General features: G+C 40.6%; 1 protein-coding gene across 3 annotated transcripts; it reads left to right on the top strand.

The window, feature by feature from the left end:
• Window positions 1-29,742: 29,742 nt before the first annotated feature.
• Window positions 29,743-141,210, top strand: TTC29 (tetratricopeptide repeat domain 29). Of its 3 annotated transcripts, none has more exons than XM_081926117.1 (13): window positions 29,743-29,824; window positions 37,263-37,304; window positions 40,482-40,576; window positions 42,113-42,196; window positions 61,203-61,426; window positions 66,046-66,231; window positions 80,908-81,120; window positions 84,436-84,521; window positions 95,802-95,893; window positions 101,724-101,847; window positions 105,175-105,406; window positions 139,597-139,660; window positions 141,006-141,210. In XM_081926117.1, coding segments are annotated over exons 3-13 (1,395 nt in total). In that variant the 5' UTR covers window positions 29,743-29,824; window positions 37,263-37,304; window positions 40,482-40,487; the 3' UTR covers window positions 141,007-141,210. The 3 variants fall into 3 exon arrangements, with proteins under 3 accessions (XP_081782243.1, XP_081782242.1, XP_081782244.1); XM_081926116.1 differs by lacking the exon at window positions 29,743-29,824 and adding an exon at window positions 33,175-33,274; XM_081926118.1 differs by lacking the exon at window positions 29,743-29,824 and adding an exon at window positions 34,459-34,479.
• Window positions 141,211-144,179: the final 2,969 nt, after the last annotated feature.

The raw sequence follows: 144,179 nt of genomic DNA, 5'->3' as shown, positions 1-144,179 counted from the left end.
TTAACCTAAATAGTGGCTAGAAATGCTTTCTTCTTCTTCTTCTTCTTCTTCTTCTTCTTCTTCTTCTTCTTCTTCTTCTTCTGACTTGAAGATGAGATGTATGTTGTTGTTTTTTTAAAGAAGGAAGACAGCATCTCCGTTTGTGTAATGAATTTTTATTTTGTATGTGCTCGTATAATCTGATAAGCATATTTTATAAATCAAAAAGTGAGGCATACAATTGTGTATAGTGCAGTCAAAGAGAATGTGTTATGAAAGCTTACACTTAACGGTATCTAATTCAAAGACCAAAATCCCACAGCTTACCACAGGAAATAGGAAATGAAAGGGATAATACTAACGCAGACAGATTTAAAAGTCCAGCACTTTCCTCCTTGTCCCTGAAAAAGTGTTTATTGCAGCACAATTTCAAGGTAAAAGCAATGGGCTAAATTTATCCTTAGCATTGTTGTCAATGGGGTGACACCTTGCATGAATTTGTCCCATATTTGCTGCAATCAATTTTTGTTGCCTTGTCACAGCATCTCTGATCTAATGCATAGAAAGCATAATTCTTACATGCCACTGCATTGATTAATGGTTTAGAAGACTCATGAGTGTGTGTGTGTGTGTGTGTGTGTCTCACTCACTCACTCACTCACTTCATCATTTATCTAGCTCCCCAATATCTTAGGATCCTGCACCCTCAACAGTCACAATTCAACAAAGACATGGCCTTGGTTGGCATCCGTCTGTCTCAGGAGACAGTGGAAGAGTGTGCCTTTGGGGGTGAAGTCAAACCGTAGGAGAGTTATAGCGCCTGCTGTGGCTGCGAAGACATGCTTTATTGCAGGTGGGGCAGATGAAGGTGTCCGGTTTTGCTGCTACAGATGCACAATGGCATTTCTTCTTTTTGCAGTCCTCCCAGCGATCATTCCTCTGCTGGTCACTGCTGTGAATACACAACTTGTCTGTCTGTCTCCAGGCGCTGTGGCCACCTGCAAGGAATTCCCACACACTGCAAGGTTAATGTTCCCAGCCTTCACGTCAACATTTGCAGACATCTTTGTAACACAAAGCTGGTCTGCCAACAAACCTGGTGCCTGAAGACAGCTCCCTGTACAGCATCCTTGGGGATCCTGTCAATTAATGGATTATGTGTCCATTGTGCATTTGAGTCTACTCTTATTTCACACCATACAGCAGTATTGTATTGCTTTAACAGTCATGGGGGTTCTGACCTCACAGAGCTACATTCCCCAGCATTCTTCATAACTGTTAAAGTGGTATGATAACATTTCAAATGATGTGGATGTGATCACAAATTCCCATTGTTCAGAGCAGATATGGTTAAGCAATGGCCCACATGTCCAATCCAGTCCTCTCTCTCTCTCCCACCCAAGTTAAGGATTCTCCAAGTGCATGTGTTGGGTTAGCTAAGCACAGATAGAGTGTGTGTGTGACAAATTCCAGAGGAGGTATCCTGTAAGGCTGCAATAGACTGTACAGTGGTACCTCGGGTTAAGTACTTAATTCGTTCTGGAGGTCCATTCTTAACCTGAAACTGTTCTTAACCTGAATAACCACTTTAGCTAATGGGGCTTGCTGCTGCTGCACCGCCAGAGCACGATTTCTGTTCTCCTCCTGAAGCAAAGTTCTTAACCCGAGGTAATATATCTGGGTTAGGGGAGTCTGTAACCTGAAGCGTATGTAACCCGAGGTACCACTGTAATGGTTTGCTTTGAAATAACTTCAGCACCAGATAATAATAATAAAATCTTCCACCATTCGCACCACCCTACACCGTCCCGTCCTGTATTTTGCCAGAGCAAAGGTAGCAACCCTATTAGCACCTGAACAGCACTGACTGTGCAGGCACACAGGTCACCTGAACACTGTCTTTCCTATAATAGTGACAGTGGTTCCCATGGGCAGAGGCAGTAAGACTTCTGAATACCAGAATACTGCAAAGAGAGTTCTTTTGTGTTCAGGTCCTGCTTGCAGGTTTCCCGCAGTCAGCTTGTGTGAAACAGGATGCTGGACTAGATGAGTCATTGGCCTGATCCATCAGGCTCTTCTTATGTTCAGTGAATTGTATATCTCTTCAAATTACATATATTCTTTCCCTATTGTGCCAATTTAATGCAAGTCTGTGCCCTGTGCTTGTTTTCTTTGTTTGGTCATGCACAAGTCCTCCTGTCCCCCATCCCCTTAGAAGAAGCAAGAGCAGATGAGTAGCCACCCCACAATTTGACTCTCACATTTCCTTGCCAGAGCTACAAATGGTTTATTTAAAAACACATTAGACTGCCAGTGACAGGTAGCAACAGCAACAGCTAAGCAGGATACACATGAAGTGCACCCCTGTTGCTAATGAGATAAAATCCAATTCCTATCAATCCTGTGAGCATTCAGAAACCTTTCCCTCCCATATTGCTATATAAATAAAAGCCACCGAGATGTGACACACACGCCTTTTTGCAGACGGGTAAACCAAAAATATCAGCGATTCAAGAGACACTTTGAGAAATGTGTGGACTGAGCAGTAATAAATGCGTATGTTTTCATCTCCTCATTCCAAAAAGAGGAAGGGATCGCTCTTTTAACAGCCATCTTGAATTCATTGCAGCTGGAATAGGCAGTGGTGAATAAGCCATTAAGGCAGGCACAGGGGAGCTGGTGTTTATGATGTTTCTGCCAAATATGTTTTCTGCCTTTAACTGAGCTAAGTATTTTATTTTTTTCTGTGCCTTGCTTTTTTGCTGACAATTAGAGAGGTGTTTTTTTTAAAAAAAACTACCGGTACTTTCCTGCCCCAAAAAGATTGAAGGTGGGGAGGAGGGTACCTAAATCTCTTCGGAACTCATTGAAAATATACTGTTATAAGATTGTGGGGTGTTAGGCTTCCCCTAAAATCCTGGGTTCAGTGAACGTTCGAGTTTTATTAAGGCTTATGTGTTGAAACTGGGTAAGCAGACGGAGTGTGCTAGACCTTGCTAATCCTTTAATTAAGCCAAGTGTCAAAAGCCAGTTAAGCCAGGACTAGTCTCCTGCAGTGAAGTGTTAGCCTGGGGTAATGATCTATTAGCATGACAAAGGATCAATGGCAGTGTTTTGAGGTTAGAGTTTAGAATGGCAGTTAGGTGTTAAGCAACAGAGTTAGGAAGCAGTGGGCTGAAGAGAGAGAGTTAGAGAGCAATGTTTGAAAACAGTGGTTGGGGTCTGCTTAAGTCTAAGGCTGCTGTGGCAATAGAAGAAACCAGAACCTCTTGGGGTATGAATGCTGTGACCTGTCAGTTGGAGGCTCAGGTGGTATCTATGTGTAATGGTAAAGGGACCACTGACCATTAGGTCCAGTCGCGAACGACTCTGGGGTTGCGGTGCTCATCTCACTTTATTGGCCGAGGGAGCCGGCGTACAGCTTCCAGGTCATGTGACCAGCATGACTAAGCCGCTTCTGGCGAACCAGAGCAGTGCACAGAAACGCTGTTTACCTTCCCGCCGGAGCGGTAGCTATTTATCTACTTGCAGTTTGATGTGCTTTCAAACTGCTAGGTTGGCAGGAGCAGGGACCAAGTAATGGGAGCTTACCCCATTGTGGGGATTCAAACCGCCGACCTTCTGATCGGCAAACCCTAGGCTCTGTGGTTTAACTCACAGCGCCACCCGCGTCCTGTTGTATATATGTGTACATAAGCCATATATCATAGAGACACTGTGCCTCATTTCCAAAGGAAACATGAACCCCAGGTTGTATGGCAAATCCCCGGGCCCTGGAGTTCTGTTAGATAATAAACACATGGACACAAAAGGAGGATGCCCCCCCGGCTGCACCACAGTTTAAACAGCAATAGTCCACGCCATGGCTGTGCCGATCGGTCAGCCCGGAGCATGACGTGTCCAGGAGTCCCGATGACACGGGTGGCATCCCTCCACCCTCCAGCCAGATGAGTGGGACGTCCCAGATGCCTTTCCGCAACACTGCCCACTGGGGAAGATGAACGGACTAAGTGCTTGAAACCCCTGGAATCTTGTACTACTATGGAGATTAGGGTGGCATGTAACAATACTATCACATATCATAGTTTGGCAATTATTTCTCTTAAACAGGCTATCCCACTAAAGAAGGGCTTGGACTGATTAAGAAAGGAATGAATACTGCAAATAACAGTTGTTCAGGTTTGAATGTGTGAAGTGAATGTCTAATGAAAGACATTATGTAGAAGACATAACCTAATACAGAATCAGAAACAGTGATCTCATCCCGTCTCAAATAGGTCGTCTGCTTTCCGCCTCTGACACCAATTGTGTTCAGTCTACTGTAAATAAAAAGGTAAGATCCCAACATTCCAATCCACCCTCCCAACATTCTGACACACTTCAGTGTGGCCCAAAACAACAACTACCACCACCTCAGGACACAACTATGTAGACAGAAAAAGGCTTCATTCTCAGGGACTACAGTCATTAGGGGCAAGGAAACAAGTTTACCCCTCACCCCTCGGTATATGTTGTTTATTTATTAATTAAAATATTTATACACTGGCTTTCTATCCCCCCAAAAATCCTTAAATTAATTCACATAATAAAATTGGGCAACAGTTAACCTGTCCTTAGACCTAGTGTATTTGGACTCTCAAAAAGCTTTCAGCGAAGTATCTCACCAAAGATTCCTGACTGAATATGCTTAACAGTTATGGATAAGAAGAAAGAGTCTCAGTGGAGGGCTGAATAGCCTGGTACACATCCTTCATCATTCCTATGTGAATATTATGTATGTGTGAGGCATTCATGTGAATAGCTGACCTGTAGAAATATCAGGTGACTTAATGTTGGAGAGCAGCTGACCTACTGGAGCATCTCATGACATGGTCAGCTGACATATAGAAACATCATGTGTGTACATTTGGTGTGTGCTGTTGGTGGGGGGAGAGAGAGGAGTATTAAAAGGTGAAATGCATGTGAGAATTATCTGACTAGGGAAGAATTCCAAGTCTGCTTGCTGGGTTCAAGCTATCAGTGATGCTAAAAGGAGAATGCCTATGTTGAAACTGCACTCTTATTTTGAAACCTAGTACTATACATCTGCTCAGGAAGGAGAAGCATTTTTGTAAGTACAGATAAATCCAGGGGATGCTTCACATCACATTAATCTGATAGCCCCAAATTGAACATCATTGCAGTTTATTTTGCTTTATGTTTTGTTGACTGGTAGTGAGAATATAGCGCATCATGCATTATTGTAGCAAACAAGTAATGTTGTCAAGGTGATATAATGGTGTCTGGTGACAACCTATTAAATAATATTGCAGCAGAATTCAATGGGACTTACTCCCTGGTAAGGGGGCATGGGACAGCATCACTGGAAACCTTTTAAAAGAGGGAATTTCCCCACCTACCTTAAAAGCATATGTTTACACCCATGCGTGGGCACACATGCAGATGCACACACACACACACACACACACACACACACAAAATAAATCCATGTATTTTGTTTCCAATAAAATATGAGCTACCAAGTATGAAGTTTTTACAGATCTTCAGCAGTGTTAAAGGTACTTTATGGCAGTACACTATGGAAATACAATGCATGTGTGTATTGACACGCACGGTAAAAAATAATTGTTCATGCTATCTGTAAAGATTATTGTCTTTGAGAGAAAGACATTTATAACAGTAAATTATTAAACCCAGAGGATTCACTACAAGGAGAAGAAATTGACTTCTCAGCTGCCTTTTAAAGGAGCCAATTAATTGTAGTTAAAAAACAAAATAATAAATGCCATTAAGAACTACTTTGATCTAAATTACAGTCTTGAAGTAACAAAAGACGTAACTGAAGAAACATAAAATGGTCCTCTCTTCAGAGCTGTTTTATTATGTGTGCACCAAAGGGAGAAAGGCAGTGCCAACCAAAGGAAAAACATTAGCAGTGTAGTCAAAATAGGTGTGGATCTGGCTCAGATATTGAAAGCTAATAATTTATAAGGTGCATTTTTTAAATTTATCACTAAAATTTTATCTCTCTATTAGGAGTAACTGTGTAGGATGACGCTCTGAGTCCTACTGAAGTCAAACTAGGCATGAGACACGTTTCACATAATTTGCTTTTTCTGTAAAAAATAATCAGTAAAAGTGGAGGGGTAGCCTGTGCCCTTGATGAGAGTCAACGTAATCATGCCCTAGGTTACAGTCACGTAACAAAATAAATTAATTCAAAATTACAAACCAAAACCAGTGAAATGCTGCTAAATGTCTGGCCAACATTGGTGCCTTAAAGAAAGCAAAGATGGTGTCTTGATAAATGTCTCTGGTGAGGAAATTCTGCTGCCTGTTCTAAGGCCCCGTTCTTGCTAGACACTCCCCTCACTTCAGAAGGTGAAAGCACCTGGATCAGAGCCTTGATTGAAAAGCATAAAACAAGTTTATATGGGAGTAGGCAGTGATTCCATGATCACTGCAGATGGTGACAGCAGCCACAAAATTAAAAGACACCTGCTTCTTAGGAGAAAAGCACTGACAAACCTGGACAGCATCTTAAAAAGCAGAGACATCACCTTGCCAACAAAGATCCGTATAGTTAAAGCTATGGTTTTCCCAGTAGTGATGTATGGAAGTGAGAGCTGGACCATAAAAAGGCTGGTGGCCAAAGAATTGATGCTTTTGAATTATGGTGCTGGAGGAGACTCTTGAGAGTCCCATGGGCTGCAAGAAGATCAAACCTACCCATTCTTAAGGAAATCAGCCCTGAGTGCTCACTGGAAGGACAGATCCTGAAGCTGAGGCTCCAATACTTTGGCCACCTCATGAGAAGAGAAGACTCCCTGGAAAAGACCCTGATGTTGGGAAATATTGAGGGCACAAGGAGAAGGGGACGACAGAGGACGAGATGGTTGGAGAGTGTTCTCAAAGCTACCAGCGTGAGTTTAACTAAACTGCGGGAGGCAGTGGAAGACAGGAGGGCCTGGCGTGCTCTGGTCCATGGGGTCACGAAGAGTTGGACACAACTAAACAACTAAACAACAACAACAACAGGGCAATGATTCAGATGCTCATATCCCTGACTGTTTAGATATCTAGTAGCAATCCTAGTAGCAACTCTGTCCAGTGGGAATAACTCAAGGATAATCATTTAAATTATTTAGACCAGAGATTCCCAAACTTACCGGTATTTGCCCTACTGCCCCCTTTTCAGCATCCGCCATTGGAAATCTACCTTCTTTAAGCGAACAGAAAGTTGCAGTGTGTTTGTATTTCTACCTGCGTCCTGCAACATAGTAAAGAAAGATGCTGTTGTAAATAAGACACCTTGAAGCTTGAAATTATAAAATTATTTCTTAAACTAAAACCCACAGTGTAGCCTGCTACACTGTGCGATACGCCCGAAGAGTAGAGCCGGTGCTGGAGCCAGCCTGTCATTGGCCAAACAGGCAGGTAAGCTGCGATCCACTTCTTGGGCCTGGATGAAGCCAAAAAGGGTTCGCCCAAGCCAGGGAAAACCCCTTGGCTCCAGCATGACTGCCAGATCGAGGGGAGGTGTGGCCACCCCACAACAGCACCTGACCTGGCGGTAAGCATCATTACACAACAGATTAAATGTGCCTGAATGGTTTTTCATAATTTTATTCTCTTCTTTCTTTATGCTTCTACCACCCTCTTACTTTTATTCAACACCCCCCCATTGCTCCCAAGGCTACTCCCACCCCCTGGATCTTTCCAGCGCCCCCTGCAAATATTTGATTTTTAATAACTATACAGCTATTTTGCTTTATACTATTTACATAGACCTGTACATCTTTCATATTTTAGTGGGCATCCTTGCTTTCTAAGGAAGTTACCGGTATATATCATTCTTAGTACTTCTAATCACAAAGCATAACTTAACGAGAAACATGCAAATATGGGGATTATTTGTTCATAGCCCAAGTTTCTAATATACATTTAAATTGTGCTATTAAATAAGCATATTAACTTCCCAGTTTCTGTTTTACACTTTTATTTTTAATTAAACCACTGGCAGCCTCTTTTTATTTCACATTGTGGTCCGCTCCAAACAGGCTGCAGATTCTGAAGTATCATTCAAATGCCTGTACAGGATGAAAGTCTTTCATGCTATTCCATACAGTGAGGAACCAAAACGGTAAATAATGTGCAGTATCATTTTTGACTGACTTGTCTTTGAAATGGATGCAATCTACGTAAGCTGTTCTGCGGGTGCAAGGTTTTGAACCGCAACACTAAATCATTCCATAGATTAGTCTGCTAATGTCGAAAATGATTATAAACATCTCAGTTCATCATATTAATGAGTTATAGTCAATGGGAAAGGACAAAAATCCATAACTTTTCCACAAACTTAGTTAAACGTCAAGGTTTTTAAAGGCCTAGTTAGCAAGTATATTAGATGAGATATGTCAGTTTCCCAATTTACGACTCTGACTTGTCTCTTGTGATTCCTTATAGCCTCTAGCCATTCTCCTCTTACCTGAGGCATTCTCTGGCAAAAACCTGATGCTTCCAGTCATTCTGCATTCTTGTGTTCCTTCAAAAATAATTGGACAGGCAGCTCTCCATAAACAATCATCATTAGTCATATAAGGTACACAGATAAGGACACCACAAATAAGTTGCCAGAGAATATATTCAGCTAAATAATAATAATTTGGCCAGCAAGTGAAAAAAATGTGATTGACAGAGATTTAATGCACTTAACACTTTTCTAGGAGGCTGTTAGAATTGCGGTCGTTCCTTGATGCTCAGAGAGTCCTGCTCCCTGAAAAGTGACACTGACATTGACCATTGAGATGGTTGCTGTTCAATAACATCTTCACTCCCCAGACTGTATGATTAAAGTCATTATGGGAACTGTCAGCAGGGAGGAAAAATGGGAAATGTCATAAAAAGCAACTGACAGAAAAGATTTTTTGTTAAAAAAAATTAATGTTCAACTCAATTAAAGCATCTGGTTTTAATTTCCTCATGCCAAACTAGAATAAAAGTTAAAATAAAATAAAAAATCCAATACTGTTAGCCTAAGTCCTCCACATAATTGCTCGTGCCTAAGTTTTGTTTGCTGCTAAATTCTTCATTAATACTGGAAATCAAGTAACAATTTGACCTATAACCTATAGAAAAACTTGGATTTTAGCCAGTTTCACCCTATCAATCTACTGGGTTGAAGAGGATTTATATTTTACCATTTTAAAAAAATTCATCACAGCTGTATTTTAAAAAATGCTATATGGAATTCAAAATTTCAAAACCTGTTTGTTTAAATTGACAGGATATCATGTATGACTCAACATCAATAATTCTTTCCAAGCATTATATTAATGTATATACTAAAAAGGGAAATACAAAATATGATTATACTAGTTCTTAAGAAAAATGTGTCTTTCATTAGCATGAATATCTCTGTTTAAAATAACTGTGCAAACCTAGACTACAATCTTATACACACTTTCGAAGTAAGCACCTTTAGAACAATGGAGCCTATTATTTCTAAGTAGGTATTACATTGTTACAGAGAGATCCATATTTGTTCAAACTAACATATGCGCAATAACAAAAATATGGTTTGGTTCTGTTTGTAGTACTACAATATTTAGTTTATCATAGAGCTGGACATTGCAGATGGGAGTGTATATTACTATGCATGCACCATACATATAAAAGGTGCGCGGTATTGAATTGAATTTCAGTATTTACTATCATTATAGTCACACTGATGCACCCGAGTGGGCTTTAATGTGTCCCTCTGTCAACTCATGAATACATGACTTGCACGCTACTCTAAGATTTGTTTTCACCTTTACTTTGACAGTCTAGCCTCCTGACCCCTTTTCTCCATTAGGTTTTGAAATGCTTTATACCAATCAAGAATGACCTAGCATAGAGGGCAGTGTTGTTGTTTGTTTCTAACCCTACAGTTGCCTCATATTTATTTTTCTCTCCTCTATGCCTATGCCCAGGTTTTGACATTAGGTACACTGTGTTTGATATTTTCAGCATTAAAAACCACTTCAGGCTTTGGTTCCACTTTACACCCAGTCAGAAGGATCAGAAAAAGCTCAAGTCACACAGTGAGAAACTTTATTCACTGAATGAGACATTATTCATTCCACTAGACTACAAATCAAAGAGTATCTCTTAGGCTGCTTAAAAATTCATTTTAAAATCTGATCCTGATTGTACTTTTATGGTAATTTCATACCATCAATCATCCTTTTACCTTTAGTCTCTAGGTCCACTGCTTTCCCCATAGATCTCATTCACTCTACCTCATTATAATTCTTTAGGTGAAAAAACAGAGTAAGAAACCTTAACAGAAAATGAGAGAAAGATGTAAATTTCTTGAGAAAAGTCAGGTTCACTAAGAAGCATGGCTAATGATATGTTCTGATCTAGTTTTTTTAAATAAAAAGAAGAGGAGGGGTAGAGGAAAGGACAGAATAGAAGTGGAAAACATGTTTCCCATGCAAATAACTTATTTGTACATTGCACTGTACCTCAGTCACAACATTTATACTACTAAGCTGCCAAAATATTACATGCAGGTAAGTTGGAAGGAAAGGAAATCCAACCAACCCACAAATGTCTGGTGTTTCCATGCTACTTTTTTCTAGTTTTGAACTTCTTAGAATTCTCTCATTTTCCTCCTACTCCAATTCTGCCTTCACCTTTCTTAACTCCATTGATTAGAAACATATACTACATGAAAACATTTGTCACTGTGGTTAACGTCTGTGTAGCTGTGAGTAGGATAGCCGTCTCAGTTTACCATAAAATCAGGTTTGTAGCTTGGCTTGTTTAACAGCTTGTGCTATCCTTAACTACAGAAAATATATAGTTGGTGCAGATTTGTAAAAGCTAATGGAACTGTAAGGCTGTAAGCCACACACACATACAGTGGTACCTTGGGTTACAGATGCTTCAGGTTACAGATGCTTCAGATTACAGACTCTGCTAACCCAGAAATAGTACCTCAGGTTAAGAACTTTGCTTCAGGATGAGAACAGAAATCATGCAGTGGCGGCACAGCGGGAGGCCCCATTAGCTAAAGTGGTGCTTCAGGTTAAGAACAGTTTCAGGTTAAGAACGGACCTCCAGAACGAATTAAGTTCTTAAACCGAGGTACCACTGTACTTGGGAGAAAATCCCATTGAACTCAATGGGATTCCCTTCCAATGAGACATGTGTAAATTGCACTGAATGCACAATAAAGATCTAACCAAAGATTATCATAATAGAGCATTTTTGCACTAAATTGTTTTCGTAGGTTTGGAGTCAAATTGTAAAACAAAAGCATGTTTCACAGATCAATACATTTGGCAAGGTTAATTCATTTCATCCTGTACACCCAACAAGCTGGATCCAATAAATGGGAAGAATTATTAACCTCCTGGGGGAAAGTATCACCTTCTCCCCCCCAACTCAGTTTGGGTAATCCGTATTTCATTTCCTAATACCTTTAACAAAATGTAGCCATAAACCACTGCATACCTAGTAATAGGCATAATCCCACCGAAATAGGCTCTTACCAGCACTTAGTGACCAGTTTCTTATTTAATAGCCTAAGGGGGAGAGGCTTTAAAAAGACTCTATGCAATGTTTCCTCTCAGGCAATTTAAATGGATGCATTAAGCTGCATTTCTTCAGGGTTTTTTTTCCAAATGTCTCTAACCTTAACAAAATTCAAGTCTGAGGAAGGTTAAATAAATCAGGCATGATTTTTATCTATTTATAATTAAAAAGTATTGGGGGTGGGGAGCTGAAAAGGGTGCTGTTATCCAGATAATTTAGGCTTAACCCATTTATCCCACTGATACATATTCTTTGCTCAAAAACCTTAAGTCCGTACCTTGACTTAACTATTGGTGAATAACTATCAGGGTTGCATTGTTCTAATTAAGCAAACCAGCTTCAATTGAAAGAATTTCAGATACATCACTGCAGATTATAATTTGTGGTTAACAAAAACAGAAAAGCACACCAATAACTTTATAGTTAGATGTTATAATTCTACCTTTAATAAAAATGTAGAGAAGATACCATGTTTCAAACCATAGTTCAAGCGGATCTTAGGAACCCAGTAAAAAGAAAATCAAGAGTTTCCTACAAAGTAATTTGATTTTGCTGACCTTAGAAGCCCTAAACAGCCTTGGCCTTGTATACCCAAAGGAGCATCTCCACTCCATCGCTCAGGTAAGGTCCAGCTCTGAGGGCCTTCTGGCAGTTCCCTTGCTGCAAGTAGGGAAGTTACAGGAAACCAGGCAGAGGGCCTTCTCACTGGCACCCACCCTGTGGAACACCCTCCCATCAGTTGTCAAGGAGATAAACAATATATGACTTTTAGAAGACACCTGAAGGCAACCCTTTAATGTTTCATGTTTTATTGTGTTTTTATATATTGCTAGAAGCCGCCCAGTGTGGCTGGGGCAACCTGGCAAATGAGCAGCATATAAATAATAAAAATATCATCACCACCACCACCGTCTTTAATCTAGCCAGTGTTATCCATGAGAATAAATGGGTTTTCATTTGCAGATCTCTGCACCCATACATACAAAGGGGACAATTCCCGCATATAATGACATAGCATATAACAGAGCTCTCAGCTCTGACAGGCCAGTCGCCTTTTCGGCCAGAGTAAGGAGAAAGCAGGTATCAGATTAGTCTAGATGCCTCTGGACTACCCAAAAGGTGTTACCAAAAAGTTATCAGCACTTGGACCAATCCCTACCAGAGAGGAGAAACAAGTATTACAGGAGCAGAACAGAATATGAGCAGCCTCCCACTTCTTTAGGAAAATATTTTGGCTATGTGCAGCAAACTACTTTTGCTCCAGATTGCTTTTATAATTCACACCTACTGCATACTGTTGAGATTTCAACCGATAGCATGGTAGTAAAATAAATAAAATTAATAAATGGAAAATATTCACAGACTAGGAAGATTATGTTATTTTATCTAACATACTGGATATAAATATTGTATTGTAATCAGAAACATGAACCTGACTATGCTAGAAAAATCAAATGGCTTACTGGCATAAGACTGAATACTCTGAACTCCACATTGAAATGCACTCACTCATTGGTACAATCTTGATAAAATACTGGACATTGGTACAACAGGGTGATAAATTTGACCTATAAACACCTGAGAAGGCTGCCTCCCTTTGTTTGTGCAATCACAACTGTTAAGAATACTTCCATGTTGCCAAATTAAATCAGCAAGGTGGGCACAGAGAGAGGCCTTCTTAGTCGCTGACATTCAATGGGCCACCTAGAGTGATTGGCAGGAGTGCTCATACAAGAGTGATGCGGAAGGCAGTACAAATAAGATGATGATATTATATACACACACCGTACAGTTATACTGTAGAAGCAAAGGGGATGAATTATGGTCTGTGAAATCTCTCTAAATATATTAAGTAAGTTAAATGAAAGGCAACTCTGAAATTCAAATCTCACTTAACCCATGAACTCAGTCTTAAAAATGCAGTCTTATATAGATTTGCCCATTGAACTCAGTGGGGCTTACTTCTGAGTAGACATGTATAAGATTGCACTGTAAATGACCTTACATTTATATACCTCCTTTTTCCTCCAAGGAGCTCAAGGCAGTGTACATGGTTCTCGCCTCCCAATGTTATCATCACAACAACCCTGTGAGGGATATTAGGCAGAGAGACAATGCTTGGCCCAAAGTCACCCAGTGAACTTTACAGCTGAGTAGGGATTTGAACCCTTGTCTCCCAGGCCATAGTACAACACTCTAACTATAACACCACACTGTCTCACAGGCTCATCTGCGGCGTGAGAATAAAAGCAACAAAACTGTCCTGAAAAGTGGTTGTAAGGACTATTGAGACAATGCCTCTTCAGTGCTTTCAACACTAGAAGAAAAAAAATATTTTTCATCATACTGTACACTTAATCATATTTAATCATAAGAAGACTTCGATACTAATCGCCTGTAAGTTCAGAGGATGAGTTTTATGAATCTATGTGTAGAGCCACGGTTTGGAGTTGAAATAGCCTAACAAGGAGTGAGACACTTGGCATTATCAATTCTCTGTGAGATTCTTCTGTGTAACAGAGAAGCCGTACAAAGGAGAATAAATAGGAAGACCCACCTGAATTAGTTCATGCTAAGCATTAGGAACACAAGCATTATGTGTCTGAAAGCAAGTGACTTTGGGCACAGAAACATCCCAGATGAAAAATACAAAACACAGGTAAGAGAAAAAATCAGAAAGAGTGCTTGAGGCAAAAAGACAGAGATGATCAAGGGCGAGCAAGATGGGAATAGTTTTCTTTAGTGTAGCCTGAGATGGATTTTCGGCAAGTAGAACAGCCTCTGCATGCATACTTTGGGTCACCCATTAAAAATGGCCAGGATGTATTTCCAAGTTTAAAAAATATTATTTAATACATTTCTATACCACCCTCACAAGGCAGTTTACAATAAAGAAACATAAAACTGCATAACATAGTAACAAAAACAATCACACATACACACGCGTGCATACAGAGAGAGAGAGAGAGAGAGAGAGAGAGAGAGAGAGAGAGAGAGAGAGTTTAAACGGCCTGGTAGAAGAGGAATGTTTTTGCCTGACACCTAAAGGTATGTAGCAAATGGGGCTTCCCTGGGGAGATCATTCCACAAATGGGGAGCCACTGCAGAAAAGGCCCATTCTCATGTTGTGATCCTCTTGCAGAGAGGGCACACAAAGAATGGGCTCAGATGATGATCATAGGGTCCAGGTGAGTTCATATGGGAAGGGGCGGTCCTTGAGCCATTTAAGGGTCCTGAGCGGTCCTGAGCCATTTAAGGGTTTACCAGCTCTTTGAATTGGGCCCAGAAACTAATTGGCAGCCAGTGCAGTCGGGCCAGGATTGGCATATATGCTCAATCCGTCTTGCCCAGGTTAGCAACGTGGCCACTGAATTCTGCACCAGCCGAAGTTTCTCAGCTGTCTTCAGAAGCAACCCTATGTATAACATGTTGCAATAATCTAACCTAGAAATTACCAGAGCATAACGTGTTCCACTGAAATAAGTTAAATGGAAAGGCACTCTGCACTTGTGGTGTACAATTCTTTTCCAGTAAGATTCTAAACATATTTTGTCAATATACAAAATAAAAAAATTGCCCTGATTCAAAGAGCTCATCACATAGAGCAGCATGCTGCTGCTACATCCAAGGACCATCCCTATTGAACGGCCAATCGGCACCCTCAGCACTGACAACAATTCTTGCCCCCTGTATTGAGAACAGCCTGGATTCTACCCCAAGAAATCAAAATCACTGTGAAAGATAACAGCTTCAAAGGCCTGTTTGGGTGAACGAGCAGTGGAAAATCACTAGGTGTGCACAGCCAAATTAAGCAGTATTTAATGCGCATAGAACCTGAGCACTAGAAAAGTGTTCAGTCTGCCTTTGGTCTCATACACCTGGCAATATTAGTTTAACTAAATCACTTGACTTGAAACCTGCTTTCTGCATCACCATTGCGTGAGCACTCATTCTATGTCAGAAAACATCACATGAAAATGATTGGTTTTAATTATATGGACAAAACTACAAATCAATTCTATTAAAAATATGATATCAGGATGCTAACTACACAAGTTGTGATAGTTTGGGGAAAGATGGATTTGCTACAAGACTCCAGAAGTGGTTTCACAGCACACGTCTTTCTCTGAGACCGATAATATATTAATCACCCCCACGCTATGTTTTCAGATGCAGGAATGACTCTCAGGCGCACTCCTGTGTCATTAAATCGTAATGTGTAAAGCACTCCTGAGCTGGAAAGTTAGACTAGTATCACAAGTGTTGAAACTTCATACTTACTATGATCAAGATGCTTATTTTTATTTTGCTGCCAAAGACAGAAATGAAGATTGTGTCGTGTGAAACGTGAAGATGTGGCGTTGGTAGTTTTGTTCACATTGTGGCTTAGTCAGTGTGCAGCCTTGTATAACTATGAGTGTACCGCAAAGAGAATTTACTTGGTTTCACTACTCGTCAAGTGCACCTTACTGGTGTGTGTGTGCCTAATTTTGCCAGTAATTGCCAAAACAACTTTTATTCTTTATTTATCCTTCCCTTCCCCTATCCTCCTTCCCCACCCCACTTCATTCCCATCTCCAATGATCTTTCCACTTGTATTTCTGCTCCCCAATGTTTTATTTACATTGTATCACTGAGCACTCGAAGGGACCTTATGTTTCATGACTAGCCCCCTTTTCAAAGCACCAGGCTCAAACAGAATAACTTAGTATTAGATGACCTTTTGCACTGATTTTTCAGTCAAAGCTTAGGCTAGAGACTGCCAAAAGCAGTCTGTGTATCGGAGCTCTTCTCATTATGTAGTACAGTTTCTGCAGTGCAGAAGGTGGTATTCAGAAACATAACCTCTGCTTTTCATTTAACAGTGATAAGGAGGAAATCGAAGGATTATTTAGTTGTAGTTATCTGAAAGATATGCATTGTCATTTGCAAAACACTGCGGCAAAGCTTGCTCAGATTTTGTGTGCAGTTTAAGTGTACACAACCTAACAGAAATAGGCAGAAATTCTTGATTGAATAGGTGCTGTATCGCATATCATACAGTTTTATAAAAAGCTGACAAAAGCCTAAGATTATATATCTGGGACTAAGCACCATTGATCAAATTTCTGAGGATACATGCAGAGGAATGCACTTCTAACCAGAGCGAATTGGTTCTTTATTGGCTTACTGATCCTATGCATGAGTACTCAGAAAAAGTCCTGGAGTACTGTGACCTGTTGACTTGGCTAAGTGCCACTAAGCACAGTAGGGGTTACTTTTTAGTAAGCATTCATTGAATTGGGTGCACATCATGCAACTATTTTTAAAAGGAAAGGCCCCATTATAACTGACAGAATCTGTGTATCTGAAGAAGTGGGCATGCACATGAAAGCTCATACCAAGAACTAACTTAGTTGGTCTTTAAGGTGCTACTGGAAGGAATTTTTTTGTTTTGACTATGGCAGACCAACACGGCTACCTATCTGTAACTGACAGAGTCATGTGTATCTTTGAAATGACGTCTGTATTTGGTAACATAAATAGCAGCTGAAGGGATATTTCAGCTGTTTTGGGACAATGGGGAGGGTGGGTGAGAATGAAAAGTTTGGCTCTCTCCCTGCCTCAATCCTGATTAAAAATGGTCTCTCAGAAGCTCCAGTTTTCATTTCAAGGGAAGCTTCCATTGGTGCTGAATGGTAGAAGACTTGGGGCAGACAAGAGGGAGTTACTTATTCACACAGCACGTGGGTAAACACAGAATTCATGGCTAGAAGGTATAACAATGTCCACCAACTTAGGCTACCAGTCATGAAAGCCGCATGCTGCCTCCAGCATAAGGGGCAACCTTCAGCTCCCTCCACAGATTTTCAATGGGATTAAGGTCTGGAGACTGGCTAGGCCACTCCAGGACCTTAATGTGCTTCTTCCTTGGCCGTGTGTTTTGGGTCATTGTCGTGCTGGAATACCCATCCTCGACCCATTTTCAATGCCCTGCTGAGGGAAGGAGGTGCTCACCCAAGATTTGACGATACATGGTCCCATCCATCGTTCCTTTGATGCGTTGAAGGTGTCCTGTCCCCTTAGCAGAAAAATACCCCCAAAGCATAATATGTCCCCCTCCATGTTTGACAGTGGGGATGGTGTTCTTGGGGTCGTAGGCAGCATTTCTCCTCCTCCAAACACAGTAAATTGAGTTGATGCCAAAGAGCTCGCTTTTGGTCTCATCTGACCACAACACTTTCACCAGTTCTCCTCTGGGTCATTCAGATGTGCATTGGCAAACTGCAGACGGGCCTGTACATGTGCTGTCTTGAGCAAGGGGACCTTGCGGGCTCTGCAAGATCTCAGTCTTTCATGGCGTAGTGTGTTACCAACTGTTTTTATGGTGACTATGGTCCCAGCTGCCCTGAGATCATTGACAAGTTCCCCCCGTGTAGTTCTGGGCTGTCTCATGATTATTGCAACTCCACGAGATGAGATCTTGAATGGAGTCCCAGACCGAGGGAGGTTGACAGTTATTTTGTGTTTCTTCCATTTGCAAATTATTGCACCAACTGTTGTCACCTTTTCACCAAGCTGCTTGTAGCCCAGTCCTGCCTTGCGCAGGTCTACAATCTTGTCCCTGACATCCTTGGACAGCTCTTTGGTCTTGGTCATAGTGGCTACTTTGGAATCTGCTGGATTGATTGCTTCTGTCAACAGGTGTCTTTTGTACAGGTACCGTAATGAAGTGGGATTACAGGTAAGACCTCTCCCTTACAGCTCGTTACATACATGAAGATACCAGGTAGCCTGACATCTGGCTGGTTGATAGGGGATCAAATACTTATTTCAATCATTATAATGCACATCGATTTCTGACTTTTGTCTTCTGGGTTTCTGGGGGTTTTCCTGTTGTTATTCTGTCTCTCACAGCTACAATAAACCTACCATTAAAATTATGGACTGGTCATTTCTTCGTCAGAGGGCAAACAGGCAAATTTAGCAGGGGGTCAAATACCTTTTCCCCTCACTGTAAGGATTATAGCAGATGCATCAGCCTAAGCTGGTAAAAGGTTCTCTGTGCCATGGAAGTACCATGTTCCTCCAGTGATGGTGGATCAAAGACCATGACCAGACTATATACCTGGTTCCTCGGGGCAAGGGTGGCTAATCTGTGGTCCTCCAGATGTTGTTGGACTCCAATTCCAATCAGTCACAATTACCATGGCCAGCAGTCAGACATAATGAGAATTATAGTCCAACATTATCTGGAGGGCCACAGAACAGCCACTTTTGCTTTAGGAAGAATGTGACCCCACTCTAGAACTAGTTGAACATCACTCACCTGGGCAAAACAGCCACCTGTTAATAGCATCTCCATCTTGTCTGGATTGAGCTTCACTCTCCTGACCTTCATCCACTTCATTAATACACCCAACCACAGATTCATCACTGATAAATCACAGATGACATTGCCCATTTTTTGTATATTTACAGGCTTACATCCCTCCCAACCATGGATTTCAACAGCCTGGTTTTCACATATGGCACACCAGGACCGTATGAATATGACGGCTCCTAGAGAGGAGCTTGCAGCCTCTTTACTGCTCTCTGATCTTTTTCATTCCCACAAGACCTGGTTAGCAAGGAGAGAGCTTAACCACGACTGGATTTGGATGACACAGCAAGCCAAATCTGCTCCAGAACCTATTTGTGTCCCCTGTTCTTTGCTTGTGTGTTTGGAAATAAAACAGATATTGCAAGAGTCCAGTTCTCTGCCATCCAAAGGAAACTAAATCTTGTGGCAATGTCCCTAAACTTCTCACCACTCAGGAAAGTGAGGAGTCTGTAATGCTATACACTGATTACTTGTAGAGATTGGTGTGGAGGGGGGCGGAAACACTGATTCCCCTGTGAAGACAACAGAAAGGTACTATTAATTGTAATTGGGATGGCAGCTTTGTTCTCGGGGACATGAAACTAAACTGGTAAATCAAAGGAAAATATACTCCGACAATTTAAACAGAGAGCTCTGATGATCTCAGTGTAGCACTGCAACTTTCAGTTTCATGTTGAAGGCTTTGATACATGCCTACACTTGCTTTAAAAAAATAATAATTTCAGAACAGGTCTGTGAGTGATCAGCAACCAGTCATGGGAGAATCCACATAACAGGAAGTTTAGAAAAGTGTGGACTGGAAGGAGAATGAGAAGAGTCTCTTCTTTTTCAAGAAAATGGCATTCTTTGTGCTTCTGACAGCTTCACTAACACCGGGGGTGGGTGGGGGGGAGTCTTCAAGACTTGTTTTCTATTGTTTGGGATGATGTATGGATCCCAAAGAACACAGCTTCACATTTGTTAGACAGTGGTGAAATGATCAAAAACTTGTTTTGACTGGTAAACTGAGCACACATAGAAAGGAAGTTACAAAGCAAACACTTCAACACCAAGGTCTCACTTTTACAGTGTCTGCGTGTGAGGAGATGGTTATGTGCTTCTTGCACAGGGTGGGAAATACTTTTTTTATTTCATACCTGTGAAGTAAAAGTATAGACTTTTGTAACTTCCTGGTACGGAATAGGAAATAAGCATGGCAATGCCGAAAAACACTGAGTTTGTGACAGATATAAAATAGTGGGTCCAACTTGACAGTGTGTGTGTGTGTCCCTAAAAAGAATGCTTTAGGATTCTTGTGTGTGCACGTTGACACATTTGGCCTTTTGGAAAGCAGGAGGTGTGTCACAAAATGGCCTCTGTGATGGCATGGTCAATCACAAAATGGCAAGAAGGTAAAAGTTTGATCTAGTAAATAAAAAATGAATAATTGTGAATGAGCATGATTTTCACATGTAATTTCCCCTGCCCCAAACCACTATCAAATTAAAGTTTCAACCAGTACAGCCACCCTGTACGCTGTTCTGTAGGGGGCACCACAGCAATGCTGCGTAAGAGGTAGGGGCGCCAAATTTTAGCATCACACAGGATGCCACTGGGACCTGAGAGCCCCACATCCGCCACTGCTCCAACCTCCTTCCTTCGTCCACTCACTACTGATCTTGGGGACACTCCAATTTTAGAACAGTGTGAGATTCTCCTGCACATAGTAGGAGATTCTATATCTTACACCAGTGAATCCACGGTTAAGTTATGTTGGGGTGGGAGCCTCCATTTGAGAAAGGCCACGGTTAGTTCAAACTATCCTGGAAACGGAAGAGAAAGTTAACTTGCAAGCATCTAATTTGAAGTTTGGGCACTTTGAAACTATGCTTCATGGCTGTACTTTGTACTAGCATGACACAGGGAAATCACTTCTAAATGTGTTCACATACCATAGGCAATGCCAAGATCTACCTCTATCTAATTTGTTATTTATGAAACATGGGGGCGCAAGGAATCCAAGAGCAATAAATAAATGTAATGCTAATACAGGAGAATGCTTACAGGGCAGCTTTGAGTTAGGGTTGTACACTGGAGCCCAGTGAAAGGAGAACCAGGCTGCTGTGGGCCATCTAGGCATATAATAATGTAAAGCTGTCATCTGCTATGTTAATATAACCAAAGATGTGGTCGCAATCTTACGCGAAAAGAGGCCGTCACCAGCTGTTGTTCCTGAACAAACAGAGGAAAATAAAAACAGGGAACATTAGGACATGCAGTGACAAGATTGTATAAAATTAAAAGACTCTTTAACACCCTAACACACACCCCGCCCCTGCCCCCCCCCACAAAAAAAGATCAGGGGCTGAAGGCAGGGAAGGCAGGAAATGTACTGTAGGCTGTAATAATTGCAGGCTGCCCAGGGAAAAGGCATCAAGGCCAGAGCAGCCACGGTTCCATGCAAGCACATCCTCTAATTATTGAAAAACCTGTGTAGAGTCTCAATGTTAATCAGTCTCTGAGAGACTTCAGCTTTATATGGTTAGTGCAGATTTATGGCATTTTTCTTTTCTGGTTATTAAAACTGATATTTCACAAGGAAGGATCTTTCTCCAGACAACTGTTAAAATGCAAAGTTTCAGTCATAAAAGAAAACTGCAGGATTATTCTGAGACTATTCCACAGAGAAACCAAACAAGGAGGATAAAACACATCAAAAGGCGAGCAGGGTAGGATAAGAAAAGAGACAAAAAAATAAGTGAAGACTCAACAGTTGGCCGATAGATTCCAGAGGTTAGAGCATAATTAATTTCTGTGCATGTTGCAATTACAGAAATAAACACAGCATCCATAAACACAGCATGAGCTATGCATAATTATTAGCAGGCAGAAACAAATTGCGCTGCTTGTATGAACATGCAACCGAAGAGTGTCGCATTGTTGAGCAAGTCACACTAATAAAAGTGTGGATTTTGAAAGTGATGTCACACAGCCAAACTTTGCTAGACTTGCTACTGTTAATGCAGCTAATCCCATTAATTCTGTAATTTGGGTGAAAAAACATAGAAGCTGTCTTATGCTGAATTAGACCACTGGTCCATCTAGCTTAGTATTGTCTTCACTGACTGGTAGCTGCTGTCTTCAATTCCAGACAAGGGATATTTTCAGCCATACCTGTAAGTACTAGGAATTGAACATAGTACGTTCTGCATGCAAAGCAGATGCTCTACCATTCAGCTAGAGCCCTATTGGGTGGGTGTGGATATTATAGCAGCCTCTTGTGGATCATTCCTTTGTTACTTTGGTAGCCCAGCTCCTCAATTGGGAGCTGATGACAAGAGATGACCTCCTGGGACTCTGCCATTTTGCTATCAAGCCTCCTGCCAACCTCACTTATCCCCACCTAAGGTCTGAAGGTAGGAACCTGCTGAACATACATTGGCTCCCCCTGTTGATTTAGAACCCTACGTTTACAGGGTGCTAAATCATGCAGGGAGCCCATGCTCCAGACCTTTAGTACCAATATATGGATGGCCTGAGAGTCGATAAGCTGAAACCTGCTAAGGCAAGCACCGCAGTTCCTAGGTCCAGATTTTGCCTGTTGTAGATGGGGTAACACTCTCTCTGAAGGAAGGGGTATGCAGCTCAGCGATGCTCTTACAATTATCTTTGTCCATAGAGAGCAAAACGAAAAATGCCTAGTAGAGAATGCATTGTTGTTGTTTAGACGTTTAGTTGTGTCCGACTCTTCGTGACCCCATGGACCAGAGCACGCCAGGCACTCCTGTCTTCCACTGCCTCCCACAGTTTGGTCAAACTCATACTGGTAGCTTCAAGAACACTGTCCAACCATCTTGTCCTCTGTTGTCCCCTTCTCCTTGTGCCCTCAATCTTTCCCAACATCAGGGTCTTTTCCAGGGAGTCTTCTCTTCTCATGAGGTGGCCAAAGTATTGGAGCCTCAGCTTCAGGATCTGTCCTTTCAGTGAGCACTCAGGGCTGATTTCCTTAAGAATGGGTAGGTTTGATCTTCTTGCAGTCCATGGGACTCTCAAGAGTCTCCTCCAGCACCATAATTCAAATGCATAGCAGACAACTTTTCAGGTCCATTTCAGGTCCATTTATGCTATGCAACTACATACAAATAGATTTCTGGTCTCTTTGTAACACAGCATCCTGCAAATTCATCTGCACAATGAGACACGAAAGATGGTTGGCAACATGCCACTTTTAAGTCCACTCTTGACCAGGTGGACCGATTCACAGGTGGTCCTGAGCAGCCAACCACAGGAACTTCACACAGCCCGGAAAATAGAAATAATTCCTTTTGGGGGCTAGAGGATGAATTGATTCAGTTGTCAACAGCAGGAAAATAGGGGTTGTCAAAGTGTTAATTACCACTCCCTACAACTAGAAAAGGGACGCAGGTGGCGCTGTGAGTTAAACCACAGAGCCTAGGACTTGCCGATCAGAAGGTCGGCGGTTCGAATCCCCGTGACCGGGTAAGCTCCCGTTGCTCGGTCCCTGCTCCTGCCAACCTAGCAGTTCGAAGGCACGTCAAAGTGCAAGTAGATAAATAGGTATCGCTCCGGCAGGAAGGTAAATGGTGTTTCCGTGCGCTGCTCTGGTTGGCCAGAAGCAGCTCAGTCATGCTGGACACATGACCCGGAAGCTGTATGCTGGCTCCCTCAGCCAATAAAGCGAGATGAGCGCCGCAACCCCAGAGTCGCCCACGACTGGACCTAATGGTCAGGGGCCCCTTTACCTTACAACTTGAAAATCTGGTAATCATAAACGGACAGGTTAGAGCAAAGCAGAACTGCGTCACATCCCTGACTGCCAGTCTTCAAAAAGGAACAGAATAAAACTAAGCAAGGTAAGGTTGCTCTACTTCTCATTACAAAATGACAGTCAATGGATAAACTCTGTTCCTGTTCCTTGGCAATGGAACCTTGGTTTCAAATCCCAGCTGAGCCAGATAGAATTGATTCAAACCTTGGATTGGCCTGGGATTTGGGGTTTTTTTGAACATACTGGAATTCTGCTCCCATCTGCATTCATACAGAAGTTATGCAGTTTGCAAGTTGGGAGGGTGGTCAGAATTGTTGTCCCTGAGAACAGATACCAAAGTTTTAAACTGGCCATATGAATGCTAAAACCAAGAAGTCTTGCAAGGGCAAAAAACTGCCCAAGATGAAAACCGATGTAGACTTTCGACAAGGCTCTGTATTGTCAGTAAAACAAGGATTGCCAAGTTCTATCCCACAGAATTATTACAGATGAATGATGTTGTAAATGCATTTGATGAACTATAAAGGGCCGTAGAGATATGTCATAACGGCAATAATTTTATACATCAGAATTAAGAAGTGATAATATAGCAATGAATAACTCCCCTTTCCACAACTCAGTTCTGAGATTTCAAAGCTTCTACAGTGTATTGCTTCCAAAGGAGTCAGCAGGATTATGGGATAAAGAATATATGCTCTGAAGCAAGTACGCTGTCCCTTCCTTAGCCCAGTGGCAGAAGATAAAAGTCATAGCACTATTATCTATCTCTCTCTCTCTCTCTCTCTCTCTCTCTCTCTCTCTCTCTCTCTCTGAATTGGCACAGTGATCCTCTCCTGTATGCCAAAGCACAGCCACTAATTTGCCAGCTTCAGCAGTTCAACTGTTTTTATTTTGTTTCAGTTTTTTATTATGTGGTAATTTAGATGTAGCTATTGAAGTTTCTACAGTTTGTGTTAGAAAGTTCTCAGTAATCCCCCAGAGTTTTGTATCTTGTTTTCAAGTCCTTCCCTTGTTTTTATCAGTTGTCATCTATTGTGCTTGAGTATTTTACTCTTGGGTATTTCAATTATATATGAATGTGAGTGCTTCACAGCAGCTAGTTTTCATTTGCCATCTAAGTATCTTTGTACATGAATGGAGCAACCTACATTTAACTTCAGAAGCACTCGTGTAAGTCTTTTGTATTCAGGGCTGTGTGTGTGTGCGCATGCATGTGCCTTGCTGGCTCTGGTTTGCTTGCTTTTATTTGATGGTTTCTGGTTGATTCTTGCAGTGTTCTTCAAAAACAACATTTTAAACCCCCTTTTTAAAATGCACTCCCCTTTAAAACAAAAAAAAACCTTATCACCTCCATCCTGATGCCTACAGCAGTGGCCAGTCATAAATTTTTGAACAGTTACATTTGCATGCGGGGGGGGGGCTAGGCCCGGAGTTAACCCATTCATAAAAACACAGGTCCCATGTGGATCTCTACACTGAGGAGCCTGTCTGAAAAATCACCTCACAGTGGGAAAACAATGTATGAGCTTTTCAGCAAGTGGAACAGAAAAGAAAAAAAGTGGGATGATGTGCATGCTGTTAAAAGCTTCAGTGCTCAATTTTCAATGCAATCCATGGATAGCACTTTGACCCCTTTACATTCAGCCTAGAAACTGCCGCATCTGAAGAAATAGGAAAGAAAAGATGGTTGCATAGATCAAAAAATACAGGGGGCAAAAAAAATCCAAACAGCATCTTTTCTGAATTTAGGGACTCAGGGACCAGGCTGGGAGCTCTGATTTTTATATTTATGGGCCTTTCTGAGTGACAGCAGTTAGAGTGAATAGGCCCAAACCCGTTAACAGACTGATTTATTTCCTATTTCTTTTGAAGTCTATTGTCACACTCTCCTAGCAAAACCTTCAAGGTAAGTGTCTGTTGCTTCTGCCAGGCTCTATATAATCTTCCCATAGCAACTTTGTGGGCTTTCCTTCTGGTTGTCACTATTCTCTTCTCCCTCCGCCTTCTTTGAGAGCTTCTAACATCTATAGGATTCTCCTGTCTGTTCTCTGAAAATTTCCTGCCTCTTTTGCCACATTTCCTCCCTGCAGGCTGTTGGTGACCACTTTACTGGCATCATTGAGACATGGGATGCTGTGGTGAAGTAAACAGCACTTCTCTCTGTGCACATGGAGAGATGCAAAATTCCCAGTAGCGAAAGCAGTATACAGTGGTACCTCAGGTTAAGAACTTAATTCATTCCAGAGGTCTATTCTTAACCTGAAACTGTTCTTTACCTGAGGTACCACTTTAGCTAATGGGGCCTCCCGTTGCTGCTGTGGCCGTGCCACCACCGCATGATTTCTGTTCTCATCCTGAGGTAAAGTTCTTAACCCGAGATACTATTTCTGAGTTAGCAGAGCTTGTAACCTGAAGCATCTGTAACCCGAGGTACCACTGTACTAACTCTGAACATAGGTCATGATGGTTATTCAGCCAAAATAGGGCTACTGAAAAATAAAAGGCAGATACCGGCACGTCTGGTAGAACAAAAAATGTTGTTGTTGTTGTTGTTTTGGAGGACTGAGTATAATTAGTGTGTATGGAATATTAAGTATGTTGGGGTGAGGGGAAAATGGAAACTGGAGTAAGTAGAGAAAGGGAGTTGGAAGGGACCTCAAGGGTGATCTAGTCCAACTCCCTGCAATGCAGGAATCTCAACACACAGTACCCCATCCCATTTGAAACCATGCCAGACCCTGCTTAGCTTTACAAATGTGCTAACAGTTTTATTGCTGCACCTCTAGGTGTAGTAACCTGTAAGAAGGCATAACTGACTTGCACATTGAACTGGAACACTCCACACTCCCAACATTTTGTTGCTAGTCTTACTTTCTTAGTTTGAAATGATTAAGCAACTCACGGAGTCTGAGCAGTCACAGTTAAAAATCGCAATCAAGTGTGCATTACCTTTAGTCCGTCTGAAGTCAAGTTAGAAATATATTCCTCATATCAAAGATCTGCGATTTATAGGTGAGAACTGAAAGAGTTTAAATTAATCAAGACAAATCTTTTATGGTTACATCCATCTAATATCACACCTGTGCTACATTACCTCTGAGTATATGAAAGGGCTTGTTAATCGTTTACCTATATCTTTTTTTAAATGAGGGAAGCTTTTTGAAGTCACGTGGTAATCCACGATCTGACTGACAGTTGTGATAATTGGGGGAATAACATGAATAACTGACTAAATAAATACAAGTCAAAAAGCATGAAAAAATACATGACTGACAAAAACAACAACAGGAAATCCATGGAGGGGGATGCTGTCCTCAATCCTGCTAAAATACAAATTGAGCTTAAGATGTGTAATTATTGGTTAAACTATGTTTAATGAAAAGTAAAGACCTTTGTACTCCTGAATGGATAATTTATGTGCCACTTTATTGTCTCCCAAGGTTTAATTAAATGTTTGCCTTGTGGCTAATCAGCTACAATTAATAAGAGAGGCTTATATTCATGTCACTTATAAGGAATGTTGAAATGCTCTATTAGAATTTCACTAACTAATTTGTTGATGGCCCAGAAAAATAGAAACTATTTTCCCTCAGAGTCTTAGTCATAAAAGTAGGCAAAATAAAATGCCAGGACTGAGCAGATACAGCAATCCTATACCTACATTGCCCAGAGACTGGAGATGCTCCTCAGTTACACCAGCGGAATGACTGCTGAATCCAATGCATGTTCAGCCCAGAAAGGGAGGAGAAAAATGCAATGGGAAAATACAATGGCGGGCTGGAAAATGGCAGACACACCCACAACATTCCCACCACTTTCCCCTACCCCTGCATGAGGTGCACTGTCCTCATCTGCTGGGAGGAGTTTGGTGCTTTTGAACTAACATCAGTGCCCACCAATCAGGGACTGTGCTAGTGGCGATGCTTACTTGTTCTGCTGCTGGCCAAGGGGGAGTCTTTCTCCCAGTTTGCATGAAATGGAGTGTGAAATAGATCTGGGACAGGGGCTGTGAAGAGCAAAGGGTGGTATAGATTGTGTAAGCACTAACATGTCTGTAGCAAAAAATGTAGTTTTTCCTCATCTTCAACATTCTGCTTTCAATCAAGGCATACTTTGCTCCCTCCATTGCATCCTCATTGTGCTGTTCGGAAGAGCTTTTCCAGGTAGTGTGGGGCCTTTTGTAGTCTGGACTGAAGGAGGTGGCAGAACCGACAGTAGCTCACTGTCACTTGTCTGTGCAGCATTTTGAGGATAAAATTGCTAGTATCCACTGGGATGCTGACTCCACAAATGTTGATTCAGCAGATGAATCTCATTGTGTCCAGAGCACTTTCTAGTCCTGCTGTGTTGGTTGAGTTTTGGTTGTTAAGACTTGAAGATGTGGATAAGGTGCTTGGATCAGTCCTGGTAACCACTTGTGTTCTGGACTCCTGTCCCTCTTGGCTTATAAAATCTAGCAGGGAGGTGATTAATGCCTCCTTGTGAAAGGGAGTGGTCCCTGCTTGCTTGAAGAAGGCAGTGGTAAAACCACTCCTTAAGAAGCCCTCCCTGGATTTGGAAAAGATGCTGATGACACATAGCTCTACTTCTCCTTTACATCTGCAGCTGTGGCAGTGGATGTGCTGGACCCTTGTCTTCTATTGGTAATGGGCTGGATGAGAGCCAACAAACTGAAGCTCAATCCAGATAAGACTGAAACACTGTTAGTGGGTGGTTCCGTAGGGCCAGATAGAGAAACCTAGAGAGGGTCACATTTGGCTTCCGGGCCTGAGGTTCCCCACCCCTGTCCTAAGACTACCCCCTCAACCACACACTGCATTCTAGCCCCACATCTCTTCTTCCACAAAAGGAGTCTCATAATTTCCTTCCCTGTCTCTTCAATTGCCCTTCTCCATATTTTTACTTTTATTTCATTATCTTTAACCAAGGTGGAACATAGATACAAGGAATCATTCCTTGAATCAGTCCTTATGAAGCCTGGTTGCTATTTTCCTTCAAAAAAACCAAAAAGAACCCCCTCAAGAACGACATAGAAAAAAATGTATCTCACCCTATGTTTTGATTATCTTTCACTCATTCATAAAGGAGACCTTCACGTTCATTTGCCTGAGGCTATGAAGAACTCAAGGTCTTTCATACTTGGGAAGGAAAAGTAACAGCTACTATTCTCGAGAAAACCTTTGATGCTTGGATTCCTCATTTTATTTATTTTACAAGATCTATATACCGCTTGATTATAATACAGGACCTCAAACAACTGGTGGTCTATGACCGTAATAATAAACTGATTGATTGACCTCAGTTTACAAATAGGTGTATATGCAGCATTCCCGTCATAATTCAATCCAGCCACGTCGTGGCAAATATATGTGCAAACTACCAGTGTTTAAAAACAAATCTTTTGCTGATAACCTATAGCTTAAAGGAACATAAGCAGTAAGTTTAGCATTTAGATTGCAATATTTTAATACTGCTACATGCAACCCCCAATCTCTGCCAAGCAGTAAGAAGATTCCAGGGGGTTCTGGGCACTGACCCAGAATTGTGTTTCCTTCTGGAAAATTAGGCACAGCAGAGACTGCCGTGTTTTTATGAAATAAGGTTTAATTACACATATTTACAACCTGCGCCTATACGGAGAGAGTTCCCAGCATTCACATCACAAGAGAGTTCTTTGTTGCCCTGCTAAGATCAGCCAGCTCAAATCCAAAAGCAGATAACCAGCCATGCTGCCTGCGCCCTGTGGTGATAGCTTCTTCTTCTTCAGTCCCGCATGGCCCATTTCCTGCTTCTTCCCAGCACCAGTTGCAGAAACAGCTCCTCCTCTTCCGCTTATAGCTTCACCCATTGTCACCCAGGCAACCCCCATTTTTCAAGCCTATTGCAAAGCAATCACATTTTTTTCAAGGCCCACTGTAACCCTGGCAACCCCTGTTTTTCCCAGACTCAATAATCTTCCTTTGATGTGTTCATGACTGGTCATCAGCACCTTTGTACTCCTTAACAGCTTCCCCCCAGGCGATGCCCTGGTCTGGAAAAGAGGCTTAGTCCACAGGAATCTATAGGGAGACAGGGCACCCAGAACCCCAGGGGAATTTGGATACCCACAAATCCATAACAATACTAATGTGAGTTCATATGTGTATGCAGATGTGGAGTCTAAGGCAGTAACTAGCATGTGAAATGTATTCCTCCAATTTCCATATATCTTTTGACCACTTTATTCCCCAAAATCTATCTGCATAGGATGAATTCTATTCTGATAAACTGCTTCAAGCAAGTATTCTCTTCTTTACTGGCAGAACAATATACTCCCTCTGCTGAATATATTATCCCGTCCCACACCTTAAAACCCTCCATTACAAAGGAATCATCTTTCAAAATAAAAGATATTATTTATCTTATTTTAAAAAATGTAACTGCTTCATCAAAAGATGAATATAATATTTAAAAACCTTAAAGGCATGTTAAGAACATAAAACTTAAGGAATGGAGGAGGCAGTTCTAACTAAATATCACACATCTTTTTTGGATCATTATAAATGTACAGAACTAGGCAAATTTCAATTTGCTCGGTGAATTGTCTACAAATCCAATCCTCGAGCCAAATAAAGAGCATTGGCAATAGAATTACTCCTGTGGCTTTTGCATATAATGTTATTGATTTATCCATCTAATAATACCTACCACTAGCATCCTAATCTGTAGATCAATTTCCCTTTCCATGGAACCATACAACCGCATTATTGTATGTTGTATGATGGTTAGGTAAAGATATGCATTATAGATTATCTTTCTGGAATTAAGGATTCTTAGTACTGGAACTGTGAATTTAAAACTTAGTACCATTACTGTAAAATTATGTAGTTTCACAATTTTTAGTTCAACATGTAAGTTCATGGATCACTATTTTTGTAAAGGTTATATTTACTCTCTATGTATCCACTATTAGCGAACCCTAGAATATTAATATTTCTTTTGCTCATTGTCTAAAGACACACTTTACATGAATTAAATCTGCAGGATAAAAGAGTTTTCTTCACTTTTGAATTCCAGACATTCAAATGGCATGAAAAGAAGCTGCTTGAGAAAACAATTTAACATACCTAGTACTTCTATTCAGATTCTTTTTACTTTAAATTGATTTTTCCTCTAAGTAACCATAAGCAAGCTCTGAGCACTTTCTCACTGCCAACAGCACAATCCTAACCATGGCTACTCAGAACTATGTCCCAGTGAGGAACGCGGGTGGCACTATAGTCTAAACCACTGAGCCTCTTGGGCTTGCCAGTCGGAAGGTCGGCAGTTTGAATCTGTGCAACGGAGGTGAGCTCCCGTTGCTCTGTCCCAGCTTCTGCCAACCTAGCAGTTTGAAAGCACACCAGTGCAAGTAGAAAAATAGGTACTGCTGTGGTAGGAAGGTAAATGGCATTTCCGTGCACTCTGGCTTCCGTCACCGTGTTCAGTTGTGCCAGAAGCAGTTTAGTCATGTTGGCCACATGACCCAGAAAGCTGTCTGTGGACAAACACCGGCTCCCTCAGCCTGAAAAGCGAGATGAGTGCTGCACCCCATAGTCACCTTTGATAGGACTTAAGCGCCCAGGGGTCTTTTACCTTTTTTACCTTATGTCTCAGTCAATGAAATTGGGCTTACTCCCTGGTAGGGACCATTTGCCATTAAGTACTTGATTTATCTTTATACATGGCACAGCTAACACCAAGCCTTAAATACGTTTAGAGGAGTTTACGCTCTGGTAAATATGTTTTAGGACAACAGGGATGGCCTTCCAGCTGTTGACTCCAACTCCTATCAGACCCAGCTGGCATTGTCAATGGTTTAGAGATGGAGACAGTTGTAGTCCAACGTCTTCAGGAGGACCACAGGTTACCCCATCCTTCCTTTCTATAGAAAGACTAAATAAAATAAAAGTTTTGGCTTTTTAGCCACTAATGACAAGAAACATGATGCTAACCCATATTAATGAAAAGCAAGACTGGAAATTCCTTTAGTGATTTCTTTATAGAAAGTCTGTTTGATCTTCATTGGCACCCACTGTCTCCATCACGTTATTCAAACAGAGTTAAACAAAAGAAAGGCATGACACAGAGACAATTCTGACGATGGTTCTATAGAAACTATGTCTACCATGAGAAAGAAGAGTCAGATTACTTTAGTAGGTAGGGTGTTGTATATACAAATGTAAACAGGCTGTCTTGGTAATCAGTCAAAAGAAAACCAGCATGTTTAGTGGGGGGGGGGAGAGTGTTTGATTGAAATCTCTTTTTAAGGCAATCATAGGAGATTAAACATTGTTATATAGGGGTTTGTAAAGTTAGTATGCTCCTAGGGCAGGCATCCCCAAACTCTGCCCTCCAGATGTTTTGGGACTACAACTCCCATCATCCCATCATCCCTAGCTAACAGGACCAGTGGTCAGGGATGATGGGAGTTGTAGTCCTAAAACATCTGGAGGGCTGAGTTTGGGGTTGCCTGTTCTAGGGATATGTAGCAGAGTGAGGTGAGACAGAAATGTCAGAGAGGGGAAACCTAGAACCTTGGCATACACACAACTGTGCAAAAAGGAGAAGGCTGCAGTCAATGTTGCTTTCCTTAACTTGCCCATGTGGGCACAGAGCAACAGCTCTCCATATGTCAGTCAAAACACCAGCCTTTTGCAGCTACAAAACACATTCTGAAATTTGCAAGGGAGAAAAATTGCTTGGGAACTAGACTGATATGATAAACTGAAAGATACCCATGATTGTAATATATTAACATTATTTCTAGACAAGAAAGGAAGTTATATGTGAAAAAAGATTTCTAAAGTTCTTTAATGAAATAAAAACAGACAGCTCATACCACACAACCTATGATTAATTCACATGGGCAGCTGAATCTGAAGCATATTTACTCAAAAGAAAATCCTGTGGAGCTCAGTGAGACTTACTTTCTCATATGAGTGTCACCACCAACACAAGGGCGCTGCTGCTGCTGCCAACCTCACAGGCTGCTACGAGGCCTGCCACGCTACCAACGGCAGGAGTGCAGGCCAAAGTTGCCTGCTTACCAAGAAAATGTAACCGGCAGTACCTGGGTTGGGATGCTGAAAAAAGTAACCCAAGAGGATTTTTCACTCACATGCCCATAACAGACTAGCAGCTATTTTGACTCTTGCAGCGACCGATAGAATAGCAAAGGGCAAACTGTGAAAAATAATAACAATAATAATAATTTTATTATGTATACCCTGCCAATCTGGCTGGGTATCCCCAGCCACTCTCCATGAAAAAGACTCCATGAATCGAAAGTGGAGATGAAAGATGCACTTTCCCCAGTTTATTTGTTTGTTTTGTAGCGCAAGGAAATCTTTCAATTAAAGCCAGTTTTTCTAAAGGGATCCACTGCAAGACGTCAGCCGGCCACTAGCAGGAAGCCGGATCCTTTCTTTTCCCCCAAGGCAGGCTGAGGGCGGGAGGGCGCGCCTGGGAGGCGGGGGCGGAACACTTTCCCTGGCGCCGCCCCGTTGCCATGGTGACGGCTAGGCGTCTTTCCCTGCCCGAGTCCGTAAGGCCTACAAGTAAGCGGTGCAGACTGGGGGGTAGACCTGGTCTTCACTTTCCCTTCCCCGGGGGCTGGGTTGAACGCCGTGATTCATGCTGGGAGGGCAGGCGCGGAGGGAGGGAGGGAGGGAGGGAGGGAGGGAGGAGAGAGAGAGAGAGAGAGAGAGAGAGAGAGAGAGAGAGAGAGAGAGAGAGAGAGAGAGAGAGGTGTGGAAAGAAAAAGAAAAGCCACAGGTTGCGCTGGTGGTGGAGAGAGCGCCGTCTCCCCCCGCCCCCCAGCCTTTGTATTGCGTGGCTCTAGCTGCAGGTGCTGAGCCCTCCGTCTCGCATCCAGCGGAGCGCAGAGAGAGGGGCTGTCCTCTCTGCGTGTGCCCGGATACTGGGGGCTTCTTTCACACGTGCATAGAATTGGGCTGAACGCGCCCTTTCCCCACCTGTGTGGGGCTTTTTCTTCGGGGGGGGGGGAGTTGCGCGCTTTTGTGTCTGGATCCTATAGTGTACAGTCAGCCCACGTTTCTCCTTTCTCCTTCAGTTCCGGGTTGAGGCGAGTGGGGCGAAGTTGGAGGTGATGGGCAAAGGGGAATAATGGGGAAGATGGCGAGGGGGGCGACGAAGATCCGAGATCAATGGGGTCTTCTCTCTCTCCCCACCCCACCCCATTGTGGGCTGTGTGTGCAGAGACTCTGCTGTGCCGTCCGGTGTTCAAATAAATCGCTCCTGATCCCCGATAACGATTAGTTGCATCCTTGGGATTTGGGAACCGAGAAGCGAAAAGCTGGAAAGCAAAAGGTGCTTTCAGGCGCTCCAGAGCTAAAACTGCTGGCGCGCGGAAGCGCAGCGGAGAATATATATATAAATGTAATCGGGCGCATTTTAGCTCTGGAAGAATCATTTTGCAGTTGTCAGTAATGCTTCACTTTAATAGGTGTTGACCCTCTAAAATGTATAACACAAGATCTCGGACGCCCTGCGAGAAACCTTTGGTGGGGGGGACGCAGTGGAAACGCACTTTCTCTCGCTAACTGAACAGCAAGACCCTCGTCAGATTCGTGTAGCTGTCCAGTCTTTTTAAAAGCAAGCGAATGCAATATTTCAGAACCCCCTCCAAGGCTGCATTTCTGTATTCATCATGCTGGTTAGAGGTGGAGTGGTTATTTTGCTGCCACAGTACTGTAGTCTGAAGCGATTTGAAATGTGGTTCATTAAAAAGGATTTGCCTTAAGTAAGTCAATAGGCAGGGAAACTCTAATTCAATATTTATTTAAGGGCCAAAATAAGCGTACAAGCCCACAGCCAACAGTTAAACTGACATGACCACTGAAAGCAATGTGCTTGAGCATGCCTAGCTCTGTGATGGATTTAGGCATAATTATAAGTTACTTCCATATTTTAAGTTAGGATATACAAATGTTACACAAAGAATGGGTGGGGATATATCTGTTACTTTTGCGGGAGGATATAGATAGTATTTAAGGTTTTACTGAATAGTAGCAAAGGGAAATTATAAATGTCAATAAGAGATTTTAGGAACACAGTCTTGTCAACCCTTCGCCAATCATGAAAAGGCTTTTCTTGAACCTTTCCAAGTGTAGGCAAGAGAAAGGATCCCAGGCAATCGAAATAATCACAGAAAGCAAGAACTGTCCCTTTGAAACTGCTTCTTTTGGGTGGCATGCCCTGCACTTTAGCACTAATCCGTTCAAGAGCAATAGTGTAATATCTCTAGCTGATTAAGAACACTGTGAAATTGCTTTTGATGTAGGCATTCTTCTCTAATTAGGCCAGTTTGGACAATTCACCCCCAAACCTCTCAAAGAAGGGTTTTTTAAAGTGGCTAGCCCTTTGTTAAAATGACATTCTGTTGCTTTTATGTAGTAACTTTACAGTTCTAGAAGGATTCTCCCTGCTTCGGAATGTTACATTATGGCAAGATATGTGTATGTAGATCCTCAGCTTTTTACACAATAACTTCAAGTAGATACAGTTTATTACTTGATGAGGTGTAGGTTTTCTGCATTTCATAGTGAACTCCTGGATTATTTTTCTTTCAAGATGATTGCATTAACATTTCCCTGCACGTATTTTTTGCTTGCTGTTGCACAGTATCCCAGTCCCATCTATTATATAAGCCACTGCTTGTAGCTATTCTAGAACTGGATTGGGGTAGTGCAATTATAGCTCAAGCATCAGTTTTTGTGAGTTTGCTGCAGGTGCATTTGAAAAGGCCTTCAGCAACAGACAGGGCCAAACTAGATGTTATGCTAACACATTTGCAATTCTAGCCCCACATTTGCCAAGATAGCAGGGCTGGGAAAGGGTTGGCAGTGGGGTGGGGTGTTTATTTCCTCCTATACCCATTTATAATCCACTGCAAATACCCTCATAGACTTTTTTCTTCCCCTTATGGGGGGTGGCTAACTTTGTTGCAGTGGGGGGGCAAAAAGCTGCCTGAAGGCATAGAAGAATGATTGGGTGATTAAATTAGGACTTTGGCTAATTAAACAATCCATGTCTTTTTAAACTGTGTGTGTTTGTTTGTTTGTTTGTTTGTTTGTTTGTTGGTGTGCTCTGTATTTTTGTATTTTTATATTGTAAGCTGCCTTGGATGAAGGACAGCACTGAAATTTAATCAGTCAATCAATCAATAGCCATTCTGCCCTGCTAATCCCTGCAACTCTTCTGTTGGAATTAAGATGGAAAATGTGTTTCTTTTGTAACAATTTGGGTGACAAAAGCAACACGCTGTGTATGTGGTAATGTGTATTGGCTACCCACAAGGAAGAAGTTTGCCAGCTTTTTTTTTTTTGGATAAGATATGTTTCATTGTCTTGTAGGAAGGGATTTATTCAGACTGTGAATAGATAAGATGGTTATTTTTCAGGAATATATAAATCAGGTGGTAATTTTTCAGAAATAATTTTAACATTCTGAACATTTGGTAGTTCTTTCCGGAATTTGCCACTCATATCAAAACTAGCATAGTGTATGGAAGTTGGGTGACTCGATCCAAATGCAGCAGAAATGGTGGTCCAGGTTTGCAGCATACACCGAAAAAGCTTTAACAAATTTATCGCATCACAAGCATTTAGGAAATGTGCACATGATTATGCTGCAAACGTTATTACACATCTATTCAGTAGTCAGTCCCATTGAAATCAGTGGGTTTACACACATGTCACTGTGTACAGGATTAGAGTCTTACGGTATCTATCTACTTATCTGTCTAAACTAGTTCCCAAGTAAAGTTAAAGGTAAAGGGACCCCTGACCATTAGGTCCAGTCATGGCCGACTCTGGGATGCGGCGCTCATCTCGCTTTATTGGCTGAGGGAGCTGGCGTACAGCTTCTGGGTCATGTGGCCAGCATGACTAAGCTGCTTCTGGCGAACCAGAGCAGCGTGCGGAAACACTGTTTACCTTCCCGCCAGAGTGATACCTATTTATCTACTTGCACTTTGACGTGCTTTGGAACTGCTAGGTTGGCAGGAGCAGTGACCGAGCAACAGGAGCTCATCCTGTCATGGGGATTCGAACTGCCGACCTTCTGATCGGCAAGTCCTAGGCTCTGTAGTTTAGCCCACAGCGCTACCCGTGTCACACTATTCATGTGACCAAGAAACAACCCAGATTCAATTTGATTCCAAATGCTAGGGGCAGAAGGAGTTTGAGTAGTTTAGCTCCTGGCCTTGTGGTGTACTCCTTTACTTTTCCTGACATATTGAATATTCAATTCCCATCCAATCCTGTGGGGTCAGATAAAGTGCTGCACTTGAGTGTGCTTCTAGTGAGGGCAAACCTGCTCTTAGCTCTCAATGACAGCGATTGTGGCAGGGAGTGTAGTGTATGCACAGAATATGCAAAGACACACTGCAGTCCCCTAGTAGCCTTGCAGTGTATAATCCCCACCCCTGTGGTGCCTGCCGTGAGGGACACTTTGCTAACATTTAACAATTTGTCAATTTCTTTGTCTGATATGTGTTTAAAGTGCATTTCTTTCTTTCTTTAGGTATCCTAAAAGAACAAGCACAGTACTGCCCATCATTAAGCTGTAAGAGTTTATCATCTTTGGTTTATGATTCATACAGTTTGAATAATCTCTGTTCTGATTTCTGAGATGTTTATGACACTCAAGTAGCAGCTCTTGGCATGGGCGTAGCCAGGGGGGCAAGGAGGGGCAGCTACCCCCCCAATCAGTAAAAACCAATAAAAATACATAGTTAACTGAGGTTCTCTCCTCCCCCGCAACAAAAATCCTGACTACGCCCATGGCTCTTGGTTATGTGGCAAACCGCTCATATGCAGTCGCTTATTAGCTGGATGGAGAAGTGTTCACAAGACACGGCAAACTTCTAATTTTGACATTTGCAGTGCCATGAGTAAAAAAACATGGTGAGCTGATAGACGCAAATGTTTCAGTATATGTTGTCATATGGAGTGAATTAAAGTGAACACTGTGTGGTAACTACCCCATAGCCTTGCTTCTGATGTCATTGATGAAAATACTCTGCTTTCAGTTTTATTATGATTTCAAAAAAGGTATTCTAGCCACGAACCACTGATACATCTAAAGATGGCATTGTGTACTTGTTGGTCATAGTATTCACAGACTCACTAATGTGCAGAAATAAATTGCTGTTATTTTTATTTTGCAGTAAAATGGTTTTGAGTGGTATTCTGGGTAATACTTCGTCATATTAAAACTTTGTGTATTTTATATGTTGTTTTTTCTTTAAGAAAATGTATACATCTTTTGATTATAATAAAATCTCTAAGTGGTTTACAAGAAATATTAAAATTATCAGTAAAAATTAACAGTAAAAGAGATGAAAACCTGTCAACATCTATTATTCGGTTTGTTTTGTAAGCTGCCTTTGTAAGCCTGAATGGCAGCATATAAATCTCTTAAATAAGTAAATGAGATTTTATTTGGCTTCATTAAGCACTGTTCGACTTTTCAGTGACAATGTACTGTCACTCTTCTTCACCTGCTGCTGGCCTGTCAATCTGCATTTTAAGCTGAACCTGAATACATCCCCTAAGAAGTTTTTTATTTACTTTGTTTGCACATTCTCATGGCAATTATCCTGTCAAATGGAGTTTTCCCTAAGAGAAAGACCTGATTTATATACATTATTCTGTGTCTTGATTAGTAATGGGCAAGCTTTCTTTCACGTACTTTGGAATGGGCTCAATTCAGATCAGCCCCTTTAAGTTTTAGGTCTAATCACACACTTGGTGATATAACTAGGAACACAATGAGGCTTGGAGGTTTCTATGTACCCAGTCTCATAATGATTGCCATTCCCTGCTGCCTCTTTCACTTTTTCCAAATCTTTCTGGGAGGTAGCATGCAATCAGAGGTGGTTTTAGGGCAGTGGAACTGGTTCCGCCACACTGAGTGCAACAGGGCACCACAACTATGATGTAGTGAATTGAGCAGAATGGAAGGCGAGAGGTGGGAAGCGAATTTTAGCTTCATACAGGTCATCACTGAAATTTGGAAGACCAAAGTCCATTCCTGATGCAGTTGTTGCTTCTGCTGCCTTGATTAAATCTTGGAACACTCCAGCAATCACATTACGCTTGCCAGAATCACTGGGATTTTAGTGGAACCTGCAATTTTCCAGGAATCTTGAGATACACAGTGCTGTTACATGGCCTAACAAAGTCCCTTTTAATCACTGACCCCAGATAGGTTTCAGCAAAACAAGGGAAGTGAGTGGCTTTGGTTGTGGGAAGGGCTGGTGCTGGGGCAAAACTGGGTTAATTATGAACTGAACCCAATCTCTAGATATGTTTGCCCTTCATTTGTAATTTATTCAGAAGGTCCAAATGGAAGAAGTTCGCATTCAAAAGACTCTGCAGTTCTGAACTGGGGATTATCATTAGTCTTGATCTCACAACAGCAGAGGTTCATTAGTGCTCTGTTACTTATTTCTACTTTTTAACTACTATCAGCTATTCCGTACTTGTAAAGCAAACTAAATTTCCTTGGAATAACATATCTCTAACAATTGGAGAAGCTTCTCTCCATTTTTACAATGCTGTGTTTCTGGCTCCATTAAAAGTTTGTGCCTTGAGGCCTGCCAGCAGGGCTTACAATATCTACATTAAACCAAATTTAAGAGTAAGGGTGCTCCTGCTGCTAACATTCTCAGATCATAGACTTGCAAAATGAAGGAACTGGCAGCTGTAACTTTAATGGTGGGAAGTGTAAGCTGAGTACGTGGGGAAAAGAACACAGTGCTCTATGTGACAAAAAAGTCCTATTAGCATTTATGAACTTCAAAATGACAAGCTAGACTCCTCTGTCTAATGGCTTTTTGTTGTTGTTCTGCTTAAAAGAAATAAAGCTTGTGCACATATAAGACTAATTGTGGTATTAAGTTACTATCATTATGTTGTCATTATAACATGTTAGTGTTCCATAAGCAATGTTCTTATAGCTACTGAAATGTAAGGCTGTTAAAATAAGTACTTGTTGGGTCATTATTTAAAATTGGGGCTTCATTCTAATATAAAGGAGTAGGAAATTTGTTGCAAATGTTCAGTTAAAAAGAAAAACAGTGAAACAATGTTACAGTTAAATGCTGAGAAATGCTAAGTTGAGATACTTGTAGGCAACTTGTACTATCACTGTTACAAAAATAGCTATGTATTTGTTTTCCCTCTTCAATATGAGGTCTAGTAGTATGATCACAATATTCTATGTATCAATTTCTCACCTGCTCCATTATAAAACATAGATTTGTCTCATGCCTACATGATGATAAGAGAGCGGTTCTATTGCAAGCACTGTTTCTGGGCCAGTGAATATAACCAAATCTAATATTTCAGTCTAGAAATACTTAGAATGTTCTTGAAATCTCTCTTTTATTTAAAAAATAAAATAACTTCTCTGTGCTTTCATTGTTACTTTTATGTGCTCCCAATATTCTTGGAAATTTTGCATGCCTAGTTAAAATATGATTTTGGGATAACACCTCTTCATTGCTGCTCTTACTCAAAGTTGATTTCAAATTGGTGTGTGCTATGAGGGGTCTCTGTTTATTATGATGGGTATCTAATGAGTCAATTTCACAGTGACTAAAAGCTCTGCTGATATCTCAGTGCTGCGAAACCTCTGAACAACTAGTATAGTTTACCCTGAACAACACACCTGTAATGAATGTCTACGAAAAGTGAAAACAATATTTCTGACAATATTCTGTATTCATTTATTTAGTTCAAGATGAATATATTCCTTCCTGTGCCAGTGCGAACCCCCAAAGCGCATCCAAGTAAGGAAGAGATGAGATGCCCATCACCGGAACTTGCAAGGTGTGTGTTTCTTGTATTTGTTTGTTTATTATTTCTCAGTTGAGTGTACCACTCTTTAAAGCTAAAGTACTAAAGGAGCAAATTGAGGTACAGGTCAGCTATGAGAAAGAGTCAAACCTGTGCACTAATTGATTCTGAGAGGGACTGTATGCAGTCAATTAATGTGTAATTAGAGTGTTTTAAAACTTTACGTCTCCCTCCCCTTTCTGCTGATGACCAAGTCACAATAAAAGTTGAACTGTGTGCCTTGTGATAGAAGTACAAAATAGTGGAGGTGAAATTAAGATGGGGAGGCATTTTTAATATTTGTGGATTCTCAATAGTAGCTGTTTTTGTAAGAAAATGGGCAGGTGGTCTAGGTATAAAAAAGAGCCTGTTGGGGGGGATAGGTGAAGGCACAGGGGCCTGGAGGAGAGAGGAAATCACCCAAACCAGTCTTCCTCTGCTTTAGGTTGACAGGTGCCATTCATCAGCAGAGGGGACAGCACTGGATACCACCCACAGTCTCTAAAGTTTCTTACCAATTCACTATATTTCCCCCCTCAGGAAGCTACATTTGAATTTTTTTCTGAATTGAAAGCATTATTTGACATAGTTCCCTGAGTTTGAAGTAATGAATGTGTTAGGTCTCAGTTGTGCTCAAATGTTACATCTTATCAAAATGTTACTAGGATTTTGTGAACTGCCATCAGTTGGCTTTATCTGAAGCAGTTTGTTACTGGCTTATGCCCTGACATTTTCACATGGGTTAGATAGAACTCTGTGCTAATATTTCAAAACATTTGTGATTAAACCTGATTTTCAAAAAATAACAGAGAAATCCTCCTCGAAAGGAAATTCCGTTGAATTTAGTGAGGATTACTGCCTGGTAACCTCCTGCCGCCCTAGCAGTTCGAAAGCATGTCAAAGTGCAAGTAGATAAATAGGTACCGCTCTGGTGGGAAGGTAAACGGCATTTCCGTGTGCTGCTCTGGTTCGCCAGAAGCGGCTTAGTCATGCTGGCCACATGACCCGGAAGCTGTACGCCGGCTCCCTCGGCCAATAAAGCGAGATGAGCGCCGCAACCCCAGAGTCGGCCACGACTGGACCTAATGGTCAGGGGTCCCTTTACCTTTACCTTACTCCCTGGTAAATAGGGATTAATATTTCAGTCTAAATGTATCTTGCCCAACTCAAATAATGCTCATTGTGGTCATTGCACTTGAGAGAGAAGATGCACATTTATTTTCCAATCACTGCAAAACATGGAGTCCAATAAGGTTTATTATTTATGTACTAAAAGTGAAAGTCATGAATAAAAGGAGCCTTTCGCTAAAGCCAAGTGTACTTTTCTACAAAATAAAGGTCTGAATTAGCTGCAGACCTAAAAGGTAAAGTGATACTTGTACATGTTGATAGTATGTGTTTGATAAAATACTTTGTCAATATTTTAATATTTATCTGTCTTTGCTTGGCAAAGGTTAATACATAATACATGTAGCAGATTTTGATGTTAAGTCACCTCACTGTTCTTTAATTTTTTTAATTTAAATTTAGGATGCATTTGATCAAAGGCAAAGATGCCATAGATCGTTATTTGGCCAAGCATATCAAAGGATTGTCAAAACAAGAGGCTGCTGCGTAAGTAAGGTCTTTCTGAGGCATTTTTATACTGAAAGTTTATTGTTTTCTTTCTTTCTAGTCTTATTCATTGAAATCTAAAGTTCCTCAGGCAATTTTCTGAGGAACATGGCATTTAAAAATTAAAACTGATATTAAATAATTATGTTTCACTGCTACTTATCTTGCATATATCAAAGCATTCAGTTCAATGCTTGTGTTAATTCACCGATTTACCAAAGTAGATTTGCAGCATTTAATTGTTTGCCAGTAATTAAAACATATTTTTCTTCCTTGATTTTTGTAAAGCTTCTCACTTAAGGCTGAAGTTTTACTTTCTGAAATATACTATTGTGATTTGGAGTACTTAACTCTATAATGTTCCCTGGTTCTCTAAAACCCACTGTCCAAAATCAGCCTGGGGGGAAGTGCAGTTTCCCACACAGTTTACACAGCAGAATAACTGCTGTTTCTACATAGTGTTTAAAAACAGTTGTATGCATAGCAGCATTTTGATGTACGTCATGATCCCAACTTTTGCCCTTGTTTTGTCTGTGACCCTGGAATTAACGTCGTAATTCAGGAATTGCTACCTTAGGCTTCAGAAGTGTAGTTGCAGGCAGTGTTTGCCTTTGACTTGCAAAAGAGCATTTTATTGAAGTCTAAATGTGATTCTTTTTCAAGGGTACATACCTGGAGGAGTTACTGTCTGATCGTCTGCATTCTCCCCCTCTAGAACATTCTTTATTTCATGTAACAGTACCCTTCATTCTTATTGTGCAAGCTCATTCACCATAGGTATCCAATCACTAGCTTTCTCATTAAAGCAAGACAGGTGAAAAAATACTAATATTTGACAGTGAGAGAACTATTTAAAAATACTTGCTTGGGGCAGCCCATCATATGACTTCATGCTGAAGGCCCATTCAATTTTTGATTCCTTGCTGCTGGGATCTGTTTAGGATTTCTGTGAAATCCAGTGTAAGAACCTGAATTCATGCGTCTTGTGATTTTTGCAGACGTCAGCTTCCCTGAGTCCATCTGTAAGTGTGGCACCATGGCCCCTTTTCTCTCTCCTGTCCCTTTTTCTAGTGATGAAACCTCTGAAGCACTGCCACATTATTCACTTCGGTCATGCTTCAGATTGGAGGGCACAGGACAGATAATCTCTGTAATTTGGAAATATAATTGCTTTATAACATGTGTTGACGAATCACTAAAGCTGCAATTGTGCTGCAAATGGTACCAAAGTGCAAGAGTAAATTCTGGACTGCACAGTAACATTGTTCCTTTCCCTTTATATTATTATGTGCTATTGCAAATTCAAAAATGAGATTGTTTCAAAACAATTAACAGGCACTGTTAAAATATTACTTTTGGAGAAAAGAGTTGAAATATGACATTAGAGATTACTCTTTGGAAAACACACCCAAAGTCTCCTTGTGCACAGTTGTGCTGTTCATTTAAATCTAACCAAAATAAAGATCAAATGTAGAATATTAAAGTAGAATAAGAAGTGCTGATAAATTATCCTAAAAGCAACAGGCCAGAGCATTGTCCCTCTAGTTACAATAAAGGAAAGAAATCATATTTCCCACCACAAATACCATTGGTGCTCACTCTGTTTAGCTTTAGATGCCTATTAAAAACCCTCCCTGACATTCTGAAAACTTTAAATATTTCACAATTAACAAAATGCAGTACAGGTATAGAAACATAAATTAAATTGGTGCCTGAGTACGACAGATAGAGATAGGATCCCTTAATGAAATAAAATGTAATTTCAGGGATACTAAATTCTGCCAACTGTGTCCATAAGGTTTGGTACAGTTGAGAAATACCTGCTGAATGTGCCTTTGTTTTAGTGTTCTATATATCTTCAGTAGAAGGAGAAGAGTGAAAGACTGCTTGTACTCAAACAATTACAATTCCACATTTGGGTAGGAAAGTCAAGTCAGCTTTCTTATAAAAGGCACATAGTACAGTATGCGGAGTACATTAGAGCAGCTTCCTAATGCAGTGTTATGAAATCAAGCATTTTTTAAAAAAAATAGGGTTCTGTCCAACTGAGCTGCTCACTGGTGTTAAAATTTCTGTCAGAAGAATGAGGAGAGAAACCATTTTCAATGATTTCCCTTTCCCACTCTTCATCCCCACATGCCCTCCCTAAATCTGCTGCAGAGGAGAAAACTCAAAGTGCGTGATATAGGGGGTAGGTTGGTCGGGATGGATTGCCAAGGCACAGTTCACATATTACCTAGATACATGGGTTCTGCATTCTACCAGGCAAGGGAGAAATCCTCTCAGGGTTATGAATCCTCTGCCACTGCATGGAGAACCCTCATTCTGAACTGGGACTTAAGCATTAGATGCTTATTCAAGTTGGCTCAGCTGATATAGATAACCCCCTGACTTGAAACAATCAATTTGCATCACTTCTGTTCTGCCTCTCCTACTGCACCTAGCCCACTCAACCCCTTGCTTACCCCATTACTTTTCTTCACCTTCCATTACCTGCACATCTCGCCAGTGTGTCTGTACAGATATAACATGTTAGGGGTGGCAGAAGGTAGATCTGTGGTTGGGGTGATCTTCCAGTAGTTCAGCAAGGGTTTCTGACTGTCAGCTGGCTAACAATAGCAGCAACTAACATTGTCCACTCCCCCTAATTGTTGGCTGAAAAAGGACACTAGGATTTAACTTGTTTGGTTGGCTAAGTGCTCAAAAGGCCCCCTTTTTTAATATATCCAACTGAGTTCTAGTTCTTTTGCACCTGGTTACAGTTGCTAGACACCAGAGTTCTAGGAAAGAAAAATATATACCTAAACACCTCTGCCCCATACTTTTGGGGATGGGATATTGTCACTACAATCCTAAACACACAAGGAAATACTTGCAACTGAATACACTGAAACTTTCTATTGTGTAAACATTCACAGGATTGTACTGTGTCTCACCTTCTTTAATGTCTGTGCCAGACAACTTTTAAAGCATTTATAAAAAGATAATTTAAAAGCCCTGCAGATCCCAAAATGGAGCTATGCATAATCAGTTTCAACTCATCTTTGTCACCACCCTCATTTGCATATATGGAGCCTTAGAAATTAAGAACCTTTGTGTGTAAAGCAGTTGCTGGAAGATCTAATATAACTTTTTCTTGATATACTTTTAAATCTTGCTGCTTGAGAAAGACTAGCTTATTAGCATTTTATTTGAGTTGATAGAATATTTTTTCCTAATGAAAAAAAATTAATATTTGAAGATCGCTTTCAAATCTCCTCTCCTTCTCCTCTTTACCAGACTAAACATACCTAATTCCCACAACCATTCCTCATAAGACTTGGTCATCTTGGTGGTCCTCTCCTCTGCCCACATTCCAGCTTGTCAATATCCTTCTTAAATTGTGGTGCCCAGAATTGGGCACAGTACTCTAGGTATGGTCTGACCAAGGCAAAATTACTATAACTTCCCTTGATCAGGACACTAGACTTTGGTAGATGCAGCCTAGAAAACCCTAGCCTTTCTAGGCTACATCACATTAAGTTTGTGGTCTACTAAAACCCCAAGATCCTTTTTACATGTACTAATGGCAAGCAAGGTGCTCCCATCTTATATTTGTGCAGATGGTTCTTCCTGCCTAAGTGTAGAACCTTATATTTGTCTCTGTTGAAATTTGTTTTGTTAGTTTGGGCCCAGTTCTCCAATCTTTTCAGGTCCTCTTGAATCCTGATTCTGTCTTCAGCGGCATTGGCTACCCCTCCCACTTTGGTGTCATCTGAAAACTTGATGAGCATCCCTTCAATAGCTTCATCCATGCCATTTATAAAGATGCTGAACAACAACAGAAGGGACAGAACCCTACACCACCCCACTTGCCACTTTCCCCCAGGATGACCAAGAACCATTAGTGAGCACTCTTTGGGTTTGGTCAGTCAGCTACAAACCCACCTAACAATTATCTCATCCTGTTCGCATTTTACCAGCTTCTCTACAAAAGTATCATAGGCGACTATGCCAAAAGCCTTACTGAAATCAAGATACAGTATGTCCACAGCATTCTCCTAAGCCACCAAGCTTGTAACTGAGCATGTTTGGTTCTCATTCAACTGTATTGGGATTTCTCTCTCTCTATAAAAAAAGTACTTATGCAAACATACTTATCCTAAGCCTTCATTGCTTCCTTCTTGTGGAAGTTTGGTGGGGGTTCCATTTTGGCTACATAAGGCTCCACAATTGGATAATGTATTCACTATCAGTATATAGTGAATTCAGAATTAAAATTTGTTTACCTTCTAAACTCCCCACTGATATGATGCTGTCCAAGAGAAAAAATAATATATGTTATAGACAGTATTATAAGACACAGATTTGATGTTTTTTAATAACACTGACATTTTTAATTTTGTTTCAATGTGTATTCCTCTTTTGTCTAAATAATTCCTAATAATCTTGCATGTTGTGACCAAAATTTTATGTTTTTATGAAGCAATACTCTCTTAGAGTTATATTCTCTTCATAAGAGAGGAGGGAAGTGAGTCTTTTATTCAAATCAGTGGTCTCTTCACACTTTGATTTGATCTGATATATATGGTGTAACTAGAGAAAGACAAAATAATAGGAATGCAAGGGAAATGAATAGTTTACCGTTCATGAAAAAGCTGCCCTACACATTTGGAAGAGTTTTCTTGGAAAGGTTAAAAAGTTCTAATCAACTTCTGTACATTATGTAGAAGTTCCATTTTCTAAACTCTGCAAAAGAAAGTTTCATATTTAATGGGAAATCATGAATAATTCCATTTATTATCTACTTCCTCCTTTCAAAGACATGATCTGGATAAAAGGCGGGGTGAATAATTTCAAAAAATACAATACATTTTTAATGGGAAGGTGCAAACTACAGATTCTCATGACTATTAGCAAGTGTAGAGGAAACAGAATTTTACTTGCAAAAACTCATCAGATTCTTGCAAAGATAAAATACAAGACATTATTTAATAGAGAAGAACGCTGTGAACTGAAGTTAACTTTGTGTAACTTGTTTTTGCTGAGTTTAGTCCTATTGTTTTCTAAACCTTTCTTTTATCAATAGTTCAACAATATTTAATAGGAAATATAGAGCAAAAGTAAACAACTATGTTTTATTTGTGGTGTGCACAGAGATACTATGAAAATATTCAGAATGTAAAATGATACAAAATGACAAGTGGGAATTTCATTGTCCTAGAATTTATAGTGAAGCTTCTTTCTGAACTCTGTCAGGTTCTGGCTCTCTCTCTCTCTCTCTGTCTGTCTCTCTCTCTCATACACACATACACACACCCCGCAATTAACGGTGGTACCTCGGGTTAAGTACTTAATTCGTTCCGGAGGTCCATACTTAACCTGAAACTGTTCTTAATCTGAAGCACCACTTTAGCTAATGGGGCCTCCTGCTGCCGCTGTGCCGCTGTAGTGAGATTTCTGTTCTCATCCTGAAGCAAAGTTCTTAACCTGAAGCACTATTTCTGGGTTAGCGGAATCTGTAACCTAAAGCGTCTGTAACCCGAGGTACCACTGTAATTGTGTGTGTGTGTGTGTGTGTGTAAGTACACACACACACAGAGAGAGAGAGAACACACTGAAAACCAAACATGAATTGTCACTTTGATGTGCTGCATATGTATTGCCTAACTTTTTTCTTTCAATGTTCCCATTATGAAGCAGAGAGAGTCTAGTAGTGTCCCGGTTTGAAAGACAGTGGTCTTGTTCAGAAGTAATGAAAAGCTATGCTTTTGAAAATTAGCATGCGTAAGCCTTGGGCTTTTATGCTCCCCCTCTCCTCCCTCCCTCTATGCATGAAAAGAGTTGTTAAGACAAATCAGTTTGTTGAGTTTGTACTTGATGGAGAACTATTTTGAGTGTTAAAAAGCGAAAGCTTTCAGTGCGTTTTTTCCTTGCATGCTAAGGGGTATGTAAGCCAATGCTGGCGCAGGCTTGTTCGGTGAACAACAATGCATGGTTTGTCATTTCATCTGAACTCAGCCAATGAAACAAAGCCACAAGCAATTAAGGTACTATTCCTGACGTGGTGTTTTTTAACCTTTTAAGATGCCTTCGCCCCAGTATGGTTCCCCTTTAGCACATACATAGCCCAACAAGACAACAACGAGAATCCGCCAACAGCATACAAGTCAATCTGGCTAACCTGATCTAAAAATACACACACACACAAAACTCTCACTACAGCCAACCAAAGACAACCAATCACATCCTAGGCCACCCCCAACCTCTCTCACCACCAAGGAAATACAACAAGTGAATCATAGTAAGAGAACCCATCCAAGTGACGCTGACACAAACCCCCACACATACACTAAGTAGATGAATTGAAGCATAACCACCCAACCCCACACCACTCCCCACTCCCAATCTTTTCTTCCTAACCTAACACTGCATGCAATACTAATGTCTCACAACAAATGAAACTGATCTGTAGACAACTCAACTTGAAAAAAGAGACAATGCCTGTATTTTTGTAAACTAAGAAATCTTTAATAAAATATATTTTTTTAAAATAAATAATTGAAAGGTCAATTTGGCTTCCTACATCTGAATGTATTTGGAATATCCTGCTTGTTAGGACACTTGCTTTTGTTCAAAGGGATGATCCAGTATGAAATGGTTTTCCTAAAATTTATAAGCAAATTCTATTCTTCACCACCTTAAGTGGAACTGTGGGTTTCTTTCGCACTTCATGTGTTAAATTAACATAGCTTAACTACAAAGATGTTATTAGCAATGACTGCTGTTCCAAATTGGTCACTGTTCTTGTATATCTTTGGCCTTTTTATAGAAATGTTACAGACTCAGTGTTACACCTTGTTTTATGTTTAACTCCTTCTGTGGGTACTTTGATTTCTCTCTGTTTGTCATCTAATGATAACACGTCATGTAACAGAAATAAACTCTCAAGTCCACAAAGATTAGGCTACACAAAAATTCAGTCTTTTGGGTGCCATAGGAATCTTTTTGTTTTTCTTTTGTTAAGTTACTTTGCATTAATAAAATATGATACGTTCCTTTATTAAGTGAACATATTTAAACTTCAGAAACATGTAAAAAAGAAGTAAAAAAGAAGTTGATTTTTGGAGAATAGCATTTCCTCCCAGTGTTGATAAATAAATAATACTCTCCCCCAGTATTTCAAATTGAATTGGCTTAATGTTGGAATATTCTAATACAAGCTGTTTCTTATGTTTTAATAGCACAATCCTATCCATGTCTATTCACAAGTAAGACCCATTAAATTCAATTGAGTTTACTCCCAAGTATGTGGGTATTGGTTTTCAGCCTAATCATCTACTTATCCCAATTCCAAAGGATTCTAGTTGGAATTAAGTTTTGTTTGTTACTGCTGGGGCTTTCATTCACATAATGAAAAACAGAGAGATAAACAGGTTTCAAAACGGAAGTTTCAATTTACCTGTGTTAGCAAATGATACATTCATTAATTTGCAGCCATTTCATCTGTGACTTATTTAGGATGGTTACAGCTAATTGGTTCTTCTTTCCCTGCATTACTAAATTGAGATGCATATATTTACAGGTTAAAGACATTTTACTGACATATACATCTTCAAACATATTCCTGACATCCAAATGGTTAATTTAGTACAAACATCATTGTCCTTCTCCTGTCAAGGGGAATTTATAAAAAAATAAACAAATTAAAAGAACAAGGGTAAAGCAATGTAAAGGGATCAGAATTTGTTTTATAGTAAAATATTCAGAATTACAACAGAAACAGTTGGAATTATGCCATTTATAATTACTTAATTTCTTTTTAATCCAATAATGTACAACTTTTTTACAATAATATCCCTTGAAGTGTGGCTGAACTGCATGACTACTAAAAGTGGCATAGAATTTATGAGACTGAAACTGGATACTCATATTCAGAAAAAGATCTCTCTGTTTAATTGTTCTATTATGAAAATATCCAACAGTGTTTGGAAGTTAAAACGACGTTATCAAAAGATTGTATATGCTCACTATAAAACCTTCTATGTTTATTGAACAGTCTTTTGTAAAAGAAATTAAGCAATATAAAAAAGTATATTGTAGTGCTATAAATAAAGCTTGCAATGGCTCATTGGTTATTTGGTTTTAATTAAATTTGTTTCAGAAATCACTAAGACCTTGAGGCCACTTAAAGAGATCTCTACTTGAAGCTTGCAGGTGCCCATTACAGTTACCTGGGGGCTGCTTAAGGTAGAAGTGCAGGTTGCAGCAACAAGAGCTATATTTTTATGAGAGTTCTGGGGCTAAAAAACATATCCAGGTTTCTCCAGTAAGCAACCACTGAAGGAAACAACAAGAAGTCATAAGTATTTTATTTTGCTCTTACAAAGAAAGGATCCTCCCTTTTTAACAACTTGATCTCAATTTCGTCTTCTGTCATTTAGTCACAGTTGTCAGGGTCTCGTAAGATAACTTATTCAGGACCCAAGATGGTTGATTCGAAAGAACCTACTCAGTAGCTTATTCAGGCAGATGCCTCATGGAGGGCAATTAAAAGCACCTGCTGGAAGAAGGAAAGGTCCACTTTATCAGAAATTAGAAACTTGCATGCTGGAGCACATCAGTTTTCAAGGGAGAGGCAAATGGCAGAGATCAATTCATCTTCTAGTAGCCTCATTTGTATCCTCTACTGCTAGCTTCCTCCTTCATTTTTGGGGGCCAGCCTTTTGAAGCCCCAGGCTCCATCTTCTAGTCCCAAAGTGGTCTATTTGGTAGAGAATGTTATCTGAAATGTGTAAAGCTCTTGCATGGGTATGGCTTTCTGCCCTTTAGAATAGGGAGGCTCATCAGCTGAAAATTACTCCTTGGCCATGGTTAGGTCTGAGCTCTTCTTTCCATCATCAATTTGGGTAGTTTTGAAGGCTCACAATCAGGCAGCATTGCATAATCCTCTGGCCTTGTGGTAAGTAATGGGAAAAGAAAAAGAAAAATCTTTGGGTCCCCAGAAATCTTTCCCTGAACCTTTTACTCAAAAGTTAGTCTTTCTGCATAATAATAAATGTTATGCAGAAAACTTTAGCCAGCTAAATAGGGAAGAACAAATAGGTAGATGTGCTTCAAATGACAAGCTTCTAGTAGTAGTTTGAAATTGTCCTGGGGAGTCAAAACATCCCATTAGGCTATAAAAATTATATGAATGTGTATTGCAAGATTTGCCTTAAGGTCTCACTGCAGTGTCCTAACTTAGAAATGGTTAAAGAGTTCTTATGTTATTATTTTGGGAGTATTGATCAATACAGTGTCACAGAGTTTCAGCAAACAGTCTTGTGTTCACGTTGAGATCAGTGGGAAAACTCTCATTGATGCTCTGAATGTGAATCACACACAATGCACTTTGTATTTACTTTTGTTCAACAATGCTATATTGTGCTGGGTATTACTTGAATAACCAGATTTAACTGCAATATTGCTAAATTTCCAGCAGATGCCCCCAGAGGCCATTCTACCTATTGAAACAGTGTTTTTAAACACCAAAACCTTTGAATTTCATTTCTTCCTAGAACAATGTAATGCCGATTAGAATTTTCTAATTGGAACAAACAGCATGGTTATAACAAAATCTTTGCCGTTTCAAAATCAGCTCTGATAAGCAGCATAAGAAATAAGACAGATGTTCAAAACTATGTTTTAGAAGTAAGAATCTCACTTGTAAATACACCATGTCAATAGGTTTCTTTGCATTTGGTAGCTATCTGTACTTCCTCCCTGTAAAAGACAGAATATTCCAAGTATGAATAGATTTTTGGGCTATATATGAGTAATTTCCCTTCTATCTATAGTTGATGGTATAGGTATAATACAGGATCATTGTCAGTTGGTTAAATCCTATCAATAAAAACCATGGGGATAATTTATTTTATTAAATTGTCAAATTAGAGACAATACAAGATTTTTATTTTTTTAATTTTTTTTTTTAAATCTCATGTTCTGAGCTACCCATTAATTGTACCCATTAACTCAGAAAGAAGAGAGAGATCAACCAGAGACGGAACTGGCACTGAGTAATATTTGTCCCCAAAATTCCAAAAAAAGATAAAGAGCAGCCTATAGTCCCTTTACTTTTATTCTAAGCTTTTTGAACACCTGATCATTTTTCAGTGTCTGCCTTTCCTTTCTTCAGAATCCTCTTTTAATTCCTTCCAGCCTGGTTTCTCCTCACACCACCCTGCTGAAGTTATTCTCACTTCAATGATGCTTCTGCCCAGTTGTTTATTATGGACTTGGTACTGATCATGCTTCCAAGTTTTTCACACTGTCCACATGATGTCGTCATCCTCAAATTGCATTACAAATCAGCAACATGGCTGGGTAACACCATGGACTATGCAGAAAGCCTTTGTGTACTAATCCATTGCTGAGAATAGATATGTCTGGGAAGGGGGAAGGTAAACAAACAGGCTGTCTTTCTGCTGACAGATTCAATAGGGGTCTTTTGGTGGCATCTGTTTTCATCATGGAAATAGGCATGCTCTACGGAATCACCTCTGCCCCTGAAATATAAAAAGTTTCTATTTTGCCAATTGTGACATATGCTGGTAATATTTCTTCTTATGCATTTTCTGAGACACACCTGTGTGCATACCCACAAAGTAAAAAGATAGAGCAGGGCAGGAGTAATTGAGGGGAGGAACAAAAAAACCCCGCATCCAGAATATTTTTCATCAAGCTATCCTCCTCTGCTGTGGATGGGAAGTGATGGAATAGAAAGGGATATACATAATGAAAAGACAGGTGTGCATGGACATTTGCATATCAAATGTGTCAGAACTGCTCCTTTCCACAATAACACCTCTGTGTCAAAGCACCCTAATTTCCAATAACCTTCTCTTAGCTAAATATTAGGTTATTATGTCCTCCTTGTCTGAATTTTTTGATACGGTACTACTAATATTGTACTCTTTTCCTTGCTTTAGATTTTAAGCATCCTGTTTTTGCTAGATTTGTATTCTTTTTCTTTTCTTATTGTTTCTGTTAATAGTACTTTTAAAATCCCTTTCTCTTTGGAGTTCCATGAGGCTCTTTCTTAGGTCTTTCTTAGGTGTTAATTTGACTTCCCTTGTTTGTTCTTTTAACACAGACATATATATAGAGAGAGTTTTATTCTACTGAGCTACAACTATATATTAAATCTCCCCCCTTTTTTTGTTTAGCTAATAATCTGTCAGGGAACTGACATCTAAAGCGCCGCAGGTGCAAAGGCTCCCTGAGGTTGAGAGAGCAGTAGCAGCGGAAGAGGGAACCAGTAGAGGGCGAGCAAGAACTCCAAGGGAAAGTGAGTCGGAGGGATGGCTCAGAGACGCTTCAAGCGAAACCAGTGGGGAGGTCTCAGGACCTCCTATAGGGACACCCACACCTCGACGGAAACTGTCACGCCGAGAGGCCAGACGACGTGTTTCCGTTAAGGAGCTTTTATGTTGGAAACGTTTCCGAAAGCAGCCACTTTCGGATTCTACTAGTGATTGACGCAGCCATGCTGGAGGGGCTCCGTCACAGGCAGAGGTTTGAAAACCTGATCAAACTCTGAGGGACTTGTAATTTACGCACAAGCAGCTCATCGTCCCATCACAGCAATCCGAAAGTCACCGAAAGCCAGCTTGTGCAGAGAGAAGCATCATGAGCAACCCAGCCGGAACCGGGGGTGCAGGAGCAGCTGGAGGGGGTCCAAGCCTGGAAGAAAGGTACAGAGCGTTGGAGATCCAGTTGGCGCTGCAAACGGCGAGGCTTGAGGAGAGGAGGGCTCAGGATGCAGAAAAGGGAAAGGAGAAAACCACCCCGCTCGCCAGAAAGGTACCAGGATTGGTGCAGAAATTCGGGGGGGATCCCAGGAACTATCATGCCTTTAGAACAGAGATGCAATACGCTCTAAACTTGCAGTTTGATGACTTCCCCGACGAGGAATCGCGAGTGGCGTATGTGATTGGCCATCTCGAATCCGGGGCGAAAGATTGGGTTAGACCCCTGATGGCAGCGAATAATGAGATCTTAAAGGACACGAGGAAGTTTTTTCGTGCCATGGACCTGATGTTTTCCAGCGATATTGAGCAGGGGGTGGTGCGAAGGCAGTTAATGGCTTGCCAGCAAGGAAGCAGATCTGTCCGTGAGTACTGGACTGAATTTACTATGCTGATTCATAAATTGGGGTGGGACCTATCGGCGGAGCCCATCCAAATGCTTTTCGAAGAGGGGCTTTCTTCAACCGTCAAAGATGAGCTTTCCCGGGGGCCCAGGGCGGAGTCTATGGACCAATTAACCAAATCTGCGCTGGCCATAGGAGCGCGCCAGGAGGCGAGGGCTTTGGAAAGGCGGGAAGGGAAAGGAGACCGTTGGAGGGAGTTCCGCATTCCAGACATTCCAGAGCCATCTTTCCCGCCGGCAGAGCCGATGGAAGTTGGAACAGCGCGGGCGCGCGCAGTTTCAAATCCCAGTGAAGGGCGGAAGAAGGAGGGAAAGAGCGCCAAGAGATGTTATCTCTGCCAACAGCCAGGGCACTTTGCCAGAGTCTGCCCACAAAGAAAGGAATGGCAAGGGATGGCAGGAGCTGTTGGGGGAAAGGAAGAGGAAAGCAAGGAGCAAGTAAAAGCCAACGCCTGGCTGCCACCGTCGGGGCACAGCAGCCAGGCCAAAGAGCAATGAAAGTGCCCATGCCAGAACCTCCCAGACCTGCTTTAGTGATAGAGGTGTTACTAGAACTGCCAAACGGACACCCACTAAAGGTCAAGGCGCTTTTGGATTCAGGCAGCTCCTGTAATTTCATGAGTAAGGAGTTTGCAGCTGAGCACCAGATACAGACCATCCCTTTAAGTAACCCCTTGCAGGTGACTACGATTGACGGCAGAGAGCTGTTGGGGGGAGAAGTTAGCCAACAGACTGTCCCGATGATAATGAGAGTGGCAAGGCACACCGAACAGATAGCGTTTAATGTGGCCATCCTGGGAGGAGCGCCCATCATTTTGGGGATGAGCTGGCTGGCGCTACACGATCCGCTAGTGGGCTGGCATCAGAGGGTGGTCTCCTTTGGGTCAGCGCATTGCCTAGAACACTGCAAGGAGGGGAAGGTCTCGGGAGGAGACAGAGTCACCCTAGCGGGGATGGAAGTGATGGGCAAAGGGAAGGTGCCCCCGCAATACGCAGATCTGAGCAACGTATTCAGCGAAAGGGAAGCAGACAAACTGCCACCGCATAGACCCTTTGACTGTCAAATCAACCTACTCCCAGGGGCCCAACTCCCAGTAGGCAAGCTGTACGCCATGTCAGACAGGGAGATGCAGGAGCTGAGGGAGTTCATTGACAAAAACTTGAAGCGAGGTTTCATCAGAGAGTCCCGAGCGGTGGGGGGCAGCCCAGTGTTTTTTGTGGACAAAAAGAACACAGACAAACCGAGACTGGTGTGTGACTTTAGGGCCCTCAATGCAGTGTCGGAGCCCCTGGCTTTCCCTATGCCCCGAATTGACGACATTTTGACCAGAGTAAGGAAGGGAAAGATTTTTACAAAACTGGACCTGCGGGGGGCGTACAATCTGATACGCATAAGGAAGGGAGATGAATGGAAGACCACCATGTTTACCCCTTTGGGAGCCTTTGAATACCTCGTTATGCCCTTCGGTCTACAAGGGGGCTCCGCCTGTTTTCAAGCTTTTATAAACCACGTTCTGGGACCTTTGCTCTACAAGAACTGTGTGGCCTTTTTAGACGACGTGTTGGTGTATTCGGAAGATGAGGAACAGCATGTGAGGGACGTTCGAGAAGTGTTGGGCAGGCTGCAAGCCAACCAGCTGTGGGTGAAACTGGAGAAGTGCCAGTTTCATACCAAGGAGGTGGAATTCCTGGGGTACCGCTTGTCAGACAAGGGATTGGCCATGGATCCAGGCAAGGTTCAAGCGGTACTGGAATGGAAGACACCGAAGACCAAGAAGGACGTGCAAAGATTCTTGGGGTTTGGGAACTTTTATCGGAAGTTCATCAAGAACTTTGCCCACTTGACGGCGCCCATCACCGACTGCCTCAGCAGCAAGAAGAAATTTGTTTGGACGGTGGAGGCGGATCGAGCCTTTGAAGAACTGAAAAGGGCTTTCGCCTCGGAAGAACAACTTCTGCATGTGGATTTACAAAAACCCATGAGAGTGGAAACAGATGCATCCGACCGGGCTATAGGGGCGGTCCTTCTTCAACCGGGGAGGAGTGCGTCGGAGTGGAGACCGTGTGCATTCTTCTCGCGGAAACTGAATAAGTCCGAGAGGAATTACACGGTGTATGACAGGGAACTACTTGCCATTCACGAAGCATTCCGGAGGTGGAGACATTTATTAATTGGGGCACAACACAAGGTGCAAGTGTGCACCGACCACAAAAATTTAGAGTATTGGAGAACAGCTCGAGTGCTCAACCAACGACAAGTGAGATGGGCACAGGAATTCTCCAAATTTAACTTTGAGATTTGTTATGTGCCAGGCCCAGAAAACGTCAGGGCGGATGCGCTCTCATGCAAACCAGAATATTGGGAAGGGGAGGAGGTGATCGAAGAGAGACATGTCATCCCGGAGGACCGCTGGGTGTGTGGGGCGGCGCTGGTGGGGCAACGGGAACTGGTGGAGGAAACGGAAAATGATGAATATGCCCAGGATAAGCTCAGAGGTCTCAGGGGGGAGGGCGAGAGCCCCGGAGGTTTTGAGGAAAGAAATGGGGCATTGTATTACAAAGGGGCACTGTATATACCCGAAGGTGAATTGAGGGGGAGAGTACTCAAGCAGTTGCATGATAGCCCCACGGCGGGACATTTTGGGCAACACAAAACCATGTGGTTGGTTACCAGGGAATTTTGGTGGCCTAAGGTGAGGGAAGATGTAAGGGAGTATGTAAGAGGGTGTGACCAATGTCAGCGAGCCAAAGGGGAAAGAAGGGCGCCGGCAGGGTTATTAGAACCTTTACCCACACCAGAACGGCCTTGGGAAGCGATATCAATAGATTTTATGACGGATCTGCCAAGGTCCAAGGGGAAAACAGCCATCATGGTAGTAGTAGACCTGTTAACTAAGATGTGCCATTTTGTAGCATGCTCACATGCAGTCACAGCGGAAGAAACGGCGAAGTTGTTTGTGGAACATATCTTTAGGTTGCACGGGGCTCCCTCGAGGGTGATCTCAGATCGAGGCAAACAATTTACTTCCAGGTTCTGGAGGAAGCTCATGAGCTTGCTACACGTGGAAGTTAATTTTTCAACTGCCCGGCACCCTGAAACCAACGGGCAGGCGGAAAGGGCAAATGGCATTCTTCAACAATATCTTAGGTGTTATGTCAATGACAGAGAGAACGATTGGGTCGAAAAGTTGGCGTTGGCAGAATTTGCCTACAATAATGCGGAGAATGTGTCCACAGGGATGAGTCCCTTTTTGGCTAATTACGGGTGTCACCCCAGGGCATTTCCAGGGGAAGGAGGGGAGAGATGGAGCGTTCCAGCGGCTGAACATTTTGTAGAAGAGATGGAAGCCATCCATCAGCAGCTCCAGCTCAACTTAGAAAGGGCCAAGGCACAATATAAGAAGCAGGCAGACAAGAACAGAAGGGAAGGTGAAACCATAAGGGTGGGGGATCAAGTGTGGTTGTCAACCCAAGGGTTGCCGTTCAAAGGGGGTTGTAAGAAACTGAGGCCCAGAAGATTGGGACCCTTTGAGGTGATTCAGCAGGTCAACCCGGTAGCTTTCAAACTCCGATTACCCAACCACATGAAATTGCACCCAGTGTTCCACAGGTCGTTACTGTCACCATACAGGGGGGGACGTGAAGGGGAGCACGTCAGGGGACCAGCCTTGGAAGAGAGGGAACGCCGCAACCATGTAGCGGAAATCCTCGATTCCAGGTGGAAGGGTAATCAGGTGGAGTATTTGGTGGCGTGGGAAGGGGAACCGGAGTCAGAAAACACCTGGGTAAGTGCAGAGGAAGTCAATGACGAGGTTTTAACAGAAACGTTCCACCAAAGGTTCCCGAGGAAACCTCAGCCTATAGCAAGGTTTAGGAGGGAGTATTTCGGCACCACCGATGAGGAAGAGGAAATGGAAGGGTTCGCGGAGTCGGAGTTGGAAGATGGAGTGGACTCTGATGACGAAGAGTACCTAGAGAGTAGGAACAGCAACAAGTGGAAGGAAGTGTTCGCGACGTCGGAAGATGAGGGAGGTTCTTTCAGGGGTTTTACCTCCTCACCGCCAGTAGGAGAGGAGACGGGAGGGGGTGAAGGGGGCCCTGGAGGGGAGGTGGATGTCAGGGAACTGACATCTAAAGCGCCGCAGGTGCAAAGGCTCCCTGAGGTTGAGAGAGCAGTAGCAGCGGAAGAGGGAACCAGTAGAGGGCGAGCAAGAACTCCAAGGGAAAGTGAGTCGGAGGGATGGCTCAGAGACGCTTCAAGCGAAACCAGTGGGGAGGTCTCAGGACCTCCTATAGGGACACCCACACCTCGACGGAAACTGTCACGCCGAGAGGCCAGACGACGTGTTTCCGTTAAGGAGCTTTTATGTTGGAAACGTTTCCGAAAGCAGCCACTTTCGGATTCTACTAGTGATTGACGCAGCCATGCTGGAGGGGCTCCGTCACAGGCAGAGGTTTGAAAACCTGATCAAACTCTGAGGGACTTGTAATTTACGCACAAGCAGCTCATCGTCCCATCACATAATCTATGGCTGTTTTATTATTTTCCTCATTAATATTTTCTTGTTTTTTGAATTTATCCAAAAGTGAACTCTTAGATTTGCATCTATAGGGATTTCTATTGGTCAAGAAGAGGAAGAACCCGAAGGAACCATTTTCCCTCAGTCTCCTGTTTTTCTTGTCTATGTCCTCAGATACACCTCTCCAGAGGCCCCCTTATCTCTGGGGGCTCCATCTTCACTACTATACCAATCCTAGAGGCCACAAAGGACTTGTAGGGAGGTTTCTGGTCTAAGCTCTGTTTAGATCAATGCTCACTTAAAAGGGCCATGCTCTAACTTCTGCAGCATGTATCTTCAGCAGACCCTTTTAAGTGAATGTTGATCTAAGGAAGAGCCTAAGACATACACCTTCAATATTTCAGTCTTCATTAAACGCAGACCAGTTCTGGAGCCAGCATTCTGGCCTTCTTAGTCTTGTTCTGTCTCCTCTTCTCAGTGTAGTGCCTACAGTCTTGACATATTTAAATTACAAAATCCACACTGTTGCCTTTCTACCATGCATGCTCTGTAACCCATGAATGGCTGAGACTGCATGTATTGCACCACTTTACTTCCACCGTCTGGTAATTGGCCGTGTCACCATTGCTAGGAGAGCACACTTGGTCAAGCCTGAATGTCATATGTTATCTTTTTAATTTACTTATTTCTTACCTGCTGACAGTGTCTTCTACAGGTTAGGTATAGGGAGGCAGCTGCCTTAGTCAGCTGGTGCTAAGGAGCAGGATGGTATTGGAAGATAGACCTTGGCCAGCCATATGGCCTGCTCTGTGTCCCTAAGCTAGCTTGCTATCAGGTGGGGTGAAGGATGGTGCCCTGTCACCAGTAAGTAAGATTCAGCTGCCGACCTAGCTGGCTTGTGTATGTGGTAGGGGAAGAAGCATCAAATGCCTTGTGCCTTTTTGCATGATATTACATCAGTTTTCCTTTAAACTGTTGTGATGTATTTTATTCTGCTGGGTCTTTTCTTTAGTTTTCTGCAGTTTCCTACTCTTCCTCTGTCTCTGCGTCCAGTAGACTATAAACTTTTCAGACAGGGCTTGTCTTCAACTTTATTTGTTGTCCAGTGCTTTTTTAAAGTGCTTCACTAATGTTTTTTGTTGTGTATAGGCTTCTGGTTTCAGTTGTAAAAATGCAGTTACCATTGTGCTTGAAGAACTTGTTTATAAAGCGATGCAAAGATCTTCTTGCTTTCTTTAACAACATTACTAGTTAGTAAATAGCAGTGTTCTGTTCTGAAATTTGCTTTGTATATAAAACCACATACTAACCATTAGAGACTGTTATCAAGTTCTACTGCTTAGATTAAAATATGATCAGAGCAATGCTTTTAAGCAAAATCTGTTTCCATGTATGTTTCAATAACAGGAACAAGTAAAAATGCATGTTTCTAATGTTCAAGTGTATTTTAACGATACAATATTGAAGGGCAGCACTTTCCGTAAAATTGGAATTAACTGAACTTTTAATCAAAAAATCAACAATTAATATTCTACAGTTGGTTTGATGTAACATGAAAATGGTCTTACTATAGCAGAGTAATATGCCTTGAAATATGTACCATCTCCTGATAGTGTTTAATTATACATGTTTTAATATGAATATCTGTTCCATGTTTATTATTAGAATAACTTTGATATACATTCTTCATTGTATCTCTGTGGATATGTCATTTGGTTTTAAAATTAGGTGGAAATTATGAAACTTCTGTGTTACTAAATTAGTCCCAGCTGAAGACGGATATTGAACACAGGCAAATAATATGTAAGGAGTCTAGTTCTAACAAATACTATGTCAGACATTTTAAACCAAACCACCATAACCTCCAGCAAAACTATTTAACATATACATTGTTTTGACATGCAGTATATGCTTAGTTTTCCCCACTGCTCCCTGTTTTAAGTAAACTCTGAGCTTGTGTTCTAGTGAACAAATGCTGCAACGTTTGGGTAAGTCTCCCCCCCTCCCCCCGGAGGTTAACTCAGTTGACCTTCATGGCTGATTTCAATTGCAGAACACTGTTATATTTGTAATGCAGTTCTAGTAGAAATAGTATTAAACGCCTACTGCGGCTTTCCTCTGTTGAAGATGTGTGGGCATTTACGAAGAAAAAAAATGAGTTGGTGAAAGGAACACTTGTCACATTTTAATCACTGGTGTATACTGATTGCGTGTGTGTGTAAGTAATATCTGTGTGTGTATCTTGATCTCTTTCAGTGGAAGTAGATAATTCACATTTAAAGAATTAAAACTGGCCTTTTTTAAATTCCCAGATACCGGAATTCATACAAGAAGAACATCTGCATAGACATGCTGCGACAGGGTTATCACAAGTCTTTCGCCGAGCTCTTTACTCTGATAGAGCACTGGAATGCCTTGAGGGAGGCTGCAGGGCCTGGGTCAGCCATATGGCTGGAGAAGTCCCTAGCGGAGCAGCCTGATAAGCTGGATCAGCTTCACCACTTCCTGACCAGGGCTGAGGCAGCCCTACGATCAGGTAAATAGAGGAATTCTGGGTAATGGAGCAGCAATGTGTGCCTGAGGGAAGATTCCAAATTGTTTCATGTATGAATTTGAAACATTACTGGGCTTTAGCACATTTCAGCCTTAGTTAACTGTATTTATAGAATAAATTGTGGGTAACACTGAATTATCAGTCTTACAGTTAAATACTCAGGTGACAAAATGAGGAGTCTTTCTCTCTCTCTCTCTCTCTCTCTCTCTCTCTGTGTGTGTGTGTGTGTGTGTGTGTGTGTGTGTAAAGATGTCGCCAGGATCCCATTGATAGAATTAACTAACATCTCAATTACAATCGCTCTAGTGTTTTCCCTACTGTTTAGTTTTATGTATTGATTTTTAAAATTAAGTACTTGCTATTATATGTTTTTATCTAGCAATTAAAGTCAGTTTGGTCTAAAATGGAAGACCCAGACTGTTCTGGGCATGATATTTTCCTACAAATTCCAGGCCAAAGTTATTTTCTTTGTGTTTAGGAATGGTACCATGACTGTTAATATTCTTTGATAAAGAATGTATCCATGTATCAGTTGTTGAATTCCTCTCCTCTGATTGAAATTGTTGTATTGAATATGGTCCTTCTAGGCTGCAGTCTCGCATCCGCTTAACACACCAATTTCACTGTGAAAGTCATTTCACTGTGTTTGTGGTGAAGCGTTGCAGCCATAAGACATAGATTTCTGAGGAAAGGCCTCAGGACATGCATCAAGGGCATTAGTAGGTAGGTGAGGAAAGGACTTTGCATCTGATGGGGTCAGGGTGCAACAGGATTGGCTGTTTTGGAATGCATGGAATGGTGATCTTATATCCAGACTGCAGGTGGAAATGAGGTTGAAGGAAGAGGCAGGACCTAAATATGGTATGGTGCCACAAAGAGTTTTCCATATTAGTTAATGGAGAATGCTGGGCACACTGTGTATAAGAATAGGGGCTGTAGTCCATTTAGATAATGTGGAAACAGGCAAAATTGCAGCAGCAAGAAAAGGCTGGTATGAATCAGAGTGAAGGGGAGCATTTAATACTACATTTCATAGGATATGCTATCAGGTTTTAGATACTGTAGTGCAAAATGCTTGCAAGCAACTTGTTTGCCATGTACTCCTCTGATGTGCTTAGTAGACATACAAACAGGGCTAGTTCGTACAGAGTCATCCTCAGTAAATCTTCCTGAGTGCAGAGTTCAATATTATTTTACACAATATTGAAGTCCTAGTTTGATATCCCTATATGTGATTTTCTCCAAATGGTTAGGAAGATGCTGACTGTATTATTTTAATGGCTCAGTCTGTCATGTTGGGAGCTAGGACTGGTTTGCAGGCCAGCCTAGGCCTAATCCGTAACGTAATGACCACCTTTTCCTCCATCATGCACCCTTCCCACAAGTCTATGAGTTGCTGGTTATTCCCAGGTGCAACCTGGTTTACCCAATATGGCCTAAACTATACAACTGCTGAACTGTGAACTCTTTAATCTGTCTACCTTCTCAGAAGTCTTCATTTTACTCACAAGGTTCATCGCTTCTGTAATGTTTCAGTTTTAGGCTTTCTGTTGTTAGCTTGAGGTTTAATTGAGAAATGGACGGACAGAAACTAAAATGACAGCTTAGAAAATTTGCAGGAAAATGAACAATTTTAGATTGTGCTTATAAAAATGTTCATCACATGTTGAAGACTGGCTATGTGGAAGACAAAACTTTTGTTTTCTAGAAAGTGGACTAACCCATGCTAATAGCATACTGTGATCGACAAAATTTTGTTTTGAACCCAAAGCATGCTGAAATATAATGTGGGCAATTATCTGGGAGAGCAGTACTGTCTCTTTTTTTATACCTGTCTGTGCAGTAGTCTAAACAATGTAAAGAGACAGGCTAAAATAAAAAAAATGCTCTGCTTTATTCATATGACTCCAGCACATTTGGCCAGTTTGTGTCCAAAACAATTATACTGAAACGGTTATCTTTGTGCACGACTTATTCTTATTCACTGAAAGGAGAGACACTTGAGGGTCACATTAAAGTTCATTCAATCAGGGCTGCAACAGTAACAATAGTCAGCCTCCGGTCACTTCCATCTCTTGAGAATTGTAGGGTACTTACCTCAAGTTATTTGCATAATTTTACAGAACTCTGCAGCTTTGATATTCAGTAACAAAGAGCAGTTAAAGCTATCCTGTCGTATGCATTACTTTATTCCAATTAGCAGTCACTCCATTTTTTTCTTTGCTCTTTTTGATCTGTTTACATGGGATGTACTTTATGATACCATTTAATAGGTTTATTGCTACTTGCATTCATATCTGCTGACACATAACACATTAAAATGCAGCTGGGTGACTCTGAGGACTGGAAATGCAATACTGAATGCAACACACGTGTGTTTGTGTGTGTCTGTGTGTGTCTGTGTTGCACTGCCTCCGAAGTGGACATGGTGGCACCATTTGATTTAATATTTGCATGGCAGGCTTGTCTTTAGAGCTAGAAGAAGACAACAGCCTCCTTGCCCTTTTGCTCTTTTCTCCCTCATACAGTACTTCTTAAGGAGACAGCATGAGCATGTAATTTCATTTGATTTTCTCAAACTAGTTTCAGAGAATAAGCACTCTTCCAAGCAGTGACACTAAGGTAGATGGGAAACTCGCATTACTTCAGGAGGACCTCTAGGAAGGCAAAAAATAGCTGCTGCAGACCATTCCATTTACCCAGTAAAGGAAGACCACAATAAAGCTGACCAAGAGAGGCAAGGGAATCAGTCAAGTGAAGATTGAGTCCTGACTGCCAATGAAAAGGTGCATTTGAATGGGGGAGATTTGCTCCAATAAGTACTGTAAACAATAACATTCTGCCAGAGCAGTATGATTTTCTCATGATAGCACCAGATATTCCTGCACAAAATATACTGAGCTACAATATGATTATTTATATGCACAGCTTAAAGCTGTGTGCAGGGTGGAGTATAATAATCATGCCAGAACTGGTTCTTATTAGTTGTGCTTCACAGCGAAACTGAGATATGAAAGCTAGGAGCTAAATGTCACCTTAAACCTAGGTTATGGGTGCTGCAACAGAACGTCTAGGCACTCTTTCATATAGCAAGAATGCAAAGATGAAAATGAACGGACTGGAGCTAAAATCTTATATTCATTTTTCACATGGTCTGGTCCTCACCTGAAGACTACAAAAAACAAGGCCATACTTCCCCTGCCCCCCTCCTAATATTCTTATGAGGGTCCCTTCTCCAGTCCTCAGAGAGTGGCAGAAAAAGGTCCTCCTTTCGTTCCAGCAGTGGCCGTTTTAATCTGAAATCTTAGGCACAGTACTGCTCCCGAAGCTCAGAAACTGCTCGCTTTAATGAAATTCCCTGTCGCAAAATGTGCCCAGAACAATGGGAGTTTGGAACGCTGTTGGGCGGATGGGCTATACTATAGAAATTTACTTCATTGTGCCACATAAATTCATGTTGCTATCAGAGAATATTAGGTTCATGACAAGGAAGCAGTCTAGCCAAAGTGTAGAAGAGATTGTGTTGAAATTGGTATTTCAGAACAAATTCAGTTCTTGTGTTTCTATTTCAAATGCACATCTATTTGATAACATTTGATTTCCTTTAAAAATATTATTATTATTATTATTATTATTATTATTATTATTATTATTATTACTACCTGCCTTTCACCAGCAGGTCCCAGAGCAGGTTGCAGCAATTTCAACTTCAGCATTAAAAACAGTTAAAACAAATTACAGGCAATGACCATTTTGCGCAGGGGTTACGTTCCTGACCCTCATGCAGGTTGGCGGGATTTGCATAAGCCTGCTGCTCCCTGTTATGCCCCATTATGCTTCCACCCCATCTAATTCCCTTTTCCAGCCCCCTTCTGGGTTGCAGTGATGCGCACGCATGTTGTCGCACGCAAATTGAATGTGTGCAAAACTGTTGTTTGTACAGTAGCAGGAATGAGGTTGGGTCCTGAAAACCCACATCTCAGATGTCAAAGGCCAGGATAAAGAGGTGCATTTCCAACATCTTCTGAAAGCCGAATGCTGAAGGTGTCAGACACACCTGTGTATAGAGGGCATTCCACAGTTTCTCTATATCCTCAGGCAGCAATATTTGAAATTGATCCAGTACGGATGGAACAGAGTGTGTATTCTGAACATAAGAGAAATATTATGCCTCTCTGCGGGGTTGATCTTGATGGGAGGCTGAATGACCCTGGAAAGGAGATCTGGCTCCAGTTGCAATTGTGTGTGCCAGTGTGATACTTATATTTTTCCCTATAAGTGTAGATGGCTGCTGTTAAGGCATGTATTTAAGGGCAATGTTAGGCTTTGAACTTCACCAGCTTCCTGACCTTTGTGATCCCAATTTCTTGGGGAGAGAGGTTTTGGCCCATCTCCTTCTAGCCCAGGGATATGTGTGAACTCTTAACAAGCATATGATCTACGTAAATACTGCCCAGAAGGGATAGAGGCCAACGAGATCCATAGAAAGAAATTCAAAGTCTTGAATCTTGCATATTTGTTTTTAAACTTAACATTAAGAAAGTAAGCATAGAGTATATTTTATCATATCTTAAGATTTAATTTATTTCTTTTCACTGAAGAATTCTATGACGAGGTGTATTGTAACCAGCTGAATTTGGCCTATTGCTTCAACAAACCAGAAGACAGATGGCTAAGGAATTACTTCTATGAACAATGCTATAAGACTGCTCAGCTGATTAAAATAGATGGCGGAAGGAGAGAAGCGGAAGCACATTCAAATATGGGCCTTGTGTATGAGGAGCAAGGTAGGTAACAGAGAATATAATTGATTGCATTGAAAATTATTGGCAAGGTCCCTAAAAATCTGTATGTGAGCAATAAGGTTGTAAGGTTGTAGGATGTGGCATCTGATGCAGAATCTAGCAGTTTGGGTGTATTTCTTTTCACGTGCTTTCTGAGGGAACATCAAAATATGATGATCTTTGCTGAAGTGACAAAACCATCAAAATAGCATAAATTCTAGTGACCAATAGTTAGGACTGTGTGCAGATGACGAACTCAATGAACTGTTTGGTAAACACCAATTTTGTTTCTAAATTTTGTTCTTAACAGCCATGGAATCTACAGATGCAATTACTAAGTAGCATTGTCCTTTATACAAATCCAGAGCTCACATTTTCTTGTGTTGATTAGTGTGTGGCAATACTGCACATATTTCTGTTGAGTTATGGCTAAAGAATTCTTTATTGGCAAAAGTTGATGCAGACTTGATTTTCGTTGGTTTCATTTTTAAACTGTTTCACCTTTCAGATATCAAAAATGAAGTTACTTTCAGAAAATTATATAAAAATTAACATCTTCAAAGATTCTTGCTAAGTGGGACTCTCTACCCTTATTAACCCACTGCCTAAACTCTGTTTAATGCATGGTATGAGAAATATAATTTAATATTTAAATATATTTATGGCAACATTGCATGATATACTAAAAAATGATACACTCCAAAGGTCATAATGAAAACTTGTTCAGAAGAAGGCTACAGAGGTTTTCAGACACCTCCCATTTACTGAAAAATAGCAATGGTGTTCAGTCTGTTCTGATTGGAAGAAGCACCAAACCTGTTTTTAATAACATTTTATTTTCACAGGAAAGTGAAGCATTGTGAAATAGAAGTAAGAAAATTCTGATTTGCTCTGAGGGAGTAATTTGTGGCTGGAGCATCTGTAGGATTCCTTCACTTAATAAAAGCTAAATGAATTTAGCTACAAGACTTAACTGTAGGAAATGATTGAAGGAATGTGAATTATTGCATTCCATATAGATTACTCCTTTCAGTACACTTTTCTTTGCAATAGTCTACATTACAGTGGGATCTGTTTATTTCAGCATGGAATTCCTTTAGATGTTAGTGCCCTTTCACAGAATAAAAATGCCAAAAGAACAGATAGTATATTAACAATATAAATAGTAGCAACACTTTAAAACAAATAATATTGCAGGCCAGATACTTCACACAGCAGTGAAAAGCCAGAAATGAGGGGTTAGGCAAGCAATCTCTAGGGAGAGAATTTCATAGTCTAGGATGACCACAGGAAAGGCTTCCTTTCTCATTCCTGTTAACCTCAACTGAAAAATGCAATAGTAGCCTATTCAGAAAAATTAATGATTGGGCAGATTTATACAGATACAAGCAGTCTTGTAATTATCTCTTACTAAGCCATTTAGGATGTCTTTAGATTGAGCCTAGAAACAAACCAGAAGTCAATGGTAGCTATTTTAACAAGTGTGTGTGTGATCTTAATGAAAAGCCTTATTCTGCACCATCTATAGTTTCTGGACACATTTCAGAGGTATCCTCATATTCACAGTGCATTGCATTAGTCTGGTCAGGATGTGTAACTAAGACATGGATCACCATGGCCAATTTGGACATCTCTAATGAGCATAGCTAGCCCTTCAACCTTGTCTCAACTGACACCTAATCCTAAGGCTCAAGTCTGAGACAAAATTACAAACCAGAGTCTTAAAGAGGACTGCAATTCCATCCAGACTTTGTATTCTCATATCAGTCATGCTACTCTGTCTTGCTTGGAATAGCCTTCAATTAATTCACCTGTTGACAGCAAAGTGTACCTATTGGCAGCAAAGAAATTACTGTCATATTTTGTAGAGAAGTATTGTGTGCCAATGTAATGCACTTCCAAATTTATATTCTGACAATGTTTTAAATGTTTTAATTCTATATATGCTTATGTGGTAGGAAGTCCCACTGATAGGCATAGGATTTTGCTGTTAGGTACATTCGGATGGCAACCCCTCATTGAAGCCTATTTTAGAATTACATTTTCACTTTGGAAAGTTGTTACCAGTCTTCCACCAAAATGCAGTGACCCAATTCATGCATAACACTGAGCTGAACCATGGCTCAGCATGAACATGTGAGCTCCCAGAAGGAAGACTGCAGCTGTTTTGCTCCTTCTGAGGCATCCTGCTGCATTGCTGTGAGCAAATAAATGGGTTGACTTGGTGCATCACCGAAACCTGGGCTCCTGATTTGTTTCACTGCAGGCAAAGCATGAATAGTTAGCAATAGAACAAACCTTGGCTACAGCTTGGGGTTTGTCTATTGTGAGTCAAACCACAAGCCTGGATTCAGATAATGCCCTAGGTCAGGTTTCCCCAACCGCGGCCCTCCAGATATTTTTGACCTACAACTCCCATGATCCCTAGCTAGCAGGACCAGTGGTCAGGGATGATGGGAAATGTAGTCTCAAAAACATCTGGAGGGCCGAGGTTGAGGAAGCCTGGCCTAGGCCAAATCACATTGTAGCTCACAGTGTCACAGCAGTAGCTGACAAGAGGAAGAGCAAAGCAGGCACAGTTTCTTCTCTGGGAGTCCATGTGCTCGCACATCCGAGCTAAGCCATGGTTTAGCTTCTTGTTATGTACAAACCAGGTCAGCAATAGTTTCATAGTTCTAGTTGCATTAAAAATTGAAACCATTTTCATTAGCCTATGAAGTTTGACTTGAGAGGTCAATGTGAGAGTTTCTGCAGTATGTTAATGTGGAATGTCTTTGGAGACTGGTACAATTCCCTGCCATTCCATGACCAGAGGGAAGCACCCATAAATCCAGAATGACAAGTCTGAAGAGCAGACTGATGGAAATACTTATTGGATAATTCAGTTCATCTCTATGCAAGCACAGGGTTTTGCTTCCTGTACAAAGATTGTAATCTTATTACACTGAAATAATATATTGCTATAGGTATTGAACTGACAGTTATTAGCTTGAATTGATTCCACATTGATTATTTGTATCTTCAATTTAAATGAATAGGATGATGAAATCTACAAATAGGCCTATGTGACAAAATGATATGTATGCTGATGAACAAAAGTCATATTGTTGTTAACTATGGTAAAAATGCATACATGCATGCAGCTGAACTATAGTGGAAATTGGAACAAATTGAAAGGATTTGTCATGCTGCATTTACTTATACTGTACTACTGTTTGGCTTTTTGTTACAACTATATATTTATGTTTTAATATTAGGGAGGGGAAAAACAAGAACAAATCTCCCTTTTTATAAGACTTTGTGTAAACATTTCTTAAACAAATAATTTAGATGCAAGCAAGTACAGCTGAATTACCCCTGTATGAATGCCTTTTCAGCATTCTGACTAACACACATTTTTGTAGTATTTTGTAATTGTAGTATTTTGTAATTATTTTTGTTTTCATAATTTTTAACTTTCAAAAATCCTAAAAATATAGGAAAACTGTAGCAGTTTTAATGATGAAGCTTTTTCATTATACCTTCTATCGTTTTAAGTTTAATATCTTAGACAGTTGACATGCAGTCAAAGGTTTAGCTAATCAGTTCAGTTCGATTTATTGCGTTTAACGAGTAGCCATTACACACACAAAAATAATAACAAGAAGAAGAATACTGCTGATAATAGTGGTTTACATTTCTAATTAGTTCTAATTGATACATGAACCCTATCATCCTCTGATCACCACTTTGGGCTCCCTAGCCCACAATCTCAAAAGTTTGCCTTGTGTTCCCCAGCTCCATTGATGTTGCTGTTCCAGAGCTTCTTCCGCACTTACCTCATACATGAGCATTTCCTTCAGCCTCGTTTTCTCACTGGCCATCAACTTATACATGGTACAAGTTGTCCCCCTTTTCTTCAAGGCTTATATTTCCCCCCCCCCCCTTCCTGCTTCTAAGGAAGTAAAATTCTGTGTTGTGTGTATGTGGAAATCTTTGCTTGGTGTGCCTCTGCTTTTTAGCAAGGAAGTGAAAAGTGGAAACCTATGATCAACAGGGACAGCCTAGACAGGGGAAGGCAGAGACTATTTATGTACTAAATGTATAGGCCACTCTTCAGCGCAAGACGGTATACAATAAAAGGAATAAAATCATCCAATAAAACAGTATATGAAATCAATACAAATCACGAATTGGCCGAGGACAAGTAAAATTGGTTGACAGGGCTTTGCTTTGATGAGCCAACTAATTTTGGGAGGCATTCCCTTGTCGTTTCTCTTAACGAAACAGGGCAAGGTAAAATGAAAAAGGAAGCTGTTTGTTTTTTTACCACACCACCATTATACACTCTCATATTCCTCAATTCCTTGCATGGTGACAGCAGTTGCCCTGCCGTCAGTGGAAAGGAAGACAGAAGGGAAGGAATAGGGGCAGCTCGTGTGTTGATGGGGAGCTGCTCCATTCATCTCTACGGCTTCTGGAATAAGCATAGCCACTTCTTGCCTTTCTGAAAGTTTGGAGTCCAAGTTGCAGGCATTCATGGCAACAAAGTGTTTTTCTTTTCGCTGGAAGCTCAGGTGGCCTCGGCCTCCTCCTCAAGAGCCATCTTCTTGAGCCTCTTCCCTCACACCCCTCTTAAGGGTCATTTCTTCCTTCCAGCGATCTATTGTTGCTCCCACACCCCCAGCTTCTCTCTGAAGTGAGGCAAAATAAGCTGAAGTGAAATCAGTAACAGCACTGCAGATAGGAAAAGATAATAAAACTCTAAATGGGCCTGCTGTCTAGCTGTCCTGCATTGTAACACAGTCACTTCCTTCCTGAATATTCCCTGTCATGGAAACTCCTCATTGTCATAGGTATAATACAATACAGTGGTACCTCGGGTTAAGAACTAAATTTGTTCTGGAGGTCCGTTCTTATCCTGAAACTGTTCTTAACCTGAGGTACCACTTTAGCTAATGGGGCCTCCTGCTGCCGCCGCCGCACGATTTCTGTTCTCATCCTGAAGCAAAGTTCTTAACCCGAGATACTATTTCTGGGTTAGCGGAGTCTGTAACCTGAAGCACCTGTAACCCAAGGTACCACTGTACCAATATCAAATTATCATGATTGAGCTGATTATTAGGGTACCGTTATGTTAGCTTTCTTGTCTGCTATATACCGTATTTTTCGCCCTATAGGACGTACTTTTTCCCCTCCAAAAATGAAGGGGAAATGTGTGTGCGTCCTATAGGGCGAATGCAAGCTTTCGCTGAAGCCTGGAGAGCGAGAGGGGTCAGTGTGCACTGATCCCTCTCGCTCTCTAGGCTTCAGGAAGCTATCTGCAAGCCTTGGGAGTCCGCGGGAGTTTCCGCCGGGCTCCCAAGGCTTGCGGATAGCAGGCTGTTCTGGGGGCTGGGGTCGGGGGAAGCTCGGGCTTCCCCCGCCCCAGCCCCATGCCTGGGGGGGGGAATATTTTTTCTTTATTTCCCCCCCCCAAAATAGGTGCGCCCTATGGGCCGGTGCGCCCTATAGGGTGAAAAATACAGTACATATCAATGCATACATAATATTAGAAATGAAAATAAATCTATCATTCATCATAAATGTATGTTTGGTCTTAAGCACTAAAGTTCAAGGTCTTGTGGTTGAAAAAATATAGTTACAGCATGCTCTTTTCTCTTTACTTTTGACGAGTTTCTTGGGCTGAAGTTTGCTCTGCAGAACGTCCAAAGCATGAAGTCCACTGAATTCAAGTCCACTGAATTCAAAAGGAAACCTGGGGGGGGGCGGTTTTCATGTGGGCCCCATGGACTGCTTCCCCATGAATTGCTCTTGTGCAATATGCCCCAACACCTTTTTCTGAAGTCAAGGGAATTTTAAAAGCAGTCTGTGGGTCTGAAGGAACAGCTTCTGAAAAGGAAACACTGTTTAAAAAATTTAGGTGCCCATTTGGATCATAATTAGGTCCCATCCCTAAAGTCTAATATATCTTTAAACAAGGCTGCAATTGAAATTTATTAAAACTTCAAATGAATTATTTCATTGCTTTTTTAAAATTCATTTTTCTACATTTCTCTTTTAAGTCTGTTACTGACACCGCTGCTTGTATTTTACCTGTCTGTTTCTGTGGTATTTTAATTATTTATTGTTTAATGAGTAGTACTGAGATGAAGCTTCATTCAAAGCTGCTTTCACCCCCCAAATTTTTTTTTTATTTTATTTTTTTTTTTTGCTTCAAAGCTTCGCAAGGCATTGGAATGCTGCATTGGATCCTAATGTTCTTGTTAAACAGAACAAACTTTTGGAGAGGCAAAGTTACTGTTAGTTCTTTGCAGAGGAGACCTTGGTTTTAGAGATGCCCTTTCCATTGTCGCTATGGAATTATTGTCTAGGGAATAAATGACTGTCTGTAGAAGAATTAATGCGGTGAATTAATGTGTAGCTAGGATCCTTGTTTTTTATATCTATTTATACATTATTCAAGTGTAATCTTGGAAACAATCCAGCCAAACATTTGCAGTCACCCTGGTTTTAATAGAATTAAGCCTTAAAGTTCCCCCTGGTTCATTAAAATGGATTTAATATTACTTATTGATGGCTGGAATGTATAGCTAAATTCTTAGGTTTTGCAATGGCTGGAACTGATAGCGTATCTGCAATGAAGTAGTCAAATGGTATCTCAAACAGATACTCTGGCAGTGAGACTCCAGATGTCTTACTCTCTTGAATGTATGGCAGATCACCAGAAGAGGGAGCTACTGCCTTGCTATCTGAAGTGTTTGAGTGTCACCAAGGCAGCTGAGTATTACTTGCTGACCTACAACTGTCAAGTGACATAAGGGGCCAATAGGATTTCACCTGACCCTATAAAGCATCAAATTCTCTAGCCAGTTCTCCAGTCTAAGCAGCATTGCAGTCAGAAAAGGCTGGGTTGGTATAGTACATATACGTACTTGCCCCTTGCTTGCTCTGCTTTACCTTGCTTGCCTGTGTAATTCAAAATTATTATTATTATTAATAATAATAATAATAATACTCCGTCCTCCCTGGCCAAAACTGGGCTCAGAGCGGCTAACATCAAATGTATAACACATTAACATAAAATCAGGTAATCATTTAAAATACATCCTAAAATCAGATCAGGATCAGAATAAAATCCAGAATAAACTGGTCTTTTGTCCACACAACCAGCCCTGACATAAAATGCACTTGTTTATTTTAAGGAAATGTAACCCACAGTTCAATAAAATTTGCAGGGCAGCATACCAAAAATTAAAAACACAATAAAACAAATCAAAAACATATATTATCCTGTTTTGCATGTGACACTAAGCCAAACCACAACTTAGTGCAAATGGGCAAGATCCTGGAGAAGAGCAGGTGCTTTGCCCCTGCCCCATCTTTTTGCTGCTGTACCACATTGTCTTGGCATGTTGTCCGAATCCAGGTTCATTGTTTAGTTTTCTCCACAATAATAATGAGCTGTAACTAAGTTTTGACCAATGATTTACAGCTTGTGGATTGTTCAGCACAGCTAAACCTGCATGCTCATGTGTTTCCTCTATGTTGTGGTCTGGCTTAGCATGATGTGCAAGCCAGGCCAATAAAATATAGTAAATGCAGTAAACTCAAATAAGTATAACAAAAAACAAAACTGGCCAAGATAAAACAGATCAAATTGAATTAAAAGGGCTGGGAAAATAAATGGCTTTGCCTCGTTGTGTCTAAATGGCATTGGAGTAGATGTCAGGCAGGTATCTCTCCCTTATCTAGTGGCAAAATTCCTGATTAGAATTTCTTGTCTGGCAACATCTCTTGCAAGTCTCTCTTGCAAATCTTCTAGTATGCTTCTATTTCATGAGCTTAGGCAGTATACACTTGACTTTATTGAGTTTCTGATTATTTTTGCTCGTGATTTGGGCTGTTAGTTTGATATGAAGCTATTAATAGTGTTGGCAAAATGAAAGCCAATGCATTTGGTAATAGGACTTGCTTACTATTAACCATAGGAAGAAATGGGCAATATACTTATTTTGTGCTTTCTAAAATCCCATCCACTTTTAAAAACAGGTACATAGGGCGGTTTGGTGCCACTAACTGTACAAAATTAATTTAAGACGCCAAATAGAATGTAAATATCTCAAGCATTTAAACTGAGTTCAAGCCCTTGCATTAAATTTGAATCAGAATAATATTGTTCACTGTTGGTTCCTACTTGTAAATAAGCTCACTTAAGTTACTAGCCTGCAGGGGATGGTATATGTTATGTACTGAAGTTCTCGTCCTGGACCAGCAGGGGGATACCATAGATAGTTTTCACTCAGGTCCACATATGCAAATAAGGAATTGAAAGTGACGCTCAGTGATTGGATAGTTACAGAAAGCTGTTACTCTTGCGTTGTAGTGGAGCTCTATATAAGCAGGATGGCTGAACCCTTCAGTTCAGTTCTGTTCTGGCCTGTGAATAAACAAGAGCTGTTTGAAGAATCGCTGTGTCGTCTGATACGTTCACCCACAACTTAACAGTATAGGAGAATCTGTATTTCCCCCAGCAAACCTACTGTATCTCTGTGCTTGGGCTGGAGGAGAAAGCTGAGCAGAGAGGAAGGATAGAATACCCAACCTGCTTTCTGTGCTGTCAAATCATGGAATATTATTGTGATTTTGAGGAGATTTCTATGGTAATATGGCAATGCTGCTTTCATGCCTGCAAATCTGGGGGCCAGGGTGCTTTAAGGGGTTAATTCTGTTTCTTTTATAAAATGTTAAGTTTCTCACAGCTAAGTTATATGTTGAGATGGAACCTTGTGGGAATTTTAATCTCTATGATGGGTTTCTGCTGATCCCATGCTAGCACCTGGAACTGACAGTATATATTAGTCTTAGAAGTTATCTATGTTGGCAGTCTCCCAACACCCTAACAGTATATAAGCCTCTAGACCAGTGTTTCCCAACCTTGTGCCTCCAGATGTTTTTGGCCTACAACTCCCATCATCCCTAGCTAGCAAGACCAGTGGTCAGGGATGATGGGAATTGTAGTTCAAAAACAGCTGGAGGCACAAGGTTGGGAAACACTGCTCTAGACCACCTCTGCTAGGTTTTTAAAGATTTATAATAATCAGCATATGCCATAGAAAGCAGAAAGTGTGGTGTACTGGATGAGCTCCAGTTTCAGGAGTCATGTCTGTAGCTGATAGGGTTGCTGGCAACCTCAAGGATGTAAGCATAATTGTAACGCTTGGTAGCTTTCTTTTTAGCTATTTAATATAATATTTAGCCTTCATTTCTATGTTCATTGTGTTCCGAATTCATAAAGAAAACATTTTGCCCTTTGGCGGATGCCAGCATGCAATTCCTCCTTGCCTATGGCTACCAGGTGAGTGCTTAAACACAAAGCTTCTAGTAACTCTCACTGCTAACAGATTTTAGAACTGTGTGTTATTATTATAATTATTATAATTTATTATCCGTTCTTCACACTAAGGTCCCTGGGTGCTTTACAACAGATTAAAACACAATGTTAAAAACTCTTTAAAGTAACTTACCATCACAAGAAATAAGGTGGGTTCTAAAAATATACACCTCAGGTGTCAAAAGCCAGCGTAAAGAGGTGTGTCGTCAGCACTGTAGTGTATAACAGCTTATTCCACCAGATACAGATTTTAGAGCTGCTACAATACTGTATAGTAGCTTATTCCCCCAAATATAGATTAAAATTGTAATAAAATGTTATTGGCTCTCTCTCAATTTTAGCTTCTTTTAAAGTTTCCAGTACAATGTGGACAATATAAAATTAAATGTGCTTTCTATCATAATGCTGCTGAACAAATGCGCCACATAGACATGTCAGATTATTTTTACACCATTGTTTTCAAGTGGGTTATTTTCATTGCAAAATGTAAAGTCTAGCAGAAAAGGAAATAATTAGTTTCTCTCGATATTGCTGAAACATGGAGCTAGAACAGGTCAGTCGATGCATCTTGCAGATTGCGACGTTTTGAATTACCTGAATAATACTTGAAGCAATCTTTGGACCTAATTAATGTCAGTTTGTTACATACAGACCTAAGAGAGATTTGCATTTATTTACTTATTAAATATCACATTCTTCCAATCATCCGTCTTTATTTTTCTGTATTGTAAACTTCAAATTTGTGTACTGTTTTCTTAAGTGGGGTAACTCTTCTTTTTCTTCCCCTGCCTTCAAGTAATCAATGTGCTGCTGAATGAGTTCATTTTAATGCATTCAATCATGCCTCTAATGTTTGTAGCTTACGGGCGCAGGCATCAGTAATGCAGGAATGTTATATGGCTTTAGTTTGGGCCATTTCATAAAATATTCATGGAATCAAAAATGTGCATCAAAATAGCGTCTGGGAGAATTACATTTATGTGCCTGCTTTTATGGCAGCTTCACATTTAAACCCATTTGTGTTAATATCTAGTCAATCTTTCTGCTCAAAAATAGTGCAGAATGATAAAGATCATATATATCCTTTTTCATTCATATTTGCCTAAGATAATTCTTTCCTAATAAAAATTTACACTTTTGCAGTTATATAGAAGAATAAGTGTAAAGAAAAATAGTATTCAGAAACTACAGAGAAGAAAAGTATTCAGAAACCAAAGAGATCTATGTGAATATGCATAGATTTACATTTACATCATATAGTTCGGGGGGGGGGAGCTATACCTGCCACCCTCCCAAAATCAGGAAGGATACATTGCAGTTTAAATGTAGCCCAGATACCAGATTATTATTCAAAATGTAAACTCTTTTTTAAAGCCACAAATCTTTTGCACTCACATTTCTAGTTTCTATGAAAAATGAATTATTTACTATATTTAATTCATTTTAATATATGAGTATTGTCTTTCCATTAGTATAATAGTTTAGAATGGGGACCCCCTATTGAAAGAAGCTTGCAGTTATACAATGGCATTTCAGCTATTAAAAAACAAAGATTAACTGATTGATTTGATGCTGTGTCCTGGGGGCCTCTTAAATTATAAGCATTTTTAGCAATTCTTTAATTTCTGTTAGTGATTCGTGTAATGGTATGTAAAATTGCTGTGTTTTCCATTTCAAGCGTATATGTTTGTGCTGATCAGAAGGTCGGCGGTTCAAATCTGCGCAACGGGGTGAGCTCCCATTGCTCTGTCCCAGTTCCTGCCAACCTAGCAGTTCAAAAGCATACCAGTACAAGTAGATAAAGAGGTGCCACTGTGGTGGGAAGGTAAACAGTATTTCCATGTGCTCTGGTTTCCATCATGGTGTTCTGTTCTGCCAGAAGCGGTGTAGTCATGCTGGCCCAGAAAGCTGTCTGTGGACAAACGCCGGCTCCCTCGGCCTGAAAGCGAGATGAGCATTGCACCCCATAGTCACCTTTGACTGGACTTAACCGTCCAGGGGTCCTTTACCTTTACCTATGTTCATGCAATTTAGGGTGATATTGCTCAGGTAGCTCCTTTTAAATGGAATTGCATTTCTCTTCAAGGTGTTTGGAATACTTTCTACAGATTTTGTTTAAACAGGGGGAGGGGCGAGCAGTGAAGTCAAAGGTTTTCAAGCATGCCTAACTCTTCACTGGTTTGTAGTGAGTATATTTGGGTCTGATCCTAATTCCTGCTGAATGAACATATCATAATGTTTTCTTTTCTTTTTTCCCCCTTTTCCTTTTTTCCTTCGCTCATATTTCCTCCACAAGTGACTGTGCAACTTTTAAAACACCAGCTTTCTTACAGAATAACAATGATATAAACCCCTACCACACCTATGGTTAATTCTGGGATTCTCTGCAGCTGGTTTCCTAATAAAGTTTAATCAAAATTATAACTGATCAGTCACATATGACCATCACAGCATCTATACAATATGGGATCTGTTCCCCGTTCCCTTGCTTACCTGTGTGAGGTGCACTGTCCTGGCACTCTCACTTGTTGGAGTGGATTTTGGTGTTAGGTGTTCATGTCCAGAGGCCAAGACACACTACCTGTTAGGCCCCTAGTATTAACAGCATGCTCGGGTTCCCATGGGCCATGTGTGTTGTGAGAGCAAGCTGTTTTGTGAAAGTGCTCCCCTGGTGTGAAAAGTGCCTTTTCTCCATAGTTTCCTCTCAGTCCCACTTTATGAACTCTAAGCATTGGTTGATACTATGTGCCCAATCACCTGAGTTATGGTCTCCTTGTGAGGTTTATATGCAGGTGGTAGAAAATGTTGATTGCGTGCTGAGTTACATCACATCCTAAGCTTGGTCTTGGTGAGGTGGGCAGAGTGAACATTGATACAGAGACAGCTATTTTTTTTAATTCTCCCTCCCACCCCACTGAAGTCAATAGAAGGGAAATTTCCTGTGCCAGGTTCAGGGCAGGTGCAAAGTTGTGCCTTCAGGAGTATAGCTACAGTATAGCTTGAAGAGGTCCACACCTTTACCAATACATCTTCAGCAGTGGAATGGCTGGGTTGATGGACAGAATATCATGAGTATTGTGCCAGCATATGGCTTCCACCATATTTTATAGCCTCTCAGTTGGCATAGCTGATGGTATTGGATTTTGTCCACAGCTGACTTTCTTATCCTAATCCTATATTTTGTAGTTCTGAATACATTGATGTTTTCATCTATATTTGATCCTGTTATCAACTAGTGTAGCAGAATTCTACTAGAAAGGCCCTATAGTTTAATTATTTGTGATTTGCTCTCTATTAGCTCATCACAGTTCTGACTATAAGGATTAGGTTTCTAAATGTGTTCCTTTAACCATCTAAACTAAAAATCAGATTGAGAGAGAATAAAATTATTGATATACCTGGTTTCTACAATTGCAGTCAAAAAGTCACTATATGTTGGAAAGCTTTCTGCAACTATATTTCTCACAGTAGGCCCTTAGTGGAAAAAGAGTAGACACAGATGCTTTATATATGTGACTCTTGTGTGGCATTTAGTAGCATTTCCCCCCCATAGTCTGTTAATTTTTAATTCAATTTCCAGTCTTTCTTTCAAAACTCCAGTGGGTAGATTGACAAGCTAAATATGCATGAATCAGAATGCCAGAGTTTGCTTTGAGGAATTGTCTAGAAAGGCCCAGACCTTCTACCCATATATGGAAGAGACCTCAGTGATGGGGTCTCTTCCATATATAATCTCCATAAAAATGTATATTCAACATCTGAGAACTCACTTTTGCCTGTACTTCTCTCCCAGGTCTCAGATCAAGTTTCTTGATTGAAATAGTTCATTGATCTGAGCCACTGGATCACATTTTCTTTTACTGATATGCAATAAATTCATATTGTTGCACTCAACTGATTTTACTCCTCACATCTCCCAACCAATACTTGCCTTGGGGTGGGAAATTATATTTTCCAACTTCTTTTATTAGTGGCTGCTTGCTTGGGATCTCTATGATGTTGACATAGTTGTCCAAAGTAATCACTTGGAGATTTCTTCTGTTTTCCATTGAACTTCTGAGGGCATATTTTTGAAGAGCATGTCTAAAAGCATATTTCTGGGGACAATATCATTTGTGGAAATAATCTGTTTCTCTCCAAGATTTACAGCTGACTTTACAATGCATGGACATGGACAGTGTTAGTCTCAAAAAGACTATATTTAACAAGCAAGATCAAAGGCAGTGGAACAAACACAAAAAAGTTATATGCTCAATAACAGAATATAAATACTTCTTTCAATTAAATTTTCCCTGTTGTTAGCTGCAATTTTATAATGAAACTATAGATAGCAAGTTGAGTCATATGTTTCAATCAAGTTAGTGAGTGTCTATGCCTATTGGAATGAGTTTACCCCTAGATACATGTGTGTTTCATCAAGCTAAGTTCAGTTCAGGGGCAGATGTGTGTGGATAGCCTTAAAGATTCTGACAAGATGTCAGAGCCTTTCATCCTGGAGAATCATGTGCACAAAAGACCACTAAGCAGCAGGGTTGGAGAAATAGTGCAGTCTTTTCAAGAACAATAGCTTTAAAAGTATTTAAATTCATTAGTAAGTACTGATGATTAATGATCTACTGTCGGCTTTTATTTCCAGTGAAGTCCAAATTAAGAGGAACACACAGTTCAAGGTGGGCCTGTATAGACAATCTTCTGAAGGCTGTATTTGTCTGTAAATCATTTTTATTTGCTTTGCAAACTGAAACTAATAACAAACAAAATAAACATGTAATTACTTTATATTGTATCCAGGTCCTAACTATTACTGCCAGGATATCTCTGTACAAAGAAATATGTAGTGCTCTATATTACAAGTAGCTGCATTCTGTGGGGGGCTACATTCTGAGGCACCACGAATGTCGGTGAAATTGTGTATAATTGAAACCCATTGAAAAAGCCTGCAAATGCTCCACCCCACTCTGCTCCCGTTCTTCCCTTTTAGTGATGCTTCAATGAATCTTTATGATGTTTCCGGTCACTTTCAGGTTTGGCGCAATGCACAAATACATGGTCGCACAGATTTTGGACATGCGTAAATGGAGAGCTGCATGTCTGTTCTTCCAATATTGCTGTAGACACACCCCAAATTTTTGTCTTTAAATTGGCATATCAAAATATTGTCCCTTTATCATAATGTTATTCTCAAATATTGTGCCTTTAATCAGTAAGTAATATCCTATTGGGAGTAGCTAATGATGAGAGTTCTTCAAGAATATTTTGTAAACTACGTAGATGCCTTATCATTATGACTGGCTTACATTCTTCAGGTCAGTTCCTGAAAGCCGCAGAACATTATGAAGCATTCTATCAACTGACAGTGGGACGGATATGGAAAGATGATACAGGCAAGACTCTCACTTCACTAGCCTGTGAGCATCTCTGGAGAATTTACACATTACTAGCAGACAAAATGCTAGGAAATAAAGAACACCAACAGGCCATCAGAACTCTAATAAAAGCACTTGAAATGGCAAAAGAAGGTGGGTAGAAAATAACACTCCTGCATTTCTCTCTTTAATGTGCAGGCCTGTTCTTTCCCAGGAGTAAAGTAAAAAACATCAAGTGTTTGGTGATTATTTTCTATGAAATTCAAGACAAATGCTATCAATATATTTCTAAATCTTGTTGTAAAACAGAAGTACCTACTTGCTGACAAGTAGGAATCCATTTATTTCTTGAAAGCTTTTAACACCAAAAATGCAGTCTCCTGAGAGTACTTTTGTAAAACAATGAGTCCATAATCGGAAGTAAGGTCACTGGCAGCACTGCTGGTTGCGGTTCTTCACTGATTATTCACTGTTACTTGGCTGGCATTCCTTATTGGACTGTCAGCTAATTATGAATATTACCTCATTTGTTTGTATCAGAGCTGATAAGCTTTTTCACCTTAGTGAAAAGTGACTTTCTTAGTGACTAAGATAAAAGCTTGATTATTGGGTAAAGGGTTTTGTGCTGCCTTTGGTAAGGGTTTCAGGAAACCTGGAAAGTTTAGAGCACGTTTGTTTGTTTGTTTGTTTGTTTTAGTACCAACTGTATTTATTTATTTATTTATTTATTACATGCATTTATGGCTTGCCCTTCAGTAAGCAGTCCCAGCATAGGTTGCACACAGCTGAATAAACAAATAAAGCCAGACAATGCTTATCAGTAAGCCAATAATTAAAACCAATTTAAATAGCAAACAAAGCCTGGGCAAAAGGATGTATCTTGTCACACCAAGATTTGCCCATTAGAAGAATTGTGTTTCTATGTCTCACATACATGCATGCATACACTTTAACTTACTCACAGAATATCAAAATTATTGGAGTGTTTCCTCAAGTGATAAATTGATTTAGGTAGATAATATATAGTCTTAATCTCCTTCATGCAGAAACTCAGCTGCATGGAGACTGCTTTGCTGTGGCGCTCACTGTTGGTTATGCTGAAGTAGAGCAAAGCTTCTCCTCCCTCCAGAGGGGAGGAGTTGTGAGCGGGAGCCTGTTCCCGTGTTGGCAGGGGGGCGTATTTGGCCCCCTGCATCATTACCCGGCTGCTGCGCTGCGCCCGTCAGCCAATAGGGCTGGCTTGGGGGCGGGGTTTAGCCATTTTCAAGCAGCCGTGGCAGCACCATCCCCTCATTCTGCCACCAGTTGGCACCAGCCTCTTGGTTTTTCGCTTACCTCGTAGCAAATCGTCACAACTTTTCAGGTATTGGCAGTTAGGCATTGTGTTGTGTGTTGGAGGGCAGGTTGTAGCCATCACCTACCTCTCCCCTTTTTGGGGTATTCCGTTAAAGGAATCCGGCTGCTGTGGATCCTGTCTGATGCCCTGCTGGTGGCTGCTGGTGCATCAACAAGCTCCTCCCACTGGTTGTTAACCTTCGGATGACTCCCCGCTGAGCAGGGTGGAGTCATATGTAGATTGTTTGATCCAGTGCCTAAGTCAATACCACTCACATGCTGTAACCAATAAAGTTGTGGTCTTATTTAGTCCATTAACTAAAATACATGTCTCCTTGTGTCTTATTTATCCCTAAGTGGGTGGTTGCAAGTATCAAAGGTGTGGTCATTTGCATAGGTCTTTCCCACTTGGTGAGCTCCCGTCTTTCGGTCCCAGCACCTGCCCACCTAGCAGTTCGAAAGCACCCTTAAGGGCAAGTAGATAAATAGGTACCGCTTTATAGCGGGAAGGTAAACGGCATTTCCGTGTGCTGCACTGGTGCTGGCTCGCCAAAGCAGCTTCGTCATGCTGGCCACGTGACCCGGAAGTGTCTCCGGACAGCGCTGTCCCCCAGCCTCTTAAGTGAGATGGTTGCACAACCCTAGAGTCGGACACGACTGGCCCGTACAGGCAGGGGTACCTTTACCTTTACCTTCCCACTTGGTTGGTCTGCCTTCCACTGAAGCAGGGTCTGCTCAGCCTACTTCTAGTCTGCAGCCAAATATTGGAGATAGTATAAGTTGTGGAAACTCTTTGGTGATCAGCAGTTGTACCATTTCAGCTGAAAAGATTCTGAGAGAAGAAGAGTGGGCTCCATACTGCACACATTGCACCCAGATTATGGATAAATACCTACTATCAAGAAGATCTTGACTAATCAGGGTACTGCTATGACTTTCACATCTCACCAGTACTTGGTATTCAAACTTCATTTTCTCCTTGACATGGGAGGAACTTTGCACTCAGTCTGTTTATGATTGTAGATTATTTTAAAGAAAACAGTGCTTCCCTTTTTTTGTCAACCTTTGTCTAAAGATTGTTCTTCAGCATGCTTTTAACAAAAAGATTTGTTCTAGAGATCATTGGTCTGAATGCTGATATTTCTTCCTTCTACAGAAATCCTAATCCCCCCCTTCGTAGTTGTATAGTTGTGTTATTTAAACATATTCATTTCAGAAGTGTGTAAATATTAGGGGCTATGCTACTAATTGTTGGTTTTGTGCAGGGGCTCAACAGTTAACTAGTAATTGTAAATTTCACAGGCATGTTTAAATGGTTACCTTTGTTGTAATATGCATGGAAGCAGCAGAGAGTATCCAGTGCTTGTTCTAGACCCATTAAAATTAATGACAATTATTAACTTAGGCCCATTAATTTCAGTGGATTTACTCTAAGAAGAACATAATTGGATACAACCCAAAAACGTTATCCTTAATTGAACTACCACTTCTGTGCCTGGAATCAGGGCAGGCTCTAAAAACCTGAGATGCCCTGACCCGCTAGAATCCCTTCCATTAGTTCTCCTACTTGCATATGGAGGAACCCTCCCTGCTGGATACACAGAGATTGATAAAGCAGCTCGCTCCCAGCTTCTGCTGGAGCACAGCTTGTATTCTCCTGACACTACAGTTCTCACGTAACCTACCTGGTCACTGCTTGCCATTGACTAAAACAGGAGAAGGCTGCTTTGTTATGGTATTGCTTGCTGATAACTTACATCTACAGAAAATGTAGTGTGGTGGGAAAGTAGCATTCATGTAACCTCCCAGCAGCTTCCCAGAAGAAGGAGGCAGTGGGGAGGTCCATGCAGCGTGAACACACCGGCAGGAGCACCATGCCATCCTCCCTTCTGCCTCTTCCTTCCCCCTCTCTTGGTAAGCAGCAGCTTCTCAGGAGGTCAAGGGAGCACCACCATCCCACCACAACTGGTGTTCACAACTGATCTACAGGTTGAGGAGATAAGTAATAATAAAGTATTAATGTAAAAACATGATATTTAGAAATGCATATCAAGTACCAGGCATCGCATTAGTTTTTAAGCTTTCTGATGATAAATCTTAATGATAATTATTGCCTTGATACCTCTTATTTAGCGGGGAACAAAAAGATGGAAGGAGAAGCTGCCTACTGTTTGGGTCTAGCATATCATACAGTTGGAGAAGAAAAGACAGCAATAGAAGTAAGTTTTTTAAAGAGTTGGTTCATTACCTAATATACATTATTGAACTTACTATTTAAGCTATCATATCTGTGGTGGGTTTGGTTGTATATATTCTCTTAATGGATTGAATTCTGAGAAAAGATAAAACTGTTAGCTCGGTAACTTAATTCTATGTCAATTCTTAGTTTTCAGACAGCTCATTTTGTATACAGACAACCTAAGATAATTAAATACAAGCACTGGAACTGGTTTCTAAGAATGATTGAAGTAATTCTCAATTGTATTTTTTCTCTGTTGTTTCAAAATAATAGTACTGCAAAAGACTCATTAAGTGAAACCCTGAATTTTCAGATATACCTTATAGCAGCTTATAAACTTTCCTTCCTGCTGTTTTAATACAGTTTTCCTGATGGCCATAAAGCTGAATTAGGATAAATAAATGAAAACAAGCATTCACAGAAACAGATAGAGCTAAAAATCTATTTGAACATTTTCCCCAGGTGTCAAGCAAACTTTTTCAAAACAGAAGCAGGATTTCCCACATTGTTAGGGTCAAAATCAAACTTGAGAAGCTTTGGTGAACCCAAAAGAACATTGCTGTTGCTTAAAGGTTACCATAGTCTAGTTTTTCACTTCATGGGATTAGAAGTTTGACACTCCTTTTTCAGTAGAATACATTGAACATACAAACTTTGATTAAAATAGCTAGTTAGAATACTTTTTACTGTAAACAGTGTAATAATCAGAATTATAATACAGAGGAAGTTAAAGTCAAAGTTAGTCCCTATTATTATTATTATTATTATTATTATTAGTCATGTCACGCATGTTATATAATATATGTAATACTACACATGTTATCTAATATATGTAATACTAAATGTGGTATGCCATTTAATTATAATATCCCCACAGAAGAAATTTACAGAATCGTAAAAATAAAGTGCAATTCTTACTAAGAAAAAGTGCACAGTGAGGAATGAAAAATGTTTTATAGAAGCCTTTAATCCTCAACAGTGATCAATATATATACAGTGGTAAAATATCTGCTGTTTTCAATTCCATTGAGCACATGTGAGCTTTACTATCCAATTAGAAATCATTAGCTTAAAATTTACCCTTCTGTTCTCAGTTTAATGGTCCCTTTATCCAAGGGGAGCTCAGATGCTTACAGAGATGAAATCATTGCATTCTGCTCCCAGAGGACTACTGGTTATCATTACTTGTAACATGCAGACAATACTGCTGGAAGCCAGTTTGCCACATGGTAATGTGTAGTTCATCACCAGCTTCTGTAGCATGCTAAAAGGGTCTTGCCACACAGCATGGGACTATTCAGGTATACACTCAGGGGTCTCAACAGTTATTTTCCTGCTTTGCATCAGAGTTTTCATCTTCTTTATCCCTTTGTTCTGTGGGCCACCTCAAGCAGACTCCTTCTGGGAGAATCTAAAAGGCACAGCTTTTTTCAGATGCCGTTGCCTCCAATTGCAGCCTGTCGTCGGTTCCTTTTGCCATTTTGCTATTACTCTCCTTCCACAATGCAAACAGTAGAGAAAACAAAGGTTCGAGGTAATCCACCTGAAACATGAGTTTTAAAAGGCGACACTATTATATTGCCTGATTTAAGTACAGTTATGTGCCCACCTTGTCTAAAGAATGGAACTGGATTTTCTCCCTTGAGGTGTTTAATGATTGATTGAATGATATGTATTCATTACAGCAAAACTGACTTTAAGTGAATACTTTAACAAATGCAATTTAAGCCATCTCTGTCACAGGAGGGAGTGTGCCTCTGAATAATAGTTGCCAGGGAACACAAGTAGGAAGAGCGCTGTTGCTCTTGTGTTATGCTTGCAGGCATCTGGCTTGCCACTGTGAGAACAGAATGCCAGACTATATAAGCTTTTGGTGTGATCCAACAGGTATCTTCCTCTGTTCTTCTCCTGTTCCCGCTGCTTGTCTGGAACCTCGAGAACAAGGAAGCGGTTAAACACAGGACAGGCCACAGCACATGGGTGATGGGCTGCAGTCACCTTCAGCAAAACCTGTTGTCCATTAAGCACATGTATTAAAGCATCCTTTACTCAAATATGAATAGAAATAGGCTTGTGTATTTGGAGCAAGTTGAAATATAGGACGTAATGGCATTTAGGAATGACTGGAATTCGAAAAGATTATAGTCTGTTTCTTAGTCACAAGAGGGTACTGGATCCTGGTGTTCTGAGGTCTGCCTCCCCAGCTGGTTGGCACTAGGTGAACTAGTATTAGAAGGTGGGTTTCAGAGACAGGGGTCTATAATGCACTAGGGAAATATGATCAGATATCAACCCTGCAGCCAGGACAGCCGCTTGGGTACACGTCAGGAATAATGCACTCTAGCAGGAGGCCTTGGAAGATGACTCAAAAACTTCAGCTTATGCAGAATGTGGCAGTTTATCTGGTAACAGTGTGGCTTAATTCTGATTGTTTTGGGGAGCACTGATACCCCATATGCCCCCCCTTAATACTTAAGATTTTCTTTTCTTAAATCTACAAACTCCTCTTCCTTACATGCACTTCTCACTTTATACTACATTTCCTTTTGACCACAGAAAGTCCAAAGGGAACAGATATTTGTCACCAGAGCTGGCCTTATTCTGTTGCTCTTGCTGTTCCTCACCAAGGTGGCTGTTGTAAGTTGGCATTAAAGCAGTAATCAGTAAAGTTCAAGCTTGTTCTCATTTGTGCCACTTTCTCTCCACCTTCCCCATGCTGACATCAGTTAATCACCAGCACACATTAGAAATGATTCTCCTGAGAGAGGAATGCATTGAAAGAATGAAGAAGGCCACTCTTTTGCAACTCTGACCTCTCTGATTGTCTACTCTACTGTACTGTACAGTATATAAAACCACCAAAGTTGCTTCTGATAGAAGCTAAAGTCATTTGCATGTTTTAAAATGCTTTGATTGGACATGGGTGGCGCTGTGGGTTAAACTACGGAGCCTAGGACTTGCCGATCAGAAGGTCGGTGGTTCGAATCCCCACAACGGGGTGTGCTCCCATTGAACGGTCTCTGCTCCTGCCAACCTAGCAGTTCGCAAGTGCAAGTAGATAAATAGGTACCTCTCTGGCGGGAAGGCAAACGGCGTTTCTGTGCACTGCTCTGGTTCGCCAGAAGCGGCTTAGTCATGCTAGCCACATGACCCAGAAGCTGTACGTCAGCTCCCTCGGCCAATAAAGCGAGATGAGTGCCGCAACCCCAGAGTCGGTCACGACTGGACCTAATAATCAGGGGTCCTTTTACCTTTTTATGACGCAATTATAATCTGAATTTTGTTAGAATGACCTGCAGTTGTCTGATGCCATGTGGATGATTACACCTGGTAACAAGGAGCTTTGTAAAACATGTAGTAGATGTACACCTTAGATGAACAAAGTGTTTTTTTCATTACTAGGGAGTCATTCAGAAAACTGACTTGACTCTCTGATTTGACGTTCGTTATGTGCGGCTTTGAAGGTAGAGTATTGTTCCTTTCAGATGCATCAGACAAATAAAGATAGCTGTGTATGTAAGCAGGTGGTCTGAAAAGCTGTATCTGTTGAATTTCTGCCTTATATTTATTTACCACTGCATTCCAAGTGAGCTAGTTGTACAATTAAAATTCATATACAGGCCGATTCAAGCAACCCTCTTGTTCTCCCTGCCTCACCTGCCCATCTAGGTCCACTTGTGTACATCCTGTGTTTATAAAACAAGCTGTAGATGCTGTGCAACTTCCTTTTAAAAAGGTTCACAGCCCATGACTACCAAAAAGACTTTTCTTTATTAGGAGGAAAACATGGGCTTTTTGGATCCTTCACTGCTGATATTGGGTTTGTTATGGTATGACAATGTTTTTAGTTTTTCAATTTTAGGTGTTTTAAGTAGTATTTTTATACTGTTGTGTACTGCCCTGAGTCTCTTTGGGAGCAAGGACAGTATATAAACATTAATAAGATAATTTATTATATTATTAACCCTCTCCTTGCTTTCCATTATAGATATGGTAGCTTTCTCTTGCTTTGCCCTTCATTCCTGCCAAATTAATTGCCTTAAAAAGTCTTACTAGGGGAGGGAAGAATCAAGTGCTAGAGGGCTACCAGTAGCTTAAATGATGCACAGGAATTCACCATCTGTTACCACTGCCAACTTTCTCTTGATCTCTATCCACAGCTCTCTGCCCTATGACATACATGTTTTTTCCACCCTGCACGGCTGTTCTTCACGTAGAGAAAATATAATACGTGATGTAGAACCAACTTAAATATAGCAATTTGTCATCCCCCTGCCTACACAAAGTAGGGTTAACAGAGAGCCAGGATACCATGTTGGGAGTGGTAAAACACAACTAGCTTTACTTTCCTACTTGCAATCTCTAGCCTCCTTGCACAGCACCGCCTACTGGCCTTGTGCTTATACAGCTAACATCACAATAGAGTGATCCAGCTGATTGAGGAGGGTCAGATTACTCTGTCCTTGTTCTGCTGATCTACATACTTTCCATGCTAAACATGGAGGAAGGAAAGTCATTTCCTCCATGAGTAGTGTAAAAATCCAGTCTGCTAACCGATTAACAGGATTGTAGAAAAAATGCAGGCTAGTAATTTTTGTGGGCTTGTTTATATGGCTGGTATATAATGTGTACCAATGTAAAATTAAATAGATTTGTTTCATATTCTCGCTTTACTTGCAAACACTTTGTCGGTGACTTTTAAAAGCAGATAAATATAAATCGTTTAATAAAATTTTGCAAATAATTGAGCTCAAATTATGTTTATGTTCAAAAAGTGGGAGTGTTTCCTCATTCTATTCTGCTGGAGTTCATCTGATCTCAACTTTTAAATATGTTTAAATTTTACTTATGAATTTTAGTTGGGCATTTCTTTCACAATAAAACCGGAAGTATTAGTTAAGCCTGCTCATTCTGTCACTTTATTTTAAAGAGACATGTATTTCATAATTTCAGTTCTAATCAGAAACGTTGATAGTAAACAGTAAAATAAATAAACCGGCCATTCCATACTGTGAATGTAGTAATATCAATATTTAAACTATTATTGTCTGAAATCTTTTTATGATTGCATGTAGCAATAATGCCAATTCTCTCCACTGTTTTATACACTATGATATCAGCTACTAAACATCATAAAAGTATTGTATTTTATCATTTAAATGTGCCCAAGATTCAGTTTTTATTTGCATGTAAAGGTCTAATTTTTTATTGTCAATAGTACAGTGAATTTCTTGCAATTCTGTGGACTTAACCTTTGCAAATGCAAGCTTTTATTGATTGAGAACTTTTCCTTCAACGTCAGTAGTTTTGAAAAAAGAAAGTGATTATCCAAATCACATTTTTTTTTTTTACTTAGAAATGCTTCTGCCTGTATTGTTTTATTCCCTTATCTTAGGGAAAAACTGACATATTATTATTTTATGGATATTTACTGCTGGAAATGACAACATTCATTTTAGAGTATTGAAGTCAATCAGCAAATATCTATGAAACCTTCAGTTGCTGATTGGCTTCAGTAGTCCAAAGCTTATGTTTATATTCCCACCAATTAAAACACACACCATGGTATCAACAAAGCAACATCATCCTGACAGCAAGGTATATAAGTGTAGGCATATTAGTGTGATAAAAGCAATTCAGACATCAGGATCACAGTGCTGCTGTAGAAGAGCATGCATTTTTACTTACCCGAATCTTCAGGCACCTTGCATCTAGCTCATTGTTTTCTTCGCTGTCTTTGAAGAATCTCCCCCTTTCAGAAATCCTCTCCATCTGCTGGTGTTTGTGTGTGTCTTGGTGGCCCTTATGCTGCCCATCATATTGAAGAATCCTCAAGGTGAAGGATGGTAGCCTCATCCCTGCTTCCGTCTCTGCACTGTTTTCAGGCTTGTCACTGCTCAGTACTCAGCGCCACACTGGCTTGTTTTGTCAATAACCATTTATTTGTTGCTGGAGTAGTAGCAACCATTACATCTGACCTCCCTGTTTCATCAATTATGGATAGATTATTGGATGTGAACATCTGCAAAAGCTTGCTGCTGAATTCACCTCCTGGCTGGGATTAGATAAAGTATTAAACTGTTGTTTATTGTCAGGCCAAAACTCTACTGGGAAGCCAGGGAATTCCAAGACCAGCAGATTCCCCATCAGCAAGCACCAAAAACTGTTTACTGTTGCCACTGTTTCCCATAAGATCTTAGCATTTATTATTTACACTTATTACTAGTTGTTATAACATACTTGATAAAAGCTCTTGGCAGGCCTAGCATTTTGAGCCATTGTCACAGCTGTCAGGACAGAAAGCATACATAAATTGCTTTTGCCTCTTATATCACCTCTGCAGGATAACAGACGAAGCCTCTTCAGACTGTCACAGCATTTGTACTTAAATATTCACCACATTTGCTGGCTGAAAATATTAGGTTCCAGTTTCTAAGGGGGAAATTATGCTAAGCTTTAATTTTGTTTAAAGAAATGAAGCCCATGTTACTCAAGATTTGAATTTAAGTAGATTCTGAGCTATCCGTATTAATCTAATGTACAAAGTTACTGGAATTTGTAAGTAATTACTACAAAGATAAATACTGTATATGTTGTTGAAATAGCTTAGATTTTATCAGTATTAATGTGCATGCTGGTACATAAAAATAATAAGAGAATCAGTGCAGTAAAGGCGATAAAAGAAACAAAAAATATAGTTCAGAAGTGCCCGTAGTTCATTTTAGGTGCCATATTATGTAGCCTATTCATTTCTGCTACTTATTGAAGAAAGTTATAGCCAGCTATGACAATAAGAATAGATGTAGACATGATGACTGAAGAACATGAGAAACACAATATCCATGTTCACGTGTCCTGCTAAGAGCATAGTAGAATGCACACAAGCAGGAATGAGCCAAAGCAAACTTGCCACCTTCTCTTCTCCTCCTATATAGCTAGGCAGTGGCGTAGCGTGGGGGGTGCAGGGGGGGGCCAGCCGCACCGGGCGCAACATCTGGGGGTTAGGGTTAGGGGGCGCAAATCCATGGGTTAGGGGGTGCAAATCCATGGGTTAGGGGGCGCAAATTACTTGCCTTGCCCCGGGTGCTGACAACCCACGCTACGCCACTGTAGCTAGGAGAAGGAGTTTGGAAGCTTTTGATTCTATGTTTGGTTAGCCACAGCTTGATCTGATACTAAAATTATCTAGCAAGTGTTTTGAAGCACCCCTAAATCTATCCAGCTTTTGCCATGATAGCCAGCACCTCAAAAAGAAGTTTCAGTTTTGACCTGGAGAAGCTTCAAGGCAGACTCCATTACAGAAAGCCAAGCTTGCTCCAAACAAGGTGAGCTGCAAGAGAGATGGTAAATTCACTGTCGCCTTACACAGTAACCTCTGCCATTCCTCCCTCATCATTTGTAAATTTGGAACCAAGCAAAAGAGCATCAGGCTCATAGGAGCATTAAACCAAGATGTGGCCACCCAAATATTACGCCTTCCTCCCCACAACTCTCACATTTACTAATCAAGAGCCTGAGGGGCTCTTGCCAGAAGTGCCCCAAAGATGTTAATCTCTTTTTCCCATTTTACCTGGACAGCAGAATCTAGAAACAATTTTGCAAACATGTATTTAGACAAACTATTCCTGGCTGACATCATTTTGCTTTTTACACCCATTCACTGTCATCTTTGGTAATTTTCTAGCCTAACTCAAGCATAAGAGGTGGTGCCTTTCACCATAATATCTAGGAATCTTTCAGAAACCAAGGAAACCTCACCCCTCTGCCTAGAAACTTTCCTGTGGATTCCCCCCCCCCTCCATTCCTTTTGTTGCTGATGGGGTGTTCTGACTTCCAACACACCAAAACCCAGCATCACAGTACAAGGACAGGTATTAACACTACTTCCTCTCCAGCAAGCCCATCAGCTGGCCAGACCCTATCTCTCCCCTTCCACTACCTTGTGCTTTCAAGCCCCATCATTTCTCTTTTTTTTTCTTTGAGAGATTTCCTGTCTTTATTCCCCTTGCCATGCCCCAAACTCTTCCAATTGCTATATTAGAATTCTTCCCCTAAAATATTTCCCAGACTCCCACAAAATCACGACCCAAACATTCCTTATTCCCAGACAACCTCTCCATCCCTTTCTATAAAGAAGCAATGCAACTCAGCAACCAATTTTTGCCTTCTGGTACCACTTCACCCCCATCAGTGAAATCTACTTCCTCTCATTCATTTCATCCTCAATTTTCCTGGAAAAATTCTGGTTTTCCTATGGAATGCTTCTTGAACTGGCTTTTAGTTTCCTAATATCAAACTAATATTAGTGTACTTTGTAACATAAAAGTTTATTCTTGTATTATTACATAATTCTGTGAAAATTGGAGGGGGAATGAATGTGGAGAACAAATCAAATATTCTAATATTTGAAAGCGGAAAGATACATTATTGTGCATTGGTAGATATACAATTGTGTGAAATGTCAGCACTGGGTATATCTAGGTATTCAACATAGTAGTATATTTTATATATCTACAGATACTTGACAGTGGCGGGATATGTTGCCTGGAGTAATGTCTATAAAGTACCCAGTAACAAGAAGTTTGAAATGCAAGAGATGAGGGGGTTGCAATGTTATGTTGAGGAATGAAAGCAATTGAATGAGAAAGATGGAAATGATGTTTTAGGGTAACCAAAATAATTGTAGTAGTCATGAAGACTTCAGCAAGAGATACTTTGAAGCAGAAGACAAATAGTACATTAGAAAAAAAAATATGTAGTCGAGCTTGGCAGATTTGTACACGGGCTCTTATAAAATACACTAGAATGGTCAAGGATGATGAAGACAGATTTATGGATAGTGGTAAGGAAGAGTGTTTCCCTTCTCTGCTGTAAGACAATGCCCACAGCTCAAATGTTGGGTTGAAGCTGACCTCCATCTTGAAGTCTGACCTTTGGAAATACATATTTAATGCTAAGACAACATAAATATAATTTAAGGCTACTGCTGGGTTTGAGTATTCCAAACATTTCTTCTAAAACAGATTATTTCAGACCTCATTTTATACCACTCCTGTCTGTACATCGGGAGTTGTTGGTTTTTTTACTTTGTTTTATTTCATTCAGCTGGAATGCTCTGTTTCAACATTTGCTGTGACTTCTTGATACTGCTAACATATTTCCACTCTAGAATTGCTTTTGCTACAGGCAGTGGTTTATGCCTATGCATTGGAATGTGTATTTCTATCCAACATACCATTATTAAGCCTTGTGAAACATAGCTTCTCTATGCCAGGATAGGGGGGAATAGACCAATGTGGAATGTGCCCACATTTTCATCATTATATAATGTTTATTATATAATAATGAATATTAGTATATCTTATACATATATGATATGTGTAGATATTATACATACTATATATGTTTATTTTAAAGGCATTGTACAAACCTAGAGAAATGCTTGTTACCCAGAGTTGAAATTAGTAGTATTTGTAATATGTATTGTTTGCTAAGATAATTAAGGTTAAAAGCTAAATTCTGAAATAAATTAAATTCATTTTTAATACATAAGATTAGATCCAGACATTGGTCATACTTGGAGATGATTCACTGAAATCAGTAGGACTTAAATTAGAGACTTCTCTAAATATGACTGGCTCTTGATCCAAGCCACACTCCTTTACAGTGTTAAGGAAGAAACTTTTCAGAATGTTAGGATTGGCTTTATATGTATCTATATTTTAGCATTATCCATTTTCCTTCTGATGCCCTGCATTATCCATAGGTCCAATCCACACTAACTATAGGGCACAGGGAAGAAATCTGCTATATGTAAAGAACGAGAAAGATGCTGCTACCTATTTAGAAATGTTTTATTGAATATAATATAGATATTCCAAAAAGAGGAACAGGATTCTAACATGGCCACACTTAAGCTGTTTGGTGGATAGCAAGGAGGCAAGGTTGTGGCAGTTGAATACGAAAGTGGCAGAAATTTCATTATGAACCACATTATGAACTGTGAAAGACTGCAAGAACACAGAGAATTTGTTCAATAAACTGCTTCTAGAGTTATGTGATGCTCTTGTCACAGAAGTTAGATCTTTACCTCTACTTTATCCAACACTTTATTCAATACTTTAGACATGACCACACCCCCTTACAAGCTTCCTAGTGCAGTGTTGCAGTCTTTTAAATAGTAGCAGCTGACACGTTCCAAGCTGTCAGCACTGCAAAGGTGAAGTATTCTAGCTCACATGGATGAGATCCAGTTTAGCCAACCCTTAGAAAAGATTGTCATATGATGTGTACTAGTTAAGGTTCATTTTGACTGGGCTGCATGTGCTCCACTTAAGGTACATCTGAACATCAGTGAAGCCTTATGGTTTGCATAGATTTGTCCAGCATGGTTTGCATAGATTTCCTGTTCGCTTCCCATCCCCCCATTAAACCTCGTAAATGACATTCACTAATCCTTTCTTGAAAATGTGCAAAAAGGATTTCCATAGATAGTCTTTGGAGAGTTCTTGTGTCCTCATGTGTGTAATAGATTGGGTCAAGGTACTAAGAGGGAGGGAGGAAAGAATGAGATTTCATTATATATACATGCTTTCCTGCGACTCATTGAAAACATTGGGAAAGGAATTATGCAATACAGATTATGTGAGTGTTTAAATTAAATTAAGTTCATATGTTTCACTGTGGCAGCTGTAATCCTTTGTTTACAGAAGAGGTCACATTAATAGACTACATTCTAAATGAATATTAACAAATCACTTTTGTGCAAAGATTATTAGAAGTGCATACAATAAATTTGTATACAACAGCTTGTTTTCAAGTTTACCCTTTTAAATTCTATACAATCTATTATAACGGATTCCTCTGGACTATTATAAACCAAACAAATACATAGTAACTATTACAAGGAGATTGTGCATTTGAATGATTGATGCCAAATCTGGGTACAACTAATGGAATTTAAGGATGTTATCTCATAATTGCCAAGCATGTATGCACAACTGGTAAATTGTATAAATTGCTTTGTTAACTGAAATTCATGTATTTAGCTTCTTATTAGGCTAGAACAGTGATACATTTTCATTAAATCAGACAGTTTGTGTGTATGCGTAATGTTTACAGAGATGTGAAACAATTATACAAAAATCCTTTATGCAAATGCTTTCACATAAATGCTGTCCATTTTTGTGCCACAATGCGGACAAAAGGTTTCAAAGCATAAATTGCTAATAGTGTTTATATCTTCTTTTTTGTCTCACAGAAGCTAAATACTTATCTGGAAATATCCAAACTACTGGGAGATTTTGCTGGTTTAGGGAGAGCATATCAAGCTATAGCTCAGGTCCTGGTAAGGTAGGTTAGTGCCTCCTTGTCTTACTGTCACTGTAAATTCATTCAACTGTGAAAAACTTAAATTGTTGGATGTCTGTTGCTTCCCATTACTGACTGCTTAAATTTTAAGCAACGGCCTGCTTTTCCACATATGGCTTTTCAGTTTGGAGTTACTTAAATTAAGATACCTTATCAGGCATCAAAACATTTCTTTGTGCATGATAATCTTACTTGAGGGTATTAAGCAGGATTGGAAGTTGCGTTGTTTATTTTTGCCTTTCAGAAAGGGTAAGGCACGGCTGAAAAACAAACATCCTGTCATATCTTACAGGCTAAAAAGCAGAAAGCACAGAAAATTATAACATGCTTCAATAGGCATGCCACAGTGTAACCTTTCCAGAATTCTTCTTTAGAAGTTTTTATTTATCTAGATCTGCCTCACTTTTTCCAGCTTTTAGAACATGAGTAAAATTTCTAGTAAATACAATTCAATTTCTATCATCCCAAATTATTATTATATGCCATGAAAGTGTGGATTATGGGGGGAAATTGAAACACCTGGAACTTAGTGGGAATCATTGATACAAACTAATGTTTTTGTCAGTAAATCCTGTGCAGTCATCCCAGCACAGAGTTGAACATATTCTCCAACGTGCTTACAGAGGTCATGTATGCACAGAAGTCCCCATTTGTTTCCATAAAAGGACGCAAACTACAGATGCAAAGGAACGCATGGGGAGATTAGCTTCCTCCATTCAAATGCATGGAGATGCTTTTGGTTGTGAAGAACTAAGTGTATGTATTGGAGCTTCTTGGTTCGTTAACGATTAGTGTTCAGAGCAGGCTATTTTATTAATTTTTTGTTTTTAAAATTATGTACTACTTTTCAGCATATTTTCAGGGCAATGTACAAAATTACAGTAATCACTATAGATATTGCAATTTTTCAACCTGAATGTCCTGAATCTCAGATGCAGAAAAGTTGAGGTTCTTCCAAAACAGATTGTTTAATGTGTTGCTGGCCAAAATACCCTTATTTTTCCTTTCTTGGAAGATATTGAGATGCATATCAACACACTTAAGCAAACACACCTAAATAGGTTTTTGAACATGCTTCCAAGATTTCCTTTATTGTCACTGGAGCTCCATCACCAAAAGCAATAATGGCAATGCCAGTGTACTTTGATCAATCCTTTCCCCACCACCACTAATTTTACATTTAGGACTACTCTGAGCAGCAAGAAATATGTAATAAGATTTACATTGTAATGGAATTCAGAGGCTGAAGAACAAGCTACATATTTGGATGCGTGTGGCTGTAACTACATGACCACTTACAAAGATTGCTGATTTCTTCCCTCACTATTTTCCAAAGATTAAGACTACTACTGATAGCCTGTCTGTCCTTTTGCTTCTAGAGGTTGTGAAAGCAGGTGATATGAGTATATGACAGGCAGATAGTGTTGTTATAGTAGCATCCTTTTCTTTTTATTGAAATTGTTAAGGGACCATGTGGCAGAGATCATAGCCTGAGATGAGTTGCAAAAGTCTGATCTTTGAAAACAGAAATAATGTTCTTTAATGACAAGTAGTTTTTTGAAATTTGAACAGAAAACTACAATTATCTTGTTTTCAGATTAATATACGCTGATGTTTCCATGCTTTTAAATAGCTGAGGCACATTTGGCACCTGAACAGATTTACTTTTAAAGTGTGTAAGAGAAATTACTCACCTTCAGCAGAGTTTACACAACCTGTGTTTCATATTTTGGGAGTGCTTTCTGCAGAGTTGCAGTGCGAAGCCTCCACCTATGAGTGGCAATTCACCTGGATCTCTACGCTGGGAATAACTGAATTATTAATTTATATCCAGTGCAGAGATGCGGCAGTATTGCCAACTTTCCAAAAGAGACTTAGAAGAATGCAAGTCTCATCATAACAGTGATGCAGCAGACTCCTTTGGGAGTGAGCATGTACAGTTCCCAAGATCCTGTAATTATTAATTAAGGTTTAATTGCTTACTTAAAGTCCTTTCATGGCACAAAGCTTAGGAATCCCTGTTATTTACTATTGATATGTACTGAAGGGCTAGGTATTTTTGCTAAAAGATTTCACTTTGAATGATCGCCTGCTTCCCTGCTAATATAACTGTGTGTTTGCTAGCAACTGCTGATTCTGTACAGTCTTCATTCAGCTCAAAATTATTTATAGGAGAGCCCTGTTCGAACCCCATTTAAATAAGTGAAGAAGATACAGAACAGTACTAGGAGGATTATACCTACTACCTACTACTTAGATCTGTGCACTTGGTTCCAGTGAAAAAAAATGGAAAAAACTGTGTGCAGACAGGAAATGGATGGCATTCATTGAGATCATACCAACTTGCCATAATTTGGCTAGTGACTTTTATTTCTCCTTGATGGCCACATTGTTTGTTGATAGCATAAGCATAGCATACCTGGCAGTTTCCTAGTTCCACGTTCTAATATGACTTCCTGATCCCATACAAAGGTAGCTGGCATCTTTGGCAAAGGTGACCCCATGCTATATTATATTGGGGGGGCAGGTCTGAGGCATTTCAGCGCTTGAGGCTAAATGCCCTCAGGAAGGGATCCCAAAGGTTTGAGAAACACTGAACTACGCATAGGAATCTATGGTTTTCTAGCCCAAACTGTTGAGCCAAGGCATAGGATATTGTGCCTGAGACTCTCAGGTAAGTGATTTATACTTTTCTTTTGATCACCTTTAAGAAAAGGAGATAGGGACGTGGATGGCGCTGTGGGTTAAACCACAGAGCCTAGGACTTGCCAATCAGAAGGTTGGCAGTTCGAATCCCTGCAATGGGGTAAGCTCCCATTGCTCGGTCCCAGCTCCTGCCAACCTAGCAGATCAAAAGCACATCAAAGTGCAAGTAGATAAATAGGTACTTCTCCGGTGGGAAGGTAAATGGTGTTTCCGTGCACTGCTCTGGTTCGCCAGAAGTGGCTTAGTCATGCTGGCCACATGATCCAGAAGCTGTACGCTGGCGAACCAGAGCAGTGCACGGAAACACCACTTACTTTGGCCAATAAAGTGAGATGAGCACTGCAACCCTAGAGTCGGTCACGACTGGACCTAATGGTCAGGGGTCTCTTTACCTTTACCTAAGAAAGGAGATCACATCCACCCCTAAATAGTTTGATCATTCACTGAAGATGTATTGAAGAGTTGAAAGCTTCAGGAAGTGAAATGCTTCTTCATTAGAATTATCAGGTCTCAAATTATTTGGGAATCAGTAATTTGGGAATAATTAATTCTTCATCAATATGCCTTATCCTCCTTCGAACATAAATCACAGGCCTCATGTAAATGTAAGTTCAATGATCTGTAGGAATCAACACATGAAACGTTCCTAGGGAACATTCATCCATTGCAGAGGTATGCACTGTATTTTCTAACATAGCCTAAACATACTCTTCATTATTTTTTTTAAAAACTGTTTCTTTACCTCCAGTGTTTGTAGCTTCTATCACATAGTGTGATTTTTCTGTTACCAAGGAGTAAATGTAATTTGTAAAGCACCAGATTGCACCAGTATCAGAGAAGGCATGTGTGAGAAAGTGGAAGGCACTATTTACTAATCTGATGAAATTCAACTGAAATTTCTAGCTCTGTCTGGAAAACAAGACTTATAGATAACAAATAGCCGCTTCTGTCTGCTGAAGCTTCAAGATGCACATTCTGTATGAATAAGATATATAAATGAAATGAAATAATTAAGAAAAGTTTAGTTCAACTCAACAGATGTTAATCTGATAGTAATGCTTGTTTAGGGTTTGCTCCTTGCATAATCATTTGGCAGACCTGTTTCAGTCCTGTTTTAATCTTGTAGCAGAGTTTTATTCTCATGGCATAAATAAAGCTTTGTGTTGGCATATTGCCTTTTGATTATAGAACAAATTAATTCTTCTTTCTTTTTTCTTTCTTTAGGTAAATGGTATTTATTTTTTGTAAATAGAATATAGGTTCATGTAGTGCTATATCAAAAAAGATTAAAAAATACATCAAAAACATTTCTATTAATTCATTACATTAAGAAAACCTTTTTACATTTTCTCCTGTCACTGATTCCATTTGACTTATTACTTTCAGCTTCTAACCCACAAACGTGGTGGCACAATCAACAAAACCCTCAGTGGCTGTTTCATCTCTGCTCTATTTGATTTCTTCACTCTGAGTAAATGATTAAGATTTCATGCATTGGTTCAACCAAAATCTATGTTCACTCAACCACATCCTTTATTGATTACTTCTACTGCAAACAGTAGGCCAAGTGTGATATACATAATTGGACAGTTGTCAGGGGATGTGGGTGTTAACAGTCCTGTTTTCCCAGTTGGAAACTGGAATCACCTTGATACACAAATATTCTGCACAGTTTCATTCTCATTCTTTGGACCAAGGAGTACTTTTCCTCAGAATATATGTTTTTAACTCTCTGAGGTCTGGTTGAATGAATTTAATGATTATACCATATAATATGCTGTTCAAGTTGCACCTGTGCACTGCATATAGAAAACTAGAAAAACTGGAATTAATATTTGTCTAACATTTTAACCTTGTCCTTTAACTTATATAAATCAGTTCAGTTCTTCTGGGTGGAAATGTTTGATTCTCTCCCCTTTGAAAGAAAAATAGCCATCAAAATGTGACTTTGATTTTAAACTTTAGAAACCTTTTGACATATGGCAAATGTTTGCAATACATTTTACATTCCAGGAATGTTTGCTTGCCGCCTTCTCCTGATTGTAATAAAATAAACACTTTCTATGGATGAAAAAATGTTAAATGTTAGACCATTTTTAACCCCATGGAAATTTTGGATGGTAGTCTTAAGACTAAACTCAATTAGACATGAGTAGACACATGCAGGATTTCACTGTTAAGCACTTTATCAGTTTGTTACATGTTAGATCCACTTAATCATGTGGAGGCATCATGGCATTGTTACAATTTTGTAGATACTGTCTTCTATTTCTATGGCTCATATGTGAGGTTAGAGAACACCACCATTCATATTTTGGTACATAGATATACTATGTTGGTATATTTTTATTTCTTAAAGCTCAGTCTTTCGCTGCATAAAATTAACTTGAAGCTTCTTCTTTAAAACAATAAGAGAACAATTCCCTTTGTCATTACCTATAAACTTTAGTTTCTACACGTTTCTATATTAGGACTGGAGGTTTTGGCTCACTGGTGGCGTGACATTTAGTTTTCTGCACTGCCACATTAGACACTCAGGTTCACAGCTAATATTAAGGTCACCAGCTATGACACAGACTCAGAAAGAGGAACTGTGTGATGTTTCACCCACAAACAAACTGTAGCATCTGGCTGTGTGTTGTAATGGCAGTGTGGAGGTGCTTTGTTGTTAATATAGCTTGCTTTATTAAAAAATGTGCAAATGTCTTATCAATGTACATTTGCCAATATTCAGCTTAGATTTGGCAATGACCTCAGGTTGTGTATATTGAATTGGGAATTAGAGGTAACACCTGCAATCTACTGCAGATGTGGTAGGTAGTATGACTCCAGCAACCCTTGGCTTACCCAGATAAAGAGCAGCAATTACATCTTGAAGGAGGCCATGGTGTTTATGAGCTCCAGCCTTCAAACTGTGATGTAGCTGCTGCGGCCTACAGTTCTTCCGCAAACAACACTAATAATTTCAAGCTACAAAATTTTGCCTTACAAATTTCAATGCACTGATTGCTGAGCAGAGCTTCAACTATAATCAGTCACAGCATGATGAATTTGCTCCTTTGATGAATTTGCTCATTAAATGTTTATTTGCTGTTTTGTTTCTTAGTCTGGGAGAAGTGGAGGAAGCTATTAAGTACATGGAAAAGTTTATGGTTATTACCAACAAAGTTAATCTTGGCCCAAGTCTAGTGGATGCATGTACATTCCTTGGAAATATTTACAACCAAAAAGTAAGTATTGGTTTGAGAAGTTCTATCATAGATTAAGGATAACATCGTCAGTGGATTCATATGATCTGATTCTTAAATATAAGTATATATGTGCAGTTGCGACATGGTTTGTTTGTTTATTTTTATTGATGTTGGTTATGGATGCTTTTGATGACTTCAATATAACTTGGAATGTCTTATGTGCTTGTATGAAAGTGTGGGTCATAAATACTTTGATGCATGCATGAAAGAATGAAACGTTGCTGAAAATAATGTTCCCTATTTTTGTGCCATATCCCAACAGTAGCAAATCTTGGGAGTACTTGCTTTAGATAGCCCTAAAATGAAATGGGTGGGATTCAACTAATGAGAAGCCCTGCAAAATGATTTCTACTTGCACAGCAAATCTCAGGATGGGATTGGGGGTCATTCCATCTGGTAAGCCAAAATGTTTGCCCTGGTGAAATGATCGCCTTAGCATGATGTTGAATTCTTCCCAGTGATTTTAGCGTTTTTAACTTTCAGATGATGACTTGATGCACAGTCTAACATAGCTGCAAATACACAGTACACATTTGGAAGAGCTGCGGTTGACTTAGGTAGTTAAGATCCAAAAATTTTCAGTCTAGCAATTTATTGAATAGTACAGAGGTATTGGCCTGCATACCAACAAAAGACGACATTATCCTGGTTATATGGTAACAGTGCATATCTTTCAGAAACTGGTTGGACATCTGAACCGTAGCTAGCAAGTCAAACATTTAATCTTATTGTTCTATTCTGATGCAGCTTCAGCTGTGACTGAAACTCCCCCAATGTGATTCCATTCTTCAGTGAGCAGGAAAGCTGATTTCTGCACTAGGCTATTACAGTAAACTGCAGCCTTAAAATGACAGGCATCGGTGCTGCTTACTGCTTCCCAGCTTTTGAAGAGGGTAGAATACGGAATCCTGGGTGGTGTCAGATGTGAATCTTAGGTGCTCATCATTCACTTTGATTGGTCCCAAAGTCTACACAATGTCAGGTTTTCTGTTCATTGGTTTGTTTAATCAAGCCCTTTTTCTGAATCAGGAGCTGAAATACCACTTTAAGTTATCTTTTAATACCTGTTCAAAAGAGTTTTTCAGAGAATAGCTCTGCTTTTCATTCAAGTTTGATTTGACTCAATTTCTTCACTGAGATTTCAGATTCTTTAGGATATGAAGAACTGCCCCAACATCAGTGCTTTTTTTTCTAGAAAAAGAGGTGCAAGAACTCCCACTTTTTTGATGGACAACCCAAAGTTGTTGAACTTTTTTTTTTTTAGGGGGAGCCAAAGATGTAGAGCATTCTTAGGGGGGAACCAGTTTTTTGGGGGGAACTGCCACTGCCAGCATTACTGCAGCCGCTTTACATCAACTCCGACATGCTACAGGCATAAAGCCATGAGCAGCATGAAGCCTGAAGGCTCTGCCACACAGCTCTGGGCGCCATGCTGCTATACAGCTGCCGGTACACTACAAAGAGGTACTGGAACACACCAAAGAGGTGTTGGAACTCAGTTCCAGTGAATTCTGGCTGAAAAAAGCCCTGCCCAACTGCCCAATTGGACATGCACAATTAAAAAAAAAATAACCAGGAGAGTTAGAACATTAATTCCTATCAGCCAACTTTTTTCATTATGCATGTGTATCTCACATGAACAAGTAACATGGAAAAGCCTAGACAGTCCATAGTCACTGGAATATCTATTTAGTAATAACTATGAATTAGTTCCACACATGTGTTTTAATGTTTCAGTATATGCAGAAAGTAATATGTGTTACACATTAATGACTGGGTGCATAGGATCCTCCCTAATTTTTGCCAGTTGTCCCTCTTGCTGCAGCCCTCAGCTGCACACCCCACATCATTTTAGAGAATTACCCAATTATTGGGAGTAGCTTTTGTTGTGTATATTTTGGTCTACATTAACTGTATTTGAGAACTATTTGGTTGAAGGGTGGCATAGACATGTTAATATTAATATTACTTTTTATAAACTTAGATTAAAAGTGGAAGGCTATCACAAAAATAGTTTTATTTGTTCCACTCTTCCTTTTGGTTTCAATCTTCCTCCAAGGAACTCAGGGCAGTGCACATATTTATTTCACCCCACACCCTGGTGAGGTAAGCTAAGCAGAGAGTGTATGAGTGGCCTAAGGTCACCTAGTAACCTTTTTAGCTGTGTAGTGATGTGAATCATGATCTCGCCAGTCCTTGTCTAGCACTGTCATCACGACACCCCTGATAAATGCTTGATAAAGTGAATTCAGCAACACCTAACTGCATATATACTGTATCGTACATCTTCAGGCTATTTTCTAAACAAAACGTGGGGTTGAATTTCAGGGTTGAATAAGGACTGGGTATCTTATTTAATGTTTATACTATTTTTCACCTAACATGGAAGTGCTTATCCATTTGGCATGCCCATTCTGCCTGTAGTACAGAAGAAGAGAAGTGCTTCATTATTATTGTCTTTCTAGATTTCAAGTATACCTTTATGGCACACTTTTATTTGTGGGCATTTTATTTGTTTGTTTGTTTTGGCTTATAATCTATTGCATGTCAATGAGTTGGAGCTAGTGACCATATTCTAATTATTCTACTCCTATTCCTAGCCACAAAAAGGTTTGACTACCATTCACTGCTTCCAGAAGATATACACTGTACAGACTTAGGTGTAGACAAGTCTCAAGGGGGGGGGAAAGAGTCCAGACCACTAGGGAACACCCATCTCTGCGTAACCTTGCAGTCCTGACTTGGTACATATTTGCTATATATTGAGTATGTTTAAGGGAGCCTTCCCAGCTGATCTTAAAGGTCGTAGTGGAACATTTTACTATAGAGAGTAGGATTATGGGGGAAAGTGACAGTGGCAGTAATTCAGGGTTCTAGCAATTCTCTGAGATGATCCAAACCATAAATTTAAGTGCCTCCTCCATGTTCCTTGCTTGTATTGAGAGAATAGGACTCCTGCTTTGGCAAAAGGTAAAGCGTAGAGTCAATAGCATTTTCCCTCCCCGTTTTTCATCAGACGAGGAAGGTCATCACAGGAGGATAATTATCCTTTTAGTTACAGTACTTCCAATATTGGTCTGCTATTTAATGTTCTTTCCATTTTAAATGGTAGAAAATGGAGTCAATAATGTAAAGCTGTAAATCCAAGGGCATCTATGACAATTTGCCACTTTGTTGGTTCAGTATGCAACAAACTGCAACCTCTTAAAGGCTGCAAGTGGAGAAAATAAGAAATGCTGGAGTATTTGCTGGAAAATAAGAAATACTGGAACGTACCTGTCTTTTCTTTTATTATTCTTTTATTAGGGTAACTACTCCAAGGCCTGTGAGTATTTTGATCAGGCATTTGCTACAGCAAATTCTCTTTCGGACTGGGCTCTAGTGAACGAGACAAAGGTATATTGTGGCATTGGGAAAGCTCATAACATGATGCTGAAATATAACAGTCACACAGAAGCTGCAGATTACGCCAACATCAAGTACCTGGTGGCCTGGAAGGAGAACAGAAGTGACATGTTCACTGACCCTTTTCCAGTTGGTAAGACAGTAGTTATGAAACGCATTAGTGCTGCATTGTCCTTATGGTTAAGTCATTTTTCTTGTATAGTTTTATTAAATTACTTGCTGAGTTTAATCCTATTGGACTAACTTTGTCCTGGGTGGAGGTAAGACTTGCGTTTGCATGAAATTTTTCAAAAAGATATTAAATAGGTCTATATACAAACACAGACAATCAAGTCCAATGGATATCTTTGCTAGAAGCTCACTGACTTTGCTTTTGATGTTATCACAATTTCAAGCTTAGAAAACATTGGTAAAATAATTTCTTTTCTTGATACATTAACCAGGCCACATTCTCACAGGAATGTAACAGTGGTGTATTATTTCTCATGTGAATCTCAGTTAAACTGTAGCAGTTGCAACCAGCAGTGCAGGGAGCAGAAGACAAGCCTATGCAATGTCTCTCTTCCTTTCCCTCCTCTGCCTGCATCACTCTCTGCACCAAAAAGCCTTTCCAGAGGGTAGTATGGGCCTAGCAATCATTGCAGATTGTGCAGATGGCGGGTGGGAGCATGAAATCGCCTGCAATCTGACACACAAATTCCTCTGCCTAGTTTGAAGCAATTCCCAACTCCCACTGCAGCTTGCAGAAGGTTGGATAGAACCCTTAGATATTTATCTCTTTGATATGGAAGCAGGGCTATGAAATGGCTTTTATGTAAGTGCTGGAAATATACAGTGGAAAATGTGCAGTGGTAAAGAACTCTAAAACTCTTTGTATGCATATGTGTGGGAGTGCATATAGTAGCCATCACCACAGTCATTTCCATGGCATATTATAAGGATGAAAAAGGGGTCTGCCCTCTTATTTTACCTTGTCGGCTGGAATCTGCAAGGCCCTATCATTATAGATGACTCTGTAGCGGCCAATGGGTCCTTTTAGGATAATGTATAGAAGTATCTAGGTATTCACATGCTGCATCTAAACAGTTCATTCAGAGGCAGATTTAGGGGAGCGCAACTGAGGCAAAGGCCAGCACTGAGCGTAGGGCACAAGAGCTGTAGGAGCACTGAATTTGGGTGTCGCACAGAGCACTGCTGACATGTGAGGTCCTAAGGTTCGCCACTGCTTCATTTTCCATGCAAAGGCATACACATAGCAGAAGCAGGAATCAGATTTGGAGGAATCGTGAACCACAGCAGGTTGCTTCACAGACAGTTTGTCTAAGCTGTACAGGACTGATTTGGGGTGCTGCAGAGATCTGACTGTTTTAAACGGCTGTAGAGAATGTCTGCCAAAACAAACATTTCTCCCCTGCCCTATAAAGGAAACACCAGGGTAAGGGAAAGTAGGAGGGAGAGCCCTTTAGTGACTGACAAGTCTAGCTTCTAATTTGAAGGGAATTATTTTATGAAGGCTTTCCAATCCAATCTCTCCTAGGGATGTTGAAGTGATGTATTCCCTTGTTAATGTTTGTTCTGTGCTCTTTTCTAGTTCTGCTAGTGGTGCTTCCTCAGAAAATGCTGAATATTCAGCTCCTTCAACCACATTGCCACCTGTTCCCACATCAACTCCTCTCAAATTAGTTTTGCACTTAACTCACACCTAAAGTCACAGAAAGTGAGCAAAACACAAGCCTTTGCACCATTCTTCTGAAATTTTGCAGGTTACTTTCCCAGGGGCTCCTCTGAGATGCATGTTGCTTTTATAACAAAACCATTGCCCACAGAACCACAGGGAAGAAAGCAAATCCTTTTTCATTCTCCCCCTAAATTAAAAAGTCATATTTAAAGATGCCTAGCACACACAAAAAATGTGAACTTATTTGCCTATAATTTAGCATGCTTCTTACCTATCGGCACCTTTGCAATGTATGTTATTTTCATGCAAATAATACATAAAACAATAGGGAAGATCAACTAAATCCATTTTAACTACCCCAAATTGTAAGGATGGCCATTGCGGGGAAATACGGCAACTAACTATCCAAAATTTTAGGGGAAATCATCTCAGCAAATTCTTCCAAAAAATAAAAAAGTTAGGCAGGTGCTTTTTTTGCAAAAAAATATTTTTTTAAGTGCTCAGCACAAAAACCCTGGATCTATTTGTCTATAATTTTTAATAGAATATTTTTGTTGAGGTAATGGCCCTCTAAATTTGGGCCATTAAGATAACAAAGGAAGTGGCTCTGTGCCAGATAACAAATGAGTGGGCCCTCCTTCCTCAACTCCCCTTAGAAAGACAAAGAGGAGAGTTGAGAGAGTTATGTGAGCTAGAAGGTAGAAGCAAGGCTGCAGGTTGGGAGATAGAACCATGATTGATTTATGCTGGAATCCAAGGCTGCTGCTTTGGGAGAAGCAAGACCCTCCTGCTGTGAGTCCCTCCACCATAGGCCCAGGTTGTATATGTGTGTAAATAAACCATGTATCATAAAGGCACCATAGTCTTCTGTCTCTCATTCTGAGGAGACATGAAGCTGGTTATGTGCCTAGAACTCCTGGAATTTTGCACCACATGGAAATTGGGGTAGCGTGTAACAAAATATATGTGTGCATGTAAAATTTTAATTCTATCAATGCTTAATTATTTTTTAATGATTTCCCCCTATGTTTTAATTGCTCTTATTTTCTGACCAGGATTTGACTTCAGAAACCAAACTGGATAGCCTGTGAATCACTTTTCTGAGTCAGTTATTTCCTGAAGCACCAAATCAGAGTCCAAATTTTATCTTGTGGTTGGTGTCTGTCCCTAACACATAGTATCACTTCAATTAGAAATCCCATTAATAATAATAATAATAATAATAATAATAATAATAATAATAATAATAATAATGTTATTTATACCCCGCCCATCTGGCTGGATTTCCCCAGCCACTCTGGGCAACTTCCAACAGGATATTAAAACACAATAAAAGATCAAACATTAAAAACTTCCCTAAACAGGGCTGCCTTCAGATGTCTTCTAAAAGTCAGATAGTTGTTTCTTTCTTTGACATCTGATGGGAGGGTGTTCCACAGGGCGGGCGCCACTACTGAGAAGGCCCTCTGCCTGGTTCCCTATAAATTCGCTTCTCACAGTGAGGGAACTGCCAGAAGGCCTTTGGCACTGGACCTCAGTGTCCGGGTTGAGCGATGGGGGTGGAGACGCTCCTGCAGGTATACTGGACTGAGGCCATTTAGAGCTTTAAAGGTCAGCACCAACACTTTGAATTGTGTCCAATATAGATCTTTCAGGACCAGTGTTATGTGGTCTCGGCGACCATTCCCAATCACCAGTCTAGCTGCCGCATTCTGGATTAGCTGTAGTTTCCAGGTCACCTTCAAAGGTAGCTCCACGTAGAGCACGTTGCAGTAGTCCAAGCGGGAGATAACCAGAGCATGCACCGCTCTGGCAAGACAGTCCACGGGCAGGTAGGGTCTCAGTCTGCGTACCAGATGGAGCTGGTAGATGGATCTGATGAGGTGTGATGCCTTCTAAAAGGGCACCTTGTTTGCAGGTAGTTTCATTGCTTGAAACTAAACTGAAAGGTGTTCTCCGTGAACCCTCAAGAACATTTCCATTTAAATGGGAATCCAAGAGAGTCCTAAGCTTCACATTGCAGAAACAACACTATGAGCTTTGTAGCTGCTTTAACAGAGACAGCTCACTCGGCATCTGAGCCCATAGGAAGAGAAACTGAGGCTTCAGGTGCTAACCATGGAGACTTTAGAAACTGAGGCAAAGGCCAGCCAACTAAAAGTAAAGCCAAGAAGAAAGAATCTGAAGTATGTGGGCTCTTGAGGTGACATATTAACTGTCCAGTCCTACAAAACAAAAAGAAGGAGTGTTAGGAAAATACCAGTAGATCAGTTTGGATGCCAATAGCAAGAAAATAAATAAGAAATTTCTGCTTTAGACCAAAATGCATTGTACTTATTCAGAAAAGGAAGGGGATTTGCAGTTGCTGGTGTGAGGGAGAAATTCCTGGTATTCCAGCAGTGTTACGGGGATAAAGAATGATTTTAATTCAAACTCATTTCTTGCACTCTGTTATTTCATATTCTGTTTAATTAATAACCAGTTGTATAGTTAAGTGTTCCCAGCATATCTGGCATTTTTATTATTCCATTATACAAAAAAGTGCTAAGATTTACTCTCTTTTTTGTCTTAATTGCAATTTATTGCCCCTTTGCTATTTTCCATATGAGCATTAAAACATCACCTATACTTACTTTATACTTTTCAATTAAATACTTTGTCTCTTTAGTTCAGCATACATTTTTAAAGTTTCTTTCATCTTTTTTATACTTCATTTATAACTTTGTCTTTACATGGTAGATCATTAGTATATTTCTTGAACAGTTTGATGCCCTCTGAACTTATAGGCACAGCACATAAAAAGAGGAAATTAGAAGATTAGAAGTATTTTTTTAAAACTTCTCTCTGATTACTGATTTGCTGCTAGTTGGTTTTTTGGGGGTTTTTGAGGTGGGACGGACGGACTTGAAAGCTTTTATTTCATGAAAGTTCCAAAACACAGCACAACTTTTAGTTGAACTAAGGCCACAGTAGTAAGATTCTTCACAGTTAGAACTATCTACGATACCAAAATTCAGCATCACATTAACAACCTTCTACCCAATCATACCAAGATGGCTAGTTGAAATGAAAAGGCTGTTTAAATGAAAGCAGATGCTTGAAGTAAGGTTTCCATACGTCTGGGGAAACCTGGGCATGTCCTTGGCGGGAGGAGGGGGCAACATGTCCATCCAGGCAGATTTTTACATTTTAAAGAAAATGTCCGGGCTTGGGGGCGGTTAATTCAGGCAACCTGGACTTGGGCTGATCTGCATGCCACAGCTGCTGCCAGCCCAAGTCAGGGAAAGAGGCATGGGGTATTATTATTGTTGTTGTTTAGTCGTTTAGTCGTGTCCAACTCTTCGTGACCCCATGGACCAGAGCATGCCAGGCACTCCTGTCTTCCACTGCCTCCCGCAGTTTGGTCAAACTCATGCTGGTAGCTTCGAGAACACTGTCCAACCATCTCGTCCTCTGTCGTCCCCTTCTCCTTGTGGCCTCCATCTTTCCCAATATCAGGGTCTTTTCCAGGGAGTCTTCTCTTCTCCTGAGGTGGCCAAAGTATTGGAGCCTCAGCTTCAGGATCTGTCCTTCCAGTGAGCATTTCCTTAAGAATGGATAGGTTTGATCTTCCTGCAGTCCATGGGACTCCCAAGAGTCTCCTCGAGCACCATAATTCAAAAGCATCCATTCTTTGGCAATCAGCCTTCTTTATGGTCCAGCTCTCACTTCCATACATCATCATCATCATCATCATTATTAATGAGGTTTAGTTGAAGGGCCTCACCCATGTTGACTGACTGTGCTGCATAATACTACGCAATTGCCAGAAGAGTTGGCAATTTCCCCTTTAATAAGTTTGAATTGCACAAGTTCAGACTAAGATATTAAAATATTGCAATGACAATGCTACACATGTGTAAGTAAACACAGAGCACCTAGCTTCTTCTGCTAAGAAAGAAAAATGGGAGTGAGTGCCTGTTACAAATGTCTTTGAAGGACACCCTTGGCTCACATGTCCTATTGCTCCGAAGACTAAACTGTATTTTGGCAACCAATGTATCCATGACATCCTAAAAATAACATTACAAAGCTTGAAATTTACCCCCAAAATGCCTTGTATGCCTTGTAGACATAATGGTTGTGCTGAAAGTACTGAAGGCATCATTGTAAGATCTGACAACATTCATAAGAAAAATAGGTGAGTTTTGAAGCAGTTCTAGTTGTGCATGGAACACTAGTGGGATTCTGTCCACAGCAGTGAGACCCTTTGTTCATCTTTTGGGTTCACTATATTTCCATATCTTGGATGTAACACTTGCTTAGAGTTGCCACATGTAGAGTTGAGTAAGGTCATTTCCTGAAAGGAGAATTAACAGCCACACTGATCAGGTCTATAGTCATTGAGTCTGTAGTCATTATTTCAAATGTTGTATACAACAATGAATATATGATGGCACCAAACCATGGTGCAGTGGTACCTTGGTTCTTGAACTTAATCCATTCCAGAAGTCTGTTTGACTCCCAAAACCGGCTTCTGATTGGAGCTTCCTGCAGTCAAGCGGAAGCTGTGTCGGACGTTAGGCTTCCAAAAAACATTCACAAACCGGAACACTTACTTCTGGGTTTGTAATGTTCGGGAGCCAAAATGTACGAATACGAAGGCATTTGAGAACCAATCTACAACTGTACAAATGCACTCATGAGCCCACTGTCTACTGGTCTTGTGTGCAGGCTCTATATTGATCCATAGTTTTACACCAGTGTTTTTAAGTCTTGGGTTCCCAGCTGTTGTTGGAGTGCAGCTCCCATCATCCCTGACCACTGGTGCTGCCGACTAGACATGATGGGAGTTGTAGTCCAACAACAGCTGGGGACCTAGGCTTGAGAAACACTGAGCTGATAATGTTGAATTGGTTGACCCATACAGGAAAGTGACTGACACCCACCATTTCCAGTTTCCTATCTCTTTCATTTCTGTTGCTCTTTACTCTGGGAAAGTTCCAGGTTAGAAGGTAGTAGAACAAGAAACCATAGCCAACAACTAATGATGTCAGATCAGCCAGGGTCAAACTGAACTCTGAGTAAGGCAGCATTTTCAACTGTGCTTTCCCAGAAGCCGACTATCACCTTACAAGAATGAAATAATGAATATTCTGCTACTGCCCACATCCAAACCTTGTACTGGTTTCATCCTGGTATTTCAGCCCCAGAGCATACTGGGTGATGTTTAATATTTAATGATAACTGTGTTGGAGTGAATGCACAATGTACACACACACACACACACACACACACATATATTATTTATGCCTCTTTTACTATATATAAATTATATTGGATGAACCAAAACAACTGAGCTGGTTATCTAAAGTGTGATCTCCCCAAAGGCCTTGTTAAGCAAATGTAAATTGCTTGGATATTATTATTTTCAAAAGTAAAGTCACCTGGGCCAAAATATGTCTGGGATGTCTTAAAATCACCCCGTTCCCTAATTTATTGACAATTATAATAAAATACATACTTACAATGTGTAGCATTCATTTAAAATTGCAGGTACTATGATGCTAAGCAACAGGCTAGACACTTTTATTTACCTATAGTGTTATGTTAAACCACAGAGGAGATGGCAGGGAAGCTATTAATGTCATATTGTCAGCACATGGGAATCACCAAGCAACTAATCCCCATAGAGTTACTAATACTAGTACTGAAATCAACAGGTTGTTCATGTTCATGTTCTACTGCAAAGGTTTTTTCCTGATGATAATTTAAAATTTTTCTATTTGTGATTCTTAACAACAGTCAGAAACAGAGGTTTGTGAAAGGGAAATTATGCATTTATTGCTTGCACTGTACACATTTGCTGTAAATGCATACCTAATTTAATGAAATGATAATCATGACAAATAAAAAGATACATGTACAAAAGAAGGAAGAAAACACATATATGATACAAATTAAGCTTGATTTTGCTCTCTGTGACTGTGAAATTGAATAGGCATATTGATACACAGGAAATCCCATTTATAATTACATTCTAAATTACATGTGCCTCAATCCCTCCGCCCCCCCCCCAAAAAACACAGAATGTAGAATGAAAAATATTTAGATAAATGGGACAGTGAATTATGGGGATATTATTGACGGTGAAATGTGTGCTCTGGGACATAATCTAGACACCAGAAACCATTTCGGATGAAAGAGATTGGGGTAAATCTCTTATGTCCACTGCATTATGTTTAACTCTCTCAGAAGCTGGTATTGAGCCCTGTTATTGTGAGGTACCATGCAGTGTTAGAAAAACCTTTACATACTAATTTTATTATGGGGGACATTAAAGAAATTATCTCTTTGGCAGAAGGATACAAGTGGAAGTCTCACATGTCCATAGGAAAACATGGGGTTAAAGTGGACTGTATTTTAGGCTGTATTCAGTTGACTTGCTGTGTGGGGAGAGGCTGAGCAGTCCTGGCTAATGACTTGTAGGTACTGAATCCTCAGGTCTCTCAGGTGGTTTCACTCGACCAGTTTCAGCAGAATGATGAAAAGGCTGAGATAAAATAAACTGACAGTTGCTACTCATCGCAGGCAGCAAGCTGTACCCCAGCAGCTGAGACCCTGGGAGCCCTCTTTTTTTAAACAAAGGCTTTCACTGCAGTGAGCAATGAACTCCATACACACAAAAAGGGAGAGGGAGATTGGCAGCTGGTGACCGACAGGAGGAGGGGAAGGAGGAAAACTGGGAAACACAGCAATTGTTGGCTAATTAGAAGCCGTTCCCACCTACTTAATACCAACCCATTAAGCAGAAAACACTTTTTCATCTTACTCTTCACATGACATTACTGCTTCACATGACATTATACTCCAATCAATACCCTCCCACTGGCTGCCTCAGTGCCCACAAATGAATACATTTCAGTTCAAGAATGCAGTAATTGAGTTGGGGCAATGAAATTGGAGCTCTCACAGACAAGATCTTTCTCTGAAGATACTAATATTATATTTGTGAAGCTTGGATAAAGAAATCAGATCTTCCTATTGACAGATGTCTGAAATGGACAAATGAAAAAAGACAGTGATTAATATATTTTAACCTTTGCATTTAAAGACTGGGACAATTTCTATTTTCTGTTACTCGTTTCTCTTTTTGATAGAAATATATTGATATAAGTTTACATAAACAGCAAGCCTTCTGCAGTTTCAAGCATTATTTAATGGCGACTTGATCTTTTATTTGCAAGTGATTCAGAGTAGAAACAGGGGATCTATTAAAAAAACCATTCATGAAGTGACAAACCCATCATGTGGGAACTTTCTTCCCAATGATGACTACCATGTAGTCAACATGTGACAAAAGCTTCAAACAATTAGGCCGATGTGATAATAACATGGAGTTGGATTCTTAGTTGTCCTTACAGCTCCTCCCATTTAAAAAAAATCATAATTGGTAGTAATTGTTTGTATCACATATCTCTGAATATGAGGGAAAGTGATCCTAAATTCATCTTCTCCTTGTTTGTTTAGTTATTTAGTCATGTCCGACTCTTTGTGACCTCATGGACCAGAGCACGCCAGGCACTCCTGTCTTCCACTGCCTCCCTCAGCTTGGTCAAACTCATGTTTGTAGCTTCGGGAACACTGTCCAACCATCTCGTTCTCTGTCGTCCCCTTCTCCTTCTGCCCTCAATCTTTCCCAGCATCAGGGTATTTTCCAGGGAGTCTTCTCTTCTCATGAGGTGGCCAAAGTATTGGAGCCTCTGCTTCAGGATCTGTCCTACAGTGAGCACTCAGGGTTGATTTCCTTAATAATGGATAGGTTTGATCTTCTTGCAGTCCATGGGACTCTCCTTACCTCCCCACAATAATGGAGGAGGCTCTGATCCAGTGGAGACTAATACTGGGAGAAGCGGGGGAAGCTATTTTCACTGATTTCCCCCATGCCCTCCAACAGCTCCCAGTGCTGTCTCCCATCAGGGCCATCTTTACCTGGGGGTGCAAGGGGTGTGGAGCACCCAGGTGCCGAATTTGGGGGGGCACCCGCTGCTGAAGCCACCTAAGCTCTTAACTATCTACCTGTTGTGAAATAATAAATAATTTTGATCAAGCTAGAAAACAAAATACATGTATACCTAGGTGTTACCGAAATGTATACCTACTGTTTCACTAAAGGACTTTCAACTTTGTGCGCTCATTTACCAAAGACGCGCCAGCGGCAGCGCTTGTCAGACTCAACGGCGCCATGCACGCAAAATTAACTCTTACATCAAAATATTATGTTACGTATTGTTTGGGGGCTAAACTAAATTTGGGGGCGCTGGGCGGATCTTTGCACCCCGGGGACACACATGCTAAAGACAGCCCTGCGTCCCATGCTGCTACTGAAATCCTCTGGAGCTGTTTTTGAGAGGGCATAAGGGGGCTGCAGGGCAGGGGGGAATTGCCTCCCTCTCCTTTCTCTCCAGCAGGAATGTTCCATAAGCCAAGTTCCATTCACAGGAAGTTAGGATCCAAGCCAATAGCCTCTTAATCTACCCTTCAGTGTAACTCCTACCAAATTAATAACACATTTTATTGAGTTGTTCTTTGTGTGGAGCTCTAATGAATAATGATTTATTGTGTGTGTGAAATTGTTTTGTTGTTTTTGCCATGCTTTGTTGTGAACCGCTTCCAATATTTGCAGATGAAGGGACTCTAAGTGAGTAAACTTACAAGAAAGTAAGTTCAAGCGATATTAGAGGGCTTGCATCCAACTAGGAGTGCAACCCCATGTAATTAGATACAGAAGCTACCTTGAATTCAGTAGCAACAACTTCTGAGAAAACATGCTTAGGATCACACTGCACTTTGGTTTTGGAAGCCAGAGCAATGGGAATAGTTCTGCAGTTGACAGATTTAGAAAGTCTCTGTGCCAAAACACGTGTGGTAAATGTGAAGATACTGTGAAACCCTTTTGGCCATAAGCTGTGATTTCCCCTGCCTTTGAATTCCAGAATTCCAGAATGCGTCGGTATAGAAGGAAGGAACTTTTTCAAAGGAAGTGTTATGCTTCGACCTCTTATGCATTTTCATTCTCTCACACAGCTCTTTTTTCCCAAAGCCACAAATTGAAGGTTTATAAATAGAAAGCATCTCATAACCCGCCTGTATCTGTCTTCTTTCCCATGTTCTTCTATTATTCCTTTTCATCAAGCTTTATTGCATGCCACTTCTTGTCTTGGACCAGACTAGGGATAGGACAGAAATTTGATTCAGTTTGCATTTAAAGCCGATCCTACCTATTTCACACTTTCCAAAACAATACTAGAACTGAAACACAAACATATTTCGTAATGTGCACGTCTCTGAATTTTGTGGTGCAGTTCTCCAGTCAAACAGTGTTTACAAAAATGCATATATTAGGGCAAAGTGTGCATATAAATGAATATATTGGTGACAATAACATTAAAATGCATTATATTAAAGTGAAGTGGCTTGGGAAAATATGTGCATTAGTCAAAACTGCATACACATGGAAGTTTGGCCACTTGTGGAGCAAACAAGGTTCCCAACCCCTGGTCTAAAATAATATGATGCGCTTTTAAATAAATTTACAGCTTTTCAGACAGCCCTTTTTTGTTTATCTAATGCTGAAGTGCTCTTTAGCATTATCTCAAGAACCGCTGCTTTAAAAATGAAATGAAGTACTTACCAATGTACCAACTTTGCACAAGCTTTTTAAAGCACTGGGGATGCACAAATTCTTGCTGTGGTTTTTGTTCTATTAAGTAGACTGAGCCCTGACTCTTGATCCTACTGAAACATGGTTAAATATTCTGTATATCCAAGATAAGCGCATTAAATCATAGAATTGTAGAGTTGGAAAGGACTGCAAGGGTCATCTGCTCCAACCCCTGCAATGTAGGGATTTTTTGCTCAACAACCCTGAGATTAAGAGTCTCGTGCTCTACTGACTGAGCTATCCTCTTTGTGGCGCTGTCATAAACACGCTCATTTTCTGTCAGTTTGTTAGACAATATACATGGCACTTCTGAGTCATAACCAGATATGAAAATCCAGGGTGAGTATGGAAAGAATCAAAGACTGGGAGTTGTGGGTTTCATTAATAGACGCTATCCTTTTCTCCTATATTTCAAGTGCCCCTCTTGTCTCTCTGATGAGCTCACCGGATGGCTTTAGACAAGCTGCCTTCTTTCAAACTTGCCTCATCAACACCGCCTCATTTGCAATAATAATAATCAGGGTAGTTGCAAGGTAGATCCTCAGTCGGCTCTCTCTTGAATTTGTAAAAGTGAGCATGAAATGGCTTACACCCAAAGTCATGTCACAGGTTCACATTTCTGTGCTATAGCTAAATATAGGAATATGCTTGACAGGGAAGCTGTGGCTTGAACCAGGAAACCTTTCAGGACATGGATGAGGAGCCTCTGACTCTTCAGACATTGCTGGACTACAGTTCTCTCATCCTGGAGTCTCAGCCATGCTGGCTGGAGCTGAAGAATGTTGGAGGCCTGCACAGTCCCCATTTCTGCTCCAGAATCTAACCTGGTGAGCTGCCTGCTGGGATTGTACTTGAAGTCTCAGAGCCAGGTGCAAAAGGAAAGAGTGCTGTGGAACATTGGCTCTTGCAGTTGGCAGGCAACCTTTGGATGAACAAGAACCACTGGCGTAGTGTGGGGGGTGCAGGGGGAGCCGGCCGCACCGGGCGCAACATCTGAGGGTTAGGGTTAGGGGCGCAAATCCACGGGTTAGGGGGCGCAAATCCACGGGTTAGGGGGCGCAAATTACTTGCCTTGCCCCGGGTGCTGACAACCCACGCTACGCCACTGACAAGAACTGATATAAATGCTAGGATTCTGGCTTTCCTGCTTTGCCTAATGGGTCAGTTAAAACACCTTATTGAAATATCTCTAGCTGCTCCACACCCTCCAGGTCTAGATTGAGTTCTGTCAGTATGAGTTACTACATTGCTTGTTATGTCTATACACACGGTGCACATGCAGTCCTGATCTGGTTTTGGGGTAGAGTTTGTTAATAGTATAGCAGTAGGTTTCACACAATTACAGTGGTACCTCGGTTTAAGAACAGCCCTGTTTATGAACTATTCAGTATATGAACTCCGCAAAAACCGGAAGTTAGTAGTGTTCCGGTTAGCAAACTTTACCTCAGTCTAAGAATGGAATCCAAACAGTGGAAGGGCACCGGCAGCGGGAGTTTCTTCCTTTGAGGCTTTATCTTTGAGGAGGTTAAGGGGTGATATGATAGCCATGTTCAAATATATAAAAGGATGTCACATAGAGGAGGGAGAAAGGTTGTTTTCTGCTGCTCCAGAGAAGCGGACACGGAGCAATGGATCCAAACTACAAGAAAGAAGATTCCACCTAAACATTAGGAAGAACTTCCTGACAGTAAGAGCTGTTCGACAGTGGAATTTGCTGCCAAGGAGTGTGGTGGAGTCTCCTTCTTTGGAGGTCTTTAAGCAGAGGCTTGACAACCATATGTCAGGAGTGCTCTGATGGTGTTTCCTGCTTGGCAGGAGGTTGGACTCGATGGCCCTTGTGGTCTCTTCCAACTCTATGATTCTCTGATTCTATGATTCTATTATCTTGTTTCCTCTTGGCTACATTCTGAGGCATGTGTAATCAGCTTAATGCAGCAACAAAATATTGCCATGAAAATACTCATTTTCTGCAATAAGCCATTTCTGAATCTTTGTATTCTACAAAGAGAATGAAGTTGTGGAGTGGTTTGTTTTTCTTTTGGAAACTGAAGAAAGCTATTGATTCAACCTAGAGTCTGTACTGTGGATTATAGTTCTGTATTTTGTGCTCTGGTCCTAGCATGCACTTTGTCGGGTTGGATGGGGGGGTCTGGAAATCAAGAAAAAAGCTATAGAGTGAGGCACTTTTCAGGTACATGCTTTTTATTTTTGGTTGTGTTCTCTGGGTTGAAAGTAAAAAGGTTATCTTATCGCTGTGGCTTCTTAGTAACAGCATCATAACTCAGTGCGGGGGGGGGGGGGGAATACTGGACATCTCATAGTACAGATTAATTTGGAAGGTGATGAAAAGCTTGTATTATTCTCTCCAGTTGAAAACAGCAAAAGGGAACTGCCTGAGAAAACCAGTCTGAGGCCTTAGGTGTACACGCGGGGGGAAGCATTTTGTGACTTAAAACTAGGGGAGGTTAATGTGATAATTTTTGTTTATTGAATAAGAGCACACAGGTTGATTGATACAGTAATTTCAGCTTTTGCTATGGCAAATATTTAGCTCATTATCAATTTTAATAGCATTTTGCAGAACAAGCCTTTTCTTGATATGCAGAAAATACTATTAAATTTCCCTGCATAGATACATTGTTATGACATGCAATAACTACTTGAATATAAAGGGGGATTAATAATTTAGGAGGTGTTAACAAATTAGGGCCATCATTAAAAATACTTTGAACCATTTTGTAGAAAAATCAGATTGAGGTAATGCTTTGCTCTTATGATAAAGAATTACAGCATTAATTCTGCAAAGTGAACTTATTGCTCCTATTCGTCTCCTAAACCCTAGAGCATTAAAAGACAGGAAGAATGAAATGATCATTGCATTTTTTTTCCTAGGCATAACAGCTCTAATATTTCCATCACAGTTTCATAGCTTAGCCTTCTTGGATGTGCTGGAGGAAAAGCCCACCAATGTTATCTTTTCCTTTGTTTTGCTATTGCTGTTTTATGAAATCTACTCACAGTTTGTAATAACACGTTGGGAATTTTGCTTGTACAGCATTCTACACTGAATACATACTGGAATCTCTTTTAAAGTAGTTTGCTGCTTCAAATTATAAAACCTTCTTAGTTTCGTTTGTGCACTTTGCCTTGATATATTCTTTCTTTTTTATTTAATGCAAATAAAATAGAAGAGAAAAGAACAATGTCAGCTCACATTAACAAAAAAATAACACATCAATCCTGACTTAAATGTATATATTAATATAAGTAGTCCAGATGTCCAAATAGATTTCTGCATGAGATTGACAAGTATAAGATAGGTGTTTAATTGTAGAAAGGGCAGTAAGATCTTCAGACCACTGGTGTTTGGTGCATATCCTTCCAGCCTTGAAGTCTCTTTCAAACATAAGGGCTCACAGGATCCACTTTCATTGCCCATCTGTTCATCTCCATAATTTAAAAGCGTGTGAACATCCACAAATACAAATGATTTTTCCAAAACATAGCTAATACAGCTTCTAATCAGAAAGAAGACACTATAGGACACTCCCACTTCATATGCCTCAAAGAGGCGTTATCAGCATTACATCACCAGCATCTATCATAACTACACAATTTCTTTATAAATAGGCACTGTAGAGTCCTGATATGCTTGGAACATCCATTTTTGTTTAGTCTCTAGCCTAAAAAAACACTAGATACAGGTGCTAAAGTGTTTTTCCATAGATTGAGTGGAACAGAACACTGTCGTTCCCTATTCCATTCATCTCTAAGATCCTGAACATCCAATTTTATAACATTTCAATAAACATTTATAAACAGCTACTGGAAGTTCAAATTTCTGGAAAGATCCCATCATTTCCTCCAACAATGTAGGAGATACCAAGGCACTTGAAACTGACAATACATTTTTTTTAAATCATTATTAAACACCAAAAGGTGTTGTAGTTGACAATAATGCCATTCACATTAGCAGGCAAGTGATATATAAGCTCCAATGAAAAAAAAAGAAAACAAAACCCATCCATTCTTATTAACCAATCCAGTTCAGTTACCATCTAGCTCAGTGTTGTGTAAGGGTTGGGAAATCCCCAGGGAAAATTCAGAAAGCATGAGGGGGTGGGGGAGGGAGAGAGAGTGGAAGATCCACTGTGGAAGCAAATGGAGCAACCTAATTGGATGCAATCTGGTGTTTTCAGATATATTTTTGTCCACTTTGTCATTTAAAACAATATTGTATTTTTGTGTGTGTGTGCGCATGTGCATGCATGTGTGTGTGTGTGTGTGTGTGCATGCATGTGTGTGTACACACACATTACCAAGAGGCCCTGCTCTAGTTTACCCACTTCCACCAGCATCACCTTTAGAGATTTTGTAGGTAGAATAGGGCATAGGACCTTTCCTGTGGTGGCATCTGTACAGTGGCGTACCGTGGGTTGTCAGCACCCAGGGCAAGGCAAGTAATTTGCGCCGCCTAACCCTTGTAATTGGTATGTTTGTACTGGATTAATTCTTACTATTGTTATAATGATTATGTTGCATTATTGGGTGGTGGGGTGGGGTGAGTAGGGCTCAGTTGTTCTCCTGAATTCCAACATAGGAGGTGGGCAAACATTGTCCCCATCCTTAAAAAGTGGTTGTGTGTTGCAAAAGTTATTTTTTATTTCTCCACCCCATTAGTGACTCAGTCACTTGAAGTCACCTCAGACGGGGGGAGGCAAGGCTTTACAGCAGTCGCCAAGGTTACATATTTGCTTGCAGAATGCAAGCTGAATTTAGTAGTGTACATATATCCTACCAAATAGAATCCTGCTATCTCCTAGAATGATCAGATGATGTAAATCTTAAAATTATTGAAAACCAGAATTGACTGGGTTGTAAGCATTTTCACCATCATTATTTGCAGACTTTCACTAGTGCGTCAGTGAGAAAATTTAGGAGAACATGGTGCCATAGTAGAAGCAGCAAATCTCTTGAATTACGCCCCCCTTTCCCCCAAAAAACCACTGCAGTTTATTTTTATAGCACTCTTTACGTAAAATAAAATGCAAACTGGTCTTCAGGGAGTAGTCAGCTAAGTTCAGTGAGCTTTCCTTTTGGATGACAACTCTGTAAAGTGCCAGGTTTTTTGAGTGCAGAAAATTGCACCAAAAATCTATTTCTCTCATCTGTATTGTGCTGCTGCAGTAGAGGCTGTCTTCTTGCTCAAATACCTTAAGATGCTGCTCCCAAATGTAGCCTCTGATAAACTGTCTGAGAGCCAGTGTGGTGTAGTGGTTAAGAGTGGTGGACTCGTAATCGGGTGAACTGGATTTGCTTCCCCGCTCCTCCACATGCAGCTGCTGGGTGACCTTGGGCTAGTCACACTTCTTTGAAGTCTCTCAGCCCCACTCACCTCACAGAGTGTTTGTTGTGGGGGAGGAAGGGAAAGGAGATTGTTAGCCGCTTTGAGACTCCTTAGGGTAGTGATAAAGCGGGATATCAAATCCAAACTCTTCTTCTCTTCTTCTACATGGGTAGACTTTTTCCAATATGTCCCATTGAGAACATTAGGAATAATGAAGTTTTTGTGCAGAAGACTGTGAGCTTTTCTCGGTTTTATGTCCCTTTAAGGCAGGAATGGGCGACCCTGTGGCTCTCCACATGTTGTTGGACTCCGGCTTCCATCAGTTCCAGCAAATATGGCTGGTGCTGAGGAATTATGGAAGTTCTTGCCCAACAACAACTGGAGGGCCAGAGCTTCCCCCTGCTGGCTTTCAGACTTTAAGATTTCCCTACCTGAAATCTTCCAGTCTCCAGTGTTGGGAACTCGCCCCCCCCCCTCCCCAAAATAATCTTGAAAATATTGACTTTTTGTATGGGTTTCTGTAACCAATTCTGTTCAAGTTGGATTTCAATGATCAGCATAAAGTTAGTTCCATAAGGTTTTGGCTTGAGGTTGAGGTTTGGTTGGTGAGCAGCAGGGAATGGTTACATTGGTTACACCATGGTTCAAATAATAAAGAATGGCAAAGTATTGTTCACTTGTATAACTTTAAAGAATTGTAAAACAGTTCTGAGATCTGCGCATGTGACTTATTGAAGTGTGCATGGAAGTTGCATGGTTGCCATAAAAATCTGTTGAAATAGCTGGAGCTCATTAATGAACTAATCCAGGAAGAGTAAATAACATTTCTGGCACAGCATCTACAGCCCATAGAGAAGGAGGGTGAATTTGGAACTGTGATAGGTGAGAGGTCGGATAGGGATCTATAGCAGTAATGAACAAAGATCAGAGGGTGCCACATCAAAGAATATTGGAAGGTTTAGAAAATCAAACACCTGAGAGAGAACCACATTCTCAAGAGAGAGTGGAAATGAGAATCAGTAGAAATGGCAGAAGGGTATATGGAAGAGGTGCAGTACATAGCAGCACAATTCGTTGCTTACTTTGTCTATGGAAAGCCAGGCCACATCCTTTCTATTTGCTGTATTGATGAAGTGGCACATGCATGCTTTACCCTATTCATTCATCTTCCACATTTTCTAGCCTTACCTTTACATTTACCTATTTCTCTCCACTACTGTATCCTTCCTTCCACACACTTGTTTTGATTGATGGGTTGTTGCAAACAGAGCCAGGAATATATAGGATGCTATTGTTATTGTTGTTAATGTACTTGGCATTGACTATAAATATATATCAGAATTTTATGCATCCCCAATACATTCTGTAATCAATGCATGAGTAATGTATTCTAATGCAGTGAAGTACTAGAAACCAATGTAAAACACAGAAATAGATTCTCTTAACTGTGGAGCAAAATAATAAACCTGTTAATAGAGTAAACTCCCCTTTAGGATTGTGTATTTAACAGATGTCTACTGGATAACATATCTAGGGATTTGATTCTTTGTTTAGTATAAGTAGCAATGGGAACACAGTTAAAGGAAAGGCTAGCTTTCTTTGCTGTCTTCAGAGCAGATTGCCTTAAGAGACACTGAGACTAGAAGAGAAAAAGAGAAATTACATAGATCCAATAGGCTGAGAGGGTTCTATTATATTTCTACTTCAGAGATTGTACCACCATTAAATCCACACTTTAAGGCCATGGGAATCAGGCCAGCATGATAAAGAAGTTTGGCTAAAATGAATCTGCTATATTAGTTTTTGTGAAAATGATTAAGCTTTCTGGGTATGAGATCAGTACTATTTTTCAAACGGTCACTGTTTGGAAGCTAGGCAAATAAACCCTAATATGAGAAAGAGAATGAAAGGGAACCAGACAGAGATAAAATTGTGTACCAACATAAACAAACCACCTGAATATATTATTTGAAATAGAAAACAATGCAAGGTAATTTATTTGTACTAGCATGAAAAAACCCTTTTCTACTGGCAGGCAAAGATTTTTTAAAGTATTTAAAGTAGAGTGCCCATCAAGTAAGCATATTTATAATCAAAATCCTTAGAACATTCACAAAAAATCCTGAAGGCAGTCAGCTCTACTCAAATTAGTAACTCAGATAAATCACCATTAATTAGCTAATATAAGCCAGCAGGTGGTTTCAAGCCCAGAGTCATTCTCTGGTTATTTAAATTATGTATACTACACTACACCAAAGTTAGAGTAAGTGAAAGGGGAGCAACAGACATGAACGTATTAAAAAAACCTGTTTAGGGGTAATACTCAACAAAAATCTCCTGCAGTCCAGTCCCCAGATCCAGCCCAAAAGAATACAAGGCAGCTTTGACCCACCCCCATGCTCAAATTATATAATCTATGAACACGCCATAGGGACACGGGTGGTGCTGTGGGTAAACCTCAGCGCCTAGGGCTTGCTGATCGCATGGTCGGCAGTTCGAATCCCCATGGCGGGGTGAGCTCCCGTCTTTCGGTCCCTGCTCCTGCCCACCTAGCAGTTCGAAAGCACCCCTAAGTGCAAGTAGATAAATAGGTACCACTTTATAGCGGGAAGGTAAACGGCGTTTCCGTGTGCTGCGCTGGTGCCGGCTCGCCAGAGCAGCTTTGTCACGCTGGCCACGTGACCCGGAAGTGTCTCCGGAAAGCGCTGGCCCCTGGCCTCTTAAGTGAGATGGGCGCACAACCCTAGAGTCGGACACGACTGGCCCGTACGGGCAGGGGTACCTTCACCTTTATGAACACGCCATGCTGCTCATATTTCAGCACTGATTATGCATGCAGTGAGCAAAGTCTGCTTTGGAAGAAAACTTGCATATATTTGTACAATGGGAAAATAACTTCTGAAATAGTAACCAGTTTTAAAAATTACGTCACGGATATTTGAAAGATAAGGTCAGTGCAATATACCTGAGTAATCTTTTTCATTTGGATTTCCTCAGAACATTATTCGGAACTTAACTTGGATTCAATATGTTAATGATGAAATATAAACCACATGTCCTGGTTAAAGCTGAAACAAATGTAGAATTAAAATTCAGATCTCTAATGCAGGTGTTACGTAAACAAATATTTTATACATCAAAACTTCAGCAGATTCCAAAAGTTGGGCAAAGGGTGGAATGAGAAGTACTCCATAAAATTCTGAAGATGACAGACTGGCCCTTCTACAGGCATATCCAATATTATTATTTTTCTCTACCTCTTTCTGTTCTTCTTCCTTTTTGTAATCCTCTCAGTTCTGGAAACCACACACTTGAAATTTGAAAAGCGATAGAAGTGTGAAACTCCAAGCAGCAGCCTCATGTTGAAGAATAGGTCTCTAGATCTTGTGGTTGGATGACTCTTTTAAAAAAATTAAAAGTGTAAAGACAAGTCTCTTGTCATTTGGCTTACTGAGAAGGAAAATGTATAGTCATGATTAGAAATGATGAGTGTCGGGAATAAATGGCGTGAGCATGCACAAAGCATACCTGCCTGACTAAATCTCTGTACAGTGTTTCATGAGATGATTCTACAATATCCATTCCTGCCCAAAAAGAAACACGTCTCAGGATGCCTTTGAGGAAGTTGGTGGGGAACATGAACAGGATAGTGCTACTGCACTCATGCCTTGCTTGTGGGCTTCTCATAAGAACTTAAGAAGAGCCTGCAGGATCAGGCCAGGGGCCCATCTAGTCCAGTAGCCTTTTCCCACAGTGGTCAACCAGCAAGGAGAAATATAGCACAAGAGCACTCTCCCTTCCTATAAAAGGTAAAGGGACCCCTGACCATTAGGTCCAGTCGTGACCGACTTTGGGGTTGCAGCACTCATCTCGCTTTATTGGCCAAGGGAGCCAGCGTACAGCTTCCGGGTAATGTGGCCAGCGTGACTAAGCCACTTCTGGCGAACCAGAGCAGTGCACGGAAACGCCATTTACCTTCCGCGCCGGAGCGGTACCTATTTATCTACTTGCACTTTTGATATGCTTTTGAACTGCTAGGTTGGCAGGAGCAGGGACCAAGCAAAGGGAGCTCACTGCATCGCGGGAATTCGAACCGCCAACCTTCTGATCGGCAAGCCCTAGGCTCTGTGGTTTAACCCACAGCGCCACCCGTGTCCCTATCCCCTCCTGTAGTTTCCAGCAACTAGTAGAAGCATTGCTGCCTCCTGTTGCATCTCTGGTTGTCCTCTGGTAAAAAGACAAAGTCTTTGTCTGATCCAACAAGGCACTTCTTATTTTTCTACGTTTAGAAAGCAATGACACAAAAGGGTGTTTATAGTGCTTGCTCACTTACAATACTCCCTCCCACTACAGACTCTCCCAATTCCAAGCCTAAGCACCTCCCGGAAACACTGTGAAACCTACCTCTTTAGGATCACCTTTGGGGCTGAGAGTTAAGGTGGGAAAGGTTGGGGTAACAATCAATTTTGAAAGACTCCAGAGTGAAGGATGTGAGGACCAAGTTGCAGACATCACATAAAGTCCTGAGTGTGGTGGGGTGTGTGTGTGTGTTAACTGGGGAAGAGAGTGTTAACTTAGCAAGAACTGATATCCAAGCTACTTTGGTCATGACTGCTGTTAGATGTGAATTTTATTTCAAGTGGCCCTCCCTTGAGCAGTAGGGACAAGTGATAACAATACTTTATAATTTTCTGGCTTTTATGAATATTGCTTTATTTTTATGACCTGCTTTATACTTGATAAGTGTAATTTTTATTACATGTATTATTAAAAGCCTATCTGTGGCATGTTAGCAAGGGTGACTGGTCTTTTGACATGCAGCATAGGCTGACATTAAATACTTCAACTTTCTCCGTAAATAAGAACTTGAAAGGTTTTTTTTTTAAGCAATACAAGTATAACATGTCTCTCCTGTAATAGTTTCTTCCTGGTTTATGTTGCGCTTGTATATACAGTCCTATTACATAAGTAAGGGATTAGTTTTGCATGTCAGTATTTTACATCTTGGATTCCTAGTAAATCTCCCTTTGCTAACCTGATGTTGCAGGGATCCATATTGATCTTTTCTTTCTACATGTATTTGTGGTGTTTATTTTTTGAGATATTGGGGATTAATAACAAAATTAACAAGTGGTGAAGAATGTTTCTTTAGTACCTTGGATTACGTTCTTTTAGGAAATAAAGAGAGCAAAGGAGATGGTATAATAAAGGAATCGATTTATTCTATCACTGAGTATAAAAACATTAGCCCTGGGAAAGAACCTTCCTCCAAGAGCTTTAGCTGCCCAGTCCCACTTACGTGGCACAAAATGATTTGCATTTTTAGAGAAATTTCTGGTCTTCAGTGAGCTCTCGTGAAACATGAATAAATTGCTTTCTTTTCCTCTTTTTACAGACTTTATGAAGCTGAATCCATTAGGAGCTGAGTCAAAGTGTAATGAAATAAAGGCAACAACTGACATGATGGAAACCCTGGATTAGGTTTCCTGCTAGTCAAAGCTTAGCTGTCATGGCCTACGTGTCAAGTTAGTGGTCTTTGGGGAGGCTCATGAGTACATGTGGATATTTTTTTAAAACTGCTGCATTACAGCAGGTCTCTAAAGTAGGCAGAAATTAAATAGAGAAGCAAAGATTAAGAATTAAACTAAACAGTAGCAAGCAGTTTGCTACACTAAACCAGATTTTGGTCATATGATCCTTTTCTAGCCTGCTGGCTTGCTATCATTCTGTAGCTGTTTTGCATGACGTATAGATAATATTCCTTTATGCCTGCCAAGCATAGCCTTTGTATAAGAAAATGTTATAGACAATGCAGGGCTCATAAATCTGGTTGTGAGCTAGAACAGAACTTAGTGCAAAGGGACATCTGTGAGCAGTGAAGCATCTGCATTTTAAGTGTGCAGGTGTTGTTTGCAAAATAACCTGTTTAGCTGGTGTCACTGGTAATTCAGTGCCTTGAATATAGGTGCAGGACTAAATTTATTTGTCAGCCTTTTAGGATATGTGAGCTGCAAACAGTCTGGTTTGAGAAACACCATTCAGAACAGACCTCACACTTTTGACTGTGAGCTAGAGTGGACCCAAATTGTTCCTGACATGAAGGTGTAAGAGACTTCACCTACAGTTTATATATACCTTGGTTCTTGAACACCTTGGTAATCGAACATTTTTGCTCCCGAACACCGAAAACCCAGAAGTAAGTGTTCTGGTTTTTTAATGTTTTTCAGAAGCTGAACGTTAGATGCGGCTGTTGGCTATTGTTTCACTATTGGCTATTGGCCTGTGCCAATCGGAAGCTGTGCCTTGGTTTTCGAACATTTTGGAAGTAGAACGGACTTCTGGAATGGGTTATGTTTGAGAACCAAGGTACCACTGTATACCACAATGCATCATGTAGGACTCCTTGGCTGCAATCCTGTACACACTTCTTTGGAAGTAGGTCCCATTGAACTTACTCAGGTCTACCTCTGATGTGTAAGATTGCACTGTTTATCTGTCTGGGTGTTTCAGATCGAATAGACCAATAGGTTGGTGCCACAAACCTGGAGAATTAAAGCAGTCTTGTAAATAAATATAGAAATATATAACCTACCTGCATATGCCGGGAGTTGCAGAACATCTTGAAATGAGAGGAGGGCAAGCTGTTAATGCAGAATGCGTAACTACAGAAACAAGTAACTACAAAACCGAAGTCTACAGTCAGAAAAGAAAAAGAAAAACTCCAATTGCTGCAGGACATGACCCTGCTGTCCCCTTGTGCACTGAGTTTCTGAAATGGCACTATGGGGTAAGGATACGGTCATGAACCCAGTGACTAGCTCTGAGCCACCGCTTTATATATTGATATGCCCTCCATTTCCATACTAGCTGATTCCACAACTCTCAGACATTATTTTCCTTGCAGAATAGGCGTCCTTGAAGAAGAAGAAGAAGAAGAAGAAGAAGAAGAAGAAGAAGAAGAAGAAGAAGAAGAAAAGGTTTTGCAGGGAATGCTTTTTCTTTCCTCTCCCTAAATGCATGCTTGTACATTCATTTATATTCCCTGTCCATATTAAGAGACAGAGCTAATTGCCACTACTAGAAAAATGATTTTACCCTGTGCAAAGATGCACAGATACCACTGGAACAGCTGGATGGCTTCAAAGGGTGACTTTTTTCTCCCTGAAGAGTTTTCCTGCAGGAAAACCAGCTCTTCTGTAAGGTTCAGTGACAGGAACTCTACCTGTACTCTGAAAGCATCAGACTCTTCAACCCGCTTCTCCCACACTTCCTTACCCTGAAGGGAGGCACTCAAGGCTAATGCTCCTTAAAAGCTTTAAAGCAAAACTCTAGCCTTACAGAAAATCTCCCTAGCATCCCATTTTGTTGCAGATGCATTCCTGGATTTTCTCTGCTTTGTTGGCTTCAGTTTCAGTATCCTCATAAAATACCTTTTGCTAAGATCTTGAAAAGCCAGTTTCAAGGAGGAAACTTGGTGTGATCTCTAAATAACTCAGATGGCACACAGTCTGTAAACAACTAGGCAAAATATTGTCAGAGTTGCCAGAACAAAAGTTTCTAGCTTCAGACTGACACTGTCCATTCTTACTAATATTTTGTTACTGTTGATTAGCAAACGAAGACACAGGCCTTCTGGAGCAGACAGGTGTGAGAAGAGGCCTCTGTAATGAATAAACCTTAAACATTTCCAGCAAAGACAAATCTCTGTTGATCTGCACACGCACAAAAAGAACCACTACTGCTAATATGCCGATCAGGAAGAGCCCTACTGGATCAGACCAAAGGCCCATCTTGGCCAGCTTCCTGTTCTCACAGTTGCTAACCAGATGCCTATGGGACATGAAAGATGGTGCCAGGCAGCAGAGGAACCAACCCCCACAACCAGTTGGCAGGAATGGACAAGACAAGGGAAAGTCATTACCATCATCTTTTATTCAGTATTCACAGAGAGAGGCTTGGGAATGTGGCCTCTCGGAATAATGGCATTGCTCTGAGTAATTCTCCCCTCCCCTTCTCTACCACTTCCTCATTCGTCATCCTTCTATGGCTGGCACTGAGGGCCTTTGGCTTCTGAGCTCTTTGCTCTCCTATTTTTAAGGCTCGCCGGGTTCTGGGAGATGATGGGTCTGGAATGCTTTCTAGTGACAATGTGTCAGCCAGCTGCTACTCCGGTTCTGCCTCCTCCTCCTCCTCCTCTCCCATTATTTCCCAACTTTCCCCTCATCTTCCTCTGAGCTGTGATCTCCCTCAAACCCCTTGTTGTAATTCTGAACTGTCGTCTTCTTCTCTGGAAGGGTCAGGCTGGGGAGGCAGTCTCCACCATTCCTCCTCTGCCCAGTCCCTGACAGATGGAGATGGTGCACAGTCAGCATGCCTAGCAGCCTTATTCTTCATAAATTTGTTGTGGATTTTTTAGTATAAAAACCTAAGTCACCAAAGCCTGTTCTAGTTGGCCTGTACTTCTCCCACTGCTGAGTCAACTACAACCAACTAACATGAGGAAGAAGTCTTATGACTTGCTATATGTTGATTTTGTTTTGTCTTAAAATGAGCATTTAAGTTATTTGTAAGCTGCCTTGGAAGGATTCACAGTCTAAAAGGCAGGGTATATAAATAATTGTAATGGGAACAGAGGAACATACTGACACACTTGCAGCAGCTCTCCAGGGTTCCCAGTCTTACCTAAAGATGTTGGATTGAATCTACACATTCTGCATGGAAAAGGGATATCATTGAGCCATGGTTCTTCATCAGGTGTAAATACATTCCATATCTTTGCTTAAGAGCCAGTGTGGTGTTGTGGTTAAGAGCGGTAGTCTCGTAAGCTGGGGAACCGGGTTCGCGTCTCCACTCCTCCACATGCAGCTGCTGGGTGACCTTGGGCCAGTCACTACTCCTTCAGGTAGTGATAAAGCGGGATATCAAATCCAAACTCCTCTTCTTCTTGTAACTCACCAATTTAATGCTACATAAAAAGTCTCGATTATCTGGGAGCTTTGCCTTTTAATTCACCCTAAAATGAATTTTGCGAAGACACCTTCCCTCCTTAGTTACAAATCCATGCACACATTTTACCATATTATGCAAATTAGAAAGAATACACTATTCTGGAGACTCTGAGGCCTTTTTACTTTTCAGAGCCAGAAAGATGTTCAGACTTCAAGCTGAGTTGCTCATGACAGCCACAATAGTTCCATGAAGAAGTTTGAATGAAACTGTTTTCAATAAATAGATAGTAATAGTGGCAGAAGAGATTTCCATTAGGTTTTCTATCTCTGCTCAAAAATTGTGCATACCAGGATCCCAAAAGATTTGACTTCCCATTTCAAGGTGTATAAAATAAATCCTCCTTCTAATTCATAAACTGGGCCCCAACAATCAAGCCTTCTGCTCATATAAACCTACCTATTCAAAGTCAAACATTCCAAACGCTGTTCATTTAGGACTCCCACTTGTGCTCATAAAGACTTGTTCATGGCTCTGTATAATACATTGCTTCAAAGAGACCCAAATAAAACATCTTTACAATCTACATTAAACAACTTTGAATAATAAAAGCAGAGGATTTTCTGCCTTAAGTCTTCTGGAAGAAGCACTGGGTCTTCTTTTTAGTACTTTATTTTATCTAGATTGGGCTGAAATATCTGAACAGTAAGTGAGCTAAGATAATGCAGTTGTTTTGTCTTCTCCTGTGCCAACTAATCAGCACCGACTTTAAGCACAAAGGAAGTTCAGCACAAAAATTACAATTTGTAATATAAAATGCGATATAAAAGGGAATGTAAGATGAGAGATGTGTTTTGTATTCATTTGCAGATGTTGACTCCTAACATACCTGGTGGTGACAGGAATCATTCTCTATGGTAGTTGGTTATTTTAGAATTTCTCTTTGGACAGTAGGCCCTAGTGAAAAATGTTTATGCAGCAATAAATCTGAAAGGCTTAAGGAGGTTCATGAAAAGAAGTTTTCCTGTCCCTCCTATACTCTGTATCCTCCTATGCTCCCAAAAAAGCCTCTCTGAAGGATCATGTGGTCCTTCTGAACCATATAAGGTAGGATGTGGGGGTGATTTACCTCCCCCAGCAACACCCTGTGCTCTATCTTGTGGGAATGTTGAGGGTGGCAGGAGAGAATATATTGATTATTAATATCCTTCCTAACTCGCACTAGCAAGTTTCTTTACATAGCAGAGAGCATTCCTCCCCACCTTACGCAACAGAAAACTGGTTGCAGACTTGTGTGAGCCTCTTAAGACAATAGACAATTCAATCTGGCTTGCCCAGATTGAGATATGTTCTATTATTCCTGGTAAGACCCCTTTGATCCCTCCTAAAAGAATAAAGACACCACAGTCTTATTCATATGGAACAAAAAGTAGTTTTACTCGCAATCAGGCAGAGCACAGTGTGATCCCTGAAGGCAGGCTTTAAGCTTAAAGTTACAAACTTGTACAAACAGGTTTACCCCATATGGGAGATAACTGGGGGGGGGGGCTGATGGCTGGCAGCCAGCAGTCCAGTCCAGGTGAATCAGGAAGTTCGCAGGACGAAAAAGAAGATCAAAAAGAGGGAGGTGGCTGTGTGACTTGGCCTTTTACCAGGTCTGGAAAGGTCACGCCCACCTACTAGTCACATGCAAGGAAGGATGCTCCAGCCAGGTGTAACAGAAAGTTCAGCTGACTGGACCAACATCTCCTGCATGACCACTCTAGCAGAACAGGTACAGTGGTACCTCTGGTTACATACTTAATTCATTCCGGAGGTCCGTTCGTAAGCTGAAACCATTCTTAACCTGAGGTACCACTTTAGCTCATGGGGCCTCCCGCTGCCACCGCGCCACCGCTGTGCGATTTCTGTTCTCATCCTGAGGTAAAGTTCTTAACCCGAGGTACTATTTCCAGGTTAGCAGACTCTGTAACCCGAAGTGTTTGTAACCTGAGGTACCACTGTAATGTTGTACTTGACCGCTCCCAGTGGATTACATCCCGTGTATCTCACATTGTTCAACTGTCCTGAGAGGTTTATGAGGTAGGAAGCAGCTGGCTACAGGGGAAGAGGATATATGACTTCCATGAACTTCCTTAAGTTAGATTCTCATAAGATCCAAGCCTTTGTCTTCAAGGTGCCCACAAGACACCATGGTTTTTTTGCTGCAACAAATTTAGCATGGCTTCCTTCTAGTATTTATTTTTTATTATTTGATATTACTGTTCTGTTTCATTTGTTCTGTTTCCTTATTTGTTCCCTGTACCCACCAAACACAGGCCTTCTTGTCTGTTAAACTCTCTAGAAGATCTAGCTTACTGATCCACATCAGAGCTGTACCTAGACATTTTTATGCAGGGGACAAGTTCTAGGCAGATTCCCAGTTCTGTGTCTCCCCAGGGACCTAGCATCAGAGGAGGCTGCTTCATTAGGGCAAATCAGGGCATTTCCTTACTAAGGGGAATTGCAAGGGCACACCTGGTAGACCTATCTGAATCGTAAATATCTATTCTGAGGGTGCTCAGAGCTGTTTCCTTGATGGCCACACCTTTCCATCAAGAGAAGCAGCAGGAAGTGTTTCCTACTTGGAGAAGCTTGTTTTGCTTTCCTGTACAAGCCCTATTGTGAGGAAAACAACAAAGTTAGCAATTGCAGCCCTACCAAGTCAAAGTGCCACCAGCTTCCACTGCCTGGCATTAAACATGGTTTGAACTCCAAGGCAGAACCTTGGGAACAATGAAGAATGGAGCAGGGGGACAACAGGTTGAGAGAAATGGTGAAAGGAGAGGATGCTCAAAGGCTGAATCTACCTGCTTGTGTTAAGCAGCAGACACAAAGCCAATGAGAGCTGCAAAACTGAACCTGCCCTGGTGCCCTAAATAAGCCTCCAAGGCAAGCTAAGGTCTGACTTAAAATTGTTCTATTCTGGAATGCTGACAGGGTGATTTAAAAATCCAGCAGTTCTGTAGACCCTCGACACCTAATATGTGTTTTTGAACTGTTTAACTGATAGCTGAACTATGTATAGTAGTCTCATGCATTGCTATTTTTCTAGAAAAAGAGGTGCCAGAACTCACCATGAGCAACTCCTTTGTTCTCTTATAATGGCAATGTGCCCACCTGAGAGGTGCAGGAACTAAGTTCTTGTGAGTTCTGGCTGAAAAAAGCCCTGGTCTCATGTAATCCTTCTTTCATACTTTGTACTTATCTTTGCTAGACTCTCCAGCCCAGTCATAAACCCGGTCACTCCGTGTAGCTTGTCTCTAAATAAATACACTTAGGACTACCACCTGAATAGGGTTATAATTATTTTTAAATAGAGTATTCTTGTGCTTTTCTGAAGCACTTCTCATAGTTTAACACACTGTCTGGCCTTTTCACATTACATGATCAACTTTTTGACAGAGCAGGAGTGGACAAGCACAGCTAATGGAATAATAGCCTGCAGGGTCTAGCTAAATGATATACGAATATAATCAACCTTTGTGATGACTATTCAAAAGTAATCCCTTTAGCTTTCAAGTGCAACATATATTTCAGCACAGCAAATCTGCAAGAAAAAAATCTCTGCAGGCTGCACTGATACAATATGGCTTTCATATCTCCACAGTGGTTTTGACGCTCATTGTGAGACTTAAATTTAAGGTAATGGCTACTGTATATTCATGTAAGTTGAGAACAATACCTTTGATTTGTTGTGGAAATGTTATTCTAGCTACCAAGGGTCCTATTCTGTAAACTTTGACACAACCCTTATATGCAGTTTACTGCATACACTCTCTCTCTTTTTAATGGAATGTGCTAGATAAAAATGGTTTGCCTAGCCAAATTTTACATATTCATTCATCTGGATCTTAATAAAGCTACCAGATGAAACTGCCACTGTTTCCAGACCTTTACTTCTGATAATAGTTAAAATCAGCAGCAATTAGTAACTGTGCTGTTAATACTGGTTAAAAACAGATATTAAGATTATTCCATGAGATTTTCCTGCACCATCTCCATGGAGATACATGGAAACTATGCAAAAACCCTACTGTGCTAGGAGAACTTCAGAGAGGTTATACCCATGTCTAATTGTGGCAATTTCCCACAGTGATTTTTATTGTGTTTTGCTAAACCGCAAAAGCATGACTGTTTGAAAATTCAAATAAACTTCAGAGCAGAATAAGGAAATGTTTCTTGTCACTTGAAATATGCCAAATCGAAGAGACTGCATATCCTGTCAGATCCTGGTCAGATTTTATCAAATGTATGTTACTATAGAAATAGCATGTATATGGTTTACACTTACACTTATTGAAGTGATAACTCACACGTCAACAAATAATATAGTGCAGACGGCAACAAATGGAATTACAGAAAATGAACATGAAAATCTTGCAAGTCTAAGCAATACTACCTGAGTTTTATTTTATGTGTGCTATACTCAAATATTTAAAATATAGCATAACAAGCAGAATAAAAATTGGCTCAGTTATTGGTTTAATTTCCTTTGAAACTGCTTCAGTGTGAGAAACTTGTGCATATAATTTTGTGAATATCCAGAGTACCATAAATACATAATGGGTTAAATTTTCCAAAGTTCTTGAATTTTCAGTTTTTATATTAGTCTAGTGGATTGAAATGTTGGACCTGGAAAAAAATAGTGGGCAAAGAAGCAGGGGAGGGAGAGAAGTGATAGTTCAGTGTTCAACTGCTGGTTATCTTAAAGCTTGGGATAGCTAACATTGTGCCTTCCTGATGTGGAACTACAACTCCCATCAGCCCCTGCTAGGATAGCACATGAAGGCATTGTAGTTCAGCAACCTCTGGAGGGCACCATGTTGGCTACCCCTGTCTTAAAGCAACATAACGATCGACCATTAATTAGCAATAAACCTACAAAGTTAAAGAAATACTATTGTTAACCGGGATAGCTCAGTTGGTAGAGCATAATGCTCTTAATCTCAGAGTTGTGGGTTCAAGCCCCGTGTTGGGTCAAATATTTCCATTGCAGAGGGTTGGACTAGATGGGCCTTGTAGTCTGTTCCAACTGTTTGATTCTGTGAGTCTGTGACTTTATCATGGCACTTTATAGGGTAACAAGAGGAGAAGAGAGGAAACACGAGATGAAGGCTGAAACAGAGAAGAATGTGTGCCCATTACTCGTATGCTTTGTTTCAGTAGAAGATGAGGATGTGTCAAAGGCATCACAGAAAATGCATTTTTTTAGGAGGAGTTTTCAGGAAAAGAGAGAGGTGACAGTCCTAGGTTTCTGTGGAGGGAGTTCCAAGCAAATGGGAGTAGCAAGAGTGAAAACACTGGCATTTAAGGGAGCAGGAAACCTTTGGGTGGAAAGGCTGGAAAAGAGAAGGTTGCAGGCACAGATATCTCAGAATAAGAAGTTGGAGTAAAGCAAGGGAGGGCTTTGAAGGTAGGAATGAGGAAGTCATGCTGGATCCAGTTGTCAGGGTCACAGTGAATGGGTTTAACACAGTGGCGTAGCGTGGGGGGTGCAGAGGGGGCCGGCCGCACCGGGCGCAACATCTGGGGGTTAGGGTTAGGGGGTGCAAATCCACAGGTTAGGGGGCGCAAATTACTTGCCTTGCCCCGGGTGCTGACAACCCACGCTATGCCACTGGTTTAACAGAGACCACATGGCCTGAGTAACAAAAGGTGACAGAATTTTGAACAAAGCTAGTGAGAAGACCAAGGAGTGGCATCAGAAAGCCAGGGAAATGGGAGTTAACTGGAACTTGAACCAGTTTTCACTGAGGAGGCAAAGAGGAAGGGTCATATTTTTACAGCATTGTACAGGAAGGAGCAATTTGACTGAATACTGTTGCGTAAATTTATGTAAATAGTTCAGCTCTGTAACATTAACTCCCATCATTTGTTATTGCCTATTTACTCTATCTGCATACACCAGAAGTCACTCATAAAAATGAGGGGGTAATGGAAAACTAATAGGGAAAGGAAGGCTGCTTTATAAATTACTTCTTCCTTGCTTTTTAAATTACTGCTTCTCCACAGGCTTCAAAGGAGCTCTGCCCATACTTTTTTGGAAGGTGTCACAATTAACTCTGAAGTTGTGCATAACTTTCCTTCCCATACAAAAGGTTCAATGCTTCTCTAATACTGATATTGATTAGCCAAGGGTACATAAATTTCCAAGCTAATTCCTGGGCTGCTAATGAGGTCCTTGCTAAAACTAGATATTATGTAGATGGCACCTCTAGCAGCCTTCTTCAACCTGGTGCCCTCCAGATGTTTCAGACTACAACTCCCATCATCCCTGACCACTAGCCATAACATCTGAGGCTGATGGGAGTTGACTGAAACATCTGGAGGACACCAGATGGGGGAACGCTAGCTATGGTATGTGCATCTGGATTAATAACATATTATAATATTAAATACTGTGATTAGCATAACTTGAACGCTTGACATATTTCTATGTTGCATGGGCTTCAGATGTTTCAGCAAAATGGGCTGCTACAGAAAGTCAGCTCTGAGTTATTTTCAATACACAGAAAGTTTCAGTTTATGGTGAGTGTACAATGAATACCCAACACTTTGATTAATCCTAAAATTAAGGTCCCATGGCAATACCTATCAGACTTCTTCCTGTGGTGCATAGATCAAAGTTGTAACACTAATCAAAATCTGGCACTCTACAATGTGGTCAATTTGGAATTATATTTTTTTTATATCTCAATTTCTCAGTTAAGAAGGCTGTCGTCTCAATAACTCTGGGTTCTTCTGAACCATGCAGTTGTGGTAGAAGACTCCTTGCCTGGAATATCTGTCTCTCTTATGTCTAAATAAAATGTCTTATATAGGTTGCTTGGGTTGGGAGACTGTAACTCTATGTCTAAGATGAAAGAAGACCAGTCAGTTCTACATCCCAAATGGAGCCCACAGCACTGAGATATAGCTCAGCAGAGAAAGGCAGTTCACTGTGTGTTTTTAAGAAGCTACTGTCATTACTGACATCTTACTTATAGGAAGAAGCTACTGGGAAATTCCAAAGCATGTTTGTGAAATGGAGCTGCAAGCTTTAGTTGGTGGATTAATCAAGTAAAGCTTTGGCTGGTTAAATTGTAGGGACCAATTTTAATCAGTGAGCACAAAATTTAATTGGCAAAGCTGAATGCTTGCTTATTTTTCAAGACACTTTAATAAAGTTCTGGTGTGCTGTTTAGTAGGGAATTAAAAGGAAAATATCTAAGAGGGCTTTCTTTCTTAAGGAGAAACTTATTGTTTATTAAATGGAGTGTTATATTGTGTTTCCTTCAATATGTCTTAAAGTTACCTTTAGTGGGAGTCTGATTGTAGACAGATCTGTTGGCATCTAAATGATAAATGAATCAATTAAGTGATGAAAATGTAGATGTGTTAACTGCTTAAACCCTTTTTTTACAGCTAATGAGCCACCCTAGTGTCAAAAAATGCACAAAATATTTGACCACAATGCCTGCAGTTCACATGAAATGTTATCCCTAGTTTAAAAACAATGCTGGGAGTGGTTTTGGAAGGACCATTACCCTGTGCAATGTTTCACATGCTTGGCATTGTGTATAAATGGTTGGCTCCAGAAGTGGTTGGTGCCAGAGCATGCAATGTTTTTGTTGTTGTTGTTGTTTTGCAAATTAAATTTTTATTGATTTTCAGTAAAAATACATACATTCATAAATTAGGTTACATATTTAACTTACGTTCTATCATGCCTCTGAGTTCCCTCCATTTCTTTGGTAAGTATCAAATAAAATTCTAATGTCACGTACTTTATATATCATATTATCAACTACAGGCTGTAAGAGTTATTCCAACCCTACCAGTGTCTTCAAAGATTTACAGTTGTTTCTTATATACATCAAATATTTACTCCAATTTTCTTGAAACTTCTGCTCGTCCTGATCTCTTAATTTTCCTGATAGGCCAGAGCATACAATGTTAGCACGGTAGGTATCACTGGGAGTAAGTGGTGCTGGCATGCTGCTTAAATGCAATCACTAATAAAATCTGCACATGGCAGCAGAAACACCTGATGAACCGGGGGGGGGGGAGTTTGCAGAATAATTGGTCCCCACTTCCCTTGGCTATACTGGTCACAATAGCGCTTTTACTGCTTTCTCAAATGCATAGGCTTGCATGAGGAAGAGTGGAGATGTGCTGCCAAGCCCGATCCCCTTTAGTGCATCACCTTGGGCCTCTATTATACAGCCCTCCATGGGTTTGAGAGTGAGGGTGTGGAGCAAGGAGCATCCTCTACTCTTGGAAGCTCCCCACACAGCTTAGAACACTGATGGTGCACATGTGTTTCAAAGTCGTGGGGAGCCTTCCCATCTAGGAGGCGGTTCTGTTTCAGACCCTCATCCTGTAAGGGGCCCAGGGATAACATGGGGCATGGCTGGGCATTGTGCCTCCACTGACCTTCCTGTGGCTGTTTATATGCAAGGAAACAATACCTGAGTAGGGCTTTGTAGCATGTGTAGAAAGCAGTGATGACCTGGGACTAGGAGAGGTCTCAAGTAGAGCCACTCTGCACTCTGTTCCAGCAAGTGAAACTTCCACCTGTAATCTCTGTAGCAAGTGAAGCATCTCAAGTACTGATGTGTGTTTCAGGTGGCAAGACAGAAGAAAATGTTGAACGTGTACTTGGATCCACTACTGCTTCAGACGTCGTCTGGTAATTTTTTTAACTATATGCCAGATATCCTTTCTATTCACATCTGTATATGCTGTCAATTCTACATCTTATATGGATGTCAGTAAAAATAGTTTTAACCCAATCGTGGATATGTTTTTATTACGCATTTTTTATTTATCCTATCCAGATATTTTATTCCTAATGGAATGAATAAAGCTATATTAGAAATACATTTACAATTCAACGTTAACCAGTTAACTTTTTTTAAAGAAACTTTATTAAATTTTAAAATAAAGACAAAATACAAACAACATCAAGCATACTGATACAAAGGAGGCAGGAGGAAAACTAGAAAGGAGGAGAAGGAAAGGAAAGATTCATGCAATGCTTCTTTTATAATCACAGTCCAAGACATTGAGAAATCACTTTATCCTAATCTTCTAAAATATATCATCTCCACAAATATAATTGAACCTCTGGGGATCTGTGCTCCATCTCTATTATATTGACATATATCAGAAATTAGGCCAAATAGCATAAAAATGATCTGATTTGAAGTCTCCCCTGGTTACTTTTCTTTTATAGGTGAGACGCTCTGGGAGATCTATATCCCAGACTCTATCAAACCAATAATCAACCATGGGAGATGAATGAGATTTCCATTGACTTGCTATTTACGTTGTGGCTGCTGCTCATGAAAAAAAGACTCTCTGGAATTTGCATTGCTTTCTGTGAAAGCAAGGCCAAGACTAGATCTGGTGTTGGTGATTTATCTGTTATTTGAGAGATAGTGGTAAAATCCTTAATCCAAAAACTATATAAAACTTCACATTCCCACCACATATGCATATAAGTTCCAATAGTATTACGGCCTTGTCAGCTTAGTGGAGAGATATTTTATTGATTTTGAAATGGTGTTCTGGATTCCAATACCACCTAAGTATTTTTTTAGAGTGGATTACTGAATCCTATATTATTTAGGTGAAGCATTTATACAAATTTGATCCCGTTCATGTTAATCAATCTGACATTCAAGGTCACCCTCCCAGGATATCCTAAGGCCCTGGGAGGAACCATAACCTATCCTATTCATAATTTGTAAATATTGGATACTGAGCCTTTGGAATTCAGAGATTTCTGAGTTAACTGAATCCATGTATGTGGTATATTTCCATTTTTCCCCTTTAAGGCTGACATGGACATAGGATACTATTAGGAAGAATATTCTCAGTTTTATAAATTTCTGCTGCCTTCCGTTTATTTTGTACATATTTGTCTGTACGGAAGAAGGATAGGTGGTCCAGTATAGGAATTAAAGGGGGTGTAAATGGAGCTAAATGTGAACATCAGTTAACTTCGTTTCACTTTGTTTTCCATTCTGCAGAGCTATGGGAGAGCTTCTGAAGCTGATAAATGAGTTTAAGAAGATACTTATTAGGAGAAGCACAATGAAAGTTTGCATTTCATTTTGGAACATTAATAGGGGAGCACATGGCAAGTATAATCAGATACATGTTTTAATGTGTGTTATCTTTCATATCCACAATTGTCAACATACAGCAGCACATTAAAAGAATTCCAAAAGAAAATTACTTTTTATTCATTGCCTAACTGGCACCTGATTCTACAAGGTGACCCCCAATTAACTGCTTGGTGCCTCCATTTCCATCAAAATGAATGAATGCGATGGATTTGTCCAACTAGATACTGTAAAGAACACTAAACACTTTCTCAGGTGTACATGTGTCAAGTAACTGGTTTGCATTTTGTCCATTAGGATTATAGCTGGTGCTGCCTCGAAACTTACCAAGTGAACTTCACAAGTTCACAATGAGCTCCTGGATTCTCTTTCAGCAGGGCCAGAAGCAAAAGTGGATGGTGAAATACATGTAAATTTTACCTTTCTATAGTAGACATACCCCTCTCTATATCCTCCACCCAGGGAAACAAGGGCCATCACACCCCAGCAAGGCAAATAACACTCAAGAAGGATGTGAAGCAAGACTGGTGGGAGAGACAGGTGCCTGAATAGGTGTGTGTCTTGGAGAGAATCTTAAGAGACAAGTAGAGAGGCCTGGAACACCACATTTGGCTCCTAGGCCTGAGGTTCCCCACCTCTGCTTCATGGGCATAGCCAGAATTTTTCTTAGGGGGCAGAACCAATGTGATTGGCCAGTTAGTTAAGTATTTCTATTGTTTTACTTGATCGGGGAGGGGAGTGCCTACGCCCATGCTCTGCTTTCTGGCAAAACTGCCCCATTCCAAAAAAATATTTGTCCCAATAAGGAAAGCACTCAACAGGGTTTGCAGGGTATGTGCATATGCATGTGTTTCATTCCAGAAGGGAAGGGGGAAGTGTGTGTGTCTTTAAGTCAGACCTGGTACTAAAAAACAGTGGTCAATCCCTGAAGAAAAAACAATTATCTAACTACTTGAGAGCTGGCAATCAGGCAACTCAAGTGGGTGGGCGGGCATGTCATGAACTGGCAGGAAGACGGGAAGGGAGAAGAGTAGAGGTTCCCAAGGAGGTGTGTAGCCGGGACTGGGACACACCAGAGCAAGCAGGGGATGAGGACGGAAGTACTCACAGGGTGACAGAGGATGGCAAAGGGATGGGAATCAATGCATAGGAACCAGAAGAGCAGGGGCCAGAGCCAGAGCGGCCCCTGTCTCCATAAACACAGCAAACTCAAGGAGGCTGAGGCAGACAAGTGCCCACAGTCCAGCTCCCTAGATGGCCAGGTGGAGCTCACTAGCTCTGGGAGGGGAGATGTGATTCCTCAGCTGGCTTGGAGCAGGTGAGGGTCACATGCCTCATCAAGCACAGATGCTGCAATCAGCGTGCAAAGGGCAAAAGGGAAGCAGAGCTGAGGTGCTTTATTTGCTCAGCTTCCCATGTTAGAACTTGGCTTGGATGCACCTGGACTTCTATGGAATTGTGCTTCGGGTTTGACTCTGGACTGTATCCTGACTGCTGGACTTCAGACATGGCTACTTGGATTGACCCTGAACTGTGTTTCCTGACCTTTGGACTTGGCTTTTGTGGATTGACCCTTGGACTTTGGACTTGGCATACTGACAGGTAGGCCAGGGGTTCAGGACAGGGGGCATCAAAAGCAGCCCTGTCCTTCTCCCATACATTTTGTCTTTCCTGACTTCTTTCCCTGAGTCCCTGAGTTTGCTTTGTCCTAGTCCTAGGAGCTTCTGCATTGCATGCCCTTAAGGCAAAAAATGATCTTCCATTCTGAAAGATAATAAGTAAAGCCTCTTGTACCTGTTTGCTGCTTTGCAGGGAGAAGGGGGAATGAAAAAGAGAAAAGGTTGTGTGTGCATGTGTATGTATTCTTCTCTTCTATTGAGTGGGAGAGGGGAGACAAGGAATATGAGGTAGCTTTAGGCAGAGCGATGTTTACTCTGATGTGCATGAGACCCATAAAGCAGACAAAATGGCCAATTCTTGGACACTGAACTCTGCTCTTTGTGTGGAAGCTGGTCCTTCCAAATACATCCTCAAGCAGAACATGAGATAACTCATTTGTTGATGCTTCTCAATGAAAAATTACAGGATATAAATACATTACAAAGGGCATGAAACAGCCAGAGTAAAGCACTTCTGAGACCTGTTTGTGTAAATGGAAGAGTGAGTTATGCGTATGCCATGTACGCAAGGAAGACTCCTGAACACAGTGGCTTACTTCTGAGTAAAGAGGTGTTGGAATGTGTTGTCAGGACAGATGAACAGCCATAATTTAATATATGTTTGTGGGTGATACCTCTTGATAGACTGAGAAGCCTGTGAATGTCTTGGGTTACTGGTTGAGATGATCTGGCTCTGTTGCATGCCCATCCAGTTTCAGTCAGTTGCCAAATCTGGATACTCCTGCTTGCAGCAGAATTCCTTGTTGTGGTCTCAATGTTTCAAGGCCTAAATCTGTCTCTGACTACTGTTAGCTGCCCTGGTGGCCCTGCCCTCCACCCCACTAGCCCCAGTGGACCCCAGCTGCCATGGCTCAAGAGCTTTGTGGAAATTACAGATTTTGGTGAACTGGTCCTCTTGTTTTTACCTTGTTTCTCCCATGATCCATTGTGAGAAAAGAGCATTGCCACTGTATTCAAAACCTGACAATACATTTGGTGGTGATGGCTGAAGAAATGCCTGAGGTGATAATATCTAAGCAGAAGAGAGCCAAGATTTATGACTTCAAAAATGACTCCTGTCAGGCTGCGGTTCTTGGAGAACTCTAAGCTAACACACACTAAATGCTCTGAGAGGGATGTAAATACAAAACACACTTGCTCATGCATATTTTTCAGTAATGTTAATATAAATGACAAACTCTTATCAAGGGAAAATTGGTACCTTTGTGGTTCCATATAAAGTTTAAGCATTTGTCTGTAAACTGTGCAGATTTCCATAATAACAGTAAATAGATCCCTAACTGTGACAAATACTTTCAAAACATTGCAGTGGTGGACTAATATGCCAACCTTGCTATGTTGGAAGCTTGCTGGGATAGCTTAGAACGTCAGGCTGAGTGTTCCACAGCAAACATCTTTC

Source organism: Podarcis melisellensis (assembly GCF_964234715.1).
Source record: "Podarcis melisellensis genome assembly, chromosome: 9".
In the NCBI taxonomy this organism is placed as follows: Eukaryota; Metazoa; Chordata; class Lepidosauria; order Squamata; family Lacertidae; genus Podarcis; species Podarcis melisellensis.
This window is presented reverse-complemented; position numbering and strand designations above follow the sequence as displayed.

Coding starts and splice junctions, on each gene's coding strand:
- TTC29 (XM_081926117.1), top strand. CDS start 40,488: ATGAATATATTCCTTCCTGTGCCAGTGCGAACCCCCAAAGCGCATCCA. Junction 40,577..42,112: donor CCATCACCGGAACTTGCAAG/GTGTGTGTTTCT, acceptor ATTTAAATTTAG/GATGCATTTGATCAAAGGCA. Junction 84,522..95,801: donor AAGAAAAGACAGCAATAGAA/GTAAGTTTTTTA, acceptor TTTGTCTCACAG/AAGCTAAATACTTATCTGGA.